The sequence below is a fragment of the Entelurus aequoreus genome, linkage group LG27 (genome assembly GCF_033978785.1).
Source record: "Entelurus aequoreus isolate RoL-2023_Sb linkage group LG27, RoL_Eaeq_v1.1, whole genome shotgun sequence".
Taxonomy (NCBI): Eukaryota; Metazoa; Chordata; class Actinopteri; order Syngnathiformes; family Syngnathidae; genus Entelurus; species Entelurus aequoreus.
Genome location: NC_084757.1, coordinates 25412274 through 25556452, shown reverse-complemented (window position 1 = coordinate 25556452; position 144179 = coordinate 25412274). Strand labels below are relative to the sequence as shown.

The following is a 144179-nucleotide window of genomic DNA, read 5'->3' as shown; positions in this document are numbered from 1 at the left end:
GAGACTGCAAATAAGAAGTTGTAGGTGCGATCGGTGGAGCGGCGGACTACAGCAACACCAACACCAGGAGGTTGTGTTGTGTTTTGAGCAGGATAACAGACGCACTACGGTGAGTCTAGCTTTGGCTTCCAATCATTTGATCGCTTGCCCGTACGTGCGTGTCGATATGTGCATGTGACGTACGTAACTTCGGGGAAATATATGTTTCTTGCCGACTCTGATGGCGGCCGGGTGTCGTCAAAAGCGTACAAACGCCCGCCGCCGCATCTAAGTTAGCTACGCAGCTAGGTTAGCTTCTGTTTTTTTAGCTTCGCCAAGCGGAATATTATTAATCGTGTATTTACATGTTCATGGTTTAATAGTATTATTGATCTTCTGTCTATCCATCCAGTCAGGGTTTTTTTTTATTTAGTTTCTATCTGCATTTGAGACTGACGCTATCGCGTTGGCTACGCAGCTAGGTTAGCTTCTGTTTTTTTAGCTTCGCCAAGCAGAATATTATTAATTGTGTATTACATGTTGATGGTTTAATAGTATTATTGATCTTCTGTCTATCCATCCAGTCAGGTTTTTTTTAAATGTAGTTTCTATCTGCATTTGAGACTGCTGCTATCGCGTTGGCTACGTAGCTAGGTTAGCTTCTTTTTTTTTAGCTTCGCCAAGCGGAATATTATTAATCGTGTATTTACATGTTCATGGTTTAATAGTATTATTGATCTTCTGTCTATCCATCCAGTCAGGTTTTTTTTTAATTAGTTTCTATCTGCATTTGAGACGGCTGCTATCGCGTTGGCTACGTAGCTAGGTTAGCTTCTATTTTTTTAGCTTCGCAAAGCTGAATTATTAATCGTGTATTTACATGTTCAGTCACTGTGAATGTCCATTTCGCGTTCTCGACTGTCATTTTCAAGAGGATATAGTATCTGAGATGGTTTAAAATACAAATATGTGATACACAATAGAAAAAGGAGAGAGTGTGGAATCCAATGAGCCAGCTTGTACCTAAGTTACGGTCAGAGCGAAAAAAGATACGTCCATCACTGCCTCTCAAGTCCTTCACTGTAACATTCCTCATCTACGAATCTTTCATCCCTCGCTCAAATTAATGGGGGTAATCGTCACTTTCTCGGTCCGAATCTCTCTCGCTCTATTGTAAACAACGGGGAATTGTGAGCAGCACTACCGCTTGTGACGTCACGCTACTTCCGGTACAGGCAAGGCTTTTTTTTATCAGCGAGCAAAAGTTGCGAACTTTATCGTCGATTTTCTCTACTAAATCCTTTCAGCAAAAATATGGCAATATCGCGAAATGATCAAGTATGACACAGAATGGATCTGCTATTCCCGTTTTAATAAAAAAATTCATTTCAGTAGGCCTTTAATTGTTGGTGAATGTTAAAGGTCCCAGGGACCCAAAAGGACTCAGTTATTAAAGTGTTAAAAAAAAAAAGTCTGTTTTTTGTTTTGTTTTACTTTTAACACTACAATATCAATAGATAGCTTTAGATTGGTTGACATCAAGTTTCCCTTTTTTTGTTTAATGCCCTTTTTTTGTCAAAGAAAACCATGTTTTTTATGGCAAAAACACAAAATATGCAATATATATTTCCCCCAAAAATGTTCGAAGTTGAAAATTTGATGTGAAGTAATTGGAGCCTTAAATAGGTAAATATTTCATAACAACTTTGCTTTTGATTCAATATTATTTTGTTATCAATGACAAAAAACCAAAAAAAGACAAGGTCTCGGGGATCCCAGAGGCCCCACTCATAAAAGTGAAATAAGTCATATATAAATGATATTTTTACATTCAACGCTTATAAGGGGAACTGCACTTTTTGGGACTTTTGCCTATTGTTCACAATCATCATCATATAAAAATTGGCTTGTTCTTGGTAGGTAGCGACGCAGCTAATGGGAGCAATCAATTCTACCTCTAAGTCACTTTAAAAAGGCATTCAAAAACCGTCAACAATACTCCATTTACGTTTGGTAACCTGTATAGTAACCAAACTGTAGCAACATTGTTATTGTGGAAGTGAACACTGAGGAACTATTTTTCTAGCTTACTAACACATTGGCGTGCTACGGTATTAGCTGTAAAAGATAACTACGGCAAGAGATAACCTAGCTTCTATGTCGTTTGACATAGGTGTCTTATCACAATGCGATAAGACACCAATCTGTACGAACTGAAAAACATGAACAATCATATTACAGTATCTGTAAAGTATTAGCCCACATTTCATGTTTTGTTTGTACACAGCTCGACGGTGTATGTACTGTAGTGTACGGTGATGTGCTGCATGTATCATGATCAATAATATAGTGACTCACACGATGGACAGTTGGTCCATCATTTGGTCAAGCTGGCCGGGGACGTTAAGTTTCCAGTTGATTTGGGCACTCCATAATTGGGCATAGCTTGGCTCAAAAGTTGCAGATTTGCAGCGTGACCATGTTTGCTTTTGTCTGCTTCAACGTTTCAGCCCCTTCTTTGTGCTCGCTTCTCTAAGCAGCAGTTTATCCTCCGTATATTTAGTTAAAAAAATATAAGGTTGATAATCCCCATTTGTCCAATAATAGTCGTCTTCGTTGTCTGTTACCAAGTCTGCCATGATTAGAAAACACACTCACGTTTGATTCAGGGTGTAGGAACATATTTGTTACAGGAAGTCGGTAGTGCGCTGCTATGGAAACGAAAATAAATGCGCCGAAGAATTAGTTACGGCTGAGCATAAAATGACCAAAATTCGGTAAATATTGTACATATTACATATTGTTACGGTCTAAATTATATATAGATTTGCAGCGTGTATATAAAACGTTGATGGGGGTTTTGAAGTAGTTTTAAAGGTCTCTGAAGGCTACAATGGTGACTCTCATTAGCCGCATCTTGCAAGCCTTTTTTATCATTATTAAAATCCTAAAAAAAGACGTGTTCTTGTTTCTCATGATTGTGAACGATAGGCGAAATTCCAAAAAAGTGCTGTTCCCCTTTAAATCTCTCGATCAACTTCAGATTTATCTGTCGATTAAAAGTTGTTGTTTTTTTTAGCAATATCAATTTAAAGTAAAAAAAACTGTCTTCATGGCAACTTTGTGTTATTAGTGTCAATATAGCAACATTTTCTCATTACATTGCACCTATTTTTTCTTTTATTCCACTTTTCATGCTTTTTTTTTTTTTAATTGTAGTTTTTAAAATGTGCAGCAGGCCTTTAAAATTTGCTGCGGGCCACACTTTAGACACCCCTGGATTAGGCCTTGTGTCTACGAGCAAATTGTTACTTCATTTCAACTTCTACACTCAGTGTGTGCGTGTGTGGTAGCAGCCCATGAGCCCGCACAAGTAGTATTTACATGCACACAGGATTAGGGAAGCAGAGCTAACACAACCACAAATGTAACAAAATGTGAGACAAGTGCTTTTTAAAGCTCAATTTCTCATATGAGAAAACAAATTCATGTTCAGAGTTTCCCACAGGACTGCAATTTAACTGTTGGGTTGCATGGGGTGGGGTGGAGGTAGTTGACGTCACCCTTTAATTTGCATGACGCATGTGAGCAAAAAACATGAAAAACTAATCAAATATCTTAAGAAATACAAAGGAACTTAATTTTGTTGCTTTTCACAAGCCTTTAAGTGCTTTTCGATCGGGCAGTGGGGACACAGCAGAACCTGCTGCTTGTTGAGAAGAGCAATATGTGCTTTCATGTTAGCCACCAAACGTGCCCAGTCACTATGTTTCCATGCACTAAATTAGTCTGATTTCTCAAATAGTTTCTGTTTTTTTTATATTTTCACACTACGCGTGAAGTCCCAAGTGTCCATGCACACTCTCAAATGCGACTATTAGTCAAAAGTTATGTGCCTCCCGTACACTGGGGGGCACTTATTTTCATTTTAGCGTGGATAACTGAATTACTTTTACGGTTGACCTATGACCTCACACTAGGACATCATAGGACGTTGTTTTAACTGATGTCCGCTGTAATATTGGCACAAATTACAAGTATGAAGTTAAATAGCAGACAGCATCAAGAAATGATCTTGGATTGTGCTACAGGCAGGACGCTACTACCAAGAATGTATCGGGTCGGAGGCAAAGAAAGGCGAGGGCAGCGTTTTTTCGAAGGAATTTTCGGATGAAAATCATGTAAAGTTCACTCAAAATGATCTGTGGATTGATGGAAGGACTTTTAAATCCTAAGAAAAAGCCTGTTCGTGCCCTGACTGATGAGGTTTGTATACGCTTTAATATCTTTCATCTCATTAAACATTCTGACTTATTTTATTCACAGTCGCATTTTCCATTTCCTAAACTACCATCTTAAATAAATCTCAGTTAAATTTTTTCTACTATCAATGCACTTTAAAATATTCTGTTCTTTTAATGTGTTTAGCAAATAAACAGTCTCCTCTTCATTACAATTATCGCTACGTTTTTATTGCTTATTGTTTATCTGCTTCCGGGTTGTATCCCGCGCGTTGAGACTGGCGAATGCGCGATACGAAGGGTCCTCTCCGGCCGCACACACCCCCTCTCAAGATCTGGTTTCCATCGCGTAATACAGGTGTGTTAGTCCTACTTTTCAAAAAACCGAACACAATCGTATTAAGGTGTTTCCATGGGTTGAAGGAGGCTTATTTAGAGTCTAACTATTTGAGTAATCAGAGAAATTTAGTGTATGGACACATACCGGATGAGACCACAAAAGACGGCACACTTGTTGCTAATCACTTTTTTGAAAAAGACAAATCTAGGTCGGTGTGTCCAATGGGGTCAGGGGCCAGATTTGGAACGCCAAATGGTGGTTTCCCATATTCATACAGGCCTCTGTCAAGGTCACCAATCATTGATGGCTTATCCGCAAACCTAACTAGTTGCCATCTATCAAATGTGATGATCTCCACTATGATATATTGGAAAGGGTTCTGAATACTCACTAAATATAGCGAGGTTCCGAGGTTGTCGGTGCTGATGCCTGTTCCTGCTATGTCTTCTTATTCTCTAGCACACCCGGCGAGGTGTGTTAAGAAACAGAGTAGAGCTGAAACGATTACCCAAGTAACTAGAGTAATTCGATTACAACATATATTCGAGGATTTTTTGCTGACTCGATGCGTCGTTAAGTTTTTTTTACTGCATTTTGCCTCGTTAATGTCTTCACAAACACAGATACTTGATAAACGCATACTTATCTCTGCGTTTAGGCCTCTTGTCCACACGCAGACGCATACTTGTGCGCTCACAGCACATAGGGCTGTGAGCGCACCTGTTTTTATTAGCACACACAAATTGGCACAATCAACCACGGACGCATTTCAGCTGTGCGTGTCAGCCTTCAATAATGAAAACAGGCGTTTAGGAAATAAAAGACAATTAGGCCAAACACCATAATTGAGGGCACATCTTAACATGTATAATTAAACCTTAATTTAGCAAAAATATTGCTCCAGCCCGGCTGCACCAAATAATAACATAAATCCATTTAACAAAGTCAAACTACAAATAAGGCAACAAGAGAAGTATCCCACACTTTTCTTTTGCAAAGTAAATTTGTACAGCTGATATGGGCATCCACATCAACAATATGATTTGCCTGAGAAGCTGGACAGGACAAAATATATATATATATATATATATATATATTATATATATATATATATATATATATATATATATATATATATTATATATATATATAATATATATATATATATATATATTATATATATAATATGTATATATATATATACACACACTACCGTTCAAAAGTTTGGGGTCACCCAAACAATTTTGTGGAATAGCCTTCATTTCTAAGAACAAGAATAGACTGTCGAGTTTCAGATGAAAGTTCTCTTTTTCTGGCCATTTTGAGCGTTTAATTGACCCCACAAATGTGATGCTCCAGAAACTCAATCTGCACAAAGGAAGGTCAGTTTTGTAGCTTCTGTAACGAGCTAAACTGTTTTCAGATGTGTGAACATGATTGCACAAGGGTTTTCTAATCATCAATTAGCCTTCTGAGCCAATGAGCAAACACATTGTACCATTAGAACACTGGAGTGATAGTTGCTGGAAATGGGCCTCTATACGCCTATGTAGATATTGCACCAAAAAACAGACATTTGCAGCTAGAATAGTCATTTACCACATTAGCAATGTATAGAGTGTATTTCTTTAAAGCTAAGACTAGTTTAAAGTTATCTTCATTGAAAAGTACAGTGCTTTTCCTTCAAAAATAAGGACATTTCAATGTGACCCCAAACTTTTGAACGGTAGTGTATATATGTATATATATATATATACATTATATATATATTTTTTTTTTTTAAAGCAAAAATATCATTTATTCGATTGGGATATTCGATATAATACTCCATTACTAAAATATTCGATAGCTGCTGCTCTAAAACAGTGTTACAATAGTTGTTAATGACAAACTACATTTACAGACAGTCCCATAATACGTTTATAAGCGGGCGTACCAGGTAGCGGCAAATCTAATTGTGTTATTCCAAATCTATTCGTGGCTGGCTGGGGCAAATAAACGAATGTGTGAGAAAGACCTATGTTGGTGCCAAGGAGGAAAAAAAATCACAAATTAGTCTTGAGCTATAACGGTATTTCCAATATATTTGAAGCTAACTAAGCTAAACATTAGTGGATGTTTATGTTTACATTGTCACCTTAAAGACATTTTTTGTATATATTTGCTTGAAACAGCACAATCATTTGCATTTAAAAATACATGTTTGTAGTAATAAATATGATTACAACATTTCAGAATTATATTTGTGTTCAAAAACAGTAAGCGTGTTTATCCTAAACATTCCTGCCACTTCATTTTACACATCATGGCATCCTTTTTTTTTTTAAACATATACCACAATAATATCATACCATGGCCTGAATACCGTGATAATATTGTACCATGAGAATTTGATACCTTTATATCCCAACAAATTACTGTGCTCCAATTAACAGTTCACCCCGAGTAGTAGGCTTGCACAATATACGATATAAATGATATTAAATAGAGCTTTGAATACTATCATTATGCCGTGCATGTTGATAACATATGGAAAATACACCAAGTTTCTTACAAGGAGCATTATCATTGGAGGACAAGGAATAGCTAAACATGCTACACTGCAAACTGTAGGACGCTACACTAAGCTATGAGAATGAAAGGTGGGCAAATGTGGGCAGATCGATACAAAGTGACAGTAATGATACTAATTATAGTATCAGTTTATAGTCGATATTACAGTGATTAGATCAATATTTTATTATTATCATAAAATATTATTTTTTGTCGTTTCTGTTATCGTTTCCAAACTCTGAAAATAAGTCCCTGGACACAGGAGGACTTTAACATTATACAATCATTTAAAAAAAAAAAAAAAAGTATGTTATTGTCACAAAGCCATTCTGTGTTTTTGTCTGATTATAATTGTGATAAAAAATGTAATTATTCAGTGGTTTTGAAAATTTTAAGTATGACTGTCAGTATTTCTAACCATTTGTATATTGTGATGTAAAAGGTTATCGAAGGAGGCTGCAAAATATAGCACAGTACAGATTTTAGGCCATATCACCCATCTTTAGTGTGTGGTCTAAAAAAGAAAATAACAGTCTCTAATCAGCACCAGGTCAAATAAACAATATGTGGCTGTAGGTAACCTCATAGTGTATTTTTTTAAGGAGTCCTATTATGCAAAACTAACTTATCTTACCTATCGGTACCTGTATTTGTGTATTTGCATAACTCCCAAAAATTTGAAATCAAACTACAAAGTTATGGCGGAGATATTTATAAAACAATCTTGCCTATTTATAAAACAATACTTCCCCCGAACGAGCCGTTTGGAAATCGCCCAATTTGTGACAACTTTCCCAAGTGTCATGTCAGCGGATAACTCCATAAAAAGGTAGAGGTTTACCCAAAGAGCTTCACACGAGTCCGCCATTGTAGTCCTATGCTGTAGTCAATAAGTTCCTTCTTGTTCTCTATCCTCTTGTTGTGGGGAAGACTGGCTCGTACATGCACATGCATCCTCCGCTGTTGCCGTTTCTAATACAAATTAGTAGAGATGTCTGATAATATCGGACTGCCGATATTATCGGCCGATAAATGCTTTAAAATGTAATGTCGGAAATTATCGGTATCGGTTTCAAAAAGTAAAACTTATGACTTTTTAAAACGCCGCTGTACGGAGGGGTACACGGACGTAGGGAGAAGTACAGAGCAGTTGCGTCTCCCAGTCATACTTGCCAACCCTCACGATTTTCCCGGGACACTCACGAATTTCAGTGCACCTCCGGAAAATCTGCCGGGGCAACCATTCTCCCGAATTTCTCCCGATTTCCACCCAGACAACAATATTGGGGGCGTACCTTAATGGCACTGCCTTTGCGTGTCGGCCCAATCACATAATATCTACGGCTTTTCACACACACAAGTGAATGCAATGCAAACTTGGTCAACAGCCATACAGGTCACACTGAGGGTGCCCGTATAAACAACTTTAACACTGTTACAAATATGCGCCACACTGTGAACCCACACCAAACAAGAATGACAAACACATTTCGGGAGAACATCCGCACCGTAACACAACATAAACACAACAGTCCAAATACGCAGAACCCCTTGCAGCACTAACTCTTCCGGGACACTACAATATAAACCCCCACTACCCCCACCACCACCACCTCAACCCCCCCAACCTCCTCCTGCTCTCTCAGGGAGAGCATGTCCCAAAATCCAAGCTGCTGTTTTGAGGCATGTTAAAAAAAATAATGCACTTTGTGACTTCAATAATAAATATGGCAGTGCCATGTTGGCATTTTTTTCCATAACTTGAGTTGATTTATTTTGGAAAACCTTGTTACATTGTTTAATGCATCCAGCGGGGCATCACAACAAAATTAGGCATAATAATGTGTTAATTCCACGACTGTATATATCGGTATCGGTTGATATCGAAATCGGTAATTAAGAGTTGGACAATATCGGAATATCGGATATCGGCAAAAAAGCCATTATCGGACATCTCTACAAATTAGTGTATAGTTCAAACTTGCATCTGTCAGTAGACTCCATATCGAAGCGTTAAAAACTACAACATGCCTGACGGGGAGAAGATGTAGTCGAAGTGGAGGCATGTAAATAAGATCGCCCACAACACGGCGCTTCCTGAAGAGAGTCAGAAAGCGGCTTAAAGATGGTCAGTAAAACCTAGTCTATGCAACATTTTGACCAAAGAACCACCATTACATGTTAAGTAGTAATGCAGCTAGATTTGAAGTATCACAACAAGTGGTCAGTATCCAGCAGTTAGCTTGATCTACCTCTGTATGCACTAGGGTTGTACAGTATACCGGTATCAGTATAGTACCGCGATACTAATGAATCATATTCGCTACTATACGGCCTCTGAAAAGTACCGGTACAGATTGACTGGTACATGGTCAACTAAAAGGAGTTACCCCAAGAAAGCAATACAAGAAAGTCGTGTTTTTTTTTTTTTTAAAAACGTTACTCCGTGTCAGAGTAACGTTTATGTTTTTAGCGTTGTACGCCAAAGAAGTCTGTAAGTATGTACTGTATATAACGTTTCATTGTTGATGTTTGTGCAGTGTGTTACAGTAACCAAAAATATTAAAATATATTTTGTGTAGAAATATGGGGAAACAACTACAAATGTGCGCTTCATTCACCAACTGTGTTACAAAAAATATCCATCCATCCATCCATCCATCCATCCTCTACCGTTTATTCAATTAGAATAATACGTAATGTTGGATATAGAGAACATACAAACCCTTTATTTATCGAATCTCAATTATTGAAATTCAACGATTTGGTGCGTTTGCAAACAGCTAAAATTATGTACAAAGCAAATAACCTGATACCCAAGAATGTACAACAATTCTTCCCAAAAAAAGAGGAGAAATATAACCTTAGAGGAAAATCAAATTTTAAACATTTGTATGCTCGTACAAGACTTAAAACATTTAGCATATTTGTATGTGGAATGAAATTATTGAACGGATTAACCTAAGAAATCAAACAAAGCACCAATATGATTCCAGTGTTTCCCACACATTCATTTATTTGTGATGGCCCGCCACGAAAGAATTATGTCCGCCACAAATAAATAAATAAATAAAAAATTATTTTTTTTTGTCCTGTCCAGCTTTTCAGGCAAATCATATAGTTGATGTAGATGCCCATATAGGCTGTTCAGATTTACTTTACAAAAGAGAAGTGTAGGATACTTCTCTTGTTGCCTTATTTGTATTTGACCACTACTGTTTTCTGTTTATTTGTTACTGACTGTGGCAGGACACCTCTGCCTCTGTTTCACTTTATGTTGCTGGTAAATGATATGGTTGTAGTAGTAGGCTAAAGTTAAATTATTTAGTATGCACTAATTAAAGGGGCAGAGCTTTAAGAGACATTTTAGCTTTTATATTTTATAAGATATATTTTTTGTAAGAACCACAATTAATAAATATATTCCAGTGAATAACTTATTGTTCAAATCTGTATATAAATATGGACATAAAGTGTTGTAATTATATTGTAAAATGGATGGATGGATGGACGTTTAAAACAAAACTGTTATTAATTAGTAAGTATACATTTTTTGAGCCTTTTTAGAGAAAATCATATCATTGTAGTAAATTATGCAAATTACTCGATGGTGTCATGGTGACCACGCCCATAGCCACGCCCCCACCACCACAGGTATCTTGGCAGTTTATGGGAAACACTGGATTCAGTTTAAGAGACTGTTCAAACTACAAGTGTTCACAAAATACACAGCACAAGAATTATGATGAACATCTTAAACCCTTTTTCCCCATTTTTTTTAAAAAAATTTATTGAGACAAATATTATTTATGTATTTAATATTTGTTTGCTTACTATGGTATATTATTTATTTGTTTCTCTTATGTTACAGAGAACAAGGAAATTGGATAAAATTGCTATGGTATGAAAAGGTGTAGGATTAAATAAGCTCTGCTTCTTCCTACTCCTTTTCGGACGTGCTGTAATGAAACAACTGGAATTGTGTGATGCATCACATTGTATCGTATGCATGTTCGAAATAAAACAAACTGAAACTGAACTGAATACTTGTTAAATAAGATCTCCGCCTTGTTTTTAATGACTACTTAGGCCTAATATGCTACTGTATTTTAATGTTGGACATTATGGTGGTAAGTGGGAATTTTCTGAGGTGGTACCTGGTGAAAAAAGTTTGAGAACCATTAAACGAGGTGATCATTTACAAAAGGAAGCAGGCAAAGAGAGAGTGGGAGATAAACACGGATGTGTGCACTGTTGGACGCTGATATCCACCCTAACTTCCTGTATGCCCCCAGTGAGGAGAAATCTAAGCTGTGTCAACTGTTATTGGGGTGGAAAACAAAGGCAGCCCACAGGAAATAAGTCGTGTGCACATCTGTATACTCATCTATATTAGTTTTGCAGCTATTCTGCTTTTTCGATGATCGGTGTCTATGCCTGGCAAGAATCCGAGTCAGATACAAGCCTTTCCTGCTTACATTAGCAGGGGCGGCGAACAAATTCTTGAGTAGGGGAAAAACAGTCAAACTCATCAAAATTGTGTTTTTTGCATTTTGCATCCCTGGACACAGGAGGACCTTAAAGGCCTACTGAAACCCACTACTACCGACCATGCAGTCTGATAGTTTATATATCAATAATGAAATCTTAACATTGCAACACATGCCAATACGGCCGGGTTAACTTATAAAGTGCAATTTTAAATTTCCCGGGAAACTTCCGGTTGAAAACGTCTAGGTATGATGACGTTTGCGCGTGACGTCAATGGTTGAAGCGGAAGTATTGGGACACATTGTATCCCAATACAAACAGCTCTGTTTTCATCTCAAAATTCCACAGTATTCTGGACATCCGTGTTGGTGAATCTCTTGCAATTTGTTTACTGAACAATGGAGACTGCAAAGAAGAAAGCTGTAGGTGGGATCGGTGTATTAGCGGCTGGCTGCAGCAACACAACCAGGAGGACTTTGAGTTGGATAGCAGACGCGCTATCCGACGCTAGCCGCCGACCGCATCGATGATCGGGTGAAGTCCTTCATCGCGCCGTCGATCGCTGGAACGCAGGTGAGCACGGGTGTTGATGAGCAGATGAGGGCTGACGTAGGTGGATAGCTAATGTTTTTAGCATAGCTCTGTCGAGGTCCCGTAGCTAAGTTAGTTTCAATGGCGTCGTTAGCAACAGCATTGTTAAGCTTCGCCAGGCTGGAAAGCATTACCGTGTAGTTACAGGTCCATGGTTTAATAGTATTGTTGATCTTCTGTCTATCCTTCCAGTCAGGGGCTTATTTCTTTTGTTTCTATCTGCAGTTAAGCCCGATGCTATCACGTTAGCTCCGTAGCTAAAGTGCTTCACCGATGTATTGTCGTGGAGATAAAAGTCACTGTGAATGTCCATTTCGCGTTCTCGACTCTCATTTTCAAGAGGATATAGTATCCGAGGTGGTTTAAAATACAAATCCGTGATCCACAATACAAAAAGGAGAAAGTGTGGAATCCAATGAGCCCTTGTACCTAAGTTACGGTCAGAGCGAAAAAAGAAAGTCCTGCACTGCACTCTAATCCTTCACTCTCATGTTCCTCATCCACAAATCTTTCATCCTCGCTCAAATTAATGGGGTAATCGGCGCTTTCTCGGTCCGAATCGCTCTCGCTGCTGGTGTAAACAATGGGGAAATGTGAGGAGCCCTTCAACCTGAGACGTCACGCTACTTCCGGTACAGGCAAGGCTTTTTTTATCACCGACCAAAAGTTGCGAACTTTATCGTCTGTGTTCTCTACTAAATCCTTTCAGCAAAAATATGGCAATATCGCGAAATGATCAAGTATGACTCATAGAATGGATCTGCTATCCCCGTTTAAATAAGAAAATTTCATTTCAGTAGGCCTTTAAGGGCAAAATCCAACAAATTTAAATCAGAGCCAATAATATGAAATCATTTAAAAAAGAAAAATGTATAATGTTATTGTTACAAAGCCATTATGTGTTTTTGTCTTGATTATAATTGTGATAAGAAATGTAATTATTCAGTGGTTTTGAACATTTTAAGTATGACTATCAGTATTTTTAACCCTTTTTAACAGTCTTTGTAACCCATTTCAAAACGTTTTCCTCATCACATTAAGAATATGTGTAAAACCCTGAAGGCAAACCTAGGCTGTTTTAAGATTATAAGAAACTGCTTAACTCTCAGCTGTGCTTTTACTTTTATGAATTCATGCTTAACTCTCAGCTGTGCTTTTACTTTTATGAATTCAATGATTCTTTCACACATATCTTATGGCTTAACTACATGGTCCCAGGCACACCAGTCATCAATCAAGACCATTGAGTGTCTTTATAACCGCGCCTTGAAAGTCCTAGTCAAGAAGAGTATACGATATCATCATTGCCAAATTTTAACTAAATACAATATTTTAGGTTTTGCCAATTTTATTTTGTTACACACAGTCAAACTGGTTTTTAAATGCTTGGATAACTCTGCTCCCCAATTGCTCTGCAAGGCAATTACAAGACTGCAAAGTGGTACCAGATCTACCACCCGAGCAACGTCAAAAGGCAACTGTTGCGTTCCATTGCGTAGAACATTTTTTGCCCAGACTGCCTTTTCAATAAAAGGACCACAACTATATAACTCTCTACCTGACACTTTGAAAACTATACCTGCACTTGTCACTTTCTTAAAACAAACAAAATTGTGGCTAGTTGAGCTACAATCGTGTTCCCATGTTTAGTTTTTATTAATCTTTACTAATTGGTTTTTATCTAGTCTGCACTTTGTCTGTGTTATTATTATTATTGGCTTTTATCTAGTTTGCACTTTGTCTGTGTTATTACTATTATCATTATTATCGACTCCTCTTTGCCTTCTTCTTTTTATTTTCCTATTTTAATGATGTTAGATCTGTGTTGTTGTTGTTGGGGACAAGTGTTGTAAATTAGCTTTGGCTACAAACACTATGATGCATACATTGGATAACTGTTTCAGATATCTATGTTTCTGTATCTGTCCCTATTTCATATAAACCTTTATATACTGTATATATCATTTACATATAAAATAATATATCGTGACATAAAAGGTTATCGAAGGAGGCTGCAAAATATAGCACAATACAAGCCATATCACCCATCCCAGTGTGTGGTCTACAAAAGAAAATAACAGTCTCTAATCAGCACCAGGTCAAATAAACAATATGTGGCTGTAGGTTACCTCCTAGTGTATTTTTTTAAGGAGTCCTAATATGCAAAACTAACTTATCTTACCTATAGGTACCTGTATTTGGGATTTGCATAATTCCCAAAAGTTGGAATCAAACCATGAAGGTATGGCGGACATATTTTAGCAGTGCCTATGCCTGGCAAGACACTGCTAAACACAAGCCTTTCCTGCTGACATCAGCAGGGGTGGCGAAGAAATTCTTGAGTAGGGGAAAAACAGTCAAACTCATCAAATTTGTGTTTTTTGCATTTCCAATCAGTGGGGGATCCCATTCAACCTCCTGTAATTAAAAAAAAGGCCCTAAACACAACACAGCTGGACACAACTGGTGGAAAAGGAGGTCAGCATGTATTCAGCTCAAAGAAGAGGAGATACTAAAGTACTTCCATAAAGTTGCTTACATTGTACAACCTGGAGGTTTATAATTAGCAGTAAAAAGTAGGTTTACATTCAAACACAGCACATTACTATAACGCCAACAACTCCACTTTAATAAGGATTAGCGCGGGTAAAAAGAGTGAAATGTCAAGATTCGCTGCTATTAGCTTATGTCATCGTTCGCTAGGCTAACGGTTTGTTAGCATTGGAAAAGTAGCGTTAGCTCCGATGCTAAGCGACGCTAGCATGCTAGCCACGGGCGAGAAAAGTTTGACAAACCTGACTGGCTTTATAAAACTGCTTCTTCAAGCCTGCCACGGACATCTCGGAGGGCTCTTCGGACTTCTTCGGTGTAAAAGTTAGCCGAGCGTTGTTGTTTTGGTGTGATTTAAAGAAGGCAAAAAGGGGGGAAAAAGAAGTGTTTGGGAGGTATCATAGGACTGCCCAGCCGTCCGTCACGCTCCTGAGGGTCTGGACACGCCGACTGACCACGTCCGCGTCCTCACGCTGCACTCAAGTCTAGTTCTTTTTCTTGTCAACTTCAACTACGGACGGATATTCTTGCGCAAACTTCAGAAGAAGAGACCTTGCCAATTCTTTGCACACACAAACAAATCTGCAAGGGGGGAAAGAATAGATTTTTTTTTTTTTTTTTTTGCAAATCGTCATTTCTTTTGGGACCCTTAAATTGGAGCATGCTGCCCCCCGCTGGATGAGCGTGGAAGTGCAGTTATGGCGTCATCGATGCAGATGTTGACATTGCATTACATTTTTTACTACACTTTGTTTGTTATATGTATATTTTGCATTCTATTTTAGTTACTTTGAATTTAAATCCCCTGGCGCTGTTTTGTACGGTTTTGTACTGTTTTTGTACTTACTTTGATTATTATTTCTCAACTGTTTGTAAATGTTAAAATTAGGGATGTCCGATAATGGCTTTTTTGCCAATATCCGATATTCCGATATTGTCCAACTCTTGAGACTTTATTAGTAGGTTGCACAGTGAAGTACATATTCCGTACAATTGACCACTAAATGGTAACACCCGAATAAGTTTTTCAACTTGTTTAAGTCGGGGTCCACTTAAATTGATTCATGATTATTAATTACCGATACCGATATATACAGTCGTGGAATTAACACACATTATTATGCCTAATTTGGTCAACCAGGTATGGTGAAGATTAGGTCCTTTTTAAAAAATAAAATAAAATAAGATAAATAAATTAAAAGCATTTTTTTGAATAAACAAGAAAGTAAAACAATATAAAAACAGTTACATAGAAACTAGTAATTAATGAAAATGAGTAAAATTAACTGTTAAAGGCTAGTACTATTAGTGGACCAGCAGCACACACAATCATGTGTGCTTACGGACTGTAACCCTTGCAGACTGTATTGATATATATTGATATATAGGAACCAGAATATTAATAACAGAAAGAAACAACCCTTTTGTGTGAATGAGTGTGAATGAGTGTAAATTGGGGAGGGAAGTTTTTTGGGTTGGTGCATTAATTGTAAGTGTATCTTGTGTTTTTTATGTTGATTTAATAAAATTTAAAAATTTAAAAAATTAAAAACCGATACCGATAATAAAAAAAAACCGATACCGATAATTTCTGATATTAAATTTTAAAGCATTTATATTTATCGGCCTACCGTTAAAATTAATAAATAAAGGTTTCTAAAAGAAACAAAAAACCCGATCGGTCAACGCATGCGCAAAGTACACGCGACTTCCTTAAATGGCAAAAAAAAATTGTTTTAATAAAACGGATAGCTTGGATAGTAGCATACTTGCCAACCTTGAGACCTCCAATATCGGGAGGGGGGGGGCTTGGTCGGGGATGGGGGCGTGGTTGGGTGGGGGGCGTGGTTAAGAGGAGAGTATATTTACAGCTAGAATTCACCAATTCAAGTATTTCATATATATATATATAAATACTTGACTTTCAGTGAATTCTAGCTATATGTATATGTATATATACATATATATATATATATATATATATATATATATATTTGATTATATATATAAATAAAAGAAATACTTGAATTTTAGTGTTCATTTATTTACACATATACACACACACACACACAACACTCATCTACTCATTGTTGTACTTGAAAGTACAATGCTTTGTTAAGGGTTGAATTGGCCATCCTCTTTCTATTCTCTGTCACTATTTTTCTAACCATGCTGAACACCCTCTCTGATGATGCATTGCTGTGTGGCACGCACAAAAGTGCTTTCATCAAATGCACGAGAGTGTGGAATCTTCCATCTCTCCCTAGCAGGCCTGGCCCTAACCAATCTGGCGCCCTAGGCAAGATTTTAGGTGGCGCCCCCCCACATCGGCAGTGAAGTGTATATACTCACAAGAAACCGAATAGCTTTGTCTTTGACCTTTGTTTTACTTAAAGAAAGCAAATTAACATATTATATGAGAATGTTATGTTATGATTATCTTTAACCGAATCACAGCAGTGCTCAAATTAAAAAACAGCATTCCCTCTCATGTGATATTGCTTAATTAACATTAATGATGTGCACTTTAACAACTAGGCTTACAACTATACCTAATATATAAAGGGGTGGAAAAGTGACTATTACCTGCAGAGCAAACATTAGCTAACCAGAAGGCAATAACATTGTCAACAAAAAACACCTGCTTAAAAGATCTAAAACAAATGTCCCTGAGGAATGTAAGGTGGGAGTACTGTAATTACCTAACGTTACATTATTATTTTCCAGAAAAATTAGCCCCCTCCACAATATTAACCCGACGTTAAAACAGAAGTAGCTATTTATTGATTAGCAATTGCTGAATTATGTAACATTAGCTTAATGCTAAAAAGCCAGGTTACTATCACAGACAAATAATTTCATGTAGGCTAACGTTACCTACCTGCTACCTCTGTCTTTTTCTCGTTTCTCCTCTTCTTTTCTCTTTTTTCTTCCCTGGGCACCTGACAGTTTTGGCCGTTTTGACATCTTGTGTTGATTTTTTTGATGTGGTGACGTCCAAAAAGAGTCATGATACGGGAAGGGAGGGGGCGCACCGTGCGGGGGGAGGGGGGGCGCAATGCTGTGGCAAATAATATTTCTATTAAATAGGCTTTACTTTGCATTTTAATTAACGTGGGATTATTTTTTGTATTTAGAAATAATAGTACCAACTTTTTTTTTCTTTTTTTTTTTTTCTCCAACATTTGTGGCACTGGCGTGGCGCCCCCTGATGGACGGCGCCCTTAGCATTTGCCTATACGGCCTATGGCACGGGCCGGCCCTGCTCCCTAGCATGGCCCAAAACTTTGTCCAGTTTACATCTGCTGTGACAACTAGAAACACACGAGCCTCCACCAGGGGGCAGTGTAGCGTACCCAGATGTAAAACCTCTTTTGCACAATCAGCCTTTTCATATAAAGCCATAAAGGAATGGAATGACCTCACAACAAACTTGAAAAGTCTAACAGATTACTCTTCATTCACAATTGAAGTTAAAAAGTGGCTTTGGAGCAATCAAAGCTGCTCACACGGTCACTAAGATGGGCATTATGTTTGACACATCAACCTAATGTGTATTATATTTATCCATGAGAGCATTTTTATTGTAAATTGTGAGGTGTGTGTGTTAAAATCATGGTTTTTTTTACAAATGATGACAGATGTGAACAAAAGCATGTATTGTCTTTGTGTGATGATGTAAATGAGGTGTGGTTGTATTGTATATTAAGTATGTGTCCATGAAAGGGCATTTTATGACTTTTTTCTTAATACTTGTGTATGATTTTATTGTCATAATTTTATTGCATGATTTTTGTATCCCTTTAATTTAGGTAGCCAGGGACTGCAGATGGAAATTAGCTATTTAGCTATAATCTGGTACAGAACATATCTGTCTTTGAGCTTAATGTTTCTGTACATTGTCCCTTCAAATAAAGACTAAACTAAAACCGGTCAATCCTTGCTTCCTGGGGAAGATCTTCCCTGGCAAGCAATTGGTACTCCAGTACTTGTACCCGGAGGCTGGTCAGGTCCAATCGCAGCTGCGCAAACTTTTTTGGGGGGGAATACCAGGAGTTTGTCGGGAGAAAATCTCTGTCGGGAGGTTGTCGGAAGAGGCGCTGAATATCGGGATTCTCCCGCTAAAAACGGGAGGGTTGGCAAGTATGATAGTAGTGAACAGAACAAAAATATAAAAACGAACATTTATATATATAAAAAAAACGGAGTATAATCGCCACAATTTCAACCACGTTTGCTCTTGGAGGCGCCTATTTTCTTGTCTTTTTAAAGACTTGATTTGTTTATGAGGTACTTAACTTGAATCATCAGTTGCCTCACAATAAGTAGACGTTAAAATTGTCAGTATTGTGAATGGATGTTTAATAAAGTAGTCAAAAAGGCGGAATTATTTGCCATCGTTCGGGTTTCAGTACCGTTTCGAAATAAAACACTGTATTATTAAAAAAAAAAAAAAAAATTTTTTTACTACATGGCAGAAGACTGTCACAGGTTGATGTTTTTTTTGTGTTTTTTTTTTTCTGTCTCACGTGTTAAAAAGTCCACTTTTCATTTGTACAACAGACAGTTTGAATATGGGGAGATTTGATATAAAATAAAATGGAATGCACATCTTTTTGTAAAAAATAAAAAAATAAAAATAAAAAAAATAAAAATATATATATATATATATATATATATATATTACATTTTTTACTATTTTTACGAGAACATTTGTGACTTGGAAATTTCAGCAAACGAAAAAGTGCCATGGTTTAAGAGGACACGTTTAAACAGCAACATTAAAATAATTGACCTTTAACAATGGCGTTGTTAAGTTAAAGTACCAATGATTGTCACACACACACTAGGTGTGGCGAAATTATTCTCTGCATTTGACCCATCACCCTTGATCACCCCCTGGGAGGTGAGGAGAGCAGTGAGCAGCAGCAGTGGCCGCGCCCGGGAATCATTTTTGGTGATTTAACCCCCAATTCCAACCCTTGATGCTGAGTGCCAAGCAGGGAGGTCATGGATACCATTTTTATAGTCTTTGGTATGACTCGGCCGGAGTTTGAACTCACAACCTACCGATCTCAGGGCGGACACTCTAACCACTAGGCCATTATGCTGTATGGCTCTGAAAATGTATTTTTAAAAAGTAATTACTTATAGTCACTCGTTACTTTACCAAAAATTACTAACATAATTGCTCTTTAATAAATGTAATTGCTAGGGAAAGTAATTATTGCACTACTTAAAACGTTCAAATATCTGGTATAATGTAGTTAAGATACGTTTATGCGTCTGTGTGTGGGCCTTTTCAAAGGCGGTGCCTGTTGCCGAATGACGTGTGACGCCAGCGAGTTAGTAGTAGCTTAGGAGTTTGAACTCTTTTGTTAGCTTGGCAAGCTAGCATCGGCAGTTTGTCGGCTCTGAGAGCAGCTCTTTTGAATCTTTCACTGGTTTGTGTTACCTCTGCTTAAGAAATAGATTGACTGTGCTTCCGTGGCTGTAGGTTCTTGTCAACAAACGGGGTATTGTTTGGATGGCAAGTGTGTCACTTCAATCACTGCTTTGTTGTTCAATATTCCCTTCGTTGTAAATATAGTGCATGTTCGAAATGAACCGAAACTAACTAACCCTCGTAGTTACTAGCGAGCAGTGCAGTCAAGTTTTAAGATGGGGGAAAAAATGGTCTTTTACTGACCAGTTCCTCCAACTAAGACTTTGTTTATTCCGTGTTTAAAACTAAGTGTGTGAGCTACTGGAGCTCACACACTTAGTTCTAGGAGGGGGACATAGACTGCAGCACACACACAGGGTGACACTGCCGCGTCAATCACTTGTCTGGTTGGTTATGGTTTAAGTTTATTTCAAACATGCCAGACAGATTGGCAGAATTTTTACTCTAGCTTGATCAGCTTTGGATGGATTTGTATGGGGAGCAAAATGCGATGAAAGCTGTGTTAAGATCTGTATTTGCATGTGTGCTACTTTTTTTTTTCCAAAACTCGCACGACCTATTTTAGTCGCAAATGCAACTAAAATGCTCGCACTAATGGTAGTCTGAGCATTTTAGTCTGAATTTGTGTATGTATCTTTCTATGTATGTTGATATCCATATATAAACATACATAGATAGATACATACACAAATTCAGACATACATAGATACCTACATACAAACATACAGTACATATGGACTACTACAATACATAGATAGACCACAGGCAAAGTTAAAAAGTACTGCCTAAAAATCTGCTCTACTTTTTAAGGGGGAGGGGGGAGGTCTACTTTTTATGCCTGGGGGTGCCAAATTAATTATAAACTGGCATTATCGGATTTGAGTGGTTACTTTTTTTATTTGTACAGTACTTTTTAAACATTGTTTTTTTGTACTTTGTAACATTTTCAACTATGCATTACTGAATAGAACATTAAAACAAAACTGCAAGTACAGATGTTTCAAAAGTACAAATAAACAAAAATCAGTGTGAGTAAATGTAATCTATTATTTTCCACTTGTGGTAATAATTTATAATATTAATATTATTACCGTTGCAACTGTGCACTGTAACATAATGAAAACGTTCTAATTTTTTCCGTATTTTTTAGTTACAGATGAAAATGGATGAATGTCAAGTTTAGCGGAATCACTAGAAGAATTTGAATAAAAATGATTAAATAGACCGGCTGCAAGAAAAGCCTTGGAAGAATAAAAGGATATTTTTGTGAGTGTACTGCCTATTCATCAGACATTTTTTCTATGTACTTAAAACATACATGAGAAATACATAGGCTCCAAGCTGCCACAAATACTTCAAGACAAGTCCTTGTGGTTAGTTTGGGAATCTGGTGCAAAACATTTTGAATCAAGCAACTGCACAAATCATTGGTGCACAAAGAGCCCGCAGCCTCTGGTTCTGGGGGCCTCTTGAGTTATGGGGCCACTTGGCATTCACCTGTCTTTTCTTGCCTTGGAAACATCCCCAAATCTGATTTTAGACAACATTTTACTAACACATTCTACACTTTTTATGGTGATTGAAGTCATTGTTTCTTAACCATAGGGTTGGGCCCTAAAAAAAATCTGTTTCTCAGCTATGGTCCGTATGGGCCGCAGCGGTACTTAATTGTAATACACTTTTCCGCCACTTGTGGCAGTAATGACAATTTCAAACAAACAGAAGAAGTCTGGAGCTAAAGTCATAGAAACGTTTCTTAGGTGCAAAAATTATGACTAAAGTGCTAAAGCTGTATTTTCATTTGCACTTAAATTTTATTTACAGTTTATTTAAGAAATGTATATCTATTACTATTATCTGTCATTCATTTAGTCAGAATGTATTTATTTTAGCAGTGCGTAATTATATGTACATTTATTTGTCATCCATTTTTATGAGTCCCTTCTTTTGCAATATATTCGATTAGTATTTATTTTTGTAATCAGCCTGACCTAAACCTTGATAATTTTTGTGCTAAACACATGGTTACATATTATTTGACGAGGTGTATTGTGTTAAACTGAAAGTAGGTTAGATATAATTATTGAATACCATTAAAATCAAGAGTAAGATTATTAATTCAATGTTAATATTTGAGTGGGCCCCAGGCCCCTCTGTTGTGGAAAATTATTGGCCCCGAGGTCAAAAAGATTAAGAACACCTTGATGTTTCTGCGGTGGTACTTGGTGAAAAAAGTTTGAGAACCATTGATCTAAGGTATTCAATAAATCAAACTTACTTTTCACAAGTAAGAGTGAACACTACTACAGGTTATTTTTGTGAATCAACGATTATTGTACCATATTTATGCCCACCAGTGAAATTGTTGCGAGCTAGCTTAGTTAGCTACTGTTTTCCGAATATGAACTGAGACTTTATAAGTAAGTTTCCTTAACGCTGACTTATATTACAACTGGCACAATAATGCTATAAAACACATATTATTGGTATAACATTGACCGGCCAATTTGTTTTTTGCACAGAATGTATTAACATGTAATTCACCAACAGCAAGCTAGCTGTCATACTTTAATATAAATGAGTTTCAAGAGGTAGTCACCTGAAAAGGTCTTCACTTCACAGGTGTGCTTGAAGCCCATCGAGAGAATGCCAAGAGTGTGCAAAGCAGGAATCAGAGCAAAGGGTGGCTATTTTGAAGAAACTAGAATATAAAACATGTTTTCAGTTATTTCACCTTTTTTTGTTAAGTACATAACTCCACATGTGTTCATTCATAGTTTTGATGCCTTCAGTGACAATCTACAATGTAAATAGTCATGGAAATAAAGAAAACACATTGAATGAGAAGGTGTGTCCAAACTTTGGCCTGTAATGTATATGTGTGTGTGTGTGTGTGTATATATATATATATATATATATATATATATATATATATATATATATATATATATATATATATATATATATATATACTATATACTATATACTAAAGTTATTTTCCATTTAACTTCACCAGTTTTAGATTATTTTTATTTTTATTTTCACATTTGCCGTTCAAATACTGAGAAGAGACGGTGCGGTGTCAGCAGCCAGTTGAGGCACGTCACTGCATTGTGCCTCGCCCTCAACATGGATTGTGCGCAATGACTCGGCTAACTGCTGGCCTGCTGTGCAGTGAGACCGTATTGCTATATGAATTATATTATACATTTCCATAGTTTCGTTAGCTGAGGTATATAATGTACAGTGTATTTTGTCAACAACTGTATGTGTGTAACATATTTTTAGTGCTGAGCGATCATAAAACTCTGCTGCGAAGACACACTTTGTGAGGCTGATCGTCTCATAACCCCGCCTGCTGGTGCCGGTTAACACTCCCGCCGCAGAATGCACCGCCCGACGGGAGCGCCACACCAAGCAAAGCCCACACCCAAACCCTCCACGTGCAAGACCGAATCCACCCAAAAAAAGTCACTTAACAAGAAGCCAAAAAGTGCAAAAACAACAATGCTCGCGCGGAGCGCCGGAGGAGCCGTGAACAGGGACACAACATTAGGTACACCTGCAGAATGCAGCGCGGATTTCATATTTCATTCATTCAATCAATCAATCAATGTTTATTTATATAGCCCTAAATCACAAGTGTCTCAAAGGGCTGTACAAGCCACAACGACATCCTCGGTACAGAGCCCACATACGGGCAAGGAAAAACTCACCCCAGTGGGACGTCGGTGAATGACTATGAGAAACCTTGGAGAGGACCGCATATGTGGGTAACCCCCCCCCTCTAGGGGAGACCGAAAGCAACGGATGTCGAGTGGGTCTGACATAACATTGTGAAAGTCCAGTCCACAGTGGATCCAACACATCAGCGGGAGTCCAGTCCACAGCGGGGCCAACAGGAAACCATCCCGAGCGGAGACGGGTCAGCAGCGCAGAGATGTCCCCAACCGATGCACAGGCTAGTGGTCCACCCGGGGTCCCGGCTCTGGACAGCCAGCACTTCATCCATGGCCACCGGACCTATGCGACTCCCCCTCGCAAGGGACAGGGGAGAAGAGGAGAGAAGAAAAGAAACGGCAGATCAACTGGTCTAAAAAAGGGGGGGTCTATTTAAAGGCTAGATTATACAAATGAGTTTTAAGATGGGACTTAAATGCTTCTACTGAGGTAGCATCTCTAACTGCTACCGGGAGGGCATTCCAGAGCACTGGAGCCCGAACAGAAAACGCCCTATAACCCGCAGACTTTTTTTTGGCTCTGGGAATCACTAATAAGCCGGAGTTCTTTGAACGCAGATTTCTTGTCGGGACATATGGTACAATACAATCGGCGAGATAGGCTGGAGCTAAACCGTGTAATATTTTATACGTAAGTAGTAAAACCTTAAAGTCGCATCTTAAGTGCACAGGAAGCCAGTGCAAGTGAGCCAGTATAGGCGTAATATGATCAAACTTTCTTGTTTTTGTCAAAAGCCTTGCAGCCGCATTTTGTACCAACTGTAATCTTTTAATGCTAGACATAGGGAGGCCCGAAAATAATACGTTACAGTAATCGAGACGAGACGTAACGAACGCATGAATAATGATCTCAGCGTCGCTAGTGGACAAGATGGAACGAATTTTAGCGATATTACGGAGATGAAAGAAGGCCGTTTTAGTAACACTCTTAATGTGTGACTCAAACGAGAGAGTTGGGTCGAAGATAATACCCAGATTCTTTACCGAGTCTCCTTGTTTAATTGTTTGGTTGTCAAATGTTAAGGTGGTATTATTAAATAGATGTTGGTGTCTAGCAGGACCGATAATCAGCATTTCCGTTTTCTTAGCGTTGAGTTGCAAAAAGTTAGCGGACATCCATTGTTTAATTTCATTAAGACACGCCTCCAGCTGACTACAGTCCGGCGTGTTGGTCAGCTTTAGGGGCATGTAGAGTTGAGTGTCATCAGCATAACAGTGAAAGCTAACACCGTACTTGCGTATGATGTCACCCAGCGGCAGCATGTAAATACTAAAGAGTGCAGGGCCAAGAACCGAACCCTGGGGAACTCCGCATGTTACCTTGACATAGTCCGAGGTCACATTGTTATGGGAGACGCACTGCATCCTGTCAGTAAGATAAGAGTTAAACCAAGACAAGGCTAAGTCTGACATACCAATACGTGTTTTGATACGCTCTAATAAAATATTATGATCGACGGTATCGAAAGCGGCGCTAAGATCAAGAAGCAGCAACATAGATGACGCATCAGAATCCATCGTTAGCAATAGATCATTAGTCATTTTTGCGAGGGCTGTCTCCGTAGAGTGATTTGCCCTGAAACCGGATTGAAAAGGTTCACAGAGATTGTTAGTCACTAAGTGTTCATTTAGCTGCTGTGCAACAGTTTTTTCGAGAATTTTGGAAATAAACGGAAGGTGGGAGACCGGTCGGTAGTTTACCATGAGGTCAGGATCGAGGTTAGGTCTTTTGAGCAGAGGATGAATAACCGCTTTTTTGAATGCTAGGGGAACAGTGCCGGAGGAAAGTGATAAGTTTATAATATTTAACACTGATGGACCTAATAATACAAACAGTTCCTTGATAAGTTTCCCAGGAAGTGGGTCAAGTAAACATGTTGTTTGTTTTATCCCACTTACACGCTGTAATAATTCCTCTAATGTTATTTCATCAAAAATAGAGAGACTATTTTGGAGGGCAGTGTCCGTCGTATATACAGTCGTATTTGTGTTAATAGAACCCAGTTGTAGCTGGGATGCGTTGTCTTTAATCTCCTTTCTAATGAGTTCAATTTTCTTATTAAAGAAATTCATAAAATCATCTGCCGAGTGGGTGGAGCTACTGGGAGGAGTCCCTTGTTGGGTTAGCGATGCTACTGTACTAAACAGAAATTTAGGATCGTTTTTGTTGAGGCGGATGAGATTTGAGTAGTATTTAGCTTTAGCTAAGGTAAGCATGCGTTTATAAGTTATTAAACTATCACTCCATGCTTGATGGAAAACCTCAAGTTTAGTCGCGCGCCATTTGCGTTCCAGTTTTCTACATGATAATTTATGAGCTCTAATTTCTTCTGTAAACCATGGGGTGCGCCTTTTAGGGGCCCTTTTTTGCTTTAGCGGTGCTATACTATCAATAATTTCGCGCAAGGCATCGTCAAAGTTGTTAGTGAGTTTATCAATAGAGCCGACATAATTTGGGAATGGTGCTATTACCGAAGGCAGTAGGTCAGCAAGAGTCATCGTTGTGGCAGCATTAATGTTGCGGCCGCTATAGCAGTTATTATTATTATTAGCTTGTTGACAAAGAGTCAAAACTTCAAATTTTATAAGGTAATGATCGGACATTACTTTAGTATATGGAAGTATCATAACTTTGGAGGTGGTGACACCCCTGACAAGCACTAGATCTATTGTATTACCGTTGCGATGCGTGGGTTCATGTATTATTTGTGTAAGACCACAGCTATCAATTATGGTTTGGAGCGCCACGCACTGAGGGTCCGATGGGGTATTCATATGGATATTAAAGTCCCCCATTATGATTATATTGTCGGCGTGCGTCACTAGATCAGCAACAAACTCTGAGAATTCACTGATAAAGTCCGAATAGGGCCCAGGGGGGCGGTAGATAACAGCCAGGTCGAGAGGTAGCGGTGTGACGGACCTCATAGTAAGCACCTCAAACGATTTATATTTATTATTTAGGTTAGGGGTAAGGTTGAAATTTTCATTGTATATTAGTGCGACACCCCCTCCCCTTTTAAGAGGGCGGGCAACATGCGCATTCGTATAGTTAGGAGGAGATGCCTCATTGAGCGCAAAAAATTCGTCCGGTTTGAGCCAGGTTTCGCTAAGACCAATGACGTTAAGATTGTTGTCTCTAATGACCTCATTAACCAATAACGCCTTGGGAGACAATGATCTTATGTTTAAAAAGCCCATATTATAGGTATTGGGCTGTTTTGACGAGTTTTTGTTAAGATTATCCGTAGTGGCAATATTAACAATGTTGCGTTTATTATGCGTAGTGCACTTTAAATAGTTTCGACCATATCTAGGAATTGATATGACGGGAATTTTCCGATTGTTTGCTTGGTGCTGCAATAGACTGGACATATCATAATTTGCCACCTCAGTAGAATGCATGTCCACCTCTGACACAGACACAACAGAAAAAACATTATGTGAATTGTGTATTATTCTAAGAGAATTGCTATGCGTACATGGATTATCCAGCCTGGCGCTGGCTAGTTCTAGCTTAACTGACTCCTCACCCGGACTAACAGACATTGTAATTGCCTGTGACCGGGCTTGCTCTAGTGTAGTCAGTCAAGTGAGACTTAAATAGTAGTCTATGTTTCTAGACAGGATGATGGCGCCTTCCTGGTTAGGGTGAAGGCCGTCTCTCATCAGCAAGCCTGGTTTGCCCCAGAAAGAGGGCCAGTTATCAATAAACGTTAGTCCCTGCGTCCTACAGTAGCTAGCCAACCACTTGTTAAGCGAGACTAATCTGCTATATCTCTCATCATTGCCTCTCGCAGGCAGGGGGCCAGAGACAATTACTCGATGCCTGGACATCTTTCTGGCGAGATCACAAGTCCTGGCTATGTTTCTCTTTGTAATCTCTGACTGTCTCATTCTAGTGTCATTGGAGCCAACGTGTACAACTATATTCGCATAATTAGTGGTGCGATTAGCCTGTCGTACGTGTTTACTAGGCCTGTTGCGAGTTAGCTCCCTAAGATTAGCTTCAATGTCAGGTGCTCTGGCCCCGGGGATACACTTTATTGTGGCTGGTTTGCTAAGCTTTATGTTTCGGGTGATGGAGTCCCCTATAACTAAGGTGTGGTGCCCGGTAGACTGGGGTGTAGGACTAGCTAAAGAGCTAAATCTATTATGCGTCTCAACCGGTACACCGTAGCTTGTAGGCCGCTTAGGACTGCTACAAGCTGGGCTAGTTAGCTCGCTACAGCTAACGCTAGCAGATGTGTCCGCAACATCTAAAGTTACGACATTACTCTGCTCTAACTGGCGGACACGGCCCTCTAGCAGAGCCAACCTCTCCGTGAGTATGGTGCAAGACGCGCAGGAAGCCATTACTCACAGTGTTTTCTGTCACCGAGTGAAGTTCCTGCTGTCCTCAGGGAAGTGGTCGCGGTCTGTAGGAGTAGCTTCTTACTGACCGGCGCTGCCTTTCTCCGCGCTAGCTTAGCAGCTGGCTAGCTGAGGAAAGGGTGGTGGGACAGAGATCGGGTGATTTGCAAGTTAAATAGTACCACTAAAAATGTTTGAGAAGTGATAAAGAAAGCTGTAGAACAATTAAAAGCACACAGATAGAGCGCTACTTAGCTTTTTCGCAACAGCGAACAGACGGCGAGCAGTCACGCACCATTCACAACGCTCCCACATTTATAAGTAAAGGTAAGACCATAATAACGTTTTTTTAATTAAATGTGCTTTATTGTGTGCTACAGTTTGTAAGTGTAAAGTTAAAGTTAGGTTAAAGTACCAATGATTGTCACACACACACGAGGTGTGGTGAAATTTGTACTCTGCATTTGACCCATCCCCTTGTTCACCCCCTGGGAGGTGAGGGGAGCAGTGGGTAGCAGCGGCGCCGTGCCTGGGAATAATTTTTGGTGATTTAACCCCCAATTCCAACCCTTGATGCTGAGTGCCAAGCAGGGAAGAATGCTGGTATGAGCTTTTAAACATAACCCGTTAACTGCTGCCAATCAAATTGTGAATAAGATACTCTTTAGGGTTCATATGTTTGTAAATCTGACTGTGATAAAGTCAGTGCCTCACCTGACATGAACGTCACCGCACGCCACTGATATACACACACACACACATGTATGTATATATATATATATATATATATATATATATAATGTCTTAATTAGATTATCCAAAAAAATAGTGCTCGATACCGTGGTAGAGCGTAATATGTATGTGTGGGAAAAATCACAAGACTATTTCATCTCAGAGATGAAATAGTCTTGTGATTTTTCCCACACACACACACACACACACACACACACACACACACACACACACACACACACACACACACACACATATATATATATATATATATATATATATATATATATATATATATATATATATATATATATATATATATATATATATATATATACATACATATATATATATATATATATATATATATATATATATACATACACATACATATATACATATATATATACACACACACACGTATCTATACATATAAATACACTTTAGTTCAGGAAAAAACACGGAGGCTATTTCATCCCTACAAGCCTGTTTCACGAGTTTCCCTGCTCTTCAGGGGAGTTTATGTATATTGTATATATAATAAACTCCCCTGAAGAGCAAGCCTGTTTCACAGGTTTCCCAGCTCTTCAGGGGAGTTTATATATAATAAACTCCCCTGAAGAGCTGGGAAACCAGCGAAACAGGCTTGTAGGGATGAAATAGCCTCTGTGTTTTTTCCTGACCTAACGTATATTCCGCTCTACCCCAGTATTGAGCACTGTATAACGAATAAACCACAGTAACCTCAACTATGTATATGTATATATATATATATATATATATATATATATATATATATATATACACACATACATACATACATACACTGTATAAATATAATTATGTTTATATTCAAGGACATTTGTCATACCAGCACATGAGGTGGCACAAAATGAATACCCACCAGAGGTGGGACCAAGTCATTGCTTTGCAAGTCACAAGTAAGTCTCAAGTCTTTGCCCTCAAGTCTCGAGTCAAGTCCCGAGTCAAGACAGGCAAGTCCCGAGTCAAGTCCAAAGTCAAGACTGGAAAGTCTCAAGTCGAGTCCCAAGTCCTGCATTTTGAGTTTCGAGTCCTTTCAAGTCCTTTTAACCACAGACTAATATTTTTACACAGATTGTGTATGCTTTTAAAACGCTGTATTTATTTATTAAAACAAGTGCATTTGAAATTGCAAGAAAAAAAATAGTGCTTAGATTGCAATTCATAATAGCACTATTAACAGTAATTTTAATAGTTTAAGCAATTTTAAACATTTAACTCATTCCTTTACAGAATAAACACATTTGCAAAAACAAACATTAACATACTATTGGTTGTATTTTATGAAAATAATATTACCACAGAGTTGAGAAGGAGCAAAGATCTTCAATATTTGTATGTGAAAATCACAAATAAATCTTCTGGGGGAGGATGACGCCCCTACAGGGGTTTGCTTTACAAACTTTCAGCCCCACCTAAAACAAAATTCACCAGCCGCCACTGATTATGATGCATTCTCATTTTAGGCAAAATATAAGACAATACTTTCTTAACAGTATAATTGTAACCAGGAATAAGTCTTCAAGTAACAATATTCAAATACTAACATTGTTGGGTAAAACAGCATTTGGTTTTATTCTGAATCCAGTGAAACAAATTGGTGGTTTTAGCTGATATGAAGAGTTTCAGGTGTTTATATAAGTTTAAGTATTTGGCAGACGCTTTTATCCAAAGCGACATACATAAAAAATACATACATAACAATCACTGTAAACATGATCATTTAAGGGAAGAATGTAATACAAAATATCAATACAAAGTGTCAAGACAGAATAAACTCTCTGCTGCTGCAGCAACAGAGATACAGTCTATAGGTCCCTAAGATATATAGATATCTAATGCATTCATACATTGTTTATGTAGGATATACGCATGTACATATAACCTAATCATATTGTTTCTTCAATTTAAAAATAGTTTACCGTTTTTTCCCCCTTCTCTGGGATTATATTCCCAGTTTTGATCTCGGACGTCTGGTCACTTATAGCGTATAAGAATATTCTATTACTGTTAAGCAAACTATGAATAATAAAACATGTGTCCGTTATCATAGCTACACGTATGACAAAAAAGCGCGTGAAAATCAGTGGTATTCAGTGAGGTAAAATGAATTAAATGCGCTGACAGTTCATTGCTCCTGACAAATGAATTGCACTGAGTGGAGCGGATCACCACTCCAAGATGGCGGACCCGCGTCTCGTCTGCGCCAGTAAGCAGTAGCGCTCGATGCTGCGTACCCTTAAAAACATGTCTATGGTTATAACGTTAGCAGTGAGTTTACAGCCTCACTGATTTAACTACACAGCAAATAAAAGTCATGTTACTTAGCCAATAAACGTTATCTTACATTCAAAACTTACCCTTCTTTGTGCAACTTCAAATGTCGAACGAAGTTGGAAGTTGTTGCGTCTCCGTCTGTAATATTCCAACTGCGTGATTTGCATACGCAATTCGTTTTTTGTTGACCAAGTCGTAGTTTTTATACCCGAACGAAACCAACTTTGGCATAATTGTTTCTCTCTGCCGCATTGTTTGACAACTCTTGTTCGGTGGTTGTCCTGCAATTTGATTGGATGAATGCTGTGTGATGAAAACAACGTATAACTAATTTGATTGGCTGTTGTACTGAGAGCACACCAGCTGACAAGCAGCACACACGCTGATAGACAGACAGACACGTACAAAATGAAAGATACGGAGCGCTCCCAAATAACTTTTTAAGCTTTGGGATTTGGGGAAAGTAGCAAGTCATGTCAAGTCAAAAGGCTCAAGTCCAAGTGAAGTCACAAGTCATTGATTTTAAAGTCTAAGTCGAGTTGCAAGTCTCTTTACATTTTGTCAAATCGAGTCTAAAGTCATCAAATTCATGACTCGAGTCTGACTCGAGTCCAAGTCATGTGACTCGAGTCCACACCTCTGATACCCACTGTACCAAATTTATCCTAATGATAATGAGTACCACTACGACATAATTTATGAAGAAAGGTTAAAGTTATAAAAAGCATAGGTTATATAGTATAAAAATAGAAAATTGTATATGTGTTTGAATTGTTTGCAAAACTCCTGTCTACAGTCTAGTCTGAATATTGTATTATTGTTAATCTCACTGTGAATAATAAAATACAACAATTAATGTGCACTGTATCATAGCTACATGTATGACGTTTGCATTAAAAAATGCGTGAAAATCAGTTAAGTATTGAGAAAGTTAAAGTGGATTAAATGTGCCGACCGGTTCAAGATGGCGGACCTCAATAGTCACCATCTTGACTACGTCACAGAAGGGGAGGGACTAACTGTACTGTAACTGTACTAAGTTCCTGTGGGTGCACTTTTTTGAAAGATTCGAGGTTGCTCCTCCCTCAGCCGCTATTAATTTAAATTAGTCCCACAGAGGGACTACTGAGATAGTTGATTTGTGATTTAACTCCACACTCAGTCAAGTTGACTTCTATCGAGGTCTATTCAGGGCGTTTTAGATTGCACTTCCGGATAAAAACAGCGCACAGCATTTAGCTGGTGGTACGCGGGCTCCACCTGGTGGTAGGCAGGAATAGCAGCTTTAAAGACAACCATAAAACACTGTACTTACGGTATGTTCATGAAACGTGAATAACATACTTTTACTAACACAATTGAAGATGTATTAAAACCTGCCACAAGTCACTTGTTCAAAGCTAAATGTTTTAGCATATGAGGAACTACAGAAACTGAAGTGTAATACAAAAACAATATTAACAAATTACAGACGTTTTAAATAAAGAATAACGTTATATTGTTTAATTTTACAGACACCCTTTGATATTCATCATAATTTTAGGTAATTAAAAAAACTTAATATTTTATGACAAATAAAATGAAGACAATATTGTACATATTTTCATTGTAAAAAGAATTTTATTACATTCTTAAATCCACAAAGCATATTACCATTGTGCAATAACACGTTCTTGTGTTAATAACCTCTGGCTCTTTTTTTTTTTTTTTTTTAACATACATTTTTTTCAAATCCTGTCATAAATTAGTTGTTACACAAATCTATGATGATTCAATAACAATAATAATCTTAAAACAGAAAGAAAAAATCCTAAACAGAAGGATCTTGACAAAAGAGAAATGTTTAGAGAGAGATATTTAAAAACGCTCTTTTAAAAAAAATAGAATTACAACTCTCTGAAAAGATACAAAGGACACTAAACTGATGAGGAAAATATCATGGTACATGTCAGGACAAAATTGAAGATCACAACAAAACCAAGACATTACTCTGAGATTATAATAAATCTTTTATATGTATTTTACTCTTTTCTTCCTTTTTTTAACCCATTTTCTTGTATCAATATCCTATTTTGGCAAAGAAATACCAATATTGAAAAGGGTAAAATCTTTGATACTTTCTGTAATCAAACATTCACAAGAACACATACTGTACACAGTGATCAAGGTTTGAAGGTCTTCTACAGTTTGTCAAGTGTCTTGTGGACACTGCGGGACACAGCACAGAGAGCTAAGCTAACTCCCTGAGGAACTTTGACCGGGGAACGCGAAGTGTCGGGGCTAACAGACCGCCCTCCGGCGGATGGATAACCGGAACCGTTGATAAGCGACGTGCTATAAAACATTCAACGACAAAGTATTGCACCTTGTTACAATCTGGCCGACCCTGTCGGGGAGTCGGCCGTGAGCTTGTCAAATTCTAGAATCTAAATGAACTCTATGCTACTCAAAATGGGAAAGACACTATTGCACGATCCCACCGTGCCATTAAGTACCCGGCAAGGGTAGCACCCTTTTTTTTGCGCTACGTGAACTCGACGTGAATGCTCCGCGGCCATCAGCACTGTCCCAGCAGTCCTGACTCAAATATTAACATCTATGCGAATGTCTCCATATGCTACAATTACATTTTTTTTTCTCTCTACACAATACTGGTAGCATAAAAAGAGGAAATGTGTCAGCCTTTCGCAACAAAAGCAAACATTTTTTGCCCTCTGTAAGTGCCTAGCAATATATATTTTTATAATAGCGTAGAAGAAGAAGGCCTGCAGTATGATGCTAATGTTAAACCGTTTGCAGCGTTGGTGCGGAGTTTGAGAGGGCTGAGGTAGTGAGGGAGCGAGAGAGATGAGTAGGTCCTCCAAATCGGGACCTGTTTAAGTAGTGAGAGTCGGCGCGGATAATAAATCCCCCCTCCGACCGAGGTCTAAGGAGCTTAAATAACACGGCGGCCCATCTGTCCGCTCGTAATCCTTACAGCCTCAGGACCGGTCCATTGAAAACATGCAGTGGGGCAGATATTTGCTGAGTTGTACAGTAAGTACTTCTCAGGTTATTATTTTACGTGTCGGGTGGGTTAAGATAAGGGACGGAGGTATGACAGGTCAACAAAGGTTCTGCGGATAATGGGGGGCGTCAAAGGTGGCAGTCTAAGTGCTAACTTGCAAAAAAAAAAGTGCCAGCAGTTGGTTTTGGAGCCCTAAAGAGGCTCAGTCATAAGTGCTAAGTATTTGCAATACAAGCTTTCCATCCTCAAGGCTCCAAAGTATGTGTTTCATGCTGCGTTCACACTTGTGGTTTGGTACCCAAAAACTTTGGTGCGGTCCGCTGAACGTTCAGGCGGGTGTTTTTGTCATGTGACCAAAAGGAGTAAAGAGCATAAATGCTATTTGCTTGGTTGACTGCGTAGGTTATTTTCCTATTCGGTTATATATATATATATATATATATATATATATATATATCAGCTTGGATTTGGCAAAAGGCTTCTGAAATATACTTTTATATAGTGCAGAGCAGAAAGACAGCACTTTGTCTTACATATTTTTCATTTCTGCAAACTTTTTTTTTTGACATTTTAACACTGATCCGTGTAATGTTCACATTTATGCTCAAGTGCAGTACAGTAATCTAATCTATGCAAACCCTCTGCACCTTATTGCTCTTTTATCCTGCACTACCACGAGCTAATTTAACAACATTTTGTTCTTATCTGTACTGTAAAGTTCAAATTTGAATGACAAAGGAAGTCTAAGTGGGCGGCATGGCGTAGTGGGTAGAGCGCCCGTGTCAGAAACCTGAGGGTTGCAGGTTCGCTCCCCGCCTCTTACCATGCCATTGTGTCCTTGGGCAGGACACTTCACCCTTGCCCCCGGTGCCGCTCACACTGGTGAATGAATGTTGAACGAATGATAGGTGGTGGTCGGAGGGGCCGTAGGTGCAAATTGGCAGCCATGCTTCCGTCAGTCTACCCCAGGGCAGCTGTGGCTACAAAAGTAGTTTACCACCACCAGGTGTGAATGAATGATGGGTTTTTAAACATGTAAAGCGACCTTGGGTACTTAGAAAAGCGCTATATAAATCCCAGTTATTATTATTATTAAGTCTAAGTGAACCGGTTAGGTAGCCTTTGTGACATAAGTCAAATTTGCTGCGTTGAACACGTATTATCATATTCTGCCATATTTACCATCTTATATTTGACAAAAAGCTTCTAAAAGATACTTTTATACAACAGCACGTTTTTTTGTTTTGGTATTTTTAACACTGGTTTGCGTAGTTCACATTTGTGCTCAAGTGCACCGCACCAGAGTTCACTTGCAAGTGGACCGAAACGGCCTGCTTGGTACACACCAGGCTTCGTTCTTTAAACTGAACCAAACACGACAGGTGTGAACGCACCCTTAGAGACATTCGTACGGCTATACAGGCGCTATAAATATAATATTGTCATAATATCCGAGTGGCAAATGCTAAGTGATAGGGTACTGGGACTGAGGTAATGGTTGCATTAAAAAGAGCCCACTTACGTCAGCGTCTTCAGGGTATGCTGGTAAAGATAAAATAGATATATTAAAGAAAACCTGCTTGGGAATTTGATCATGGTCCCTTTGAACGCTTTGTTCACATGCCGCAAAACTGGGAAAAGGCAGACACTGCTAAACCATGCTGGGTGAAAAATGAAGGATTGTTACCAGACTGACAACTGAAGTGTTTTGAAAAAAAAAAAAATATATATATATATATTTGAGGTAAGTGAGGATTAAGTATTTACATTCGGAATCGGGCCTACAGGCTGTGCTGAACGCTCTAAGCGGCACGGGCAGGGGTGGCGGGGGTACATTCAACCGGAGCTCACAGGAGCTGTGTAATCGTAGAAAGATCTTAGAAAAATAAATTTGGAGAATACAAATTTTTCTAGGCCACTATTTAGTGTCTTGGCGCGCCCTCCAAACGAGAGGTACCGAGCCCCCTTCCCGCGGAGGTGACGCGACCCGAGGGGCGCCGTGAGCGACTCCACGCGGGTGAGAGAGGAGAGTTCAGAGGTGAGACAGGAGTGTGTCGTGCAGGATTGTCATAGAGCGTCTGCTTTGCCTCAGCTTGTTGTCACGTTTTTGTTTGTTTTTTATCTCTCCCTCTGCCTGCGCCTCTCGCAAAGAAAGTCTCTGAGTGGAAATCTCTGGGTTTCGTTTGGTCTTTAGCGTGATGCCTCTTAGCCCTCGGTAGAGTCCGGAAAAGTGATTTCGCTGCCAAACACCTCCCTGTACAGCGGGGGGAAGGTGTACGCCGTCTGGGGGTGGATCAGACGGAAAAACTCCAGTTTGTCAATGTGGAGTTTGCAAATGGACTTCATGATGGGGAGTTTGGAAACCATCTGGAGGAGGAGCACAAAAAAACCCAACATGAATTAATGAGTCATTCTGGCAGGACATCAATTTGTGTCTCCTACCTTGGCTAGTTTCTCCTCTGATGAGCTCCCTTTTTGTAGGCAACGCTGGAGGGCGACGTACACCTTCTCCTGCAACTTCTGGACCTGATGCACATCTGTTAGCCATGGTCGGTCTGTCAGGAAGAGAAGTGCAACAAAAGTCTATTTAATACTTGAACTAATTATGCAAATATTACTTTTTATGATGTTCTAACAGTAATATGTGTCCCGAGAGCTGGGGTCTCCTACAGATTTTGAGGAGCTCGCCAACGGGTGAACGAATATTTGGTCAAACTCTCTGTATATTTACAACTGTTCAATACAAAAACGATGACTATATTTAATGACTAAATAACACAAAATAGCATAGAAACAATGACCGCCCTGTTTGAGTGGATAACTGCTTCCTACGTTATTAAAGTACAATTTAAATATTCCCATCCATATAAAACACAAAATCTCTTCTTCTTTTTTTAAGTGGCTGAATAGAGAAAAACCTGCACTAAAAACAAAAGTATACTGAAATATAAAATGCAGATTAAATTTTTTTTAAACATAAAATGTAAGTTGTGTCTATAAATTACAAAGGGTAATTAGAATAACACACAAAGCGTCCTACCGTATTTTCGGACTATAAGTTGCAGTTTTTTTCATAGTTTGGCCGGGGGTGCGACTTATGTGTGAAATTATTAACACATTACCGTAAAATAGCAAATAATATTATTTAGCTCATTCATGTAAGAGACTAGAAGTATAAAATTTCATGGGATTTAGCGATTAGGAGTGACAGATTGTTTGGTAAACCTATAGCATGTTCTATATGTTATAGTTATTTGAATGAATCTTACCATAATATGTTACGTTAACATACCAGGCACGTTCTCAGTTGGTTATTTATGCGTCATATAACGTACACTTATTCAGTCTGTTGTTCACTATTCTTTATTTATTTTAAATTGACTTTCAAATGTCTATTCTTGGTGTTGGGTTTTATCAAATAAATTTCCCCCAAAAATGCGACTTATATATGTTTTTTTCCTTTATTATGCATTTTCGGCCGGTGCGACTTATACTCCGGAGCTATTTATACTCCGAAAAATACAGTACTATGAACCTACCAATCCATTATTCATAAGTTCTAATGTGTTAAAATGTTCAGATATTGTGTTTTTAAAAACAATGGAAATGGTGTTTCGAGTAAAGAACAACAGCCTTCCAGCTTTTATTCTTAGGTTATTTAAATTAAGAGGAGAAAACTATAATTTACGGGGGATATTGATTTTTGGGTCTGGTGTCTTTCAGCATAGGTAAAGTAAGAATGAATATAAAATACAAATATATTTCAGTTTTAGGAGTTAAATGGTGGAACAAGCTCAGTGATGAGTTGAAGACATGTAGTTCTTTGTTAAGGTTTAAGAAAGCCTTGAAAGGTGAAATAATGTAAAATTATAAAATATAGTTTTACTAGTTTACTTTTATCCCATTGATTTTTTGAACGTTGATGTTCCAGGCAATCTAATTTTCAGTGAATGTATAGGATAGGCAAATCTAAGCCTTGGCTTCAGCGTATTTCTTTTTTGGTCATTCTTTTTCTTTTTGTGTGTGTATGTGTATAATTGTTAATATGTATAATCTGTACCGTTAAATTCATCACACAAAATGGTTGATTATATGACCGAAATAAACTAATTTCATATTTTGTTAAATACTCTTGCAAAACAATAATATTCCATTTGTTTGGGTTGAAATAAGCTATGAAAATACATTTCGTAAAAAAAAAAAAAAACATCTCCTTCAATTTTTTGCTTTGCTTTTGAGACAAGAGACGCTCAAACTGTCCCTTCTGAAGTTGTGGGATTTCACAACATCAGAGGAAAATCTCCATCCTTGTGGACATGATACCACCTGAGGTCTTAGTCACGCTAGCTGACCGTGCAGCGCGTATACACCTACTACTTCACTTTCAGGCGTTGCTACACGTCTTAATATAAATCCTGAAGCCCTGTCTACTATACAGGACTGTCTCAGAAAATTAGAATATCGTGATAAAGTTCTTTATTTTCTGTAATGCAATTAAAAAAACAAAAATGTCATACATTCTGGATTCATTACACATCAACTGAAATATTGCAAGCCTTTTATTATTTTAATATTGCTGATTATGGCATATAGCTTAAAAAAAACCTAAAAAATCCCATTTCAAAAAATTAGAATATTTCCTCAGACCAAGTAAGCACTACATGCTTCCATCTGTTGAAAAGCTCTATGGAGATGATGATTTCATTTTCCAGCATGATCTGGCACCTGCCCACAGTGCCAAAACCACCAGTAACTGGTGTAGTGACCATGGCATTACTGTCCTCGATTGGCCTACCAACTCCCCTGACCTGAACCCCATAGAGAATTTGTGGGGTATTGTGAAGAAGAAGCTGAAAGACACCAGACCCAATAATGCAAATGAGCTAAAGGCCGCTATTGAAGCATCCTGGGCATCCATAACACCTCAGCAATGCCACAGGCTGATTGCCTCCATGCCATGCCACATTGATGCAGTAATCTGTGCAAAAGGATTCCCAACGAAGTACTGAGTGCATTAATTGACATTTTCAAATGTTTGATTTTGTTTTGCAGTTATAAAACTTCTTTTTTTACTTGGTCTGAGGAAATATTCTAATTTTTTGAGATGGGATTTTTGAGTTTTCTTCAGCTGTATGCCATAATCAGCAATATTAAAATAATAAAAGGCTTGCAATATTTCAGTTGATGTGTAATGAATCCAGAATGTATAATAAATGATAAATGGGTTATACTTGTATAGCGCTTTTCTACCTTCAAGGTACTCAAAGCGCTTTCACAGTATTTCCACATTCACCCATTCACACACACATTCACACACTGATGGCGGCAGCTGCCATGCAAGGCGCTAACCAGCAGCCATCAGGAGCAAGGGTGAAGTGTCTTGCCCAAGGACACAACGGACGTGACTAGGATGGTAGAAGGTGGGGATTGAACCCCAGTAACCAGCAACCCTCCGATTGCTGACACGGCCACTCTACCAACTTCGCCACGCGTATGACATTTTTGTTTTTTTAATTGCATTACAGAAAATAAAAGAACTTTATCACAATATTGTAATTTTCTGAGACAGTCCTGTACATCAGTGAGTCACAGACGTGGGAAGTTTGATCATTTTGTTTTTCTTCAGTGAAATGTAAGTGTACTGTTAGCATTGTACCTCCCACAGCTGTGCTAGTGTAGCTAACGTATGTGTCATGGCATCTACTAGGTTGGACAAGTGCAGAATTAAGTGGATAAGGAGCACAATAGTGCTTTTTAAAACAACACACTGTTAAGGGGAACTGCACTTTTTGGGGGAAATTTTGCATATTATTTTGCCTATTATAAGACAAAAACGCCTGTGTTTTTCTTTTTTGAATGCATTTTAATTTGTAATATACACCAAGTACGAGGTGGCTGACAATGCAGCTAATTGGAGTACTCTATTGCACCCATAGGGCTTATTAGAAGCACTTTTAAACGGTCTAAACTCCAGCATCAAGGCTAGATTTTGGCATGCATGCTTTTCAAAACACTACTTTGGGAGCTCTGAGTGCTATTCAGTTGATAATTGAATTTAGACGTTACCTGGTGAGAGGAGCACAGCAGCAGTGAAGAGGGCCATCTCTTCGTCAGACATCTGGATACGACTCAGGCCTTTTGCCAAGTCGAACACCGCAGTCACTAGGTCGTCACAGCCTGCAAAGGAAATACAGTCGCCTCAGTTATTGAAATCCCAGTGACAAGACACATCGAAAGGTGATTATAGAAAAAGAAGAAAAAGCGGGAATAGAAGACGACACTTACCGAGCGCTTTGAAAAAGTGAGCAGGGGCAAACCGTCCGTCAAAAAGCAAAGTGTTATTGATGGGGTTGTACGCCCGACACATTCGAATCAGGAGAACATCCATGCAGCCTGGGGATACAAGACAAGAGAGATTGATTTAGTGATGATTCACATAAATAGCCTTCAGTTACAGTGGGTGTTTACTAGAGGTGGGAATCTTTGGGCACCTCACGATTCAATTCCGATTCTTGGGTGGACGAATCGATTCTCGATTCAACACGATTCTTGTAAAACATTATTAAAAAAAATGGATGGTCGGAAAAAGTATATAAATTATTATAATAAAACCTATTCAAAACAATTACAAAATCTCCTCTTAACAGCTAAAGTAGAATGTATACGCGCAGTGTTGGCCTAAAAATTGTGTTTTTCAAAATTAATTTATAACATTTTATTTACATAAATCAGAGTAAGTTAATCACTCTACTAACATAAAATAAAGCGACTCCAACCCAATCTCAGCTTTACAAAGCAATTAAAACATACAAATATAATACAAAAAAGGAAACTAAAAAACTAAATAAAATAAGCGGTAGAAAATGGATGGATGGATGGTATTTAAATAAAACATTTTAAATACCTTTTTTCAAATCTATTTTAGAAAATTATGAATTTGGAATGGGAGTAAATAAAAAGTGCGATTTAGGTGTGAATCGATTACTACGACTTATTGGAGGTTTTTTGGACAGTGCGTGGCGTTTTGGTCAGAAAAATAATATTACAGGAAACACAATAAAGGTGCATGTTAGGATGTCTTTTAACCCTTATGTGTGAGCTTGCACACACTTTTGGATGCCTCTGTTCGCCGGGTTTTGCATTTCGGCTATGTTGTGACTTCACCGTGAGGTGGAAGCACTTAAGACATTAAGTCAAACTCTTAGCCAGAGGGGCTCATCCCCCTCTGCTTCATGCCATGAGGAAACACAAAGAAAAGATGAGCTTAAGTATTATTTTCATCTAATGGTGGCATTTGCACAAGAACACCGACATGCAACATGCAGTGTTGTATAAAAACTGCTAAAGGAGTCTGTTTTTAATGCAGTCTGAATCAATCGGCTGGTGTGCAGTGTACTAATGCTGTGACCGGGTTAATCTATATGACGTTTATGAAGTTTATTTTCGACTGCGTCTGAAGAAAACAAAACAGAGAGGGTTGCAAAGTGTGACTGGTTTGCAGTAAATCTAAGCTTACCACACATGTAAGACATTCTCCACAATGTGATGGTCGGGATAAATATAAAGCACAAAGCACGCCATTCTTCAGACGGAGAAGAGACTTGCTTATTTCAAGTCACTCTGCATGCATGTGATTGTTGAACTCCTGTGAAGTCAGCCGCCCCTCAAGGCTAGTATACCGCACATGCACTTTCATGTGACAACCACAATGACTATCACAACTACGAAGCCCAGAGGCAATAAACGCGCACGCAAGTGTTTAGGCCCTACTCTCGGAGGCCCGTTTCTTTGCGACAACAGCCTGCGGGTGTACTGTGGCGAAACACAAGCTGAGCAAGTAATTTGTTTTCACGCTTAAAGGTGACTGACCTGCTTTGAGGAGGATAATCTGATCGTTCTGACACAGGTCCATGAAGCCAGAGATGCGCTTGGCAAACTCCACCACATACTGGATGGCGTTGGTGATGTGAATGGCGCACTGTTGCCACATCACCTCAGCAGACTAAGAGAAGAAGAAAAAAACAGAAGAGACTTAGTTGCAGAAACAGAAGAATAATGCAGGTTGCGTTTGTACTCGTCTATTATATTCTATCACTGGCTATCACTGCTCTTCTGGAGATTTCTGGGATTTCCACCAAACTACATTCTGAATGGTCGAATAAATACGGCTATCTAAATACTTATGTCATTTGTTATGAAGATCCCCTTGTATGAAAGAGACATTTTAGTTGGTAATAGGTGTCCCTAGATCAGGGATATTCAACAAAATTGTTTTACATTTTCAGAAAGCTAAAGACCGGTGTGCTGAACTTCTCCCTTTCACTATTATTCTTTTTGTATATTCCAAAAAAACAGCATCCTCTACAGTACATTTGATGTTGGTTTATTTTGTCAGCGCTCTGCTCTGCTGTTTTTAAGGACCTTCTTCAAAAAAACTAATCTTTATGACAGCATTCTGGTGTTTTAAAAATCTGCTGCAAAAATGAGAGTCTCTCACAAGTTCTTTTTAACTGAACTCACAGGCCAACAGTTGAATAGTCTAAATGACGAAAAAGAGAGAACCTAAATTACAACCTTTAGTTATACTTGCAGTGTTCCTCATGTTGTTGAACACATGACTACTGACTGCATCTGAAGTAAACCAGCTACAGCAACACCTTAGTTACATAAATCTCATTATGAAAGTCATTTGTAACTGTCAAAAAGGAGATGACTTACAGTAAGTGGTGCCTTAGTTATGTAAATCACATGTTTGGACCCTGTGTCGATTAAAGGATCTGCTATTGTGTTTACAGTGGTCCAAGTTCCTCTATACAACAAAAGCACTCTATTGATTTTGTAAATGTGTGTATATATATATATATATATACATACATATTAATATATATGGTCTTGCCACACCTCTTAAAATAAAGTAGAGACATAGCTGTCGCACTCCTTTATGTTAGGTTGTTGTATGTGATGGATGGCAACTATTATATTTGACAAATGCAGCTTTACAGGGCTATTAAATTTGGATTTTCGCAAACACACTTCCAGTGCACTATTGATTATTTTCTGGTACCTTTAATTACAGAACTCACTACTATTTGCAGTGTTTAACATTATTTTTACATGTATGAGAGTAAAAAATGTTTGGATGGCCAAATCAGCACCCAAGAACATGATTGACTGAGTAGCAGACATACTGTACCTTTGTTTGGTACATGCGAGTTTCTTCCAGGCCGTACGTGGACCACGCCATTTTTTTCAGCTCCTCTGTAGAATACTGGCACGTCTCTATATGGGACTTCACCACGCACTGTGTTATGTGCTCTGAGTAAGCGAGAACATCGAATTTAAGATGATTGCTATCCTCATGACTGACCAAAATCATGTTACCAAAATCATGCTTACCGAGTTCAAGCAGGGAGCAACCTTCGGGCAGCGGGTTGAGGATGGCATGCGAGAAAAGCCCAGAGTCGTGCAACAGCTGGTACTCGTGTTTGATGTTGTGGTTGCCGTCCACAAAGTCTAAGTTGGTCTGTTCCGGTGAGCTTTGCGAAGATGAGCTGCTACCTGCGCTGCCGGCCAGCATGTCCAGGTTCCCGTATTCACCCCCTGCATCCTCTGGGGTCAGCGGCAGGTCAAAAAGCAGGCCGTCAGGCAGCGTGGTGAAGTCATCCAGGTCGCTGAGCGTGGTGCTGGACACTCGTCTGTAGGTGCGGGTGTGGTCGCCCATGTCGCCGCTCTCTTCCCGGGCTACGATCCCGGCGCACTCTTGAGACTGCTGATGCTTCTGGACCTCTGCGTACAGGCTGTCGCGCTGTTTCTTGGACATGCGACCAAACTTCACCGCTACAGCAGCAACACATACATTGATTTACATACTTGCAAGCATTCAAATCAGTTTGACCACACTTTGAGACATCGGCTGAACTCACCATCACGGCTCATGCCCAGAGCAAGGCATTTCTGCAGCCGGCAATGCTGACAGCGGTTCCGATTGGTCCGATCAATCAGGCAGTTTCTCTGTCGTGAGCAGGAGTACATAGCATTGTTCTGCTGGCTGCGGCGGAAGAAACCCTATAGGCGAAAAGAACATAAAGAAACGGGCAAGGCTTAAAAAAAATTGTATGGAATAATTTTAATGACAGTGACACAGAGGGGGGATGAAGAGAGGGCGCACCTTGCAGCCTTCACAGGTGATGACGCCGTAGTGAATCCCTGATGATTTGTCCCCGCAGATTTTACAGGGTATGACTTCTATTTGAGCTGCAGAGAGAGAAAAACAAAAGCAAAAATACATGAAATGTAGACAAATGGGAGTCACTGCAGCTGGAAGAAGTTCCAGATTAATGGCATAATATGACATTATCGATTCATCATTCTTCTACTTTCCCACCTCACAACATCGCAGATTTAAAAAAAATTTTTTTTAAATTTTTTTAAAGAATATTCTGCAATTTTTGTACACTAAATTAAGCACTTTCAAGCATGAAATATATCCATGTAAAATATCAATGCCACAGTAGTATTGGCCAATAGACGAGACCGAACCAATCCGAGCATGCCGTTTAAGATTGTGGCCAATGATTGGCTTAGCCTCAGGCAGCGATACTATATTGGATTAAAAGAGTGGAAATGTGTTATTTCATGTTTAGGGCTTTTCATGCCCTTGCTTTGAAAATATTGGATTTATTATTAATGATTCCTTCTTTATGGAAATGTGTTTATCACGGTCATGCCCAGAACCAATTAACAGCAATAAACGAGGGAGGACTGTATATTGTTTGGACTTAATTAACTGGGGAGTAATTGAGGCAAAACAGAGTGCCAAGGCAGCACACACAGGAATGGAAATAGGAGTTTGGAAAATTATACAATTGTCCACTATTTAATTATTGATCATTTATATTCCTCATTGTCCAGCAATTGAGTCAAAAGCCCACTGACTAACAAATGGCATCATGAGTCATGACACGAAGTAACTTCTTAAAAGTATATTATTCACATATATAATATGAATTAAGTCCGAATTCACTATTTGTATTCTATTTATTGTTTATTCTTAAAAGTAGGGAGTTCATGCAAATGCATAATCATTTTAGGCAGTGCTCATTTGATGTAGCCGTGCATGCATTTGCAAACTGAACTGAAGTATAATCCGTCAATACTTAGCCAGCACTAGTTGTGTAACCAGAATTATGTCAAGACATGTCACTCTCTGGTAACGGAAAAAAACAGGTAGAGTCATTCTAAATCCCAAGAACCGCAGGTTACATAGTGTCAGTTTCACTGTATTTAAAGCACAGTATTGGAAACCAAGCCATATCCTGTGATTGACATAGGAGCCGATCGATACATTATATACCTCGGGTTCATTGTGTCAGCCTGAGCCGTCTTACCGAGGAACAGCATGTTCTTTTCATTATGTTGTTTACCTAAGAAGCGGGGCCTTCTCTGGCCCAAAATAGCAGGTCAATTGCATTAGTTGAAGCCTAAGGTTATAAAGTTTCATGGCTTGCTCCTTCTGCCGCTCCTTCCCCCTCCCCCAGGAAAAAGAAGAAGCTTGCAGGCTGGATCCAGAAAAACAACCACATTGAACTCTCGAAGAGGAAAACCACAGCAGACAAAAGCGATGGCTAATGTGCTCAGTTCCATTCTGCAAAGATTCCTCACAGCTGGGACTTGCAGGTAAGGTTGAAGAGGGCGACGTCCCGTGTCTTTGGGGAAAATAGCCACCTTGTTAAGGTTCTTTCATGAAATGCTCGGAATTGACCACAGGTCTGCGTCACACATTCACAAAAATGAGAGTGTTAGTGGAGTGACTACCTTGGAAATCCTCCACACTTCCTGTGCAGTACAGGTGACATTATGTTAAGTGTCTAGGCTGACCAGCGAAACCAATCGGAAGTATATAAATAAATAAAGGGCAACGGAAAAAAAAAAAAAGTCCCTTTCCTCTCTCTCCTCCCGCCCCTCCTGTCAGCCTGTTATATAACTGCAGTCTGGCTACATTCCACGAACGCACGCATCCAAAGGTGGTTGTCCCGGCAACGAGCGTTTGACGCTCCTCCCTTGCTCGCTCGCCACCGCTCCCATTGGCTGCTGACTGAGTGGCTTTTGACTCGGCGACTCACCTGCCAGTCAGCTGAGCGGCAAAGCCAGGCCCATGGACAAAAAGCTGCTCCACTGACACACTTTCCCTATTCAGACAAAAAGGAGGAGTCTTCCGATTCTTATTGCTTGCAGGCTTTAAGATGGATCCAGGCTTGACTTGCACTCAATAAACCCAAGCAAAGGGTGGAGTGCAAGCTTTGCTTTGGAAACAAAGCAACATAACACAGTAAGGCGGATGACAGGTTTAGCTTGGCAATGGCCCAATAGGAGCCAGTGGTTGTTTCAAAACATGTTTAACATCTGGAAATATGAGAAAAGAAAAGAAAAGAAAAAAACCTCAAGTACAGTAACCCTGCACCCCGTCCCAGACCCCCAGTGGTAAGAACAGCTGTAGCTAATAGTGGCTCCCGACTTGTTGCAGCATGTCAAGTATTTGAGTGAAATTTCAGCTGCGTTCAAGCGAGACTATAAATCTATTTTAACTTCGACCGCAGCCAGCAGAACCACAAATAAATGTTTCTTTAACGACCACATACAAGCAATAAGAGCGCACCTATTAAAGTAAATAAGCCATTTATGACAATGCTCTCACAGCAATTAAACATTAATCTTTTCTTTGTTTAATTGTTAGCAAGATTACACAAAAACCCTTTCCCTAAAACTTTGTGTTGAGGTAAAGCATGGACTAAAGGAGTAATTTAATCGCATTCTCTTTACACAAAAAGCCTTTCCCTAAAACTTTGTGTTGAGGTAAAGCATGGACTAAAGGAGTAATTTAATCGCATTCTCTTTCATTTCCTAAGTCTAAACTGTATGACCCTAAGGCATTTATATAATCGTGATACATTTCAGGTGGATCCCGGTGATCAGCTGTGAGCATGTTAACTCGATCAAACATGGCGGAAATGTCAGTGACAAAAGTCAATCAAAGTCGACATTTTCCCGCTCTACCTCCGTTGGAAATAAACAGAATCAGAGAGAAAGACAGAATGATCAAACTTGGAGCTAAACATGCAGCAAAATAAACGTCAGCTGTGACCTGGAGTTATCTAGGCCCATAGGATTTCTGTGTAAACGGAATAGCAAACTGATGAAAAACAAAATCTACGATTAAACGTGGAAAGTCGCAAAAATTGACAGTGTGACTGGAATGCTGTCATCGTAAGGCGGAGTAACATATGGGGAAATCGTGTTTACGGGAACCGTGCACTAAACAAAGATTCACCTTCATGGAACCGGGCACCAGTTTTGTGGAAAAAGTAATGAAAGTACTCCAAAACATTTTTATGTCACTAAGTTTTTTTTTCTAGTTTTTTATTACATGTATGCTAGCGTCTCTTCCAGAGCATTTTGACTACAACACTTAGGGGGAGCCACAAATTTACAAAAATAAAATACATACCACAACTGTACGCAAGTTCAGTCTTAGTAACCTAACCTCTCATTATTGTTCTTTAAAAAACAACCTACCTTGCAGTGCGTTTTATTTTACTGAAATTTTTCAAGATTTTTTAAAATGTTATTTTACCTGTCAGGTGACAGGCTTCACATAACATGCTGTATTTTATAGGGACACCAGAATGTGGAAAGACAAGACAACCTCGGTCACCTCTGTGTCGGTCAGTCTGTGTTACTGCAACAGTCTGTGTCGCTCAGCACTTTTTTCTCGCTGTAAACGCTCGTTTGCTTGGACTTTGCCCTCTTATCCCAGCTAATCAAACAGTCCAAGGTCCTATTTACTCGCCCTTTACATTTACTAGACATACTGTACTTAGCCTATTTTCTGGCTGAAAGGATCTTTGATTTATTGCTGGATGTTTTTTTACATGTTTAAAATGCTTTGATTTCTGCCTGTCAGTCATTGACACCTCCTGTCTATAAAGCAACTCAGTGTTTTTTTAAGCCCTCTCCTTCTACTGACTTACCTTGAAAAGTACAAAAAAGCCTGACAGTCACCCCTCCTTTAAAAAAATGCAGCACATGTTTAAGTAATTACTTCGCAGAATGAGAGGTTGACGTACGACGGGCCCATCGCAGCGTCCTGTGCAGAGAAATGTTGACATTTATGGCCATGTTTTTTTTCCTGAAAAGAGACCCACGAAGGCCTGCTGGGATATGCATTGCAAGTATGCATCATTTACAGAGAGGCCAAATCAGACACGGGATCGTCTTACATGTGTGCTACAGAATGTTTCCAGTAGAGTCCAATTTGACTGTGGTCACTACACACTGCTGACAGCCTCAAAACTATATTTCCATCAGCACACATCCTAAAAAGGCGTGTCGTATGATGATATGCCAAACATTTTTAAAAAAGAAATAACGCCCCCAAAAAACCCACGAAAACCATCCACGTCCACGAAATCAGTAAAATTGCCTGAGACTTCGACATATCTAGCGCAGTGACAAAAGCGAAGGGTGGACTAGTCTCTGTCACGGCCAAAGTATCGACAAGCTCATGATAACAAGCACGCCAAAGTGAAGGAATGCAGCACGAAGTAGGTTTAATATCTTATTTAAATTATCTAGTTTGTAGCTCAGTGCACACGTCTCGGTCAAGGCTGCTCAGCACAATATTGCTAACTAAGTCAACAGTAACAGGATAAAGTCTTTGTGCGCAGGCACTTGTCATATCATCGACATATTGTTTTTGTGGTTAGCCTTCTTTTTACACAATAAGGCTAACCACGACAATTAATTTGAGAACAAAAAAGCTCTGACTTACATTCTGTTGCTTTGATTAATTGTTAAGAAGTGCAACTAATAGAAATTTATAAAATCCGGGCTGCATGGAGTGCCGGAAACTTTAAATACGCTGACATTGTTTCCGCACATAGAGCGCACATGAGAGCGGTGGTGTGTGTGCATAGCGGCCAACAGTAGGGAGTTTAAAAATATAAATTTTTATTAGTGCACACATGTTAAAAGTGTAATTCCAATGTCGGTCATATGCATATGTTTTATTCGATTAATCCCACAAACTAATCGCTATATTACTCGATTGCTAAAATAATCGATAGCTGCAGTGCAGGCCTACTTGACAGTAAAATATTTTAAAACAAGTTCTATGATTCACCATGAAACTGTTTAATTGACATATGAGAAAAATTGTTATGAACAGGACTAATTGTGTTGGAACGCATGATATAAACACCTTAAAGGTTCCACTTTTGCCTTTGTGATATCGCTCAGAAGCTTTCTCCACTTGAACAACAACCCAAAGACACACTACCACCAGGCCTGACGCGGTCTCCCTTTATGGTGTTTTACAGCCAAAATGTCCCACAAGCGAGACCAGACTGAATAATCCACTTCACACTTTTTCATTTTGTGTGCAAAATGACAGACAATTCCACGGCAATCGCAGTCGCCTTGAGTTTTAAATCCCGTTTACGTCGGTTTTGATGTCGCTTATCCTTTTGCAGAAGCTGGACAAGCAGCAGATATTGGTTATCAGGTCGCCTTAAGATACTGCCAAACCCAAATGAAACAAAATGATTTTGAGCCTCTCTTTGTGTACATTTGCGCTATTGCAAATTGATTTATAGGTTTACAATAAGCTAAAGAGGGTGCCATGCAGGCAGGTGGAGAGCTGAAGCTGTATGTAATCGTGGCATGGAATCTTTGCATGCAGTTGACAGAGCGGCGAAAGGGCACCCTGACACATACTGAGGCTCGCTGTGAACTTCTCCAAGGCTGCACATTTAACAGATAGCGACTTTGAGCTGGAGCCTCGCACAGCACGGCAGAGTACAGTACAGCACAGCGGCATCCTGGGAGAGCTGCAGGCGACCTTTCTGCTTTATAGTGTTTGGACCTTTTGATTCTCGGTTAGATGAGCGTGGTCCAAACCTGGCTGCGGAAAAATATTTAGGTGGCATTACATTTTTTCAGCTTTGTTTGTCCACAACTGATTACTACCTGTGAAACAATCACCTTATATTTGTGGTTATCGTAACCATATGTGTTTGAAATTTTTTTTAAGCCTTTATCGTGTTCGACAAATAAAAGCCTTTTCCATCTCTTTGGTATTAATGAGATTATAAAGGACGGTTATTGATCCAATGTTGATGTGCTAAAACATATTTTGTCTTTACAAGCTACATACAACATTAACTACTCTTTGTTCATAAACTTCATGCACATAAAAAATATTAATAAAATGTTTAGATGTATTTATATAATCAATGTACCTGGTTGCCAAAAAGGGATTCAAAGTAATATTTTGGTATTGACACATATCTGTGCATACATTACTAGGAATACCCTTAGGAGATGATCAGATGAGATGTGTCCATATCAAAATATTACCGGTACTTTGAATTACTAAATTGTTGTATGGGGTTGATTTCAGATTTTTAAATGGTACTTCAGCACGTACAGTATGTACTTCATTATCATACATGTAACTCTCTTGAATTAATACATCGGAACACTTAATATTTATTTTGTGCATGGACAAAAAGCAGTTAATATTGTATGTAGCTTTTAAACAAGAGGTTTTAGCACATCAACTTCGGATCAAAAACAGTCTTTTGCAATCTCATTAATACAATAGAAATAGCCAACTCGTTCATTTATCGGACACAATAAAGGCTTAAATAATATCAAACACATATCGTTACAATAACCACAAATATTAGTCTTATATGTAGTAATCAGTTGTGGACAGACAAAGCCCAAAAGTGGTACGCGCTCCTGTGGCGGAAATCCATTTTTGGCATTGGATCATGTTTTTGGCACAACACCTGTTACAGCAAATAATAGATTTAACTTACAGTGTGAGGATGTCACTATCGATGACTCGCCTGCTGATGGCATTATAGCAGTAAAAATGTAATGTGCCCTCTTCACTTTTTCCCAGGTGTACACAAATTACGATGTGGAACATGTTAAATCCATACACTATGTTTTTGGCTGCGACTTCCTCATCTCGCAAGGAAAAGCATCTGCTTGGCTCTCGTTCATAACGAACCCCCACCCCTTATTCAATGTACGTTGTTAGATATATAACCACCTTGTCCCACTTATTGACAACATTAAATATGATTGGATTTCGTTTCTGTCAACATTTTCATATCGTATTTATGTTAAACATGTCAAATACTTGTGTTATCGTCTGAGTCAACATGCCTTTATTGTGCTTAGTTTTTGTCTTCTTTTTACTATTCTGATGTAAAAAGTAAAAACAAAACCCAAATAAAAAAAATAGCTTCCAGCCCAGGGCGGACTCGGGCCCATGACTGGCATGGTCCCCTTCGCTGCTTTTGCGCTCTGCACACCAGAGAGTACAGAGCTTGTGCAATTACACACCTACATTTGAGTGTTCAATTTGGAATTACACCAACACCAATCCAAAATATTAACGGCCATCTTGAATTTGGTGCAATAATTGTGCACATTTTGCTGACTCCTCTTCAAAAAGCTGTAAGACTCAAACTGTGTCCTAGTACATTTGTCACCCGACATGTTATTGTTTGTGGTTCGCACGACTAATATGTTTGCTTCTTTTACACACTTTTTTTTAAATGTTGAAAACATTTTGCGAGCGTGAGGTGCAAATGTAAATATTACTAGTCGTTAACTTATTTTCACACTTGCTCCATAGTTAGAGTTATTCAAAAATGGCGCCCAACAGTTAAAACAGGTTTTATGACCAGGGAATTGATTATTTATATTAATTAGAATGGGAAAAATGGTGTAAATCCAACCGTCCAGTGGGGCCCTGAGTGGCACTTGATGTCAGTAACCCAAGCAGACAGAGCAAACCAAGCTTAACCGAAGCCTGCTGTGCATCATGTTTATATGTGGGCTTGCTGTGCCCATATCCGGCTTTGTCACAGCGGTGCTTCACGCTTACATCATAACAGCTCAAGAGGCAGCTTCGCGCAGTTGCATCTGCACACAATGTATACTGTACACTTATATATGCGCAAAATAACTGACAAACTGAAACTCTATTAATGCACTTTTGTTTGCATGTTTTCTACATGGTTGGGTTAGTTTTGCGGATTCCGTTTAAAGTGCAGACAATGTTAAATATGAGCTTTTCCACGAAAGGCAAAGTAATCTCACTAAATGACAGAAGTAGGTCAAAAGAGCACCTCCTATAGTTTTCCCCCTCATCCCCACATACCACACCACTGTCCGCCACATTGCTGAAAACAGCAATACACATAAAGCAAGAAACCCAATATTAATATTAAAAAAATTGTTATGTGTAATAGTTTAGCAAACAACCACTTCTTTGCACACGTTTATAGTACATCATATGTTATAGTACTTATTGTTGGCTGTCAGCAAGGCGACCTTTAAATGTTAAGAAAATATTGCTGTGCTTAAGAAAATCGTAAAAAAAACAACCAAACGTTTTTTCTTCAACACAAAGTGTTTTTTTGCAAGGTTTGAATCAGCCTGCTCGCTCCCTCCCTCCTTTTCCTTGCTCTTACATAACTGCAGCCAGTCAGCCGAAGGGCACCATTGCGCACTTCTTCTCACAAGTTAAATAAAACCCACATTGATAATGCACAACATAAAACATTTTACTGTTAGAGAGTTTATACAAATAGGTGGAAATATTTAACATATATATATTTTTTTTCTTCTCCAAATAGCATATTTGCAACTTTGGGTTTATTCAGACGGCATTTTTTAACTAAGTATAAACATTTATCATTTCCTGTATTCAACCAAATGATGCATTCAAATGCTCACCTAAAAATGCGAACTTTGTACTTTGTACGCGACTGTCAACTTTTGTTATAATGGCGGAATAAGAAAAAGCACAAAAGTAAGACTCACCTCTCATGTCGGCGGTTAAGTCTAGCGTATACTTCTTGTCTTCATACAGTTCCGCGCGGAAACAAAGTAAAATCGAGCAAGAAGCGAAGGCGTGCGTGCTTTCTCCGAGCTGTCAAAACAGCAACTCCTCATATGGCTTGTCGAGCTCCTCTTCCCGCGTTTAAGACGGGGTGGGGGGCGGGAAAAATGGCGACACGGCACCGATGTTAAACTAGTTTCTGTCGGATTGTAGCGGTCTTCAAGGCGTTGTTGTGGACTGCAGTGGCGGGACGAGAAGCAGTGTACCACGCGTGGCGTCAGCTCCTTTCAACTCCGCTGCTCTCGCTAACCTACTTTCCTGCGCGCGGACTACACATGATCTCACCCAGGGGTCCGCCCGCCGCGTGGCGCGCGCTCAAGGGGGCTGTCACGCATGCGTGAGAAAGTGTGGCAGTGTGTCAGTGCGCGACGACGGCCGCGCGGCGTGGGAACTATTACACGATGCGAGCGTATCTAGATAGACAAATAGATAATCAATCCATCCATCGAGTACTGCATGTAGACATGACTGTCCAATGCAAAACGGCGTGTTTTTTGCATCTTAAAGGCCTACTGAAATGAGATTTTCTTATTTAAACGGAGCAGATCCATTCTATGTGTTATACTTGATAATTTCGCGATATTGCCATATTTTTGCTGAAAGGGTTTAGTAGAGAACATCGACGATAAAGTTCGCAACTTTTGGTCGCTGATAAAAAAGCCTTGCCTGTACCGGAAGTAGCGTGACGTCACAGGTTGAAGAGCTCCTCACATCTGCACATTTTTTACACCAGCAGCGAGAGCGATTCGGACCGAGAAAGCGACGATTACCCCATTAATTTGAGCAAGGATGAAAGATTCGTGGATGAGGAAAGTGAGAGTGAAGGATTAGAGTGCAGTGCAGGACGCCAGGGTGTATCTTTTTTCGCTCTGACCGTAACTTAGGTACAAGGGCTCATTGGATTCCACACTTTCTCCTGTTTCTATTGTGGATCACGGATTTATATTTTAAACCACCTCGGATACTATATCCTCTTGAATATGAGAGTCGAGAATGCGAAATGGACATTCACAGTGACTTTTATCTCCACGACAATACATCGGTTAAGCACTTTAGCTTCGGAGCCAACGTGATAGCATCGTGCTTAACTGCGGATAGAAACAGAAGAAATAAGCCCCTGACTGGAAGGATAGACAGAAGATCAACAATACTATTTTTACTTCTATCAGGAGACACCAAACCAAACGCTGGACCTGTAACTACACGGTTAATGCTGTCCAGCCTGGCGAAGCCTAGCAATGCCGTTGCTAACGACGCCATTGAAGCTAACTTAGCTACGGGACCTCGACAGAGCTATGCCAAAAACATTAGCTCTCCACCTACGCCAGCCCTCATCTGCTCATCACAACCCGTGCTCACCTGCGCTCCAGCGATCGACGGCGCGACGAAGGACTTCACCCGATCATCGATGCGGTCGGCGGCTAGCATCGGATAGCGCGTCTGCTATCCAACTCAAAGTCCTCCTGGTTGTGTTGCTGTAGCCAGCCGCTAATACACCGATCCCACCTACAGCTTTCTTCTTTGCTGTCTTCATTGTCCATTAAACAAATTGCAAAAGATTCACCAACACAGATGTCCAGAATACTGTGGAATTATGTGGTGAAAACAGACGACTTAAGCTGGCCACCGTGCTATTCCAAAATGTCTGCTTCAACTCGTGACGTCACGCGCAAACGTCATCATACCGAGAAGTTTTGAGCCGGATATTTCCCGGGAATTTTAAAATTGCACTTTATAAGTTAACCCGGCCGTATTGGCATGTTTTGCAATGTTAAGATTTCATCATTGACATAAAAACTATCAGACTGCGTGGTCGGTAGTAGTGGGTTTCAGTAGGCCTTTAATAATAATTTAGGAATTAAATAATGCATCCATCCATCCATTTTCTACCGCTTGTCCCTTTTGGGGTCGGGGGGGGGGGGGGGGGGGGTGTCCACTGGAGCCTATCTCAGCTGCATTCGGGCGGAAGGCGGGGTACACCCTGGACAAGTCGCCACCTCATCGCAGGGCCAACACAGATAGGCAGACAACATTCACACACTAGGAAATAGGGATGTGGGAAAAAATTTATTCGATTTCAAATCGCGATTCTCACGTTGTACGATTCAGTATCGATTCTCATTTTTCAAAAATCGATTTAAAAAAAAAAAAATTGTATTAATCAATCCAACAAAATAATACAAAGCAATGCCATAACAATGCAACCCAATTCCAAAACCAAACCTGACCCAGCAACACTCAGAACAGCAATAAACAGAGCAATTGAGGAGACACAAACACGACACAGAACCATCCAAAAGTAGGGAAACAAAAATGAATATTATCAACAACAGTATCAATATTAGTAACAATTTCAACATAGCAGTGATTAAAAATCCCTCATTGACATTATCATTAGACATTTATAAAAAGAAACCAATGGTCTCGCCCCAGCTTACATTAAAGATCTCCTGGACCAACCCACCAGCTCCAGGCTTGGTCGTTGCCTTAGATCGGACAACCAGATGAACCTGAAGGTCCCACGGTCAAACCTGGTGACGAAGGGAGACCGTGCTTTCTCAGTGATGGCACCTAGGCTATGGAATAAACTCCCCCTGAATATTAAGACCGCCACCACTCTGGACTCTTTTAGAGCACAGCTTAAAACTCACCTTTTTACCGCAGATGACTTTTGATTTATGCGTTCATTGTGAGTCTTAAATGTTTAGTTTAGATTTATTTGTGTGTCTCAGTCTCTGTTTTTTTTGTTTTTGTTTTTTTGTTTCTCCACTGGGGCTGCGCCCCGGGCTGATGTAACAGTTGGTTTGGGGGCGCATAATAAATGAAAATAACATAACATAACAACAAAAAAGAAAGAACAATAGTGTCACCGTGGCTTACACTTGCATCACATCTCATAAGCTTGACAACACACTGTGTCCAATATTTTCACAAAGATAAAATAACTCATATTTTTGGTTCATTTAATAGTTAAAACAAATTTACATTATTGCAATCAGTTGATAAAACATTGTCCTTTACAATTATAAAAGCTTTTTACAAAAATCTACTACTCTGCTTGCATGTCAGCAGACTGGGGTAGATCCTGCTGAAATCCTATGTATTGAATGAATAGAGAATTGTTTTGAATCGGAAAAATATCGTTTTTGAATCGAGCATCGCTTTATAATCGAATAGTGACCCCAAGAATCGATATTGAATCGAATCGTGGGACACCCAAAGATTCGCAGCCCTACTAGGAAAGCAATTTATCACAATTCTCATCAATCAATTAAATTGTGAAATATAATCTGAAATGGTGATATTAAATGTATTTGTATTATTTATTTTGTGGCTGATTTATTTATTTCATTAGCTTTTATATCCAAATCACTATAAATCCATTAAAGGAAAATGTGTGAATTAATCACAAAATTAATTTACTTGAGAAATATACATTTATTTCATGCCTGATTTCATTACCACGTCCATTTTTAGAAAATCAAAAAATTACATTCATCCGAAATATTTATATACATATACGTACATTGTTTATTTACCTTTTTAATCTATATATTTTGGAATGACATGTTATTCACTAAAACCAAAGCACTCTAAAACTCGGTTTATTTCGAGGTGACGCAACAATGAAGGAGCTCGATTATATCACCGGATTAGCAGACTCTAATCTCGGTTGGGGGATTATGTGAGGCAACAGGCAACAGTTAAGTTAAATTAAAGTTAAAGTACCAATGATTGTCACACACACACTAGGTGTGACGAGTGCTGTGTTGTTTTGAGAACTTTGCCTTGTGAAAATAAATACTTTCTGTATCATCATGCTCAGATTGTGTGATGTAACATTTTGGTAGTTTGAAGTCAATGCATCCCCAGACCTCTGCAGTTGCACCAAAGAATGTGCTCTAATAATAGGCCATAATAGAATCCTTATTAATAATAACAACGCATAATTATTTGGCCAGGTTGGGTACGATGACATTCATGTCATTTGGGTACAGTTATAAAATGAGGAAAGAGATTACCATGTCCTGCATCCCTGCATAACGCATAATCTGAAAGGACGCAGTCAACTCCTTTTTGCGTCCCTGTGACGCCCCTCATCATCCCTGTGACAAACGATACGTTGGGTTTAAAATCACAGTAAATAGTAGGGAAGCAATCATTCGTTGACGTACATAGTCGACAACAATCATTTATATTTGTTGCTGACAAATTCGTTTGTCGATGATAAGCGAAGAGTAACTAACCACTGACTGTTGCGGAAGAGTGAAAGCACTGCGAGTAAAAACTAAACACGTCAAATGCACGAATATCTTGCTCAAATTGCAGAGTGGACCTTGCTTTTCATGCCAGTACATCTGTTTTGCGGAAGCATTTTAAAGCAATCTCGGACATCAAGGATACGGTCTTTCGACAGTCGACACTCCTCGGTAAGATAGTTAGCTACCTAGCTAGATACCCAACAACAGAGAGATGAAGCTATTCGAAAAATACCTTATTTTCCGGACCATAGGGTGCACCGGATTATAAGGCGCACTGCCAATGAATGGTCTATTTTTGATCTTTTTTCATACATCAGGCACACCGGATTATAGGGCGCATTAAAGGAGTCATAATATTAGTATTTTTTTCTAAATGGAAAACACCTCCTTGTGGTCTACATAACATGTAATGGTGGTTCTTTGGTCAAAATGTTGCATAAATGATGTTTTACAGATCATCTTGAAGCCGCTTTCTGACAGTCACGTCCGGATGCGCTGTTTTGTGGGCGGTCTTATTTACGTGGCTCACCTTTGGCAGTGTCTTCTCCCCGTCATCTTTGTTGTAGCGGTGTAGCGTGCAAGGACGGGAGTGGAAGAAGTGTCAAAAGATGGAGCTAACTGTTTTAGAAACATTCAGACTTTACTTCAATCAATAACGGAGCAGCATCTCCTCATCCGGAAACAACAACACCGGAAATGTGTCCCCTGAAAAACCATCCGACCGGAACTCTCTAATAACTAAAGTTAATTTGGGTGAATAATGTAAACTCACTTCACCGGTATGTTTTAGCGCTTTCATGGCGAGTTTACTCACAGATATAAGTAAGAAATTTACAGTATTTTATACTAGAAATGGCAACAGCGGAGGATGAATGTCCCGTAATAAGAAGATTACAAAGGCGGAAGCGCGCAATTTTTCAGGATTTATGCAGATCCCAAATACAGATCAGCAGGTACAAGAAGGTAAGAAAAGTTGCTTTTGCATAATATTGCGAAACAAAATGCCAGATAATATGTCTTACCTTATACACACACCATAATAATACTCATATGTGAAAGCTCAACAAGCGGTGCGGCTTCATAGCGTACCAAAGTCGTACTAAAATAATGATATGATTTTTGAGCGCCGTGTGTAATGTTCTATATTTTCAATGGAACGTATAAAATGTTGGTGTTGTTTACTTGAGTAATATTGCCATCATAGTGCAGTCTGCACGTACCTCTTATGTTTGACTGCCATCTACTGGTCGCACTTGTCATTACACCATGTACCAAAAAAAATTGCTTCGAGGTCGGTAAGCACAACCAGAATTATTCCGTACATTAGGCGCACCGGGTTATAAGGCGCACTGTCAAGTTTTGAGAAGAAAAAAAAAGATTTTAAGTGTGCCTTATAGTCCGGAAAATATGGTAGCTCTAACTATAATTTTAGCTGTCAGTTCGGTCACGTTAAAAGAAGATTGGCACATTTGAAGTTGAATCAATACCTCAATAACAACAGGTCTTTAAGAGACAACATTAATATATTATATTGCATACCTGTCAATATACCATCCATATACAGTACCTGTGTGCAACTTTCTAAACACCACATCATCACAAAGTATATTTACATGTTAAGAAAGCTAGATGTTGTTGTTGCTACTTTGACTGTTCTTTGTTTACATTTAAAAACATTGTTTTTAATCAGCATTTTGTTTTATTTTAGATATATAAATTAATATGTACGTTAATTACCATATCATACTACCTTCAAAAGGAGTTTAATGCTGCAATCTAAGAAAAAGAAGATAAGATACAGAAACATTTTTCTTTAATCGGGGATCCATTGACTTTCCCAAGGACCCACTCAAATCACTACCTGTGTGTCCCGGAGGCTCACTACATTGAAAACCTATCAACATCACTGGATTATGGTAAGTAGGTTAGTGGAGCAACACTGAGCTTTGACGCCTCTCTCTCCCTTCCAGGACGCTCATGCGCACTGAGCCTGTTTTATAGTCGCTGCCTTTTCACAAGTTGTATGCTGCTACCGAAATAAAACGCGTTTCTCTATGCTCTTAAGCACGTAGGTTCCGTTATTGTGCATGGGTGTTTACTTTCTATACAGTGTGTGTCGTCTGTGGTTTGGTGCAAAGCAAGTGAGACGTTCCGCTTTCTTGTTCAGATGCACAATGATGGGAAATGGGTCTGTTTGCTTTATTCTATTCTCCCTCCCGTGGTAAACTTCCACTTCCTCCTCTCCAACTCCCATGCAGATCCTTCCTGATCCTCATCTGCCATGTCGCTGGGATTATATTATGTCGCCACAAAGCAGCCACACTTCCATCCGGTGTTCGCCTGCCATATCGCCGACCTCCTGACCCTCAATCTTACGTAACCATGGCGATGCCTAAATTGGAACATGGCAAAAGGGCAGTGCATGTAAAGGGAGGAGTTGCCTTTAACCATGCAGATTAAGTCTCCATCCTTTTGCAGGATGTTCATGGTCACTTTTAAAACCTATTACATTATTGATCATACATCAATGGCGTTCAAAGTCTGGCTCTGAGGTAATTTGTGGCCCGCAAATCTCTTTTTGGTCTGGCATATTCTGAACTAGGGTTGTGCGGTATACTGGTACTCAAAGAGTACCGCAGTACTAATAAATTAAAACTAGTACTATACTGCCTCTGGAAAAAAAAAACCTGGACTTTTAACATCGTGACATTGCTGGTAATACGAGCAGAGCCGCATGTTAGACAAAGCACATGCACATAGTACTTACAAGCAGACACAGTGTGGAGACAGAAGATGGAGAATGGACACGTTTTGAGTTAAAAATTAACAATAACATTAACACTAATATAAACACTGAAGTGCTGCTCTGCAAGAGGCGATTTAAAACATGTTTAGCTTGCTAGCGGCTAATGTCCATCCGCAGTCGGCAGTGTTTTAGCTACTTCTAAAATCACCAATCCTCGCCTCCATGGTGACAAAAAAGTAAGTTTCTAACAAGTATCACCCCTGCAGGATGAGGAATAGCTAAACAGGCTCCATTACACAACGTAGGGAGATACAATAGCTAGCTGCTAACAGCAAGCTAGCTGTTAGCAGCAGCTGTAAACAAATGCCATAGGTGGATCTACACAAGCATCGACTGTTAACGATACCAATTCCAAGAGCCGTATGTAGTTCATACTTTAATAACATCAGTATTTTTTATCATCACAAAAACTTTTGTCATTTTTTATTGTTTATAAACTCAGGAAATCTGTCCCTGGACACAAAAAAACTTTAAGTATGACTAATGTATGACCCTGTAACTACTTGGGATTGGATCAATACCCAAATTAGTATATTATCCCCCAAAACTTATGTAAAGTATCCAAACAACGGAAGAATAAGTGCTTATTATATTTTAACAGAAATGTAGGTAAAACATGTTAATAGAGAAATTAAGCAGATATGAACAGTAAATGAACAAGTAGATTAATAATACATTTTCTACCGGTAGTCCCTCATAATTTTGACAAAATAATAGAATGTGAAATGACAACATATTTTTGCATATGTCAGCAGCCAAATTTGAAGCCTTTTTTTGCTTATTTACTACTAAAATATAAGTTTTCTAGAATGTTCACTGTGTTATTTAATGTCAAAAAATGTTTTTGATTAAGCTTATGTTTAATGTATTATAAGGTTTTCTGTTCAAATAAAGCCAATTATTAAATTTTTTGTGGTCGCCTTAATTTCGAAAAGTAACAAAAGTATCAAAATATATTGTGACGTGTCTCTGATTTTTAATGTCAGTGTGGTTGGAGTTGGGGGTTAAATCACCAAAATGATTCCCGGGCGCGGCGCCGCTGCTGCCCACTGCTCCCCAAGGGGATGGGACAAATGCAGAGGACAAATTTCACCACATCTAGTGTGTGTGTGACAATCATTGGTACTTTAATCTTAATCTTAAACAGTACAATCCAGATTATATGAAATCCGACCAAGGCCTCCTTCCTATGTGGATATAAATCAGATAATTGTACATTTACTTTTCTGTCTTGAGTCTTTGATGTTTTCTTTGGTCTACCAGTATGCTTGCCTTTTACAACCTTGCAATATTGTTTGAACTTGGTCCAGATTTTAGACACAGCTGACTGTGAACAATCAACATATTTTGCAACATTGTTTGATAATCCTGTACTTTGTTTCAATTGTGTCGTTGTGTCTTGTGTTGAAGTCACGATTCATGTCAAGCCACCTGGTGCAACAGCTCTACAAGGTGTGAACACTAACTGCATATCTGAAGCAGGGATTATCTTTGAAAATGAACATTTACAGGATGATTCCATAATATTTTATTAGAATTGACTGATTCCATAATTTTTTGACTCTAGTCTAAAAATTAAACGGTTCCCGACTACCACAATTCATTTTCTTGATTTATTTTAGTGTTTCTAAAAGCCAGAACGTTGCCATTTGACATGACTATAGTATTGTGTCATGTCTGTTATCTGCTATTTTTCCACAAAATTAAACAACTGAACAAACATCCTCCAAGTCTGGTAATTCCAAATTTTTGTCAGGGGTTGAATATCATGTATGCGTGTAATTTTTTTTTTGATGATACATAAATTAGTAGTAGTATTAATTAGGGCTTTCAGGCTTTCAAGTGATACTTTTTTAAAAATCAGATCAATCACACTCTTGAATTGTGATTAATCAAGATTAATCACAGGTTAATACTCGCTTACATAGTTAAAATGTGCTTAAAAAAATACCAATATTTGGACACCAATGCAATTGCATTGGTGTCCAAATATTGGTATTTTTGTAATTTGTAATTTGTAATATTGGTATTTAGTATTGTCAGAATGTCATCCAGGAGCGTTTTAAATGTTTTACTTACTGAAAGTCATTGATTTGATAAAAACTTGGTGACCTGATAGTAAGATTTAAGTGCACATTTTGAAAGTATTTGCAGTAATATAACAAACAAGGTACAGATAGTATACACACTCATAAACAACTTAACATTGTGCACCATGCATTTACTTTTCCTTAACCATTTGTTTAAACAAGCGTGTTTCCCTTTTTTACATGACGGTGCTGATCTCTTTTTTTGATACAATGCAACGACAGGTAGTTATGACTACTTACAGATGTCCAATGGTCTCAAATAAGCAAAATAGAATCAGCATCAGCCAGAAGTTGCAACATGTTGCTCTTGTTTTTGTAGTACATTTTGTTTATCCTTGTAGGAATTGTGCTCCTACAGTTTGTACGACGGATCAGCTGTGTGACATCTTCTTGCAGCACTTTGTCTTCACTAATGTCAGTTGGCCTACATGCGCTGGCTATCCATTTTGCAAAAGCATTATCTAACTATACTGTGGTACTTTTGTTAACAACATTGACGCTGGTAAACTTCGCCAGTATTGTTTGTCGTCCTCTGTCGATGTAGCAATCATCCTTATGTACGTATGTGCTTTAGATGCTATTTCAAATTTGTTGTGTGCAGACTATGAGAAAGTATTTTGCTAAAATACCAAAAAATTACCTTAGTTGTTTCAAAAGTTCGGTCGGAGTGTTTTCTCAAGCACCGCTCTTACACTCATCACTCATCTTCGCTTAGGCCGTGTACCGACTCTTGGGTTTACACACGATCATAACAGGTGTGGTTACGGTTAATTTATGATAACGAGATATATTTTTTTAATTAATCACTTGCGTTAACGTTGCCATCCCGAGTATTAATCTAAAGTAGGTACTGTAAAGACATAGAGCCCATGTTGCATGCACCGATGCAGCACCTTTCAGGTTGTGGCTGCAACCTGCCAGAAATCCTAAAGAAGGATTGGGTCAGATCAGGGACCCATTCCGTTCACATTGAAAAATAAACAAATGAAAAGTGTAATGTGAACGACTACAAAAAAATATAAAATTTAACAAAAAATCTGAATTAGACATAATCTGTAGCGTGAATGTAGCCTATTGTCGAACCAAATAATCAAGTCCTGGTCCATTGTCTTCTTTTTACTTTGAAAATTGGTCCGTTTATGTCGTCATGCGTTGTTTTGTATCTACTTCCTCGTTATCACTAAGCAACGTTCAGTTACACAGCATCAAAACATGCAACCATCACTAAACATCATGTTTGGTCTGACGTAGGGTTGTACGGTATACCGCTATTAGTATAGTACCGCGATATTAATGAATCATTTTCGGTACTATACCGCCTCTGAAAAGTACAGGTCACAACATCTTTTGTTTAAAAAAAAAAAGTGTATTATGTTTATAAACTCAGGAAATATGTCTCTGGACACATGAGGACTTTGAATATGACCAATGTATGATCCTGTAACTACTTGGTATCGGATTGACACCCAAATTCGTGGTATCATCCAAAACTAATATAAAGTATCAAACAGAAGAATAAGTGATTATTACATTTTAACAGAAGTGTAGATAGAACATGTTAAGAGAGAAAATAAGCAGATATTAACAGTAAATGAACAAGGAGATTAATAATTCATTTTCTACCACTTGTCCTTAATGATTTTGACAAAATAATACAATGGAAAATGACACAATATGTTACTGCATATGTCAGCAGACTAATTAGGAGCCTTTGTTTGCTTACTACTAAAAGACAAGTTGTCTAGTATGTTAACTATTTTATTTAAGGACAAACTTGCAATAAGAAACATATGTTTAATGTACCGTAAGATTTTTTGTTAAAATAAAGTCAATAATGCAATTTTTGTGGTCCCCTTTATGTAGAAAAGTACCGAAAAGTATCGAAATAATTTTGGTACCGGTACCAAAATATTGGTATTGGGACAACACTAGTCTGACGTAAACTTCAAAATGAAATAATGGCTTTACAAACTCGGATTATACAACAACAACTAGCAAAATGCACCCATTTATTTATTTTCTTAACTTGTTAGCCCTAGGAAGACATTTTATTACTAATATTATTGTCACTGTAGTTGAGACTTAACGAAATTAGTGCAGCAACAATGTGAAAAATCATGCTTTCCTCACAAGTCAAAGGGCACAAGTAAATGACTAGTTTTGATTTCCATTTGGGTTGACAACTGCTTATGTTGATGTCAGTCAGCCAGTCTGACAAACAGGTTCCACTGTACATACTATTTGCATTGTCACCTTGTCACCTGTAACACTTTTTCTTTCATAATATTTAACTGTTCAGCATATCTACCCATTGTTTTTTGTATTTAAGTAAACAAAGGTGAATAATAAGTGGCCCACACATCTTCCCATTTTTTTGTATTTAGCCCTTAGTGGACTAAGTTTGGACTCCCTTGTCATGCATAATGTGTGCATGTGCACTTTGAATGTCACATGTTAATGAGCGAAACCAAAGCTAAAGGCCGCTATACCAAGAGGATTATTTTGGGATGCAGGGACCATAAGCCTCTCTTCTTACCCTCATCCCGCTAAAACCCTCTCTCTCTTCTCCTCTTTCAAATGCCCGCTAAGCTCCCTCACTCCGACTCTATATGCTGTAATCGGGTTTGTCCCTCTCCATACTTCTCCAGCACAAAGGTTCAATAGGTCAGTGTGCCGCAGGCCTGCAGCAACAGGGTGTTTCCGCTTCCTTCTGGTTGCCGTCACGTACACACACGTTGCTATCGTAAATATTGTCTGGATGTCTTTTCCTAGAATCTATCTGCATTTACTTCTGGTGATATTTGCGTGCTTGAGCAGGGGGGGAGTCAGTCAGTCAAAGCAGGGGTGGCGCACCCTATGGCCTGTGGGCTTTTAGGCCAACCGTCACACGTCTGGCATGTGTTTGAGTGGTCTGATCAGCGGCACATTTGCCTTCCTTTGGCGCTATTGGAGGAGGCAGGCCTGGGCCTGGCATGATAGTTCATGCACAGGTGTTACGTAGTCCGTTCGTAGAATTACTTTAGTGATTGATCCTCGACAGTTCTTAGAGGTAATCAACATATTTTACAGTATATATTAAATATAAAGACTCAAAACAATCTGCAGCATGTTCGCTCATCCCTGACTACATCCATGTGCGTAATAAAGAAGACATTGTAGCGGTTGCTTAAAGGACACAATTCACCACACCTGTTTCCTTGACTTTGTCATCATTATTCACTGTCATTCTTCTATTGTGCACATAACAATGTTGTTCTTGTTTACCATTCATATATGCAGGTAAGAGTGAGTAATTCGGTGCGGCCCCTTTAAGTGACCGTCAAGAGTTTGTTGTGACCGCCATTTTGAGTCGATTCACGTAAGGATATTATTTTTTGTCTTTGGTTGAATAAACGGCGCACACGTTTTGTGTCAAAGATATTTCAAGTTGTCTTGCTTTCGCGTTACAAGCGCAACATGTTATTTAATTAATGCGATGGCTTCTCTCGCAGCAAGTGATGAAATATAGCACTTATGTCATACAATATAAATAATTACGGACATAATCCACAAACAGGCTTGAATTAAGCATTCATGCTTGCTTGCACAATCACTTGTACAATTATATGTCTTTATTACGCACATGAATATAGTCAGGGATAGGGATTGGTCCACATTTGGTACTTTTATAAGTGCAGAGCGAATTCCGTCTGTACTACCGGGTACCGATTCACATAATATTTTATTAGACGTCACGTCCAGTTGCACTAGGCTGGCAAATAGGCGTATTCAAGCGGACTGCTTCTAGGTAATGTTGCAAAGTTCCATGCCACAAAGAAAACATGCCTGGTAGAAAGAAAATTCTCAAAAGTAAGACTCCACTTTTAAAAATGCAAAAGCTAGATGCTAATTTATTAAGTAATAAATGCAATATTTACGGTACAAACACTTTGTAGGGCTCAACATAGGAAACGACTGGCTCAATCGGCTTAATAGCCAAGATTACTTCCTGACAACAACATGCAAATACTGCCATCTAATGTCTTGAAATTGCAACTGCAGGAGGAGTGTACTAAACTTGACCACACACACAGGCAAAATATGTCGGACCTAATGTGTGAATTTGGCCCTAGTATGGTCCGATTGGCCTAGTCACTAGTGAGTACACCCCTTTCTTAAATCATTCTTAACCTTAAACACTCCTCCCCGAAGGTTAAATTGTCAATGCAAGCTTCTGCCAATGTGTTGAACTTGTACAATCAATCAATCAATCAAAGTTTACTTATATAGCCCTAAACCACGAGTCTCTCAAAGGGCTGCACAAGCCACAACGACATCCTCGGCTAAGATCCCACATCAGGGCAAGAAAAAAACTCAAGTTCCTCAATAAAACTGGAGCACTCTAGTGTTTTTAGAAACTTGCTGCAAAAATGCTAGTCCCTCCCAAGTTTTTAACTAAACTCAGGGGCCGGTCTGATTTCATTGCCCAGATTTATATCTTGCTTCAGAGTTTGCGGCTTTACTTTTTCACTTTAGATTTTTATCCATGTATTTTGTGGTTAAATTAAGCATTTTCAAGCATAACAAATGTCTCAATGAACTTGGAAATATCAATAGAGAGCATAATCTAACAAGTCAAATTCCTTGTGTGTTAGACATACTTTGTCAAAAAAGAGGAGACCAAAACAAATCAGAGTGCCTTGCTCAGTATCGTGGCCATTAAATGGCTCAGCCTCAGGTTGCATTACTATATCGGAGTAATGAGTGTTATTTCAGGGTGGGGGGGTAGGTGTGCATGTGACCCTGGGGAACATGCTTTTTTTGCCGTATACCAGAATATCACAAAGCGTATGTAGCAGTGGGAGACATGGAAAGATCGGTGTGTTGTTTCCTTTAATGTTAATAAGCTTACAATGTTATGCAGAGGTATAGTTATAAACATTTTTATCGACAAATTATACTATTTATAGTCATGGTAGAGAGTGTGTTGGAGGGGGGGGCGTAACAGAAAATAATTGAGAAACAATGAGCTATGTGGATATTCCATTAGTAATTAATAATTCCTACTTTGTGGAAATTGATTTACCCTGGTCAGGCCTAGAACAGCAATAAATAAGGGATTACTTTACACCCTTATTTTGAGTGGTTCTGATTATTTTAACTGTGGGGAGTGACAGTAAGTACTTTTGACAAAGGAATCACAAACAAAACAGTGTGTCTTTCCTGCACAAATCAATAGTCATGGGTAGGGCTGAAAAATCCATTAGGTTTGACATGTGGATCCTTTGAAGTCTACTTTTTCCTGTTATGAAACGTGTTGGTCGTCATTAACGGGGACCTATGATGAATTTCCTATTTTTTGACTTATAAATGTTACAATGTTGGATACTTGTTTTCAATGTCAAGGCATCAAATCATAAGGCTCTTGCATTTGGGCGTGAGCTTGCGCGCAGTTTTGGATGCCTCTTTTTGTATTCCTATTGTTTTAATAGTGGGGAATCAATGACGTCACTCAGTTCGTGTCCATGCACTAAATTACTCAAATTTTTCAAATAGTTCGGTTTCAAACAAATTTCCTACAGCCCATGGATACAACTTAATCCGATCGCGTTTGGTTTTTTTAAAAGTCGGACTAACACAACTGGACTATGCGATTGAAACCAGATCTCTCGAGTGGGTGTGTGTGGCCGGAGAGGACTCTTCGTATCGCGCATGCGCCAGTCTCAAAGCGCAGAACACAATCCGGAAGCAGATACCATTCAATAAAAACGTGGCAACATTTGTCATGAAGAGGAGACTGTTTATTTGCTTCACGAATGAAAATAACAGAATATTTTGAAGTGCATCGATGGTAGAAAAAAAGAAACAGATTTATTTAAGAAGGTAGCTAACGAAATGTAGAAGGCCGGTTTAATTCGGACTACCGAACAAAATACAAATGAGATGAAAGAGAATTAAGCAGGTATATTGGAGGCAAATAAAGCATACACAAACGTCTTCATGCTGCATTTGTGCACTCCAAACTGATTAACAATAACTTTGTACTCCACACAATTTGCAAGATAGTCCAGAACAACAGCAATTGACCGTGGCACGAATGGTCTTTTCCTTCGGATTTAAAACTCCTTCCATCAATTCACAGAGCATTATGAATGAACTCCAAGACTAGTGTTGTCCCGATACCAATATTTTCGTACCGGTACCAAAATTATTTTGATACTTGTCGGTACTTTTCTAAATAAAAGGGGACCACAAAAATTGCATTATTGGCTTTATTTGAACCAAAAGATCTTACGGTACATTAAAACATATGTTTCTTAAATAAAATATTGAACATACAAGACAACCTGTCTTTTAGTAGTACGTAAACAAACAAAGGCTCCTAATTAGTCTGCTGACATATGCAGTAACATATTGTGTCCTTTTCCATTCTATTATTTTGTCAACGTTATTCAGGACAAGTGGTAGAAAATTAATTATTAATCTACTTGTTCATTTACTATTGATATCTGCTTACTTTCTCTTTTAACATGTTCTATCTACACTTCTGTTAGAATTTAATAATCACTTATTCTTCTGTTGTTTGATAATTTACATTAGTTTTGGATAACACAAATTTGGGTATCAATCCGATACCAAGTCGTTACAGGATCATATATTGGTCATATTCAAAGTCCTCATGTGTCCAGGGACATATTTCCTGAGACCGGTACTTTTCAGAGGCAGTATAGTACCGAATATGATTCATTGGTATCGCGGTACTATACTAATACCGGTATACCGTACAACCCTATCCAAGACATTCAAAAGTTTTGTTCCCATGATTATTCGGCCGAAAATTCCTTTGAAAAAACTCTCTCCCGCCAATCTTTCTTTGCATTCGGACCTACATCCGCTCCGAGACCTTCTTAGTAGTAGTGTCTTGTTCATAGCACAATCCAATATCACTTTTTGATACTGTCTGCTATGCAACATCAGAATAGCCATTAGAGACGTAATATTTGTAATCTGTGATAATATTACAGCGGACATCACGTTCAACAAGTTGTAAGGATCCGCAAATGGCTCGTGTGAAGTCATAGCTCAACCGGAAACCGCGCTAAAATGAAATAAGCGCCCCCCAGTGTACAGGAGGCACACGGTGTATGACCAATAGTTGCATTAGAGAAAGTGCATGGACACTTGGACTTCACATGTAGGTGTGAATTTACAAAAAAACGAACTATTTGAGAAATCAGACTAATGTAGTGCATGGAAACGTACTGACTGATTGACGGATGTACTAATGTGGGCATTTCTAGTATGCAACCCGCAGAGCTCCTCCCCTTCTTCTTCACAGACTTGTGTGTTATTCGTTCTCGTCCAATGTCCTCACACTAACTCTGATGTCTATAGGACTTCAGTCTTTATTTGTTTTTATAACATTTTACACAGGACTGTTTCGTCAAGATGGACCAGTACAAAATTGGATAGCCGCTAAACTCCAACGTAAAAAGACGACAACATTACAACTTTGGTTTGAGGAAACTCAAGAGAAAGTAGGATAATAATATTTTCATATAATGCAATACAATAACTTCAATGTGCGACATAGGAGAGTGTGCAAGTGTACCTAATGATGTGACCAAGTGACTCTAAACACTGTTTATAAAGTTTATTTTCGATCGTGTCTGAATTTTTATTTTCTTTATCAATTTGACAGTGTACATTTTCAAAATAAGCATTTCAGATACTTTTGGAGAGGGAGGGGCGTGGTTTCATTTGCAATATGGGAACGGCTCCACAAACATACGCAGAAAGTGAATGTGGGGCAAAATCTACATCACAGCATAGCCAATACATATTATCCACACCACAAGGAAGTAAGTGCTTTAAGAATTTGAGAAGAGCGATCGCATTACAAGTACACACCCTTTCCTGTCACCTATACCCTCTAATTAAGGACACTTACAATGAAGGTGATTTTAAATATGACTCATCCATTGAGCCAAACAAACTAACCTCCAGTTCACGTTCAACTGTGTGCCATTTTGTATATGTGGTCCCTCAACAGCTGTTGATACCAGAGGTGACTAGATGGATGAAGTATAACCTTCCCCCCCATAACTCATTGTTTGCCATATTTAAATGACGAATTAAAGTTGACATTTACTGCATCACATTTGTTTGCACACATTCTCTCCGCCAATCGATGACGAGGCCTGATGCAAGGCTAGAGGAATGAACACTAATCTACTCCGGGAACCAGAAGAGATTATGAGATAATAAAAAAAAGCCAAGCGTCTTAGAAGAATATTAGATAAGAGTGACTCATTTTTATCTGAACAGGAGGAGATCATGTATTCAGCATGATAAACGTGAATAAATGATCGCTTTTATGTTATTTTCCACCTCTATTACCAGCCTACAATATATTCCAACAACAGCATTCAGCTGACTGTAAAGCCAGTGCTAATTACCTCGTGTTGTATTCACATCCCATCTGCCGGTTTTTACCTTCATAGTATATTAAGTGCTAAATCTGTTCATGTCTGCAAGACACATGATGCAATAGCGCAATGTGAAAATAGGGCGTCAGTTGCTAAACTTCTCTCGAAATACAAAATATTTACAAGTTAAAGAAGGCACCTCATACTGAGTCTGAATGGGATGCAAACTTTGTCACCGTGAGGGTAAAAAATAACTTGGATGGAATTGATGAACAATTGCAAACATATTTTTTCAGCCTTTTCTTGCTCGCCTACCAATAAGAGAAATAGCAGAATTGACCGACTCTTTTGTCTTACTACACAATTTTTGTGGGTTGGATCCACAGGCCAGTATTCAATGCGAACATTAAGCTAAATAATCATGCAATTGTGTCCCTAAGGCGTTCCCTTTACTAAACTATTATTTTATTCTGTTATATGAACAAAAAAAATCTTATTCAAACAATTTGTTTCCCATGTTAGTACTACTCCAAAACGTGCATCTTATTAAATTCCATTTGGATTCAAATAGCATATAAAACAAATATTTGCCTTGCTAGTAAAGCTCTAGACAATCAAATTGTGCCTTATTTATTTTTCAGGGAGTTGGCAACCCTCACGTCAGAAGAAGGATTTTTACGGTAAGCCCAAATGCCAGTACTTCTGTACAACTTAATTGTCGCCCTAAACTCTGGAAGGTTTTGTTTTGCTATGAGAGAGCAAAGACTAGAGAGACAAAGACCAATGGGAAAAATGTGTCACAAGGTCAGAGCATATGTAATGAATGTGTGTGTGTGCATGCTTTGGTGTGGTAATTCAAGGCAGATTCTTATACATGCAAACAAGAGCATGACCAATCAGTCAGGCCGTAGCAAAGTCATTTTAAAGACAACCTAATAAACAGACATTGTGCATGTTATTGTTTAGGGCAGGTCTATTCAATGGATGGCATCAGACCGTCCAGCGACTTCAGTTTAAAACTTGTGAGCGAGTAGCGGTTTTGCAGTTTTCCTGTCATGTGTATAATTTTTACCTCATGTTTTGGCAGTAGATTCCTAAAAGCTGCAGACATTTGGTTTTTGTAGTCGGTCTTTAAAAACACCAGATCACTCTTGCTATGAACATGATCTTTGATTTGCATTTTGTAGCAAATTCTAAAGAATAGAGGCATTATGTCTTGTAGAGGATTGTTGATTAGTGTGCAATACAAAACAGTACAATTCTGTCACAAAGAGTTTTGACCAGCATTTTTTCAGTACGTCCCTATAAACAACAAAACTCCTGTGTCATACAGCGTTTTGCTGTATGACAAAACTACAGCAGATTCCTAAAACCATGTATTTTTGCAGTATATATATTTTTTAAAACAGCAGAGCACTCCTGCAATTAAGATCTTTGTCTTGCCCTTTTGCAAAAGATTCCCAAAAACAGTCGTATGATCCGGTCATACAGCAGAGCACTCCTGTCTTACAGATAATCTTTGACTAGCAGATTCCTAAAAACAGCAGAGCTCTACTTTTATGTAGATCTTTTTTTACTTGTTTTTGCAGCAGATTCCTTAAAAGAGCAGAAATTATATTTTTGCAGTAGGTCTTTTAAAAAAGCAGAGCACTCCTGCAATTAACATATTTGATTTGTATTTTTGCAGCAGATTCCCAAAAACATCAGGTATGTATTTTTAAAAACAGCAGAGCACTGCTGCAAATAACAGGATCTTTGACTTGTATTTTGCAGCATAGGTCATGTGGAGGATTTTTTAAAATTAGCATTGTTGTAGCAGATTCATAAACAATCATCAGAAATGTTTTTTTTTTTTAAATTCAGCATGTCTTTTAAAAATAGAACAAAACTCACTAACACGATTTTTTGACTTGCAACGGATTCCTTCAAACAGCAGTGTGATACGGTCATATATAGAGGATCTTTGATGAGGGTTTTTGCATCAGCTTCCCAAAAAAAGAACAGAATAGAAATGCTTTTTTTTGCAATGGTTTTAAAGAAATAGTGGCACACTCCTGTCATAAACAAATCTTTGACTTGCATTTGCAGATTCCTAAAAAACAGCAGAAACTATTTTTTTGCCTTAGGTCTTAAATGACAGCAGGGCATTTTTTTTTCCAAATACAGGATCCATGACTAGCGTTTTTGGTGACCAAAAAGTCAGCTAAATTAAAATAACACAACCAAATAACTAAAAAACAAAAAACAATTAGGGAAATATAATTAATTTAACATCGTGGTGTACAACTGCACTGAAAACTGTTTCTATTATTTTGTCTTTGTAAATGTAGCGAACAAATGTAATCTCATCTAAACTCATTTCGGCCGCTTGTACCTGTGATCTTGTTCTTTCGGTCATAACCCAAAGCTCAGGACCATAGGTGAGGACGGGAACGTAGATCGACCAGTAAATTGAGAGCTTTGCCTTCTGGCTCAGCTTCTTCTTTACCACAGCGGATTAATACAGCGTCCGCATTACTGAAGACGCCGCACCGATCCGCCTGTCGATCTCACAATCCACTCTTCCCTCACTCGTGAACAAGACTCCGAGGTACTTGAACTCCTCCAATTGGGGAAATATTTCTTCCCAACCCGGAGATGGCACTCCACCCTTTTCCGGGCGAGAACTACGGACTCGGACTTGGAGGTGCTGATTCTCATCCCAGTCGCTTCACACTTGGCTGCGAACCGACCCAGTGAGAGCTGAAGATCCTGGCTAGATGAAGCCATCAGGACCACATCATCTGCAAAAAGCATAAACCTAATCCTGCAGCCACCAAACCGGATTCCCTCAAAGCTCTGACTGTGCCAAGAAATTATGTAGATTAAAGTTATAAACAAATCGGTGACAAAGGGCAGCACTGGTGGAGTCCAAACCTCACTGAAAACGGGTCCGACTTACTGCCGGCAATGCGGATCAAGCTCTGACACCAATCATAAAGGGAGCGGACTGCCACAATCAAATAGTCCGATACCCCATACTTTCTGAGCACCCACAGGACTTCCCGAGAGACATGGTCGAATGCCTTCTCCAAGTCTACAAAGCACATGTAGACTGCTTGGGCAAAATCCCATACACCCTCAAGGACATTGCCTAGAGTATAGAGCTGGTCCACAGTTCTATGACCAGGACAAAAACCCCACTGCTCCTCCTGAATCCGAGGTTTAACTATTCGGCGTAGCCTCCACTCCAGTACACCTGAATAGACCTTACTAGGAAAGCTGAGGGGTGTGATCCCACAATAGTGGGAACACACCATCCCATTGCATTCTTAAAGGCCTGCTGAAATGAATTTTTTTTATTTAAACGGGGATAGCAGATCTATTCTATGTGTCATACTTGATCATTTCGCGATATTGCCATATTTTTGCTGAAAGGATTTAGTATAGAACAACGACGATAAAGATTGCAACTTTTGGTATCTGATAAAAAAAAGGCTTGCACCTACCGGAAGTAGCGTGACGTAGTCAGTTGAACATATACGCAAAGTTCCCTATTGTTTACAATGATGGCCGCATGAAGTGAGAGAGATTCGGACCGAGAAAGCGACAATTTCCCCATTAATTTGAGCGAGGATGAAAGATTTGTGGATGAGTAAAGTGCAAGTGAAGGACTAGTGGGGAGTTGAAGCTATTCAGATAGGGAAGATGCTGTGAGAGCCGGGGGTGACCTGATATTCAGCTGGGAATGACTACAACAGTAAATAAACACAAGACATATATATACTCTATTAGCCACAACACAACCAGGCTTATATTTAATATGCCAAAAATTAATCCTGCATAAAAACACCTGCGTGTTTGTTATGCTAGCTCCTAGCTCCTCTGCTAGCTCCTAGCTCCATAGAACACGCCAATACAATTCAAACACCTGATCAACACACACAATCACTCAGCCCAAAAGACCGTTTACCTAACCCAAGGTTCATAAAGCTTATGTATTTTTAAAAAGTTACGTACGTGACACGCACATACGGTCAAGTTATCGAATGTTTAGCAGCCAAGGCTGCATACTCACGGTACCTGATATTCAGCTGGGAATGACTACAACAGTAAATAAACACAAGACATATATATACTCTATTAGCCACAACACAACCAGGCTTATATTTAATATGCCACAAATTAATCCTGCATAATAACACCTGCGTGTTTGTTATGCTAGCTCCTAGCTCCTCTGCTAGCTCCTAGCTCCATAGAACACGCCAATAAATTCAAACACCTGATCAACACACACAATCACTCAGCCCAAAAGACCGTTCACCTAACCCAAGGTTCATAAAGCTTATATATTTTTAAAAAGTTACGTACGTGACGCGCACGTACGGTACGGTACGTGTTATGCTAACTCCTAGCTCCTCTGCTAGCTCCTAGCTCCATAGAACACGCCAATACAATTCAAACACATGATCAACACACACAATCACTCAGCCCAAAAGACCGTTCACCTAACCCAAGGTTCATAAAGCTTATATATTTTAAAAAAGTTACGTACATACGCAAAAAAAAGCCAAAGCTGCATACTCACAGTAGCACGTCTGCGTCTTTGTCATCCAAATCAAAGTAATCCTGGTAAGAGTCTGTGTTGTCCCAGTTCTCTACAGGCGTCTGTGTATCCAAGTCAAAAGCCCTCCTGGTTAGAGTCTCTGTTATCCGAGTTCTTCCATCTTGACTGCATCTTTCGGGAATGTAAACAAAGAAGCGCCGGCTGTGTACTGTTGTGGCTGACTACGTTCGAAAAATACGTCCATTTCGCACCGACAACTTTCTTCTTTGCTTGCTCGGCTTCCTTCTCCATAATGCAATGAACATGATTGAAACAGATTCACGAACACAGATGTCCAGAATACTGTGGAATTATGAAATGAAAACAGAGCTTTTTCGTATTGGCTTCAATGTGGAAGGCATACCCGTGTTCGGCGGTCTACGTCACGCGCATACGTCATCCTCAGAGGCGTTTCGAACCGGAAGTTTAGCGGCAAATTTAAAATGTCACTTTATAAGTTAACCCGGCCGTATTGGCATGTGTTATAATGTTAAGATTTCATCATTGATATATAAACTATCAGACTGCGTGGTCGGTAGTAGTGGGTTTCAGTAGGCCTTTAAAGAGAGGAACAACCACCCCGGTCTGCCAATCCATAGGTACCACCCCCGATGTCCATGCAATGTTGCAGTCTTGTCAACCAAGACAGCACCACATCCTCATCCACCCCCGGGGCCTTGCCACCGAGGAATAGGAGAGCCCACCACAGATTCAACAGGCACTGCTTCCTCATAGGAAGACGTGTAGGTGGGATTGAGGAGGTCTTCGAAGTATTCCCTCAACCGATCCACAACATCTGCAGTCGAGGTCAGCAGCACACCATCCTCCCCATGCAAGGTGTTGACAGTGCACAGCTTACCCCTCCTGAGGCGGAAGATGGTGGTCCAGAATCGCTTCAAAACAGTCCAGAAGTCATTTTCCATGGCTTCCCCGAACTCCTCCCATGTCCAAGTTTTTGCCTCTCCAACCGGCGAAGACGCACACCATTTGGCCTGTCAGTACCGGTCCGCTGCCTTCGGAGTCTCATGAGCCAAGAGGACTCGATAGAACTCTTTCTTCAGCTTGACGGCATCCCTCACCACTGGTGTCAATTATTTTCTTGTTTCATGTACATGGGCCAGACGTGGCCGTTAAAGAGGCTGGGGGGAGGGTCTGGTACAGTGTAGTTCCTCGAGGTGTCCACCAGCGGCTTCTAGGATCACCGCCACGACAAGCAGCAACCATCTTGCGGCCACAGCTCCGATCGGCCGCCTCGAGAATAGAGGTACGGAACACGGTCCACTCGGTCTTAATATCCAGCGCCTCCCTCGTAACATGTTCAAAGTTCTTCCGGAGGTGGGAATTGAAACTCTCTGTGACAGGAGACTCTGCTAGATGTTCTCAGCAGACCCTCACAATGCGTTTGGGCCTGCCAGGTCTGTCTGGCATCCTCCCCCACCAATGGAGCCAACTCCCCACCAGGTGGTGATGGGTAGAAAGCTCCGCCCCTCTCTTCACCCGAGTGTCCAAAACATGAAACCACAAATCAGATGACAACTACAAAGTCGATCATGGAACTGCGACCTAGGGGTCCTGGTGCTAAGTGCACATATGGACACCGTTATGTTTGAACATTGTGTTTGTTATGGACAATCTGTGACGAGCAAAAAAGTCCAATAACAAAACACCACTCTGGTTCAGATCCGGGCTGCCATTCTTCTCAATCACGCCTCTCCAGGTTTCACTGTCGTTGCCAATATGAGCGTTGAAGTCACCCAGGAGAACAAGGGAATCACCCGAGGGAGCACTCTCCAGTACTCCCTCGAGGGAATCCAAAAAGAGTGGGTACTGAGATGCTGTTTGGTGCGAAAGCACAAATATCAGTCAGGACCCGTACCCCCACCCGAAGGCGGAGGGAAGCTACCCTCGTGTCTACCGGGTTAAACTCCAACGTGCAGGTTTTGAGCCCCCCAGCCCGTTGCCTCTCACTGCGTGCAACGCCAGGGTGGAAGAGAATCCAGCCCCTTTCGAGAGAACTGGTTCCAGAGTCCTTGCTGTGCGTCGAAGTGAGTCTGACTAGATATAGCCAGAACTTCTCCACCTCGCTTAAGCTGGTGTGCGAAATACTAATCAAATATATTGCAAATCAATATATATAATCTGATGAAAAATAAATTTACAAACAACTAAATAATAACAATAAATAATATCATTTATTGAAATGTATCTTAAGAGGCACAGCAAAGCCATAAATATACACATATACATGTACATATACACGCATATATACATATGTATATACTGTATATATATACACACACACACGAAGTATATGCAATTATATACAGACACACACATACATATATACCTATGCACCTATATGTATGTACAGGCACACACGCACAGGGATGTCACGGTATGAAAATGTATTATCACGAATATTATGATCAAAATTATCAGTTATTATCACGGTAATTTTAAATGTGCTCAATATTTTCTAAAACTACTTAAACTGAAATCCTTTAACCAAGTTTTATTTTTTATTTTTTAAACAAAGTTGAATGTGCATATGAAAGCAACACAAGCATTATAAACAAAGTAATATGGCAGAAACAAAATAATGCTATAAATAAATAAAAAATAAATGTGAACATTTCGCAAGATGGCACCTTATAAGACGTACTGTAACTGCACTTTTTGCCCATATAGATAAAAAATTAGGGATGTCCGATAATGGCTTTTTGCCGATATCCGATATTGTCCAACTCTTTAATTACCGATACCGATATCAACCGATACCGATATCAACCGATATATGCAGTCGTGGAATTAACACATTATTATGCCTAATTTGGACAACCATGTATGGTGAAGATAAGGTACTTTTAAAAAAAATAAAAAAAATAAGATAACTAAATTAAAAACATTTTCTTGAATAAAAAAGAAAGTAAAACAATATAAAAACAGTTACATAGAAACTAGTAATTAATGAAAATGAGTAAAATTAACTGTTAAAGGTTAGTACTATTAGTGGACCAGCAGCACGCACAATCATGTGTGCTTACAGACTGTATCCCTTGCAGACTGTATTGATATATATTGATATATAATGTAGGAACCAGAATATTGATAACAGAAAGAAATGGGGGGAGGGAGGTTTTTTGGGTTGGTGCACTAATTGTAAGTGTATCTTGTGTTTTTTATGTTGATTTAATAAAAAATAAAAAAATAAAAAAAACAAACAAAAAAAAAAAAAACGATACAGATAATAAAAAAACCGATACCGATAATTCCCGATATTACATTTTAACGCATTTATCGGCCGATAATATCGGCCTGCCGATATTATCGGACATCCCTAATAAAAATAGTGTTCATGTATGAGGTATAGTTTTACACATAGGACTGCACAATTATGGGCAAAATAATAATAACAATTATTTTTAACGATATTGAAATCACGATTATTAATCAGGATTATTTATTGTTTGGTAAAACAGTGTTGGGGTGTGAACGCGACGCCATCATGTAATTTGTAATATCTAATAAAAATGCTCCAGATAAACATCGATATATTTAAAGAGAGATATTTGTGTTGTTTTTAATTAATAGTATTAGCGTGTCAGGTTTTTTTTTATTACATGATGCCTTTATCTCTATTTTTACATTTTCATAGAGAGAGGTATTTTATAAGTTATGTACATACATTTACATGTACTAATGTGTGTACAACTGCTCTGTGAGCGCTTGGAGCAGCTAATAATAGAAAAGCGCGATATAAAATCGAATCCATCATTATTATTATTATTACATGCTGTACCGGGACAGATCCATTGACAGTTTGAGCAAAAAATTGTCGTATAAGTATTAATTATACACAACATTAACAAAATACTATGTCACATGAATGGTTAAAGTGATTACTTTGTGGAATGAAAAAAACAATGTAAAAAAACAGTGTTTACTTTTTGATTTCAATATAAAACACAAAACAGTTTGGCTATTGAAAATAAAGTCAAATAAACAAGCTGTGTTCTTCAACAAGCAAATACTTCAGTGCAACAGTTTGGCCAACAAAAATAAAGGAGTGATACCTCTCATGTCTAATACACAATCTTTGTGCCTCACCGACAACTCAGCCAGCATTCAATTTGATGAAATTACAAAACATTTTAGCTAGTATTGATGTTATTGGAACACTATCAAAGTTAGCAGTTAAATTAAAAGACGGGTAAGCATCCCAGTCAACAAATGACAGACTTTATAAACAAGTTGTGGCAACGTTCCCGACACATCGCCTGCTGCATGGTAACTCTCGGGCCCAGCAGCTGACGGAAGTATGCTAGTTGCACGTTCAAAATGAAACCGCAACATCAAATATTTTTCTCCTCCAACAGCATTGTGCTCTTAAACGCACACCGAGACTCCACAGACGTAGAAGCGATTGAAATGAAGTGGAACGAAGCGATCGGCTCCGTTTACTCATAGGGAACATTTTCCAAGCAAAGTCTGTGTCGTCCCCGCCATGTTTTCTCGAGCCGAACGGCATAGTGCGCATGCGCAGGCGCTGCAGCGCTTCAGTTTTCAGGAAGTAAGCAGTGTTGCCTAAAATGCATTAATAAATTAAGTTTTTTTGGTAATTAAAAACGTAAACGGTAATACTAACCGTCTGGAATTCTACCGTGGTTTATCATTACATACATACATACAGTACATACACACTGTATATATCCATCCATTTTTGTTTGTTTGTATGAAACTTCTCTATGACTTTATCTCCAGACTGTTTGTTGGCTATTGTCATGACTGCCACAAGTGGTGGAAAAGTGTATTACAACTGAGTGCCGCTTCAGCCCATACGGACCACAACTGAGAAACAGATATTTTTTGGCAGCTATGTAGGGTGAGCTCGTGGTCCAACAATGGCTAAGAAACTGTTTTAATCCATATTTAAGGGTGGTACACTTCCCTGGCAACAGCATGTTTGGAGGAGAGGTCTGGCATGGTTGTTCATGCCCAGTCACATGACATAATTGTATAACCCCTCTTCCTGCCAGTTAATGAAGGTAACCGCCACATTACATAACAAAAGTAAAGCGAAAGAGAAGCACATAATACAGGGAACTGATGAAGTTGTTCCATCAGTGTATATTTTCATTTCCATTGGCCTATGGGGCAGTTATGACTGAGCCCTATAAAGTCTACCTGGCAACAAGTGGCCGAGAATGAATCAAAGCAATTCTGTTCATGCACTTTACTGTGCCTCTACTCAGCAGCTGGAAATTAATTACAGCTGTGGAATACAGGCAAGCATTGAAATAGGAAAAAGACCTGCAGTGAAACGAACAAGTGAAGAGCCAAGTGGATGTCTCAACAATAAGAAGATGATACTGAAAGTAGATCTGCTGTTTCCAGCTCTTGCTTCCATGACTACGGCCGAGCAGGGCCCCTGACCCTGTAGCTCGTCTGCAATGAATCATCAGGCCTGAGGGTGAGGTAACACCCACAAACGCACACATATGCGCATCCAAACACACAAGTACAGTTTAGGGACACATACAGTGTTGTCACGTCAGGCTGTTTACATGAAGAAGATGGTTTTCCAAGAGCTGGCTGATTGATGACCTACTACCTACCTACTGAACACTAATTTACAACCTTACCTGGATTCCATCTGTGCAACATATGCAACTTGTGTGTAGCACTAAAACACACACACATGCAAGCATATGCATGCATATGTTGGTGTCTCCGCTCCCCCCCTAAAAAATGTAGTGATTTATTTGATTTTGACAGCTGGGAGATTGAGTGCTGGCGACGACAGTCAGTCGCACCTCTCAAGCAGCCGATGCAGCAGCAGGAAGACAACCTGGCGTTTGTGTTACATTTACAACATCAAGAGTTGTTGTTTTTTGGGTTTTTTTTACTACCTTGACATGTTTTTTGGTGTGCGATCTGAACCAAGGAAAAGTTTTTAATAGGTCAAGAAAGATTTTTACATCATATCCATAAAAGACAAACAAAATCTATGACCAAACAATTCTTAGAAATACATCCAATGCCAAGTGTTATGTAAGACCACATCAATAACAGCTGTTATTTACAATTTTAAGCAGGGTACAGAAACTTGCACAAATAACTTCATTTCTTGAGCCTTGCAGATTGGATTTGTTTGTTTAGCAATAGATGATATCTGTATATTACCTGACCGCTTCTGTTAGCTACCTCTCTTTGTTTATAATGTATATTTTCTGCTGGATCTACTCTCTATTTTATGCTGCAGCTGTTACATATACTGTAATATTGTACATGGTGATTGTTATATATTATATAAAAATACAATATCAGTATATATCATATACTGTATATATAATATGTAAATATCAGAGGTGGGACCAAGTCATTGCTTTGCAAGTCACAAGTAGGTCTCAAGTCTTTGCCCTCAAGTCTCGAGTCAAGTCCCGAGTCAAGACAGGCAAGTCCCGAGTCAAGTCCAAAGTCAAGACTAGAAAGTCTCAAGTCAAGTCCCAAGTCCTGCATTTTGAGTTTCGAGTCCTTTCAAGTCCTTTTAACCACAGACTAATATTTTTACACAGATTGTGTATGCTTTTAAAACGCTGTATTTATTTATTAAAACAAGTGCATTTGAAATTGCAGGAAAAAAAATAGTGCTGACATTGCAATTCATAATAGCACTATTAACCAGTCATTTTAATAGTTTAAACAATTTTAAACATTTAACTCATTCCTTTACAGAATAAACACATTTGCAAAAACAAACATTAACATACTATTGGTTGTATTTTATGAAAATAACATTACCACAAAGTTGAGAAGGAGCAAAGATCTTCAATATTTGTATGTGAGAATCACAAATAAATCTTCTGGGGGAGGATGACGCCCCTACAGGGGTTTGCTTTACAAACTTTCAGCCCCACCTAAAACAAAATTCACCAGCCGCCACTGATTATGATGCATTCTCATTTTAGGCAAAGTATAAGACAATACTTTCTTAACAGTATAATTGTAACCAGGAATAAGTCTTCAAGTAACAATATTCAAATACTAACATTGTTGGGTAAGACAGCATTTGGTTTTATTCTGAATCCAGTGAAACAGATTGGTGGTTTTAGCTGATATAAAGACTTTCAGGTGTTTATATATGTTTAAGTATTTGGCAGACGCTTTTATCCAAAGCGACATACATAAAAAATAGATATAAAACAATCACTGTAAACATTATCATTTAAGGGAAGAATGTAATACAAAATATCAATACAAAGTGTCAAGACAGAATAAACTCTCTGCTGCTGCAGCAACAGAGTTACAGTCTATAGGTCCCTAAAATATATAGATATCTAATGTATTCATACATTGTTTATGTAGGATATACGCATGTAAATATAATCTAATCATATTGTTCCTTCAACTTAAAAATAGCTGACCGTTTTTTTCCCCCTTCTCTGGGATTATATTCCCAGTTTTGATCTCGGACGTCTGGTCACTTATAGTGTATAAGAATATTATATTACTGTTAAGCAAACTATGAATAATAAAAACGCCAAAACATGTGTCCGTTATCATAGCTACACGTATGACAAAAAAACGCGTGAAAATCAGTGGTATTCAGTGAGGTAAGATGAATTAAATTTGCTGACAGTTCATTGCTCCTGCCAAATGAATTGCACTGAGTGGAGCGGATCACCACTCCAAGATGGCGGCTCCGCGTCTCGTCTGCGCCAGTAGGCAGTAGCGCTCAATGCTGCGTCTACTTATAAGATGTCTATGGTTATAACGTTAGCAGTGAGTTTACAGCCTCACTGATTTAACTACACAGCAAATAAAAGTCATGTTACTTAGCCAATAAACGTTATCTTACATTCACAATTTACCCTTCTTTGTGCAACTTCAAATGTTGAACGAAGTTGGAAGTTGTTGCGTCTCCGTCTGTAATATTCGAACTGCGTGATTTGCATACGGCAATTCGTTTTTTGTTGACCAAGTCGTAGTTTTTATACCCGAACGAAACCAACTTTGGCATAATTGTTTCTCACTGCCGCATTGTTTGACAACTCATGTTCGGTGGTTGTCCTGCAATTGGATTGGATGAGAGCTGTGTGATGAAAACAACGTAGATTTAATTTGATTGGCTGTTGTACTGAGAGCACACACGCTGACACGCAGCACACACGCTGATAGACACAGACGTATAAAATGAAAGATACGGAGCGCTCCCAAATAACTTTTTAAGGTTTGGGTTTTGGGGAAAGTAGCAAGTCATGTCAAGTCAAAAGCCTCAAGTCCAAGTGAAGTCACAAGTCATTGATGTTAAAGTCTAAGTCGAGTTGCAAGTCTCTTTACATTTTGTCAAGTCGAGTCTAAAGTCATCAAATTCATGACTCGAGTCTGACTCGAGTCGAAGTCATGTGACTCGAGTCCACACCTCTGGTAAATATTACTAGAGATGTCCGATAATGGCTTTTTTGCCAATATCCGATATTCCGATATTGTCCAACTCTTAATTACCGATTCCGATATCAACCGATACCGATATATACAGTCGTGGAATTAACACATTATTATGCCTAATTTTGTTGTGATGCCCCGCTGGATGCATTAAACAATGCAACTTTACCATGAATTGATTAACGTGGACCCTTTAAACAAGTTGAAAAACTTATTCGGGTGTTACCATTTAGTGGTCAATTGTACGGAATATGTTCTGTACTGTGCAATCTACTAATACAAGTTTCAATCAATCAATCAAAAACAAAGTTTTCCAAAATAAGAGAACAACTTCAACTCCTTTGCTTGTGCTTTGTGGACTTGGAGAAGGCATTTGACCGTGTCCCTCGGGAAGTCCTGTGGGGAGTGCTCAGAGAGTATGGGGTATCGGACTGTCTGATTGTGGCGGTCCGCTCCCTGTACGATCAGTGTCAGAGCTTGGTTCGCATTGCCGGCAGTAAGTCGGACACGTTTCCAGTGAGGGTTGGACTCCGCCAAGGCTGCCCTTTGTCGCCGATTCTGTTCATAACTTTTATGGACAGAATTTCTAGGCGCAGTCAAGGCGTTGAGGGGATCTGGTTTGGTGGCTGCAAGATTAGGTCTCTGCTTTTTGCAGATGATGTGGTCCTGATGGCTTCATCTGGCCAGGATCTCCAGCTCTCACTGGATCGGTTCGCAGCTGAGTGTGAAGCGACTGGGGTGAGAATCAGCACCTCCAAGTCCGAGGGTGGAGTGCCATCTCCGGGTTGCGGAGGAGACCCTGCCCCAAGTGGAGGAGTTCAAGTACCTCGGAGTCTTGTTCACGAGTGAGGGAAGAGTGGATCATGAGATCGACAGGCGGATCGGTGCGGCGTCTTCAGTAATGCGGACGCTGCATCGATCCGTTGTGGTGAAGAAGGAGCTGAGCCGGAAGGCAAAGCTCACAATTTACCGGTCGATCTACGTTCCCATCCTCACCTATGGTCATGAGCTTTGGGTTATGACCGAAAGGACAAGATCACAGGTACAAGCGGCCGAAATGAGTTTCCTCCGCCGGGTAGCGGGGCTCTCCTTTAGAGATAGGGTGAGAAGCTCTGCCATCCGGGGGGAGCTCAAAGTAAAGCCACTGCTCCTCCACATCGAGAGGAGCCAGTTAAGGTGGTTCGGGCATCTGGTCAGGATGCCACCCGAACGCCTCCCTAGGGAAGTGTTCAGGGCACGTCCGACCGGTAGGAGGCCACGGGGAAGACCCAGGAAACGTTGGGAAGACTATGTCTCCCGGCTGGCCTGGGAACGCCTCAGGATCCCCCAGGAAGAGCTGGAAGAAGTGGCTGGGCCGAGGGAAGTCTGGGCTTCCCTGCTTAGGCTGCTGCCCCCGCGACCCGACCTCGGATAAGCGGAAGAAGATGGATGGATGGATGGATGGAACTTCAACTCCAGTTATGGAAAAAAGTGCCAACACGGCACTGCCATATTTATTATTGAAATCACAAAGTGCATTATTTTTTTTAACATGCCTCAAAACAGCAGCTTGGAATTTGGGACATGCTCTCCCTGAGATAATCCTAATACCCACTACAACTATGGGAAATACTATACTTTGACTTTCACACAGTGCATTACTTTTTTTATTTTTTTAAACATGCCTCAAAACAACAGCTACAAAAACAATAGAGGCACACAGCTTCAGTCCAGAGTATACTAGAGCATACTTGCCAACCTTGAGAGAGTTAGTGCTGCAAGGGGTTCTGGGTATTTGTTCTGTTGTGTTACGTGCGGATGTTCTCTCGAAATGTGTTTGTCATTCTTGTTTGATGTGGGTTCACAGTGTGTATACAGCCACCCTCAATGTGACCTGTATGGCTATTGATCATGTATGTCTTGCATTCACTTAAGTGTGTGTATAAGCCGCATGTATTATGTGACTGGGCTGGCACGCTGTTTGTATGGAGGAATAGCGGACGTGACGACAGGTTGTAGAGGACGCTAAAGACAGTGCCTTTAAGCAACGCCCTCAATAGTGTTGTCCGGGTGGAAATCGGGAGAATGGTTGCCCCGGGAGTTTTTCGGGAGGGGCACTGAAATTCTGGAGTCTCCAGGGAAAATTGGGAGGTTGAAACAGATACCGATAATTTCCGATATTACATTTTAGAGCATTTATCGGCCGATAATATCAGCACATCTCTAAATATTACATATGTTATATTGCTACTACGGTACATTTTTAGTCTACTTTATACCTGCATTATCCTTTCCATCCTTTGTAACTGAGCTACTGTGTGGTACAATTTCCCTTGTGGATCATTAAAGTTTGTCTAAGTCTAAGTTTGGAGAAGTGTTGCCCAAAAATACTTTTTAATGGCATAATCCAGCACTATGAATGACCTATGAAATAATCCTTAATGACACACAAATTAAAACAGCACACACTCTGAGTTGTTAAAAGTGGGTGAAAGTGTGTGGAAATCTAGGCGGACAAGTACATGCAGTGCCAAGCAGAAAACCCGGAGCCTAGAGACCTTCTTGAATCTTTAAAGTATCCTCTTTTTAACACACATAAATGGGCAAAGTTAAGTGGATAAGACGAAAGCGATGTGTCTGCATTAGGAATGTAATGATAAAGAGAATTAATTTAAAAAACGCTGTAAAACTAACAACGGTCAGTATTACCAAGCGATGGTCAGATGAAGCCTCATGAGGCCTGAACCTTTACTTATTTTGGAATTGTGCCTATCATTCACAATCCTTATGAAAGACATGACTTTTAAAAATTACATTCTAAATATCAAATAAATGCGATCAAAAGTCTGCTTACAATAGAGCCTTTGGGAGCCGATCTATTCTGCCTATAAAAACTCTTAAAAAATTATCCAAACACCTCCATTAAGGTTGTATATACATTTTGATAATTTTAAGCATAAGCAGCGCATTAATTTCAAAAACGCATCACAACGTTCGCTTTTTTCCCCACAACATCACTGAAGACCCCACTGCAGACTTTATGAGAGCCAACAAACATAATAAAACATCACTTACTGTGCAATGTCTGCGGCCATTAGGATGCCGACTGATAGAATCTTGTTATATTCCCATTTAGAAGAAAAATTACTCAAGCCTCACAAAGAAAAGGAGGATGCAACCAAGGGTCTTTTCATGTAATTTTCGATCCATTCCGGGTGTAAATGGGCTGTCAAAGTGTACCAACTTGTTGGAATACGTCTTTGTTCTTCTATTATGTATCTACAATAAACTTCCATGAGCAGGAAAGCGAGGAAACGGCTTACCACTCGTTGTAAACATTGGCACACACGGTAGTGATCACGTCGCCGCTATTTTTAGTTTGTCTGCATTAGCGCTTATAATAACTATAAAAAAATATTTTATTAGTATAATAAAATATGTATCTAATGTATTGTATGTTGCCAAGATGTTAGTATTATATGATACGGCAGGTTGTGTAATGTTTTTTTTATGTCACCTTGGCAAAATGGTATACGGGCTTAAAGAAGAAGACATCATAATGTAACTTGGACAATGATGTACAGAACAGGGAAGATTAACTTCATTTTTCTTTTTGATTTTAAACAATTTTAAATTTTTTTTGACAACCTCTCCATCATCCAGCTCTTGATTCCTGGTGACTGTTTAAAAGAGAATAAATACAGCATGTAATACCTTATTAAACGTAATGTTTACAGTGATAAACACATTCGGCAACTGACGTTGCTGACAATAGACACCACATCATGTGGCATAAAAGGCAGATGCATACTCCATTAACACACCACCATATTGTTGATGGTTGGATTTATTTCCTCATTTTATTGCTGACTGGGCGGTAAAATATGTGGATTAAAGGGAAATTGCACTTCTTTTGGAATTTTGCCTATCGTTCACAATCATTATGAAAGACATGACGACGGATGTATATATATATATATATTTTAAAGCATTCTTACTTTTAAACATAAATAAAAGTCTGCTCACAGAAGAGCCATTTGGAGGCTTTTTATTTTGCCCAAAAATCCAATAAATAACCATTCAAAAACCGCCAACAATACTCCCTTTACATTTTGTGACTTGAATATTAACCAAGAATTACTGATATTGTTATTATAAGTGCTAACGCAGACAAACTATTTATAGCGGCGCTGTGATCACTACCGTGTGTCCCTATGTTTACATCGAGTGGTCTGCTGCTTCCTCGCTTCCCTGATCCCTGGAATGTTATTGGAGATCATAAATCATGCTTCTCACCTGGACAGAAGAAGTCCGAGTAGGTATTCTGACAAGTTGGTACACTTTGAAAGCCATTTAGGACCCGAAACTGGCGAGGACAACACGAAAATACGCTTTGTACGTTTCTTTACTGTCTGTTGTATGCATTTATATGTATAAAATGTAAAAATCTCAAATCCAAACAATTTTGAAGAGAAAAATCACAATTAAGTTTTTCCTCGAAATCGTGCAGCCCTACTCTAAAACATTGACAAATTAAAACGAAAAGGACAAACACAAAATTAACAATATTGTAATATGTATCTTAAGAAGACAGAACAATATGTAGTGTTTCTTCTGCCAAGGAAAGTGTGTTGTGTATCTAAAAAAATATTTTAGTGTGTATAATTACTTTTTAGCACACAATAATACAGTGATGTGTTTATGTATACTAAATCAATATTTGTTTTATTAGAGAATTATATTTTTTTGAAGAATCAAATTAAATCAAAAAAAGTATTCAATACAAAGCTTAGCAGTTTTATGTTTTGCATTTTGTTCCCATGAGGTACTGTATGTACTGTACAGACCCAAGCGTATGGCATACCTGTTACGTAAATTGTGCTATTTCAGAATGTGATGACATGTTGTCAGGTGCCATCCAAAAATGTTTAATTAGTAAAAAAGGAGCTGGCAAAGAATGGCACAGCTCACAGACATCGGAGCAAGCTCAAACTCAAACAGGGAGCAGAGTTCAGAGAAAAAACTCCAACACAATGTAAAATGCATATTATGGCCTAAACCCACAGGCCAAATACTTCAAACAAACACAATGATCCAGCAAATAGCTGAAGCTCAACTAAAGACTCTTCCAGCGCCATCGAACAGAAAGTAAAAAGGTGCTGACTGGTGCAAAACAGGAAATAAAGCATACAAATACAGTATTTTACAGGAAAATATCTGAAAACAAAAAAAACAAGACTACCAGTTCAATCAATCAATCAAAGTTTACTTATATAGCCCTAAATCACGAGTGTCTCAAAGGGCTGCACAAGCCACAACGACATCCTTGGCTCAGATCCCACATCAGGGCAAGAAAAAACTCAACCCAATGGGATGACAATGAGAAACCTTGGAGGGGACTGGTGCCATGGACGTCAGTTCAAACCATGCACCCCAAGGAACTCCAGACGGCTGGGTGGAGGGTCATAGCCCCAGGCTCCGACGAACCAGAGAAATGGCCGCAGATCCAGGACCAGTGTCCCTGCAGCCATTGAGAAAGAGCAAGATGATGATAGCGAAGGAAGGAGGGTTGAAGTTTACATGCTACCGCAGCAAGTGATGAAAGACTAGCCCAGGATGGCAGTTTCTGCCACAGGCATGGAGGTCGAGTGTGTTTTGACACCATCAGTCTGTTGAGTTGGCCATTTATAACACCTATGAGGAGGATGGCCATTGTGCTATCAGTCACCTCAGCAGTGGAGGTTGTCCAGCCAGGACTCCCGAGGAGAGTAAGTGAGTCAGTGGCCCCTTGGAATTGGAAGCAAGTGTGGCTCTATGAAGTAGGCCGGCAGGAGTCCTGTCCTGTTGACAATGGCGGCGATAGTGTGGCTTGAGTTTCCCAGGCCCCACAACAAGGAGTTGTGCGTCCCCTGCTTCCGAAGATGGATCCCAGACATACTTCTGGATCACTGGTGGGGAAGGAAGGTCTGATAGTCAGCACTAGCAGGTTCAGAACGACCCGCCAAAACAAGAGCCAGGGATGGTCATCGGTCCCTGCCGCTCTGGCCGACCAGCCAGAATCGGCTAAGACTGGTTATCCCTTGGTGCTGGGTCAAGAATTATCTGGGATTTGGGAAGGTGTGGAAGGGGGGTACTGGTGGCAACTGATCTTTGGCCTGCTTTGGAGCAGGAACTGGTGGAAGACTAAACTTTGAACTACCTTGGAGCAAGAACCGGTGACTACAAAATTTAGACCTATCTGTAAGTAGGAGCCGGTTGTACTTGAACTTTGGCCTGCAATGGTGCAAAAGTAGGGTACAACTGAACTTTGACCTGCTTTAGAGCAGGAACAAGTGACCCTTCATCTTTGGCCTTCTATGGAGAAGGAACAAATTACATTTCAACATTGGCCTTCCTTGGAGTAGGAACAAATTACATTTCAACGTTGGCCTTCCTTGGAGCAGGAACAAGTGACACTTCAACTTTGGCCTGCCTTGGTACAGGAACAGGTTGCAATTTAACTTTTGCCCGCCTTAGTGCAGGAACAAGTGTCAACTAAACTTTAGCCTGCCTTGGAGCAGGAACCGGTGGAACTTCAACTTTGGCTTGCCTTGGAAAAGAAACAAGTGGCAACTGAACTTTGGCCTGCCTTGGAGCAGGTTCCGCAGCCGGTTACCCCACCTTATTCTGGCTTGTGCCACAGGTCATCTAATCTCAGTCTGAAGTGGAATGAGAGCAGATGGTGGCTTAACCTCACCCTGACGTGAATCAGGAGAATAAAGTTGGCCTGGCGTAGAACAGGAGTCGTAGTCGGCTGAAACCTGGGCCAGTGCCGAGCAGGAGCGTAAGGGGCTGTGGCACTGGTGATTTCCGCATCGATAGGAATCAAGTCACCATCAGGATCTTGGCTCATGGTCTCCAACTACTTAGGCTTATACTGATTACACTGCGCAAACAATGCTAAAAGAAGCTATTGGTGCCTTATTTCTGTGCTAAATGAATGCAATCGCAGCAACTTGTAACAAGTGCTTGATGGTGAAATAATGTCTTGTAGGTGTTGTAGTATCCTGACCGAAGCATACAGATTTTGATGATCTTTTCAAAATTATTACTAAGCTTAACATGCCAACAACTGCCCTTATAACACCACTTGCCCCACAGAGCTAGGCTATCTAATAGCCTCAACAACAACAACAACAACAACACACTTCCCCATTATGTACTAATGATGGTTACAGCAAGTAACTTACAGCTAGTAACGTTTGTTGTCGTTATTACGTATTTTTGAATGTTTTACTTAGTTATCATTGAATAGTTAGACTTGAATTATTCAAATTACATGTTTGTTCAACTTTAATGTCACAAAATTACATAATAAAAAGTATTGTTTTATTATGTGCATGTTTTCCATTTTCAAGCACCGGTTCAGGCAATGTACAGCAATGGCACCGTTTTTCAAGTATCGATTTGGTACTAGTATCGATAAAAATATAAATGATACCCATCGCTAGTAATGACGTAAACTACACCTCAAATGTAACACACATCAACTGTGTGTGTGGTCCACTAATGATAGCGAGTTGACTAAATGTAGCTACTAACATTAGCTAACATTGAATGTATTTTCTATGGTAGCAACAACATGATTGCAAATTGTTAGTTGCTTCTCTTGGAGACAGTGGTGAGTGACAAGCCTGAACGCCAGACAAATTCCTTGGACTGACAAGCAAGTTTCATTCAATTAAAGTAGTGCAGTAATTGTAAGAAATAGACATTTAAAAAATATATATGTTTGGTTAAACCCCTAATAGTAACATAAGCTAACCAGCGATGTTGCAAACAGTACTTTTAAAGTACCAGTAGAGGGGAAAAAGAAGTTGACTTTATATACGTAATCATTCACAGTATCCATTAAACCATTTCCAATTGTATTTACAATCTGCAAATACCGTCTAAACGTCACAAAATGCTACAAATTCAGTCAGCAATTTTGAATATTCCACTCCAAATATCTTCAGCAATTTTTGTAGATTCTACATCATAATAGGAACGCTTCCTAGTGGTTAGAGTGTCCGCCCTGAGATCGGTAGGTTGGAGTTCAAATCCCAGCTGAGTCATACCAAAGACTATAAAAATGGGACCCATTACCTCCCTGCTTGGCACTCAGCATCAAGGGTTGGAATTGGGGGTTAAATCGCCAAAATGATTCCCGGGCGCGGCGCCGCTGCTGCCCACTGCTCCCCAAGGGGATGGGTCAAATGCAGAGGACAAATTTCACCACACCTAGTGTGTGTGTGACAATCATTGGTACTTTAACTTTAACTTTAGAACTCTGACAACATTATTAAATCAGTCAAACTAGAAATTTGTAAATATTGGAAAAAGATGTGCTGTTTATCATTCACAATCCTTATGTAAGTCAAGAACACATATGCTTGGCTTTTTTATGCATTCAAAATAAAGAGCTAACAATTGAGTCAACAGATCAAGGGTCCTCTACTGTGACCATTATACCCTCTAAAACATCCAGAACCTGTCAACAATACTCCATTTACATGTACTGACCAAAAATGAACCAAATATGAGCGATATAGTTATTATAAGCGCAAACGCAGGCGGCCTATTTTAGCGGCGCATTGATCATAGCAGTGAGCTAATGCTAGCTTACATTGCTATTGTTGCCACGCTGAGCGGGCGGCTGCTCCTGCTTCGTCTCAAACTTTCTCAAAGTAAACACTATATTATAATTCATGCATCTTTCACCTGGTAAGAGACAAATGTGGCCACGGACCCAGAGGCTGGTGAACTTTCTCATCCCTGAAATGGTGAAAAAGACGCTAGTTGCTGCAACTTTTTTAACCCTTCGTGAGAATTGCGATTGAATCTTCAGCTACGCCACGGATCACAAGACAGGCTTCCTCCTTACCTCTCAATATGGCTCGGTAATCTCCGTGAGATTGAAACTATTTTGATCATATTCGCTAACTTAGAAAGTCTTTTGGTGTCATAAATCAAAAATATGATAATAGCTTCAATCTAGAGACAACTTGTTTTTTCACTCTACTGGTACTTTAAACCAGGGATATTCAACTAAATTGTTTTGGAAACCACATTTCCAAAAAGCTAAGTAAGGACCGAGGTACTGGACTTCTCCTTTCATTTTCAGTCTTAATTTGTATATCCTGAGAACCAGCATCCTCTATAGTAGAAATTAGATTTTGGTCTATTTATTTTGTCCTCTGCTGTTTTTAGGAACCTTCTTCAAAACATTTAGTCTCTTACAAGTTTTTAAGATTAGATTAAAATAAATTTCATTACTTTATTTGTACCCGCAGGCAGAGGTGGGACCAAGTCATTGCTTTGCAAGTCACAAGTAAGTCTCAAGTCTTTGCCCTCAAGTCTCAAGTCAAGTCCCGAGTCAAGACAGGCAAGTCCCGAGTCAAGTCCAAAGTCAAGACTGGAAAGTCTCAAGTCAAGTCACAAGTCCTGCATTTTGAGTTTCGAGTCCTTTCAAGTCCTTTTAACCACAGACTAATATTTTTACACAGATTGTGTATGCTTTTAAACCGCTGTATTTATTAATTAAAACAAGTGCATTTGAAATAGCAGGGAAAAAAATAGTACTGACATTGCAATTCATAATAGCACAATTAACCAGTCATTTTAATAGTTTAAACAATTTTAAACATTTAACTCATTCCTTTACAGAATAAACACATTTGCAAAAACAAGTGCAACTGTACTTATTTGTACAAAAGTGTTAACATTGTATTTCCATGGCATATTGCATTGTAACTAGTTCCACAGCAGTTTATATTCTGTTCTTACCTTATCTCATTGATCTCATCTCATACTGTATGTGTGTTTATGTGTGCGTACACATGAAAAACATAACAAATACATGAACATAACAATGAACAGAGTTGTACTTTTTAGATGTCAGGGCCCTATGCAATATGTACACATATTCTTAATATAGTGTACATTTTAACTGACCTTTATTTGACTATGTTTGTCTTTTTGTAGGTGGCTAAAATATGCGGTGCTGCTGACCGCCGTCTAACGTTATGTTACTGTGTGTGATACAATGACTAACGTAACGTTAAGTGTAGGTACCTCATGCAACCCTGCTTAAAAAAATCACTTGACAAAAAGTATGAATAAGGAAGCAAACTGCAGTGGACGCAACATATTGCTGTGTTTGAAATGATGTTAAAACCATAGACATCTTATAAGTAGACGCAGTATTGGTTGCTGTGACGCGAGCAAATTGCATCTTGAAGTGGTGATGAGGAGCCGGCGAGCAGCCTAAACTGACAGTTGACAGGTAGAAAACAAAGATGCCGGGCTGGTGTTCAGCGTTTTCCTGCTCAAATGAGCGGACTGTTGAAAATAGGAATCGGGGGATTACTTTTCACAAGTAAGATTTAACATTAATGTACTTTTGGTTGTATTTTTATGAAAATAACATTACCACAAAGTTAAGAAGGAGCAAAGATCTTCAATATTTGTATGTGAAAATCACAAACAAATCTTCTGGGGGAGGATGACGCCCCTACAGGGGTTTGGTTTACAAACTTTCAGCCCCACCTAAAACAAAATTCACCAGCCGCCACTGATTATGATGCATTCTCATTTTAGGCAAAATATAAGACAATACTTTCTTAACAGTATAATTGTAACCAGGAATAAGTCTTCAAGTAACAATATTCAAATACTAACATTGTTGGGTAAGACAGCATTTGGTTTTATTCTGAATCCAGTGAAACAGATTGGTGGTTTTAGCTGATATAAAGACTTTCAGGTGTTTATATATGTTTAAGTATTTGGCAGACGCTTTTATCCAAAGCGACATACATAAAAAATACATATATAACAATCACTGTAAACATTATCATTTTAGGGAAGAATGTAATACAAAATATCTATACAAAGTGTCAAGACAGAATAAACTCTCTGCTGCTGCAGCAACAGAGATACGGTCTATAAGATATATAGATATCTAATGTATTCATACATTGTTTATGTAGGATATACGCATGTATATATAACGTAATTATATTGTTTCTTCAACTTAAAAATAGCTGACCGTTTTTTTCCCCCTTCTCTGGGCTTATATTCCCAGTTTTGATCTCGGACGTCTGGTCACTTATAGCATATAAGAATATTCTATTACTGTTAAGCAAACTATGAATAATAAAACATGTGTCCGTTATCATAGCTACACGTATGACAAAAAAGCGCGTGAAAATGAGTGGTATTCAGTGAGGTAAAATGAATTAAATGCGCTGACAGTTCATTGCTCCTGCCAAATGAATTGCACTGAGTGGAGCGGATCACCGCTCCAAGATGGCGGCCCCGCGTCTCGTCTGCGCCAGAAAGCAGTAGCGCTCGATGCTGCGTCTACTTATAAGATGTCTATGGTTATGACGTTAGCAGTGAGTTTACAGCCTCACTGATTTAACTACACAGCAAATAAAAGTCATGTTACTTAGCCAATAAACGTTAGCTTACATTCAAAACTTACCCTTCTTTGTGCAACTTCAAATGTCGAACGAAGTTGGAAGTTGTTGCGTCTCCATCTGTAATATTCGAACTGCGTGATTTGCATACGGCAATTCGTTTTTTGTTGACCAAGTCGTAGTTTTTATACCCGAACGAAACCAACTTTGGTATAAATCTATCTCACTGGCGCGTTGTTTGACAACTCTTGTTCATTGGTTGTCCTGCAATTTGATTGGCTGAATGCTGTGTGATGAAAACAATGTAGATCTAATTTGATTGGCTGTTGTACTGAGAGCACACACGCTGACACGCAGCACACACGCTGATAGACAGACACGTACAAAATGAAAGCTACGGAGCGCTCCCAAATAACTTTTTAAACTTTAGGTTTTGGGGAAAGTAGCAAGTCATGTCAAGTCAAAAGGCTCAAGTCCAAGTGAAGTCACAAGTCATTGATGTTAAAGTCTAAGTCGAGTTGCAAGTCTCTTTACATTTTGTCAAGTCGAGTCTAAAGTCATCAAATTCATGACTCGAGTCTGACTCGAGTCCAAGTCATGTGACTCGAGTCCACACCTCTGCCCGCAGGTACATTTGGCTTTTTGAATTCAACTTGTGGACCACTAGTGGAACATCCATAATAATGAAAAAGAGGACTTAAAATGGAACTTTGAGGAACACCATTAGTCTAACTCAGGGTCAGCAACACAAAATGTTGAAAGAGCCATATTGGACCAAAAATAAAAAATAAAAATCTGTCTGGAGCCGCAAAACATTACAAGCCTTATATAAGTGTAATAATGAAGGTAACACATTATGTAAGTGTCTATATTAGCCTACTATCAAAGGCTGACGCAAATGTTCGTTGACAGAAATGTTGTATTTTAATTTTAATTTTACACATTTTTGCAACATTGGAAATCATTAGTAAAACGAAGGCTTCTCAGAGGGTGAAATAACTTCTGCAAATTACTGGCTCAGAATGGCCAAAAGGTATAGATGTGTCTGTCCAAGTTTAAGGAAACGGCAGGCTGTCTTCTTCTAATAGATTTATTACAATCTTTGCAAGCTGGGTAACGTTTGCTGTGGTCTGGAACAACATGGCACACAAACAACTATCAGAAATGCAGCCAATATTACATACAGTTAATGTGTCATGAGACACATTAATATAAATTAAATACGGAGAGGACATAAGTAAAGGAAATTAAATGAGCTCAAATATACCTACAAACGAGGCATACTGATGCAATATGTACATACAGCTAGCTTAAATAGCATGTTAGCATCGATTAGCTTGCAGCCTGATTAGCTTTCCAGTAAATCAATAACATCAACAAAGGTCACCTTTGTGCATTCACGCACAGCATAAAACGTTTGGTTGACAAAATGAGACAAAGGAGTGTCATAAAACATGTCTTTCTGTGGCAGCATCAGAGAAAGTTGTACATGTAAACAAACTATGATGAGTTCAAGGATCGCTGAAATTAGTAGGACAAAACGGTGCTTGCCAAATACGCTCATCAGTGAAGCATGTTTACTATAAACAGAGGGATTGCTAACAATTAGGAAGGTTTGTGTCATGTTTGTATATTAAAACAAAAAATATATATTTTCTTCATCTTTTTCCATTTTCACACATCTCTGAAAGAGGTCCAGGGAGCTACTGGGGCGGCGCTAAGGAGCCGCGGGTTGCTGAACCCCGGTAAAACTAAAGAAGTTGAACACATGACTACTGACTGCATCTGAAGTAAAGAAGCTACAGAAACACCTTACTTACATAAATCACATAACGAAACAAATGTGTAACTGCCAAAAAGGAGAGGACTTGAAGGGATGCCTTGAGGAACGCCTCAGTTATGAAAATCACAAGTTTGGACCCGAGTGTTCTATATGTGGGTTAAAATTGTCAATGCAAGGATTTGCCAAGGTGTTTACAGTGGTCCAAGTTCCTCTTTACAACAGGAGCACTATACTGTTTTTAGGAATTTGTTGTAAAAAGTGTTTGTTGTCCCATGAACTTGTGGGCCGGTATGGTGTCATTACCGGGCTGGAATTGGCCCCCAGGCTGCCAATTCAATGGATTTGCTTTAAACAAAACAGTGACCAAGGGACAGTACATCACACACACACAAACACACACAAAACCACACACACAGTGTCCCAAATTCTGCCTTGCATTGTCAACAAGACGAAACGAGAGAAGCGAGCGCGGCAGCTTGCGTATCGGCCGTCGCCATGCTGTTGAGGATTTACTCATCGCAGATGAATCAGCACGATACGCCACATGCTTGTGACCTACTTAGCCCGGTGTGACCCATGTAGTGTAGACGAGCTCGCTAGTGTGCACACGCTAAAAAAATCAAACCACAAAGACAGGCGTGGCCTTCGCCTCATCATCCTCAATCAAATGATGTTACTTTATTCCGAGAAATAAAAGCAAAAATGCTCGGTGCCCCTCCAGGTGTACATTTAAAACATTATTGGATTAACATTGAGACTTCCACAGCAGGAGAGGTGTGTTTTTGGTTATGGACTGTCTGCTTCTTACTTCATTGGGTTTGTTTGAGTCATGTGGTGGTGAGGATTGTTTTGAGGAGCTCTCTCGCACACAGAGGCTGCAGGGAAACTACACCCCCTGCTGGTAAGAAGTGTGAAGGCACGAAAGCTCCTTATGTAATGGATGTAAATGAGAACACTGCATGGCCTAATAGTAACCTGAGGACTCTATCAAGTCTGAGCTGTTTAGTAGTAATTATACAATGATAAATAAACACGGTTACGTAAATGATTTAGTGCAAATTATTTTGTGCGCCTGCTCCAGTCAGAGAAAAAAAAATAGTACCACTCAAAAGGTTTAGACACACTTTCTGATCTTTTTGAATTCCAAGGCGTCTCCAAACTTTTGACCGTCTCAGAGGTAAATACTATTTCATTTATTTGAAAAAAAGACGTCATAAATGTTAACACAAAATAATATAGCCGTAAAAGTTCAACAATAAGGTTGCTTGAATCAAATTAAGAATATTTCGGACTACCGTATTTTTCGGACTATAAGGCACACTTAAAATTCTTTCATTTTCTCAAAAATTGACAGTGCGCCTTATAACCCGATGTGCCTAATGTACGTATTCATTCTGGTTGTGCTTACCGACCTTGAATCGATTGTATTTGGTACACGGTATAATGATAAGTGTGACTAGTAGATGGCAGTCACACAAGAGATACGTATGGACAGCAGGTTGACGCCTGCTCAATAGGGCTGCAACTAACGATTATTTTGATGGTTGACCAGATTACCTTAATGAGTAGTCGACTAATCATATAATAAAGCATACGCATTAAATGGCTCTAATTTTTCCATCGACTTCTAAATGCAGCTTAAGTTATTTTAGACATGTGCTTACGAACAACAAAAATGACCTAGTCATTCATAAATATGTATTTATATTGTAAATGTGCTGCTCACTCAGCTGTTACAAAATTGTTAATGACTAATAAAATGTTGTCGATTGAAAAGAAAGGAAAGGGAAAGTGCTAAAAAAAAAAACAATTAACCTTGTTTATGTATTTAAAAACAGTTAAAATACCAGCAATGAAAACAAACAACAAAACACAAAATCTAACTTCCTCAAAAAGAAAAGCATTTTGTGATAAAGTCTAACAAGCTGCACACTGGTATACTGACTATTGATCAACTCCAGACTTTAGCTAAAATGATAGTTAGTTATTTCTAACACAACTTTGTCTCACTCGTTAGCTAGCTCGCAAGGTAGAAGCTAACACTCTTACCGAGGTTGAGACCGCATCCTCCCTCCAAATCATGTCTCCGCTCTAAATGCTACCATGAATTGATTAACGTGGACCCCGACTTAAACAAGTTGAAAAACTTATTCGGGTGTTACCATTTAGTGGTCAATTGTACGGAATATGTACTGTACAATCTACTAATAAAAGTTTCAACCAATCAATCAATCAATCAATCGCATATCACAGATGTACTGCCATTAAAACAAGGTCAGCTTTGCAAAATGAGCAAGGTATTCATGTTTTTAACAAGAATAAGAGGAAATATCCTCAAACTTTACATGTTATCACTGGCGATGTTTTACGAGTGAACCACTTCCGCGAATGATGACGTCACGATTTTGGTCGACAAATATAATTGTCGGCGACAAATTTTATTGTCGACTAATCGTTGCAGCCCTACCGTTTGATAATTGACGCTATCAAATACCCGAAAGCAAGCAACACCAAAACTTTTATGTTTCATTGAGAATATGAAACATTACACACGGTGCTCAAAAATCTGTCAAAATGTTTCAGTACGACTTTGGTAAGCTACAAAGCCGGAGCATTACGGCTACCGTACTCAGACATACTGTGCTTCAACATACTGGTATTATGGTGTGTGTATTAGGACACCAACATGTCACCTGTTAGGCGACATCACATCATCTGACGTTTTTTTTCCCGCAATATTATGCAAAATTTACTTTTCTTACCCATTGGTAGCTGCTGATGTGTATATGGGATCTGCATTAGTCCCGAAAATGTACGTGCATCCACCATTGTAGTCCGCGTCATAGTCAATAAGCGCCTTCTTTTTCTTTATCCTCTTGCTGTCAGGAATTCCTCCTCCGCTGTTGCTTTTTCTAATACAAGGTAGTAGTGTTGTCCCGATACAAATATTTTGGTACCGGTACCAAAATTATTTCGATACTTTTCGGTATGTTTTTAAATGAAAGAGACCACAAAAATAAAGTGCCTTTTTGAGTCCTCCACATGAGACCTCATGTGTCCAAGGACGTATTTCCTGAGATAATAAACATAATACAAATTTTTTTAAAAACGAAAAAAGAAGTGATGCCAAAAAATATTGACGTAATTATAGTAGTATCGACTAGATACGCTACTGTACTTGGTATCATTACAGTGGATGTTAGGTGTAGATCCACCAATGGCGGACCGGTACCTTTCAGAGGCGGTATAGTACCGAATATGATTCATTAGTATCGCGGTACTAACTAATACCGGTATACCGTACAACCCCACAAGGTAGCATATAGTTCGAACAGGAAGCGCTAAAAACTAAAAAGATGATGGGGAGAAGACGCTGTCAAAGTTGAGCAATGTAAATAAGACCACCCACAAAACGACGCACCCTGAAGAGACAGAAAGTGGCTTGAAGATGGTCTGTAAAACATAATCTATGCAACATTTTTACCAAAGAACCACCATTACATGTTATGTAGACCACAAAGAAGTGTTTTATATGTAGAAAAAATATATATAATATGACCCCCTAAATGCGCTTTTTGCGCTATTTTCTATGAAAATAGACCCACTCATCGGCAGTGCACCTTATAATCTGGTGCGCCCTGTAGTTCAAAAATACGGTATTTACAACACCCCCTATCGAAATTACAAAATGGTTCAGTCCACCTGGATAGCTGCAAACCTAGCAAAGAACACTTTACTCAACACAGACATCATAACGTCATCAAAGATTACTTTTAAGCATTCGCACAGAGCACCACCATTTTGGAACGATGATGAAGTGATAGACGAAACGTTAAAAATATAATACATCTATCTGTGGCACCATAGGAGAATTATTTGCTGAAATAAAACAAATCGATTAAACTTACAGGTCCCACGCCTGTAGCTGACTGACGGCTTTATTTTAAAATGTGTAGAGAAACCTCCATTTATTTGTATTATTATTATTTTTTTTTTACAAAGCTCTCCTAGAGACACCTTTTGCTGTTAGAATGTCATAAAAAAGGTCACTTTTGCATGATAGGGGTCCATTAATTGATTATGTTCCCTAATTTAAAGTGGCGAGCAGCTGTTTATAGTTGTTGTGGAAAAAATAACTCCAAAGTGTATTTCAACCTCAAAACAATGCATGCTTCCTGGCTCTCGAAACCATGCATAAACAGGCATTTCTGAATCATTCTGTCCAAAAATAGCATTTCACCCAAACAACAAATCAACGGCGCAGCAGCACCGTTGATTTGTCAAATAAATTAGATTAGTGGGAGCATTTTTAATTCATGATTCGTGTCTTGCCCACACAGATCTATTCAGAATGATGCACACTGGCTCTAATCCCATCTAGCAGCCACATTAAATAGAAACATCTCAGGAAACAAGATCATTACAGCAACTCTTCATGGAGTTGCTCCTCATCTCAGTTACCTTTAATGCTGCAGCACAAAGCATTTTTTCTATTAGACAAACACGTTATTATAATTAGCATCAGGAGTGGATAAAGACGCCATTTACTCCGCCTCAATATTCTTTGGCAATAGTATTTGCTGCTTTATATTTTAAGAACATTGAATTGCCTCACAGTACACAGTGTTACTGTACTTATCTGTTATCTGTGAGTGCTCACCATTTATTACTTTATTTCTTATAGCAGACTTCACAACAAAACATGACAATGACTCATCCCTGTTGGAGGGTCAGTGAATGCTTCAAGTAGGAAAGATGTATGCTTTCATTTTTATTATAAAGATAATCATGTCGTGCTTACTTTCAAGCATATGTTTTATTTGCTGTTTCTATTAGTGGCTAAACAAAGCAGCAACATATTACAAACACTTGGCAGTAGTGCCAACCCTTCATTTAAATCTGTTATGCAACACGTCGTTTATTGCTGACCCAGATTGTGATGTGCTGGTAAGTCGTAAAAAGGAATACTGTGGAAGTCATTCACTGTTTTTGTTTTCAGGAGACGTTGCTTATCTCAATGTGGGATATTCAGCTGGCAGCCCTGGGACCAAATGTGGCCCGTTCAAAACATGGAAGACAAACATTTGTGCAGCACATTTATTCTTTTTTTTGCACATTTCTAAAAAGACTAGAGTGCTCCTGTTGTATGGAGGAACTAGGACCACTGTAAAACCATTGGCAGATCCTTGCATTGATATTTTAACCTAAACTTGTGATTTACATAACTAAGATGTTCCTCAAGCCTTTAAGTCCTCTCCTTTTTGGCTGTTGCACATTTTTTTTTTCATAATGTGATTTATGTAACTAAGGTCTTGCTGTAATTTGTTTACTTCAGATACAGTCTGTCATTTCTTCCACTTATTTAGTTATACTAATAGTGTTCCTCAAGGTTACACTCTAGGTCATCTTTTTTTAATCATTTTTGCTATTCAACTAGTGGCCCGGGAGTCCAGTTAAAAAAATGTGTAAATAACTCGCATTTTTTCAGCGGATTCTTAAAGGGGGACTGCACTTTTTAGAAATGTTGCCTATTGTTCACAATCATTATGAAAGACATGACAATGGGTGTATTTTTTAATGCAATCTAAACATTAAATACATTTGATTAAAAGTCTGCTTACAATAGAGCATATGGGAGCCGTTCAATTCTGCCTATAAAGCCCTAAAAACATCCAAACACCTCCACAAGGGTTTTATATACATGATGCAAAAATATATGTAATGTAGTATCAGAAACATTTATAATACCATTTCATATTTACGTATTTTCATCATTTTAAGTATAGTGGCGCATTAATTTCAAATGCATCACCTTTCTTCATCACTGATTATTACTCACTGCAGACTTCATGAGAGCCAACAAACATAACAAAACATCACAGGATGCCGACTGCTGGGATGTTCATATATTCCCATTTAGATTCAAAATGTCCCATAATCCTCGCGAAGAAAGGGGTGGGGGGCCGGGGGACCAAGTGCTTTTCGTGTCCTTCTCGCTGGTTCCATGTCATAAATGTCTGTCAAAGTGTCCCAACTTGTTGGATTATATCCTCAGTAGTCTACTTTTCAGGTGAGAGGCATGATTTATGATCTAGAATAAACTTACAGGGAGCAGGGAAGCAAGGAAATAGCAGACCACTCAATGATGTAACCATAAGGACACACATGATAAATAGTTTGTCTGTGTTAGCGCTTATAACAATATCACAAGGCATTGGTTAATGTTCAAGTCACGAAATGTAAATTGAGTATTGTTGGCGCTTTTTGAATAGTTATTTATCTGATTTTATGGGCGGAATAGTGGAGCTCCCATTGGCTGCGCTGTAAGTCAACTTTTATTTATGTTTATTTAATATTTAGAATGCAATTTAAAAAATCCATCCCTTGTCATGTCTTTCATAATAATTGTAAACAATAGGCAAAATTCCCAAAAAAGTGTAGTTCCCCTTTAAAACACTGGAGTGTGGTTAAAGAGATAATCTTTGACTAGCTTTTTTGCAAAATGTCCTCCTGCAACTCTGACAAAAGAAATAACAAAAGCAAATGTTTACTCTAGAGTTTTTCCTGAGAGAACTCTCCTAAAGGAATCAATAAAGTACTATCTACTATCTATCTAGAGGAGGTTGGTTCCCCTGAATAAACAAAATAGGACTAATAATAAGAAATCAGTCCCGCCGGTCCTTAGCTTTCTGACAATGTAGCCCCCAAATACAAATTAGTTGAATATTTCTCATCCACAGGGTTGACCCCAACAAGTGGGCTTTGCTTTTTCTTTGGCTTATTTGTGATGCAGCCACAAAAGGATAACCTTGAGTTCAAAGAGGAACACAGTGTGATGGCCAATCATCCATACGCCAATCATCCATACGCCTCTTCATGATTGTCCTTGTCGATATGTTTGTTGTTTACGGCAATGTCAGTGTTTCCCACAGAACAACAATATATTTGTAGCGGGTGGGGAGGGGTGTGTCATTACTCATTATGACCCCATTGTGTAATTTGCATAATTGGCTATGAAGCATGTATTTACTTTAAAAAGGCTTACAAATGTGTAAATCTATGTTATTAGTTGGGCTGTCATTTGATAAATGTTTTTAATCACATTAAGCACGCTCTACTTATGTGATTAATCATGGATTAATCACAGATATGCTTGCATAAATATATATATATATATTCTATGGCGTTCAACACCATCATCCCGCAGCACTTGGTGAGCAAACTGGCCTCCCTTGGATTCAGTACCCCCCTATGCAACTGCCTGCTTGACTTCCTCACAGACAGACCCCAGTCTGTGAGAGTGAGGGACAACACCTCCAGTGCCATCTCCCTGAACACCGGCTCCCCCCAGGGCTGTGTCCTGAGTCCGCTACTGTTCACGTTGATGACCCATGAATCCCCTCAATTCCCCCAAAAATGGATTAACTGGCTGGAATAAAAAGACAATATAACATACATCCATAAACGTGGATGCATATGCAAAAGTGCAATATATTTATCTGTACAGTAATCTATTTATTTACATCTGCACCTTATTGCTTTTTTATCCTGCACCAGAGGTGGGACCAAGTCATTGCTTTGCAAGTCACAAGTAAGTCTCAAGTCTTTGCCCTCAAGTCTCGAGTCAAGTCCCGAGTCAAGACAGGCAAGTCCCGAGTCAAGTCCAAAGTCAAGACTGGAAAGTCTCAAGTCGAGTCCCAAGTCCTGCATTTTGAGTTTCGAGTCCTTTCAAGTCCTTTTAACCACAGACGAATATTTTTACACAGATTGTGTATGCTTTTAAAACGCTGTATGTATTTATTAAAACAAGTGCATTTGAAATTGCAGGAAAAAAAATAGTGCTGACATTGCAATTCATAATAGCACTATTAACAGTAATTTTAATAGTTTAAACAATTTTAAACATTTAACTCATTCCTTTACAGAATAAACACATTTGCAAAAACAAACATTAACATACTATTGGTTGTATTTTATGAAAATAATATTACCACAGAGTTGAGAAGGAGCAAAGATCTTCAATATTTGTATGTGAAAATCACAAATAAATCTTCTGGGGGAGGATGACGCCCCTACAGGGGTTTGGTTTACAAACTTTCAGCCCCACCTAAAACAAAATTCACCAGCCGCCACTGATTATGATGCATTCTCATTTTAGGCAAAATATAACACCAAAATATAAGGGTACGCAGCATCGAGCGCTACTGCCTACTGGCGCAGACGAGACGCGGGGCCGCCATCTTGGAGTGGTGATCCGCTCCATTCAGTGCAATTCATTTGTCAGGAGCAATGAACTGTCAGCGCATTTAATTCATTTTACCTCACTGAATACCACTGATTTTCACGCGGTTTTTTGTCATACGTGTAGCTATGATAACGGACACATGTTTTGGCAAGTTTTATTATTCATAGTTTGCTTAACAGTAATATAATATTCTTATACGCTATAAGTGACCAGACGTCCGAGATCAAAACTGGGAATATAATCCCAGAGAAGGGGGAAAAAACGGTAAGCTATTTTTAAATTGAAGAAACAATATGATTAGGTTATATATACAGGCGTATATCCTACATAAACAATGTATGAATACATTAGATATCTATATATCTTAGGGACCTATAGACTGTATCTCTGTTGCTGCAACAGCAGAGAGTTTATTCTGTCTTGACACTTTGTATTGATATTTTGTATTACATTCTTCCCTTAAATGATCATGTTTACAGTGATTGTTATGTATGTATTTTTTATGTATGTCGCTTTGGATAAAAGCGTCTGCCAAATACTTAAACATATATAAACACCTGAAAGTCTTTATATCAGCTAAAACCACCAATTTGTTTCACTACATTCAGAATAAAACCAAATGCTGTTTTACCCAACAATGTTAGTATTTGAATATTGTTACTTGAAGACTTATTCCTGGTTACAATTATACTGTTAAGAAAGTATTGTCTTATATTTTGCCTAAAATGAGAATGCATCATAATCAGTGGCGGCTGGTGAATTTTGTTTTAGGTGGGGCTGAAAGTTTGTAAACCAAACCCCTGTAGGGGCGTCATCCTCCCCCAGAAGATTTATTTGTGATTTTCACATACAAATATTGAAGATCTTTGCTCCTTCTCAACTCTGTGGTAATATTATTTTCATAAAATACAACCAATAGTATGTTAATGTTTGTTTTTGCAAATGTGTTTATTCTGTAAAGGAATGAGTTAAATGTTTAAAATTGTTTAAACTATTAAAATTACTGTTAATAGTGCTATTATGAATTGCAATGTCGCACTATTTTTTTTCCTGCAATTTCAAATGCACTTGTTTTAATAAATACATACAGCGTTTTAAAAGCATACACAATCTGTGTAAAAATATTAGTCTGTGGTTAAAAGGACTTGAAAGGACTCAAAACTCAAAATGCAGGACTTGGGACTCGACTTGAGACTTTCCAGTCTTGACTTTGGACTTGACTCGGGACTTGCCTGTCTTGACTCGGGACTTGACTCGAGACTTGAGGGCAAAGACTTGAGACTTACTTGTGACTTGCAAAGCAATGACTTGGTCCCACCTCTGGTTATAACGTTAGCAGTGAGTTTACAGCCTCACTGATTTAAAGGCCTACTGAAACCCACTACTACCGACCACGCAGTCTGATAGTTTATATATCAATGATGAAATCTTAACATTACAACACATGCCAATACGGCCGGGTTAACTTATAAAGTGACATTTTAAATTTGCCGCTAAACTTCCGGTTCGAAACGCCTCTGAGGATGACGTATGCGCGTGACGTGGCCCGGCGAACACGGGTATGCCTTCCACATTGAAGCCAATACGAAAAAGCTCTGTTTTCATTTCATAATTCCACAGTATTCTGGACATCTGTGTTCGTGAATCTGTTGCAATCATGTTCATTGCATTATGGAGAAGGAAGCTGAGCAAGCAAAGAAGAAAGTTGTCGGTGCGAAATGGACGTATTTTTCGAACGTAGTCAGCCACAACAGTACACAGCCGGCGCTTCTTTGTTTACATTCCCGAAAGATGCAGTCAAGATGGAAGAACTCGGATAACAGAGACTCTAACCAGGAGGACTTTTGACTTCGATACACAGACGCCTGTAGAGAACTGGGACAACACAGACTCTTACCAGGATTACTTTGATTTGGATGACAAAGACGCAGACGTGCTACTGTGAGTATGCAGCTTTGGCTTCTAAACATTTGATCGCTTGACCGTATGTGCGCAACTTTTTTTTGCATATGTACGTAACTTTTTTAAAATATATAAGCTTTATGAACCTTGGGTTAGGTCAACGGTCTTTTGGGCTGAGTGATTGTGTGTGTTGATCAGGTGTTTGAATTGTATTGGCGTGTTCTATGGAGCTAGGAGCTAGCATAGGAGCTAGGAGCTAGCATAACAAACACGCAGGTGTTTTTATGCAGGATTAATTTGTGGCATATTAAATATAAGCCTGGTTGTGTTGTGGCTAATAGAGTATATATATGTCTTGTGTTTATTTACTGTTGTAGTCATTCCCAGCTGAATATCAGGTACCGTGAGTATGCAGCCTTGGCTGCTAAACATGTGATAGCTTGACCGTATGTGCGCGTCACGTACGTAACTTTTTTAAAATATATAAGCTTTATGAACCTTGGGTTAGGTGAACGGTCTTTTGGGCTGAGTGATTGTGTGTGTTGATCAGGTGTTTGAATTGTATTGGCGTGTTCTATGGAACTAGGAGCTAGCAGAGGAGCTAGGAGCTAGCGTAACAAACACGCAGGTGTTTTTATGCAGGATTAATTTGTGGCATATTAAATATAAGCCTGGTTGTGTTGTGGCTAATAGAGTATATATATGTCTTGTGTTTACTGTTGTAGTCATTCCCAGCTGAATATCAGGTACCGTGAGTATGCAGCCTTGGCTGCTAAACATTTGATAGCTTGACCGTATGTGCGCGTCACGTACGTAACTTTTTAAAAATATATAAGCTTTATGAACCTTGGGTTAGGTGAACGGTCTTTTGGGCTGAGTGATTGTGTGTGTTTATCAGGTGTTTGAATTGTATTGGCGTGTTCTATGGAGCTAGGAGCTAGCAGAGGAGCTAGGAGCTAGCGTAACAAACACGCAGGTGTTTTTATGCAGGATTAATTTGTGGCATATTAAATATAAGCCTGGTTGTGTTGTGGCTAATAGAGTATATATATGTCTTGTGTTTATTTACTGTTGTAGTCATTCCCAGCTGAATATCAGGTCACCCCCAGCATCTTCCCTATCTGAATAGCTTCAACTCCCCACTAGTCCTTCACTTGCACTTTACTCTTCCACAAATCTTTCATCCTCGCTCAAATTAATGGGGAAATTGTCGCTTTCTCGGTCCGAATCTCTCTCACTTCATGCGGCCATCATTGTAAACAATAGGGAACTTTGCGTATATGTTCAACTGACTACGTCACGCTACTTCCGGTAGGGGAAAGCCTTTTTTTTTTATCAGATACCAAAAGTTGCAATCTTTATCGTCGTTGTTCTATACTAAATCCTTTCAGCAAAAATATGGCAATATCGCGAAATGATCAAGTATGACACATAGAATAGATCTGCTATCCCCGTTTAAATAAAAAAAATTCATTTCAGTAGGCCTTTAACTACACAGCAAATAAAAGTCATGTTACTTAGCCAATAAACGTTATCTTACATTCAAAACTTACCCTTCTTTGGGCAACTTCAAATGTCGAACGAAGTTGGAAGTTGTTGCGTCTCCGTCTGTAATATTCGAACTGCGTGATTTGCATACGCAATTCGTTTTTTGTTGACCAAGTCGTAGTTTTTATACCCGAACGAAACCAACTTTGGCATAATTGTTTCTCACTGCCGCATTGTTTGACAACTCTTGTTCGGTGGTTGTCCTGCAATTTGATTGGATGAATGCTGTGTGATGAAAACAACGTATAACTAATTTGATTGGCTGTTGTACTGACAGCACACCAGCTGACAGGCAGCACACACGCTGATAGACAGACAGACACGTACAAAATGAAAGATACGGAGCGCTCCCAAATAACTTTTTAAGCTTTGGGTTTTGGGGAAAGTAGCAAGTCATGTCAAGTCAAAAGGCTCAAGTCCAAGTGAAGTCACAAGTCATTGATGTTAAAGTCTAAGTCAAGTTGCAAGTCTCTTTACATTTTGTCAAGTCGAGTCTAAAGTCATCAAATTCATGACTCGAGTCTGACTCGAGTCCAAGTCATGTGACTCGAGTCCACACCTCTGTCCTGCACTACCATGAGCTAATGCAACAAAATTTTGTTCTTATCTGTACTGCAAAGTTCAAATTTGAATGACAATAAAAGGAAGTCTAAGTCTAAAATACCCAAATATTTAGATGCAAATACAATTTTGTAGTCAGAATGTCATACAGGAATGTTTTATAAATGATTTAATGAACTGCAAGTCATTGATTTGCTCAAAACTTGGTGACTGTAAGTACAATAGGAATTAAGTGCACATTTAGGTTTTACTTGACTTAAATATAAATATTTCCAGCTTAACTTAACAGAATAAAAACAACATTTGTTTAACAGGGTATGGTCTCAGGTAAATGGCACAACAATGGGCCTCAGGATCTCGTCACGGTATCTCTGTGCGTTCAAAATTGCATCAATAAAATGCACTTGCATTCGTTGTCCATAACATACGCCTGCCCATACCATAAACCCAACCCCACCATGGGCCAGTCAATTCACAACGTTGACATCAACAAACTGCTCTCCCACACTATGTCACAACGCTGTATGCCATCTGCCTTGAGCAGTGAAAATCGGGATTCATCCCTGAAGAGAACACCTTTCCAACATGCCAGACGCCATTGAATGTAAGCAATTGCCCACTCAAGTCGGTAACGTCGACGAACTGCAGTCAGGTCGAGACCCCAATGAGGACAACGAGCATGCAGATAAGCCTCCCTGAGATGTTTTTTCACAGTTTGTGCAGAAATGTTTTGGTTATGCAAACCAATTGCTGCAGCAGCTCTCTGGGTGGCTGGTCTCAGACGATCATGGGAGGTGCATTTGCTGGATGTGGAGGTCCTGGGCGGGTGTGGTTGCATGTGGTCTGGGGTTGTGAGGCCGGTTGGATGTACTGCAAATTTCTCTGAAACGTCTTATGGTAGAGAAATGAACATTCAATTCACAGGCAACAGCTCTGGTGGACATTCCTGCAGTCAGCATGCCAACTGCATGCTCCCTTGGTGACAGTAAGTGCAATAAGAACTAAGTGCACATTTTTGTTTTTTTTGTCTTAAATATAAATATTTCCTGCCTAATTCAATACAAATAAACATTTCTTTAACAGGGGTGTGTCCTGCTTAACCTAAAAAAGAATACATTCAGTGATAGAGCAGGTCTTCAACTTTCATCACTATGAAAACTGCTGTGACAAAAATAGAGGTGAGATATTTGTTTGACTATATTTTCAATCGAGTTTCATTTATGAAGGAGCTGTCCTCTCCGTGAGGTTATTCTCTTTATGCTATGCTGTGTAATGTGTCATTAAATAAAAGCATTACACACACTCATAGCTCATTAAAGTGGAATTAATGACACGCCACTAATAGTTTTAAGCCACTTATCTCTCTTATCCTACCGAAAGCGTGCAAACTGGATGTGTAATATCCTCATTGAATGACAACTTGTGCTGCACCTCGAAACAACTGCACAGAGTCACGAAACAAACACGCTCACATAATATTGTGCTTATTGCAACCATAGACAGCAGGACACTTTTATTTTACCTTTTAATACACTTACTTTAGTTATCTGCTGCACTGACAAGATGTCTGCTGTTGGCGACTGGGACTAATTCAGTTTTTTCATTCAAACCGATTTTTGCAATATTATTTGGCAAATAAGTTATAATAAAACCTTTCCAAAACAGGTTACAGGTTACTAAAGCTATTTCTTTAGCCGCTGACCTATGACGTTGTGTACGCGCAGTCAGTAAGCGCAGAGATGTCCTAAAAAACGTCTTTTTAGGAATCGATTCCAAAATATTTTTGGATCGATTCAGAATCGTACTAAATAAAAAATTGCAATTCAGATGAGAATACTTTTTTCCGGCATCCCCAATGATAACTATAAAGCCGGAAATCGAACTTAGAAAAGAGGTACTGACTATTCAGCTAAAAGGGGCATAAATAAATAAACTCATTTTAGTATCAGAACAGAGTATCATTAAATTAGTTATCTTAATGTCCAATTATCCAAAACATAATTTTCTTCTTGGTTACAATTGAGCCCATTTGGAGGGAAATAACGGAAAATTGAGTTTGGGTAATGTGGTGCGGCATGTACGCATCAAGGCTGAGGACACAGACAAAACATTTGTGATTCTTACACATCTTGTGATCGCTCGTAATAAAGGCAGCTGATGGTTTAGGGACACTAACATGAAAAGACGGGAGGAACGAGTGTGTCGGTGCTTTGAGATTCGTCATTATATAAGTAGATGTATTGTGCTGTTTTAAGAACACTCTGCACTCACGAACATGTTTTAATCAGGCCTATAATGAGTCATTGCCTTATGGTCATTTGCAAATAGGCATTTTGAGCATTTTTAACATTTAGAACGTTAATGTGTAAAAATTTAAATGATGCTTCTGTACAGAATGTTCTATATTATATCACCCAGACCAGCTGCCAAGATGAGGACACATAGCTGCTAATCTATTGTCAAGGTGACGGGAGGTGTGGTAAAACATGGCCTCTCTTCCCCTCACTGCATCTATCCTTTGTGGAAAAAAAGCCTTGGTACTGTCTGTATTTGTCTTCAACAGTGGCAGCAAACATAATCTATAAAAATTTAATATAATGAAAAAAAATGTTCATTGAAAATAAAATGCTGTTATTGTATATATGTTGCTGATTAAAGGGGCTGTTTGCAACATTGAGGGCAAAAATTATATGTTGCAATCAAATATAAAAATACATATACACAAACATACTTATATACAAACACACACACACACACATATATATGTACATATACATATACATATATATATATATATATATATATATATATATATATATATATATATATATATATATATATATATATATATATATATATATATATATATATACATACATACATACATACATACATACATACATACATACATACATACATACATACATACATATATATATATATATATATATATATATATATGTATATATATATATACACACACACACACACACACACGCATATAGTATTCACAAATATACATACATACACACAGACATATGTATACACATATATATGTACACACACACACAAACATATATATGTATACACATAGATAGATGTTAGGGCTGTCAATGTTAACGCATGCGATTTTTTTTATTGCGTTACCATAAAAGAATGATGATTAATCAATGTGTATGTTTTGACCGGCGCCTGAAGGCAGCGCGCTTTGCACAGGCAGTGATCACGTCACACACCAGTGATAAGAGCGCTGTGCTCTGTGCCCACTTTCGCTTCAAAATTAACCTTGATGGAACTTTACATAAAGCTGAGGTAATTAGTATTGCAGTGACAAACTTTCTTATCATCGGCGCACAACAAGTTTCAAATAATATCTTAAAGCGAAACATGAATGTGAGAATGGCGCCGCTAGCATGAATGCTACTTACTTAGGGTTGCCAAACGGCTTTTGAAAAATAAATCATCCCGTATTTAGAAACAAAAGTACGTGTTCCATATTGCGCTGTCAGGGGATGCACATTGCCCAGTATTTTTATTAAGTAAGTGGCCAACAGAGCAGATTATTTTGTTTTTATGTTCCAAGGTTGGTGCACCTTGCAAAAGAATAAATGTAAATTGTGACATCACACGCCAGTTTTTCCACAGTCGCCAACACGCACCGAGCAGGCATCTTGTCAGTGCAGCAGATAACTAAAGTAAGTGTATAAAAGTTAAAATACAAGTGTTCTGCTGTCTATGGTTGCAATAAGCGCAATATTTATGTGAGCATGTTTCTTTCGTTACTCAGTGCAGTTGTTCCGAGGTCCAGCACAAGTCGTCATTCATTGAGGATATTACACTTCCAGTTCGCACCCTTCGGTAGGAGAAGAGAGATAAGTGGCTTAAAACTATTAGTGGCGTGTCATTTATTCCACTCTAATGAGCTGAGTGTGTGAGATGCTTTTATTTAATGACACATTACACAACATAGCATGAAGACAATAATCTCACTGAGAAGAAGTCTCTCTTTCATAAATAAAGCTCAATTGAAATGTTGCCAGTCATATTAGTCAATCAATCAATCAATCAATGTTTATTTATATAGCCCTAAATCACAAGTGTCTCAAAGGGCTGTACAAGCCACAACGACATCCTCGGTACAGAGCCCACATACGGGCAAGGAAAACTCACCCCAGTGGGACGTCAATATATATTAGTGAAACAAATATCTCACTTATTTTTATCACAGCAGTTTTCATAGTGATGAAAGTTGAAGACCTGCTCTATCACTGAATGTATTCTTTTTTAAGTTAAGCAGGACATACCCCTGTTAAAGAAATTATAATTTTTATTGAATTAAGCAGGAAATATTTCTATTTAAGATAAAAAAACAAAAATGTGCACTTAGTTCTTACTGTAACCAAGGGAGCATGCATGAATGTCCACATAGATCCAACCGGCCTCACAACCCCAGATCACGTGTAACCACACCCGCCCAGGAACTCCACATCCAGCAGGTGCACCTCCATGATCGTCTGAGACCAGCCACCCGGACAGCTGCTGCAACAATTGGATTGCATAACCAAAGAATTTCTGCACAAACTGTGAGAAACCATCTCAGGGAAGCTCATCTGCATGCTCGTTGTCCTCATTGGGGTCTCGACCTGACTGCAGTTTGTCGCTGATACTGATTTGAGTGGGAAATTGCTCATATTCGATGGCGTCTGGCACGTTAGAGAGGTGTTCTCTTCATGAATGAATCCCGGTTTTCCCTGTTTAAAGAAAGATGGCATACAGCGTTGTGGCGTCGTGTGGGAGATGTCAACGTGGTGAATCGAGTGGCCTATAGTGGGGTTGGAGTTATGGTATGGGCAGGCGTATGTTATGGACAACGAACAGAAGTGCATTTTATTGATGGCATTTTCAACGCACAGAGATACCGTGACGAGATCCTGAGGCCCATTGTTGTGCCATTCACCCGAGACCATTACCTCATGATGCAGGATGACAATGCATGGCCCCAGGTTGCAAGGATCTGTCCACAATTCCTGGAAGCTGAAAACATCCCAGTGCTTGCATGGCCAGCATATTCAACCGGATGTCACCCATTGAGCATGTTTGGGACGCTGTGGATCGGCGTATACGACAGTGTGTTCCGATTACTGCCAATATCCAGCAATTTCCCACAGCCATTGAAGAGGAGTGGACCAACATTCCACAGGCCACAATCAACAACCTGATCAACTCTATGCCAAGGAGATGGGTTGCACTGCATGAAGCAAATGGTGGTCACACCAGATACTGACTGCTTTTCTGACACGCCCAGACCCCAATAAAGCAAAACTACACATTTCAGAGTGGCCTCTTACTGTGGGCATCCTAAGGCCTACCTGTGCAATAATCACACGGTTTAATCAGCATCTTGATATGCCACACCGTGAGGTGGGATGGATTATCTTGGCAGAGAAGAAGTGCTCACTAACACAGATTTAGAGAGAGATTTAGAGAGATTTGCGAACAATATTTGGGAGGAATAGGTATTTTGTGTATACAGTAAATGTTTTAGATCTTTGAGTTTAAAAATGGGAGCAAAAACAAAAGTGTCGCATTTAGATTTTTGTTTCAGTATAAAATAAGTAAGGTAAGGTGTCAGGGAGGTGGCGAGTGGCATAGGAAATGTTTATTATTTCTGTCCGCACTCTAGTATTCATGTTAGACCAGTGGTTCTTAACCTGGGTTCGATCGAACCCTAGGGATTCGGTGAGTCGGCCTCAGGGGTTCGGCGGAGGTCAAAACACAACCGACTCATCGTGTAAATACAAACTTCTCCCTACCGGCGTATTACTGATACGGCAATAGCAGAAGTCACACTGGTTTGCAGGTGTGTAATTTGTTGTGAGTTTATGCACTGTGATGGTTTTGTTGTTTGAACAAGGTGATGTTCATGCACGGTTCATTTTGTGCACCAGTAAAAAAAACATGGTAACACTTTAGTATGGGGAAGATATTCACCATTAATTAGTTGCTTATTAACATGCAAATTAGTAACATATTGGCTCTTAACTAGTCATAATTAAGTTCTTATTAATGCCTTATTCGGCATGGCCTTATTATAACCCTAACCCTGGCCCTAACCCTAATCAAATAACTCTAAATTAAGTCTTTATTGCTTAGAATATGTTCCCTTAGTGTCCAACCAACTCTAAATTAAGTCTTTGTTACTTAGAATATTTTCCCCATACTAAAGTGTTACCAAAAACATATAACTTTGTCTTGAATTTGAAAAAAAAAAACAGTTTATTTTTCACTAAAGAAGGGTTCGGTGAATGCGCATATGAAACTGGTGGGGTTCGGTACCTCCAACAAGGTTAAGAACCACTGTGTTAGACCAATACACAAGCTCCCTGTTCTACCCAGTAAAAGTAGTAAGCACACAGGAACATATGTACAGATGTAATGCAGATGGAGAATTAGGGAAAATTGTCAAAAGGACTGAAAAGGACTAAAAGAGTTGTCGTCAGTGGCAGGTTTAGTTGTTTTGTGAAAAATTTACAATTTAGGGATTTAGTTGAGGGACGATAACCAGAATAAAAAGACCCTAAAGTACGAAGAAGCATACATAGTCTTTGGATTCACCGTAACTATGGTAGGAAAGTAGGAACATATCAGCCTTTGCAACATCCTAACACTGTGATGTTTTTTCTACTGTTGCTGCAATAAAAACAAAGTACAGAGCCGAGCTTAACATTGAGCAAGAGTTAAGAGTAGCAATATCAAGTTTGAAGCCCAGATTTGAAAGGATGTGCAGTGCAAAAAGAGCTCACCGCAGCCACTAAATACAAGCAGAATAATTTTCTGTGCATCTGGCACATATTACACTGTGTTTATATAAAAAAGACATGCTGGAAAATAAGTTTGAAACAATTAGTAAAGGTTAATCATGTTTCATAAGGAAATTCTCAAACTGATGTACAGTAGTTGACAGTTTCATTTTTTTTTAATTGTCTTGTGCATAAATTAGATGTCTATTAAAAGTAAATACAAATATCCACTTTCATCCCTTCTAAAATGATACAATATCAGCAATATTGTTGTAAATTTTTCACAAAACAAACAAAAAAAGAAATCATAACTCATTTTAAAAATGGATATGCTGGTAAAACTGAAAGTGACCAATCCTTACTGTTTTAAAACGTTTCAATGATTCTGTGTTAAAGGGGAACTGCACTTTTTTGGGGGGTTGCCTATCATTCACGATCCTTATGTGAGACAAGAACACCTGTTTTTTATGCACTCCAACTCGTAAAGAAATGCTAGCAAAAGTCAATGGAGTTGATGGGATTTACTCTATTGCGCCTATAAAGAGCTCTAAAAACATCCAAACACCTCCATCAACGTTTTATATACATGCTGTAAGTATATATGTAATGTAGTGACAGGCACATTCACAACATGTAATATTTATGTATTTTGATAATTTTAAGCATATTAGTGTATTCCTTCAACAATACCAACGACTACTAATCATGCAGACTCCGTGAGAGACTGACTACTTTGGGACAAATGATGATCCAGAACCGTATCTTCTTTGAGGACGAGCTATAAGTTTTAGAACCTGAGTGATAAATAGATTCAGCAAATAGCACTAAATAAGAAATACAAACTAGGAACATAATAAAACAATCACTTACTGAATAATGTCTGCTCTCACTTGGATCCCGACAGATTGGACGTTTATTTCTTCCCGTATAGATGAACAGTTCATCCTAATCCTCCTGTAGGAAAAAAACAAAAAAAGGTGTGCACAAACGAGCGTTTTTCTTGGCATCGCCACATCGAAGTTAAATGTCAAAGTTGAACAACTTCTCCGTTTATGGTATCAACCTTCTACTATCCAAATGAGAGGCATGATTCATAAAATCAGTGGCGATGCAGCAGCTCACCGGCTCAGTATATCAAGATAGCATTATAAGATAGTTAGCTCTCTGTGATCACAGCACCGGTAAAAGTAGTTCCTTGCCGTTAGCAATTATAATAACAATATCCAAGGCCGCCTTAATGCACAGGCTTACCTGGGCTTAAGTCTGATTTTGACGGCGGAATGCAATGTTTGGTGTTCATTGCTGTCAATGACAAACAGCTCAGCCTCCTCTAGCGATTGTTTTCTCCCTCTCTCCCGGCTGCGTTGTTTCTTCTCCCACTGCTTCGAACGGGGCTCAAACCCACTTTGTCCGTGTGAAAGACCAATATAATACTAATGAGCTAAAACACAGGCAGGCTTCCAGATCGCCAACACTTGATTTGAAATTGACTGGCTATTACACTCTATTACCGCCGCAAAGGAGATGTACTCATGAACAAAATTATTTGTAAAATGGGTGATATTTTTGCATCGTTGCTGTTCTGTTGAGTGAAATCAAGTTTTGTTTTTTTCCCAAACAGCTTTTGGGTGGGCAGTGGTGGTGGTTGAGGTATCTTCAACCACAGGGGACCCTCCGCTTTAGGACCCCTCCTTAGGTTAAGTCAGCCCTGCCAATATCACTAATACTTCATCATCATCATCATCAGCCATTGTCAGTCCACTGCTGGACGAAAGCCTCAGCATGTTTCTGCCATAGTGAACGATCTCTAGCTGCTCCCTGCCACTGCACTGTTCCCCAATATTTGTCTATCTCATCTTGCCATCTCACTCTTGGTCTTCCTCTATTTCTGCTCCCATCCATGGGTCTCCATGATGTCATTAGGGAAGTCCATCTATTATCTGTTCTACTGATATGTCCAGCCCACTTCCACTTACTGAATTTGATAGTTCTCATAATGTCTTGGACTTGCGTTTGTTTTCTCACCCATTCATTTGTTTTTCTGTCTTTATATGTGATTCCGAGCATATTTCTTTCCATGTTACTAAATATTAATGTCACGACATGTAAATGGCGTATTCTTGGCGGTTTTTTGTAGGGCTTTATGGGCGGGGACTTGCCATATATTACAAAATACAATGCATTAAAAATAGAAACACATATGTGTTCTTGTCTTAGATAGTGATTGTGAATGATAGGCAAAATTCCAAAAAAAGGTGCAGTTCCCCTATAAGTTTATAAAAATGCACAACCCAGTGAATGATTTGGATTTTTTGGGGGGGACTTTTTTTTCTTGTTTATTGAGAATCACACAGACTGTGCAGTCATGCTTAAATGTTACAAATTGATTTCATAACCTTAACATGGAAATTAGTGTAACGTGTGGCAGCGCTTTTTATTCATCTAATTTAAAAAATGTTATTATATAAAGAATGCAACTCACACAGTGTGTAGTGGAGAGGAATAAATATCAAGTTCTCCATAGTAATTCAATTTAGGGGTGCAGTGTCATTGGAAATTTCTGTCACCCAGGGGGGTCATGACAGATACAATTTGAGAAAGACTGATCGTCCTATTGAGATGCAAGGCGCACAGAAAATAACGTTTAGCGAGGTAGACTGACGTGGCCTGAGCGAGTGTAGGTCAGAAAGCACAGACTGTCTCACTTTCTCGTATCAGCGAAAGATCAGCGATGGGCTCCGTGTTCATCTAATCCCTCCCTTGTAGTGTTACTGCACGGCGATACCACTAAAGCTAATCACCAAAGCCAGGCCTGACACACTGACACACATTTACAACCACAACACAACCACTACAATTTTACAGCGCTCGCTTCGGCAGAGACTGAAATACACAATGTGCTAAGAAAGAAAAACTAAAATAGACCAGGAAATGATCTGGAAAAAGACGGGTCGTCCTATATTCAGCGTCAAGACAATTATTCATGTAAACCAACAGGTGGCGCCAAGTGCGCTTTCCCCAAGCAAGATCAGAACTGGTCCTCCAGTCATCAGTGTTGATTCAACAACATTAAAATTGCATTAAAAAGGTATTAATATTTTAAACAGTGAAATTACTAGGCAACGTATCTAACAGCTGTTATCCAAGTTTAGGAGCTGCAGAGAAGTGTTTTACCAGATTGTCCATCTTCAGTGATGATCTCACATGACCAGTTATAAGTCTATTTTATTTTGTATTTTGTCTTGGCCACCGCTCTAATTTTTCATTCCAATTACTGCTTCCATTTGCCAACAATCTTCTGGTATAATCGCGTGTTCCATTTGTTCTGGGAAGTCGGAATTTTCAACCAGCCGAGGTCAAATTTCCTACTCGGAATGTTCGAGCATTCTCACCACCCCCAAGTTGGCTTCAAAGATGGCTGCTCTGAAAGTAAACAATTTTATAAGCTTCTATATTATTCATTAGTGCTTCTGATTATTTTTTGTCGCACTAAATCAGCCATATACGATATATTGTTGGATCATTATATCCAACAATATACACAATAAATGGCGGTTCGATATGAATCTCGATACATGGGTTACGATACGATTCACGAACAGTACTTTTTAAAACATTACGATTCGATGCAATTCGATGCAGATTGAAGATTTGCACGGTGAAAATAAAATTAATGTATCATGTCAGAACAATGTCATGTGTTTATTTTATAAATAGACACATACAAAACAGGTGGTGCCTGTATTAATTATGAGTAAATAAAAGTATTAACTTCAAGGCATTGCAATCCATAAACTTAAAGAAAACTTGTAAACAAAACTACCAGGTATTTACTGTTAATTGGTCAGGTAGCAACAATTAAATACAGAAAAAAGCAAGCTGTGCATCAAGTAGAGGTGTTATAACAGCACAGTAACACAAGTGCAAGATACAATTAAGTGCCACCATGTAAAATAAATAGCAGCTTCAGTGTAGAAGCTCAAGTACTTTATTCATTTACTATTTTGAATGCATTAAAAAAAAATACATTCGTCGTCTTGTCTTTCACAATTATTGTGAATGATAGGCAACATTCCAAAAAAGTGCAGTTGCCCTTTAAGTGGCATTCACTTGAAACTTTTGAGGATGAATTGTTGTGTTACAAACTTTTGTGTGGTGTTGCTTCTTATTTGTAATTATTACAAGCTGATTTTTTATGGGTATGCAGCTGCAGCTGAACCCAATGTGAAAGCGTGTCATAATTGCAAAGATCCGCTGGATAAAAAAAAATTCCGGTAGCAGTATCATTAGTCCAGAATCTTTAGAAATTAGAAACCAGTACTAAACTATACCGGTACTCGGTATACAGCCCTAATGAACAGCGTAGTAGTGATTACCTCGCAGAGTTGTGTCTAAGCTGGGGCTGGAAGTCTTTCATATCAGTTGGTAGGTCTGTTAGCATTAGCATTAGCATTACTAGCTCCCTCATCACCGGCTTGAGTGTCTCCATGCCGTCACAAGTGAGTGCTCAGATTAGTCGTGCTGCCGCTACTTTATCGCTGCTTTCCAAACGTTAAAAATGGCCATACTTTTATCAAACTAACCATTCTTTAAAGAAAATAAAAATGGAAACCTTCACCTCACTTAAGATTTAAAATTTGTATATATACACATTGTAAACACTTTCGGTGTTGTCTGCTGTGTTGCTCTAACGTTGTCAGTCGCAAACGAGAACGGTACTCTCATATCTCGCAAGATTTAAGCGGCCATATTTCGTAGTAGATCTACAAGCAACCGATTCAATACTTTCCAACCGGACATCGACTGGTCCATACTACAATGGATCGATCCAAAGGCCTGCAAAACGATGTAGTCATATCTCTAAAGTTAAAATCGGTTAACGGTTTGTACTGATTCATTTTTACACCCCTGATGGTAACGTTTTTGTAATGTAAAACTAACATATATTTAATGTGGTATATAAGTAATGCATCGCTAGCAATAGCATCTGTGTTTCCTCTTCATCCACCATGTTTGAAAGTTGCAAGAAGAGTGCATATTGTTTTGATCAGTTGCACCAGATCATATCTTTTGTTGTTTTCGTTTTATTATTTTCCTTAGTTTAGTGTTCTGTTATGTTCGCAATGCTTCTTACCTCCCTTGTTTGCATTTTCTTGTTGCTAGGCGCGTTGTGTTATCCACACCAGTGTCGGTTTGGCTAACCAGGATTCTTTACCCATTTATACCCATTGCACCATTCAGTAGGGGCTGGTCAATTGTTCGCTACACGCGACTGTCTTTGTGGGTTTTGTTGTTTGTTTCACTATACTAAAGGTGTCTCTGTCGACAAGGCTTTGACCAGCCAGGCCACCTTGGCCAAGGGCATGTCTCGACTCATCTTCAGCGTCTACAATGGCTCCCATGCCACAATGGTTTTCGCCCGGAAAAGGGGGGAGTGCCATCTCGGGTTGGGTACGAGATCTTGCACCAAGTGGAGGAGTTCAAGTACCTCAGAGTCTTGTTCATGAGTGAGGGAATAGTGGATCGTGCTATCGACAGCAGATCGGTGCGGTGTCTGCAGTGATGCGGACCATGCATCAATCTGTTCTGGTGAAGAAGGAACTGAGCCAGAAGGCAAAGCTCTCAATTTACCGGTCGATCTACGTCATGAGCTTTGGGTTGTGACCGAAAGGGCAAGATCACTGGTACAAGCGGCCGAAATGACTTTCCGCCGTCAGATGGCGGGGCTCTTCCTTAGAGGTTACTGAGAAGCTCTGTCATTCGGGAGGAGCTAAGAGTAAAGCCGCTGCTCCTCCACATCGAGAGGAACCAGATAAGATGGTTAGGGCATCCGATCAGGATGTCCCCAGGACGCCTTTCCTAGGGAGGTGTTTAGGGCACGTCAAACCGGTAGGAAGCCACGGGCAAGACCCAGGACAGGTTGGGGAGACTGTCTACCTGCTGGCCTTCGCCTTGGGATCCCCTGGGAGGAGCTGGACAAAGTGGCTTGTGAGAGGGACGTCTGGGTTTCTCTGCTTAGGCTGCTGCCCCCGCGACCCGATTTTGGATAAGCGGAAGAATATGGACGGATGGATAGGTTTCATGTTGAGAAACAAAATGTTTATTCATCCTTCAACCGTAACAGATCTAACCATTTCACAAAGCTTCACAAATGTTCAATATGCGCAGCGCCTGTGACAACAGGACAAAATGATTAATGCAGTGGCTCCTCCCACTAGTTATTGATGAAAACCGCCACTTTGCATCATAGAAATACACAGAAAAACTCAAAGCCAAAGTCCATGGTAAGCTTGCTCACAGACGACAACATGCACACGGACAACTAGACAACTACAACTATTAACTAGATCCACTCGACGTCCATTGCAGTCCCCTCCAAGGTTTCTCATTGTAGCCCATTGGGTTGAGTTTTTCCTTGCCCTGATGTGGGATCTGAGCCGAGCATGTCGTTGTGGCTTGTGCAGCTCTTTGAGACACTCGTGATTTAGGGCTTATTAAATAAACTTGGATTGATTGATTGACAAGATAATTCATGTGGTGGCTCGTCCCACTATTTGTTGATGAAAACCACCACCTTGCATCATTGAAAAAAACTGAAATTCAAAAATAATGCACTAAGTCAAAGTTGACAAAAAGCTTGTTACCAGACTGTTTCGAAACAGGTTAAACATGTTTTGAAATATGGCACCCTGGAGAAAAGACAAAAGCTTCTTCCAGCAAGAACATAAAGGAGCCATCATGTTTGTGTTACTTCTTCTAATTTGCTTCCAGGAAGACTGTCCTTAATAGGATGAGGAAATAACACATCACGAACATTGTGGACTCAACTACGAGTCTCCTCACGTTGCTTCAATTTACAGCGATTGTTACCTCCCGGCAGAGCGCGTTGAAATGTATTAACCTTTGACCCGCGTCGCCGTGGTAACACCGAGTTGCCGCACCTAAGTGCTAGGCTGGACAATGGCGGTGGACGAAGTAATGACGGCCTCGCACAATGCAGACAAACACATTTGTGTGCTGAGGGAACAAACAAAAATGAGGACATTTATAGGAGAGTAAAAAGATGGAGGCTGGGACAAAAGGACTCATAACACTGTGCTGCTCCACTGCCCTGAAAAACTCTGACATCTACAAGTGGGGCGGCCTTGTCACACTAAGCTGGAGCCTACTCAAGCCAACCTTTACGATCACATAACGACAAACAAGCATTCAGACTCACATTAACACCTATCGAACGTATCCAAAAAGCCTGACATGCATGATTATGGGATGTGGACAGGAACTACCCCAGCAGGCACAAGACATTGATACAACATTGATTAACCATACATGTCCTGTAGAACTGACTTTGAAACAACGTTGCAAAATAGTTGTATTTGTAAATTGAGACAACGTTGATGTCCAACGTTGGATCCAATTTGTTGGTTGGGAAATGACCAAATTTAAATGGTCAAATCAACGTCACAACTTGACATTGAATAAATGTTGTTAAAAAGCATGTTGTTTCAACATTGTATTTGTGTTGTAAAATATCGGTTGGAAAATGACCAAAATTCAATGGTCAAATCAACATTACAACCCCAGATTGATTAAACGTCGTCAAAAAGCATGTTTTTTTCAACGCCATTTTCGAGGTGCTCAAAGTCAGGACCTAATTCAACAGGTTCTCATCATTGTTTTATTGTCTTGTAAAAGCTGGGACCCGGTGTGAACCCACACAAGCACTGGGGAGAACATGCAGATATTGAACCCACAACAAGTCAGTCGTCAAACAACCAGAGTCCCTTGTAAGTCCGTTAAGAACCTGCAGCCAAATATCTCCCATATAAAAATGTCCGGTACATGCAGCACTCTCGTCATCACAACATGTAGCTATTAACTGTCGACGGCTGAGGTAAGCGTAATGTTCCACAGCTGGAAGGAGGACAAGATATGATGGTGGCTTAAGGACATGATGACATCTGATAGCTGCTGTGTCTGGAAAAACAGGTGTAAGAGTGAGATGGGATTATGTGATGGTAAGTGGGCCTCTTAAGGGCCAACGGCAGCTTGTTTGCCTGGTTTGTTTGATTGTTGTGAGTACTCAAGTGTAGTACACTTCCCAGTTATTAATGATGACTAAAACCTTGGACAACACAAAAAAACAGATCAACTCAAAATAATGCACAAAGTCAAAGTTTTCGTAAAGCTCGTTACCCGGACGACCACATGCACAGGAGCAAAATAACTAAATAAAAGACTCAAAATAATCTACACAGTTAAAGCTCATAGTATGCTTGCTCATAAAAGAGCACAAGCACAAAGGCAAGATAATTAATGCAATGGCTCATCCCGTCAGTTATTGAGGAAAACTGCCACCATCAAAGAAATAAACAGAATGACTCAAAATAATGGACAAAGTCAAAGTTGATGGAAAGCATGTTACCAAACGACCACAAGCACAGGAACAAATTCATTTAACCTCTCCTCCCGCCATTTAATAAAAAATACTCCACTTTAAGCAACAGAAATAAACCGAAAGACTCAAAATATGCTTTATCACAAACTAGCTCATACACACGGACAAGCTAATTAACGTAGTGGAATAAATAAATAATAATGATAAATGGGTTGTACTTGTTTAGCGCTTTTCTACCTTCAAGGTACTCAAAGCGCTTTGACAGTATTTCCACATTCATCCATTCACACACACATTCACACACTGATGGATGGAGGGAGCTGCCATGCAAGGCGCTAACCAGCACCCATCAGGAGCAAGGGTGACGTGTCTTGCCCAAGGACACAACGAACATGACTAGGATGGTAGAAGGTGGGGATTGAACCCCAGTAACCAGCAACCCTCCGATTGCTGGCACAGCCACTCTACCAACTTCGCCATGCCGCCCCTCTCCCACCAGTTATTGATGAAAAACGCCACCTTGCAAAGAAATAAACTGAAATTGAAAAATAATCTACAAAGTCAAATCTCAAACGAACACATGCAGACAAGTAAAATAATTAATGTTATCAAATCCCTTCTCCCATCAACTACAAATGAAAGCCACCACCTTGCCTCATGGAAATAAACAAAAACTCAGAGCTTCAGCCCACAAAGTAGATCCTAGTCATAGTAATAATCATAGTAATTACTACTTCTCTCCCCCGGTATTAAGGAAAGATGCCACATTGTGTATATACAATTGACAGAAAGACTTACAATCATCCACAAAGTTACACACTTTACATAAATGAGCACATGCACACAGGGAAGATAATTAATGCAGTGGCTCCTCCCACCAGTTATTGAGGGAAAACTCAATAACTTGTATCATAGCAAGAGAGGGACTCAAAATAATCCACAAAGTCAAATCCCCTGGTATGCTTGCTCACAAACGAGCACATGCACACGGGCAAAAAAAATTATGGTATGGCTCCTCTCAACAGTTACTAATAAAAAATGCCACATTGCAAAATAACAATAAACAGAAATACTCAAAAATAATCCACAAAGTCAAATCCCCTGATATACTCACTCACAAACGAGCACATGCACAAAAAAGAAATAACGGAGTGGCTCTTCCCACCAGTTATCAATGAAAAACGCCACATCTCATAAGAGCAATACACACAAGGACTTGAAATAACTTACAAAGTCAAATCCCCTGGTAAGAAAATGAATACAGTGGCTCCTCCCACAAGTTATTGATGAAAACCACCACCTTGCATCATAGCATCGGGTTGTACTAACAAACAAATGTTGTTGTACATTTTAAATGCAAGGACAATAAAGGTATATTCCAAGTCAACAAAATAATCCACAAAGTCAGGGGCCCTGATATGCTCGCTCACAAACAAGGACTTCTACCCGAGCAAAATAAATCACGTAGTCGTTACTCCCACCGTTTATGAATGAAAACTGCCCCCATGCACAATAGAAATAGACAGAATGACTCAAAATAATCCACAGGTAAGACAGCGTTGTGCAGTACTAAAGTATAAGTGTACAGCTCCACTAATGAACATTGGAGTGTTACTTTTAATACAGCTCCACTAATGGACAATGGAGTGTTACTTTCAAAGGCAAAATTAAAGTATTGCTAGAAACATAATTTTATATGGGACTTTATTGTATTATATGTATAGTAGATGTTCCAAAAAGAAAAAAGCATAAAACACCACCAGAATTAGAGATATTACAAGTCAAAGTGATGAAGCTTAGTGTTACGCTCATGACTTGGTGTAACTAAACATTACCCTATAAGATGAAGGCAATTGCATTTTATTGATATTTGAAATGTATTCAATGTTTATAAATAAATATTTAAATATACTAAATGTAAAAAAGGGAATAAATATTCAAAATAAGATCATTAAATTAAATCTAGTTTGGTTACGCCATCATGAGCGCAACACAAGGTTGTACAAGTTTCAACTACAATTCTAAATAAGATGTCAAAAGCAAACTGAAATCAAATACACACAGCTTAAAGATTTAAATGTAGTAATACATAAATATGATGATTTATCAAAATATAAAATAAATATACCCGAACAGAACGCTCATGATGGTTACACCAAAAAGTAACGCTATGAATCGTGTTTTTCCAAGTTTTTGGGGCATTTTTATGCTATTTCCAAGCATCTCCTTTTTATTATCGTTGATTTTAAATGGTCAAACTAATACATATTATATATGCATGCCCTAGTAAACAAATAAAAATTCATATTTATTTTGATTGTTACATTTTGAAGTACATTTGTGCAGGTGGGTGCGAATGTACCCACTACCAGAGCTGTACACATAAGGTGTAACATGTCCTCTAATACTTTGTCCACATAGCGCATGTGTTATGTCACTGTTCTTACAGGCTGTGTGCAGCTGTACATCCTGATCATTTACCAATTAGAGGCTACACATTGCCTTGGCTCATTCTGCTGATTATCCCAATTACACCTCCGCAGCCAAGACGAGCTGCTGGCGGATGAATCAGAGCCAGGCAAAGCACACACTTGTGTTTACTGTATCTGCTTAGTTATGCATAATGGGGACAGACGTCACTTTAACCAAACGCGGAGCGATGTACTAATGAGATATTTAGCACATGCTGGAGGACTACTTAATCCAATTTAAAAAATGTGATAACAATAATAATGATATGTCAGATCTCCTTAGAATGAATGTTAAAAAGCATTGTGTGTATCTTATCTTACCCTCAAGGGTGATGTATGCAGCAGGTGCAGGGCCTCACACACGACCTCCACCAAGTGCCAGCTGGATGTTTTCCCAAAATATGACTTGTCCTCTTACCTAACGCCCAGCATGCAACAGCAAGGTAGGCAGCTTGTCTCCAGTCAATCTGCAAGATATTAGCATGCATATATTTTTGTGTTGAACATCTCCAACCAAGTGCGACAGCTTGCATCTATTCTCGCAAAAATAAATGAAGGACCCGGTGCTTTGTCTTTACTTGTCCACCAGGAAGCTTTTCTCGTTTCACATTAAGCTGACTTGTTCACCACTTTCTGTTTACCAAACAACACATTGGAACAATATTAGTGGCATAAAAAACATTTTTAGGAGGGATTTCGATTTTTCCCAGAAGTGCATCGCGGCAGCCATATTTCCGAACTATCAGTGGCAGGCCGTGCGTTTCCCACCTAGGCCTTCAGTGATGTCCGACTTCAAAGATTACCTTTCGAAATACCATCATTTATGTCACCACATGACCATTGCTGGGGAAATACTATACAGAAACACATTTACGCCCAACTGGGAATTGAATCACATCAACAGTGTATAAAACGGGTTATTTTCTGGCGCATTTAAACATCAATTACAATGCATCAGCAATTAAGACATATTTTATGTGGTACTGTCAAAATTAAAATTGCAAAAACATATTAAAAGTCCATCCATCCATCCATTTTCTACCGCTTATTCCCTTCGGGGTCGCGGGGGGTGCTGGAGCTTATCTCAGCTACAATCAGGCGGAAGGCGGGGTACACCCTGGACAAGTCGCCACCTCATCGCAGGGCCAACACAGATAGACAGACAACATTCACACTCACATTCACACACTAGGTTGCCAATCAACCTATCCCCAGGTACACGTCTTTGGAGGTGGGAGGAAGCCGGAGTACCCGGAGGGAACCCACGCACTCACGGGGAGAACATGCAAACTCCACAAAGAAAGATCCAGAGCCCGGGATTGAACTCAGGACTACTCAGGACCTTCGTATTGTGAGGCAGACGCACTAACCCCTCTTCCACCGTGCTGCCCCATATTAAAAGTGAAAAAATAAAATATTTGGACTCACAATTAGTAGGAGCTATTCGACGCCGTATAAGCCAGTGGTACCCCTCGTCGTCGGCTTATTCGAGTGGAAATGGCGAGCATTTCATCGCCAGAACAGCTGAGCTAGTTTCCGGGGTTGGCCGACATCGTCTCACAAGATGTAGTTTCTCTTTAAATATCCTTCTTGAAAACGGCCTTGCAAATATATATCTGCCACCTAATCAATGTTTTGTTCTCCTTCTGGCTAAGGCGCAACGCTTCCTGCCAAATTGAAACTTGTGATTGGAACTTGTGACTCACTTTGGAATGACAAGTGTGTATCCAATCACAGTCTCGTTAACATCAGACTACTTGGATAGGCTACTGTCAACAACTTGTGATCTGATTGGCTATCGCAACTCTCTATCAACTCTATGTGTTCTCAAATTAATCCGCTAAAGGTCCCGATGAGTATCCAATCACAAGACGCGTAAATGTCATGTTCAACGTGAGGCCAGCTGGAAGGCCTTACTGACAACAACTCGTGATCTGATTGGCTATCGCAACTGTCTTATCACTTTATGTCTCTGCATTGTTGATTATGAAGGCCTCGGGCAGATTTCGTACAGCACGGCAACATCTGCGGTCCCCTCCAAAGTTTCTCATTGTATCCCATTAGGTTGAGTTTTTCCTTGCCCTGATGTGGAATCTGAGCCGAGGATGTCCTTGTGGCTTGTGCAGCCCTTCGAGACGCTCATGATTTAGGGCTATATAAATAAACTTTGATTGATTGATTGATTGATTGACTATCCACAGGTCCCAGTACCCTCAGTTTTTCAGTCATGGTCAGTATTTCTATATTATACTTAGTACATTCCAAACAATGATTTTCCAACTGCAGCTGGAATATTCACAAATATATCATTGATCATAATAGAGAACAAAGTCGGGCACACAACACTTCCTTGAGGTGTTCCATTTTCTACAGCATAACATTTAGACTAGGCCTGGGCATTTATTTTCACTCGGGGCCACATTTAGAGAATAAAATGTGTCTGGGGGCCGGTATGTCTATCTATCTATGTTTATACACTGTATATATATAAATATGCACACACACTCACACACACACACACACACACACACACACACACACACACACACACACACACACATACACACGCACACATAAGCTGTGAACATGTGCTGTACAGTATGTGTGTTTGGGTCCTAACACTAATACAAAACCTCACAATAATGTCTGATTGATAGCTAAAAACGTTATGACAGACCGCCTTAAAAAACGGGACGGAATTTTACATTTTCTACTGAATGAGACACCCAGAAAGTACATGACAATAATGTGGAATTTACAATATTAACTATGAACGATAAAACACTGAATATTGACAACATATGAACGTCGCTCCTCTTTCACACCCCTTCTCGATCTACATTATTTACAATCAAGTGAAACACAACAAAAATGCAACAAACACGGCGAAATATGAACGCGAAGAGTAAAAAAACCCCACCTACAATTTGATATAATATCACTTTTATTGCAGAACTTTGTTGTACAAATCTCCTTTCACGTCTGTCCCTGACACCCACATTTCAGGCTCTGGAAACACTCTGTGGAAACACTCCCCACCCACACTGCTTGGTCTGAGCTGCTGTGACTTACATTACCATAGTAACTAATTAGATGACCATTGTATCTAATTAGATTACCATAGTAACAAATTAGATGACCATAGTAACTAATTAGATGGCCATTGTATCTTATTAGATGACCATTGTATCTAATTAGATGACCATAGTAACTAATTAGATGACCATTGCATCTAATTAAATGACCATAGTAACTAGTTAGATTACCATAGTAACTAGTATATCATGCAAAAGCACAGATTCCAACCATTGAAATACTTAGTATAGTTTAAGACTTACGGTCATTATAACACATTACTGCACATCATAATGGCAGCTACACTTTCCATCTTAAACATCTAAAATAATTATTTGGGAATGTCTGGCGGGCCAGATTGAAAAGTTTAACGGGCCTTATGTGGCCCCCAGGCCTTAGTTTGCCCAGAACTGATTCAGACACTTGAGCTCCAACCAAAACTTGAATTAATGCAAGGTTTTATTTTATTTTAGACTTTTTATTTACAAAACTTATGACCTGAAATCAGGCCTGGCCCTAACCAATCTGGCGCCCTAGGCAAGATTTTAGGTGGCGCCCCCCCACATCGGCAGTGAAGTGTATATACTCACAAGAAACCGAATAGCTTTGTCTTTGACCTTTTTTTTTACTTAAAGAAAGCAAATTAACATATTATATGAGAATGTTATGTTATGATTATCTTTAACCGAATCACAGCAGTGCTCAAATTAAAAAACAGCATTCCCTCTCATGTGATATTGCTTAATTAACATTAATGATGTGCACTTTAACAACCAGGCTTACAACTATACCTAATATATAAAGGGGTGGAAAAGTGACTATTACCTGCAGAGCAAACATTAGCTAACCAGAAGGCAATAATAATGTCAACAAAAAACACCTGCTTAAAAGATCTAAAACAAATGTCCCTGAGGAATGTAAGGTGGGAGTACTGTAATTACCTAATGTTACATTATTTTCCAGAACAATTAGCCCCCTCCACAATATTAACCCGACGTTAAAACAGAACTAGCTATTTATTGATTAGCAATTGCCGAATCATGTAACATTAGCTTAATGCTAAAAAGCCAGGTTACTATCACAGACAAATAATTTCATGTAGGCTAATGTTACCTACCTGCTACCTCTGTCTTTTTCTCGTTTCGCCTCTTCTTTTCTCTTTTTTCTTCCCTGGGCACCTGACAGTTTTGGCCGTTTTGACATCTTGTGTTGATTTTTTTGATGTGGTGACGTCCAAAAAGAGTCATGATACGGGAAGGGAGGGGGGGCGCAATGCTGTGGCAAATAATATTTCTATTAAATAGGCTTTACTTTGCATTTTAATTAACGTGGGATTATTTTTTGTATTTAGAAATAATAGTACCAACTTTTTTTTTCTTTCTCCAACATTTGTGGCACTGGCGTGGCGCCCCCTGATGGACGGCGCCCTTAGCATTTGCCTATACGGCCTATGCCACGGGCCGGCCCTGCCTGAAATCATCCAAACAAACACGAAGTCGTCAGCACGTCACATCTCGGTTGATTGTAAGCAATCCATGCTCGTCTTTGCCGTTAACTTTTCTTTTTCAACCGCTTGGTTGGTATTATTCATTTTACCTGGATTGTGGCAGTTGACGATGGCCCACTTCGTCGGCATTATGAATATTATTGCATAAGTTATCGGAGACAATTAGCGTTTCACTCATTTCCGCCCTTCAGTATGGATATCGGCAATGCATTGTGGGAAATGTAAAAAAAAAAAAAAATCGAAACCATGAATTGATTAACGTGGACCCCGACTTAAACAAGTTGATAAACTTATTTGGGTGTGCATTTAGTGGTCAATTGTACGGAATATGTACTGTACTGTGCAATCTACTAATAAAAGTTTCAATCAATCAACGATGGGACGAGTCTTCGAGGCGTTTCAGCAAAGCGCGCATCGAGGCTTGCTTCATTTAGGGGAGGAGCCTGAAATGATGAAGTTGTACCACGTGACCGCTTCAGGACGCGTTCAGATATGCCGGGAGTTTCGACAACTCATAAACCGACCAAGCTTCATTGAAAATGTGGGCTTTTGAGACTTGTGGTCAGTTCGGAATCTGTATAGAGAATAAAAATTGTTTTTAAAAAGCAACTAAAATTAAAGAAGGACAATAAACTGGTAATAAAATGATTCGCGTGTTTACTTTTTATTCCACAAGACGTGGGTTCGATTCGTGGCCACGACAGTTCGCCAATGTGTTTGTCACAGCTAATATTACAATTATTAAAGTAACACATTCTGTTTTTATTCTTTTCAAACAGCTACCAGAACTTCTGGTAGCTCCAGAAGTCAATAGCTGGATGATGGAGAGGTTTTGTCAAAAAAAAAAATCAAAACAAAAATCGCCTAAAACCCAAAATAAAAATGAACTAAATCTCCTCTGTTTTGTACATCATTGTCTAAGTTACATTATATATCGCCATCTTCCTCTTTATGCCATTTCCTCAAGGTGACAGAAACATATTATACAACCTGCCCTATCATATGATTCTACATGTTGGCAGAATACAAACAAACAACATATATGCATATATAATATATAAAACATTTTGCTATACTAGCAAAACCATTTGTTGAAACATTTATTGTGATTCATTGCCGTTTCCGAGAGCCATGCAACATGTCAATGCATCACACATCATGTGGTTATATGTGCAGCTGTTTGTAATTGTAATTATATATATATATATATATATATATATATATATATATATATATATATATATATATATATATATATATATATATATATATATATATATATATATATAATATATACAGTATATACATAAATATATATACATATGTATATATATGTATATACATATGTATATATATATATATATATATATATATATATATATATATATATATATATATATATATATATATATATAATATATATATATATATATATATATATATATATCTAGCTTTGTATGTGAACCTATGTCAACAGTAGTTTTTCCCCCCCCCCCGTTTACTACAGTTAAGTAAAGGTGGTTGAAGGGCTTCCTCTAGTGGATATTTGTGGTAATACAATGGTAGCTCCTTAAATCTCTACAAATGCTATTTAAATATGTTTTAACTTAATATTGAACACTGGATAATGCTAAACACATATACAATTATTGAAATTTCTAAAGGATCTAAAAAAAAGTAGAATGCTCTCGCTTTGAATAAATTGTCACTTTGATTAGACTGTCAATCTAATTGAAAATACATCGCGATGTGCAGGTGTACCTAATGTTGTGGAATTTGAATGACGACAACTAAAAAGGTTGACTGTGTGACTGGTTTATTTAGAATTTTAAAAAAGTAACACAACAAGGTCTCCATGCGGAGTGGTGGCAGGCACAGCTCACAGCAACGTGGGTAATGGTGCACAAAATGTGTGTGACATACTGTAGTGTAGTTCCATCTAATGTAGTGTACAACAATAAGATTGTACTACTGTATATCGTAGTGTAGTGTAGGGTGCTGTAATGGATTGTAATGTACAGTAATGTAATGTAGTGTACTGCAATATTATGTAATGTAATGTACTGTAATGTAATGTAGAGTACTGCAATATTATGTAATGTACTGTGATGTAATGTAGTGTACTGCAATATTATGTAATGTACAGTAATGTAATGTACTGAATCTTATGTAATGTACTGTGATGTAATGTAGTGTACTGAATCTTATGTAATGTACAGTAATGCAATGTAGTGCAATGTAATATTATATAATGTAATGTAATGTAGTGCAATATATTGCAGTGCAATGTAATATAATGTACTGTAATGTAATGTAATACAATGTATTGCAGTACAATGTAATATAATGAAATGTAATTTAATGCGATGTAATGTAGTGCAATGCAATGTAATACAAAGGGTTGTAATGTTGTGCAGTGCAATGTAATGTAGTGCAATGTAATGTAATACAAAGGGTTGTAATGTTGTGCAGTGCAATGTAATGTAATGTAATGTAGTGCAGTGCAATGTAATGAAATGTAATGTAATGTAGTGCAATGTAATGTAGTGCAGTGCAATATGATGTAATGTAATGTAGTGCAGTGCAATATGATGTAATGTAATGTAATGTAGTGCAATGTACTGTAATGTAATGTAGTGCAATGTAATGTAATGTAGTGCAGTGCAATGTAATATAATGTAATATAATGTAGTGCAATATAATGTAATGTAATGTAGTGCAGTGCAATGTAATGTAATGTAGTGCAATGCAATGTTATATAATGTAGTGCGATGTAATGTAGTGCAGTGCAATATAATGTAATGTAATGTAGTGCAGTTTATCTGACTCATGAAACGTGACAAATTGGTGCGTGCATGATCCGCTTCAGCCGCCAGATGGCAGTAGAGTGTTTGATATCTTTTCCATGTGTTTTGTGGCAACATCAACTTTGACCACAGCATCAGTTACCACACAGAATGATGCTTTCCATCATTTTCAGCATACTGCATTGCAAAATGATTACCCCTTAGTTCCAGGAATGGGGTCATATGAATCCCTTCCCTACCGTAATGTAACGTATTGGTACGCAATGTGGTGTAGTACAGTGTAATGTGTCATGTGTTATGTAATGTAATGTCATCAATGTACTGTGGTGGTAGTGCAGCGCTTGCAATGTACTGTGGTGGTAGTGCAGCGCAAGCGTGCACAGTGCGGTTGTGGCGGAAGATGCATGCACGTGTGGCTTTTGTGGACACAAGCACACGCTTACATGTACTTTACAATTTGTACATAGCGTACAAATTCACACGTGTGACCAGATCTGCAGACACACACGCACACACAAACAGGGGGTTGTGTGGGTCATGCAGCTACTGCACGTAAGTTGCACAAAAGAATCAGGGTTATGTACACGCCACAGCTTGTCACGTGACTAAAGGTCACGCGGGGCCGCCGCCTTTCACAGTAGCAGGAGAGCGATCGTCCGTCTTTGAGGCGCAGCCAGCAAGAGTTCATCACAACCTGACATGATAGTCTTCACCTTCATTGTCCACCTTAACACTAACCAAATGTCACAAAAGTTCACAAGCCATAGAGAAAGAAAGATGACAAAAAAAAGGGATAATTGCTGGCTAAATACAACTTGACATAAAAAAGTGCCTTGTTTTTGTGCTTTAACAAGTTCCAACCTTCTTTTGGGAGCACACATCCTTGGAGAAAACGAGCCCAAAGGACAAAACCACGGCCTGCTTTCGTTGATGGAGTATGACGCACACAACACAAGACAAGATGGGTCAACTACACAATGTTGTTTTCTCTGTGAGGGACATCGCACAAGAGACACACACAAGACCTTTCTCCAGGTGCACAATGCAACACAAGCAAAGCAATTTAGCAGACACAAAAGGCTTTGAAGGCGGACGACTATTTGATGGCGAAGTGAATGAAAACATTTTCTTTTGTGGTGAATGGCTGTGATTTGTAGTTTTATCCTCAAGTGACTGCATTAAGGTGAGTGTTTGTGTGTGTGTGTGTGTGTGTGTGTGTGTGTGTGTGTGTGTGTGTGTGTGTGTGTGTGTGTGTGTGTGTGTGTGTGTGTGCACGATACAGGTGCAAACAGGGCAATGAGAAAACTATTAAGTTCAATGGATCTCTAAAATAGATTTACATGAAACATCTTGCATAATAAAAAGCATTACAAATAAAACAAAACAAAAAATATAAGATTTTTTTTGTTGATTTTTGCAGGTTGTGGCAATGGACAGGGAATAAACAGGAAGTGGGGAAATTAACAAAAAAGTACAATGAATTTACATGTCAAAATTACATTATCTTAAATAAAAACAGACGGATAACATTTTTTTAAACAAAATTGTAAAAACAAAAAATATTTCTTGTCTATTTTAGCATGTAGTGGAAGTGGAGTAAGGACACACAGGAAATAAGGAAATAAACAGGAAGTGTGGTGGTTTTCCCCAAAAACTAAAAAATAAAAAAAAAGTTTTTTGTTGAAATTTTGCATGTGGAAATACAAACGAGGAACATAACAAAAACATCACCTACTGTACAATGTCTGCTCTCACTGGGATGCCGACTGATGGGATGTTTACATCTTCCCGTTTGGATGAAGAATTATTCCTAATTCTCACGCAAGTAAAACATTTTTAAAAAAGTAGGCGCAAATGAGCGTATTTTCGCGTCCTTCTCGTCATCTCCGGGTCTAAGTTGAATGTCAAAGTTGACCAACTTCACGGTTTATGGAAACAATTTTCTACTATCCAGGCGAGAGTCATGATTTATAATCTAGAATTAACTTTTTACAACTCAGATGCAATGCGACTCAGTATGTCAATAGCAGCATAAGCTAGTCACCTCTCTGTGATCACGGCACTGCTAAAAGTAGTTCCTCGGCATTAGCGCTTATAATAACAATATGGCTAATACTTGGTCAATATTCAGGTCACGACAAGTAAAACGGAATATTGTTGGCATTTTTTGGATGTTTTTTTTTCAGAGTGCTTTATGGGCCCAATAGACTACTCTCATTAGCCGCGTTATTAGCCACCTCCTACTTGCCGTATGTTATAAATCAGAATGCATAACAAAATAAAAATATTCTTGTCTTACACAGGGATTGTCAATGAGAGGCAAAATTCCAAAACATCCAGTTTGACAACAAAGGGACAAAATATCACACGAATAAAACATAAATTACTTACATTTTATGAAATCTGTACTTTATCGAAGCTTGACATTTGTAATGTATTAAAGTGTATTATCGCCGACAAATTCCGAAAGTGTCAAGAATCTGTAGCAAAATTTGTGGGGTTTTTTCCCCTTCGCCCTTATGCAACTTTCCATAAGTCTTTATAAAAATCAGCCAAAATTATTTTTTGGGGAGTAATCCTGCAATAAAGCAAGGAAATGGCAATGGAAATCTACCATGTATTGTCCTTGTGTAGGCGTAGTTTTCTTAAAGGACTAAAGTGCAGCAAGTATAAGTCTTTATAAAAATCAGCCAAATTATTATTTTTGGAGTAATCCTGCAATAAAGCAAGGAAACGGCAATGACAATCTACCATGTATTGTCCTTGTGTAGGCAGACTTTTCTTATATGACTAAAGTGCAGCAAGTATAAGTCTTTATAAAAATCAGCCAAATTATTATTTTTGGAGTGATCCTGCAATAAAGCAAGGAAACGGCAATGAAAATCTACCATGTATTGTCCTTGTGTAGGAGGACTTTTCTTATATGACTAAAGTGCAGCAAGTATAAGTCTTTATAAAAATCAGCCAAATTATTATTTTTGGAGTAATCCTGCAATAAAGCAAGGAAACGGCAATGGAAATCTACCATGTATTGTCCTTGTGTAGGCGGAATTTTCTTATATGACTAAAGTGCAGCAAGTATAAGTCTTTATAAAAATCAGCCAAATTATTATTTTTGGAGTAATCCTGCAATAAAGCAAGGAAACGGCAATGACAATCTACCATGTATTGTCCTTGTGTAGGCGAACTTTTCTTATACGACTAAAGTGCAGCAAGTATAAGTCTTTATAAAAATCAGCCACATTATTATTCTTGGAGTGATCCTGCAATAAAGCAAGGAAACGGCAATGACAATCTACCATATATTGTCCTTGTGTAGGCAGAGTTTTCTTATATGACTAAAGTGCAGCACGTATAAGTCTTTATAAAAATCAGCCAAATTATTATTTTTGGAGTAATCCTGCAATAAAGCAAGGAAACAGCAATGACAATCTACCATGTATTGTCCTTGTGTAGGCGGACTTTTCTTATATGACTAAAGTGCAGCAAGTACCTTTCCTCAAGCCAGTCAGGGCGCACATGTTTGTGTCATTCAATTGCATCATGAATTAGGTTAAAGGTTCTCTAAAAAAAAAAAACAAGTGCGTGTTTGTTTTGCCACAAGCGCCCGACTGGTGTCTCGTAGGGGGGTGGACGTGTCTCTAGTGATCTTCCCAGGGGCTCATCAGGCCATTAGAAGGCCTCGCCATGATGTACTTGAGCTAATCAAGCATGTTTGAGCGGCGTGGTGGAGCCTGCAGGACACGGCCGGCTGAGCACGCCTCATTGGCACTCAGGCCACGCTGGCACGGAGACGCAGACAGCTCAATGCTAATGACCTGTTTCTGGGCCCAGGACACTAATGTGGGGACTTAAACATGACCTCCTCCCACTCGTCCTCCTACGTCCTTGCTTTGATGGAACTCAGACAGCACCGCCGGCTATGGCTGCTCAACTTCCAGACATCCGAGTACGTGAGGAAAATAGTCTGTATTTGTGAAAATAGAAAATATATGAATAGACATATGAAAAAGGGAAAAACTAAAACCACAAACTAACTTGGAAAATACACATTTGAAAGGTTTGTTTATTTAGACTCGCATATTTCTAACGTTATAATATTTTTGATGTACAAGTAGTTAGTTTTTTTAAGTATAAAAAAGCATAAATAATTAAATGCATAAAATTCTTTTTTAATGTGTCCTGTGAGGTCAATTACTAAATTTTTCTTTGTGATTTTGTACAAATGTACATTTTTAATTGTATTTTTATTATTACATAATTATACTTTAAAATACTATTTTTCTTGTTAATGAAACAAAAAATCTGGGGTTATTTTTGGAATTTTAACTTTTTATTTTCATTTTATTTATTTAAACTTGGTATTTTAATTTGTTTTGGATGAATAAATTATATTATTTAAAAATGATAGTTTTTCCGAGTTTCTTCACACAAAAAAATTCTGGAGATATGTAAATTTTACTTTTTTAAAATGTTAATAATTGCAAAAGTTGATCTTTGAATGTGTTTTGTATGAATACAGTATATTAGTTTTTTAAATTAATTTTTTAAACTAGGGATATTTTGTATGCTCTATCTGTAATTAGGCGCAAAATGAATGAATATATATAAAAAAAATAAAATAAAAAATGTTATCCTTAATATACAAAATATCTGGGGATATTTTGTGTGTTTAATTGCTTTTATGTTATCAGTGGCAAACGTTTTAATGTGTTTTGTTGAGTGAATAAATTATATTATTAAGAAAATAATTTTATAATTAAAGTTTTTCTTCCATGTTTCTTCACAAAATATCTGGGAATATTTTGTATATTGATTTTTTTAAAAATGTTATTAGTGGCAACATTTTGGTTTTAAATGTGTCGAATGAATACATTATATTATTTAAAAATAATAATTATGTAAAATAGAAGTTTTTCTCCTCAGTTTCATAACAAAAAATGTTTGGATATTTTGCTTTATTGTTTTTACATTATTATACTTTTTTATGTTAATAATGGTAAAAGTTGGTATTTGAATGTGTAATCAAATTATATAATTAAAGATAATTATGATTATGCATTTTTTTTCTACAAAATATCTGGGATTGTCTTTTTATTATTTTTAAATAATTGTTTTTAATGTTATTGTCGGCTGTTTTATACATCTGTCTTTGAATGTTTAAACAGGGAATCTAATTAATGTAATAAATAGTTTTGTTGAAGATACTTAATAGTAGATGTTTAAAAAAAATAAAAGTTCATAAAACTTGAATTCAAAAATTACCAGAATCCTGTAACTCATCTACGTCGCCACTAGGGGCACCATCTCCCATGCTTGTTTTACAAGAAGCTTTCTAAAGTCAATTGGATTGGATTTGATTTTCTTTAGTTTGTTATTTTATCTTAAATATACAAAATATCCCCAGATATTTTGTATATTTAATTGTTTTAATGTTATCAGTGGCAAAAGTTTTAATGTGTTTTGTTGAGTGAATAAATTATATCATTAAGAAAATAATTTTATAATTAAAGTTTTTCTTCCATGTTTCTTCACACAATATCTGGGAATATTTTGTATATTAAATTTAATTATAAAAAATAATATATATATATATATATATATATATATATATATATATATATATATATATATATATATATATATATATATATATATATATATATATATATATATATATATATATATATATATATAATTCTATATATAATAGAAGTTTTTCTCCCCAGTTTCAGAACAAAACATCATTGGATATTTTCCTTGATTGTTGTTATTTTACTTTAAAAAAAATGTTAATGGTAAAAGTTGGTCCTTGAATGTGTAATTAAACTATATAATTTAAAAATAATAATTCTGATTATTAAAAAAAAAAATATTTTCAAAATATCTGTGATTGTCTTATTATTTTTAAATAACTGTTTTTAATGTTATTGTTGGCTGTGGCTGTTTTGAATGTGTTGAATTAAACTACAATCCATATTTGCATGTTTAAATACGCAATCAAATTAATGTAATAAATTCTTTTGTTTAAGATACTTAAGAAATACTAATGTTTTTTTTTTTTGAATAAGAAAATGAAAAATATCCAAAACATGTTTGGATGTTTTGCTTTATTGTTTTTACGTTATTTAACTCTTTTTTAAAATGTTAATAATGGTGAAAGTTGGTCCTTGAATGTGTAATTAAATTATATAATTCAAAAATAATAATTACGATTATAAAAAAAACTGAACAAAATATCTGGGATTTTTTTGTATTATTTTTAAATAATTATTTTTAATGTTATCGTTGGCTGTGGCTGTTCTTTTATATATCTGTCTTGAATGTGTTGAATTAAACTACAATCCATATTTGAATGTTTAAACAGGCAATATAATTAATGTAATAAATAGGTTTGTTTAAGACACTTAATACTAGATGTTTAAAAAAAAAAAAACAAGTTCATAAACTTGAATTTAAAAAATACCAGGATTCCTGTAACTCACCTACGTGGCCACTAGGGGCACCATCTCCCATGCTTGTTTTACAAGAAGCTTTCTAAAGTCAGTTGGATTTGATTTGATTTTCTTTAGTTTGTTATTTTATCTTAAATATACAAAATATCTTGCTATATTTTGTATATTTAATTGTTTTTACGTTATCAGTGGCAAAAGTTTGAATGTGTTTTGTTGAGTGAATAAATTATATTGAGAAAATACTTTTCTAATTAAAGTTTTTCACAAAATATCTGGGAATATTTTGTATATACATTTTTTTTATGTTATTAGTGGCAAAATGTTGGTTTTAAATGTGTTAAATGAATACATTATATTATTTAAAAATAATTTTATAATAAAAGTTTTTCTCCCCAGTTTCATAGCAAAAATGTGTGGATATTTTGCTTTATTGTTTCTACATTATTGTACTTTTTTAAATGTAATTAATGGTAAAAGTTGGTATTTGAATGTGTAATTAAATTATATAATTTAAAAATAATAATTATTTGATTTAAAAAAATAATAATCTGGGATTGTCTTTTTATTATTTTTAAATAATTGTTTTTATTGTTATTGTTGGCTGTTTCTCTTCTTTTATACACCTGTGTTGAATTAAACTACAATCCATAATTTAATGTTTAAATAGGCAATCTAATTAATGTATTTAATATATTTTTTAAGATACTTAAGAAATACTAAATTTTTAGTTTTTTTAAATAAGAAAATAAAAACATTTCTTCAGTTCATGAAACTTGGATTTAACAATTACCAGGACTCCTGTAATTCACATAGGCCGCCACTAGGGGCACCATCTCCCATGCTTGTTTTACAACAAGCTTTCTAAAGTCAGTTGGATTTGATTTGATTTTCTTTAGCTTGTTATTTTATCTTAAATATACAAAATATCCCCAGAAATGTTGAATATATTTAATCGTTTTTATGTTATCAGTGGCAAAAGTTTTAAAGTGTTTTGTTGAGTGAATAAATTATATTATTAAGAAAATATTTATAATGAAAGTTTTCTTCCATGTTTCTTCGCAAAATATCTGGGAATATCTTGTATATTTAATTTTAAAAAAAATGTTATTAGTGGTAAAATGTTGGTTTTAAATGTGTTGAATGAATACATTATATTACATTACATTATATATACAGAGCTCAGCACTGAGGATTTTCTCCACCGGCAAGGACAAGTCACAGGTGGAGAAAATCCTCAGTGCTGAGCTCTGTAGAACCTGCACCTGGCTCGCTGACAACAAGCTATCCATCCACTTGGGTAAAACAGAATCCATCCTGTTTGGGTCCCACATCAAACTTAAGAGAGTCAATCACTTCACCATAAAAGTAGGTGACAGTGTCATCACCAGGAAAGATGAGGTCACCTACCTAGGTTCCATTCTAGAGGCTAACCTTTCCTGTGATAAAATGGCAACCAAGGTAATCAAAAAGGTTAACCAACGAACGAGATTTCTCTACAGAATTTCCTCTCTGGTCAACAAAAGCACCTTGAGGATTCTGGCGGGAACTCTCGTTCAACCCTTTTTCGATTACGCATGCACCTCCTGGTACCCTAGCACCTCCAAAACCCTCAAATCTAAACTCCAAACATCTCAGAACAAGCTAGTCAGGTTACTTCTAGACCTCCACCCCAGATCCCACCTCACTCCTACCCACTTCTCTAAAGTGGGCTGGCTCAAGGTGGAGGACAGAGTTAAACAACTTGCACTGAGCCTAGTCTATAAAATCCGCTACACCTCCCTGATACCGAAGTACATGTCAAACTACTTCCTTAACGTAAATGACCGCCATAACCACAACACCAGGGGGTGCTCCACTAACCACGTTAAACCCAGATTCCGAACTAACAAAGGTCTTAACTCATTCTCTTTCTATGCCACATCAATGTGGAATGCGCTCCCAACAGGTATAAAAGAAAGGGCATCTCTATCCTCCTTCAAAACCGCTATAAAAGTTCACCTCCAGGCAGCTACAACCCTAAACTAACACCCTCCCCGGATTGCTAATAATCAAATGTAAACAATCAAATGCAGATTCTTTTTCTTATGCCTTCTGATCTCTCTCTCTCTCTCTCTCTCTCTCTCTCTATGTCCACTACTTGATGTCCATATCCCCACCCCCCCACCCCACCCCCCCTCCACACTCCTGATTGTAAATAATGTAAATAATTCAATGTGATTATCTTGTGTGATGACTGTATTATGATGATAGTATATATGATAGTATATATCTGTATCATGAATCAATTTAAGTGGACCCCGACTTAAACAAGTTGAAAAACTTATTCGGGTGTTACCATTTAGTGGTCAATTGTACGGAATATGTACTTCACTGTGCAACCTACTAATAAAAGTCTCAATCAATCAATCAATCAATTAAAAGAATCATTCCACACGTTTTTCTCCCGTTTCATAACAAAAAATGTTTGGATATTTTGCTTCGTTTTTACATTATTGTACTTTTTTTTAATGTTAATAATGGTAAAAGTTGGTCCTTGCATCCATCCATCCATCCAATTTCTACCGCTTCTCCCTTTCGAATGTGTGATTAAATCATACAATTAAAAAATAATGATTTTTTTTTTTTTTTAATTGAACAAAATATCTATGATTGTCTTATTATTTTTAAATAATTGTTTTCAATGTTATTGTTGGCTGTGGCTGTTCTTTTATACATCTGTCTTGTATGTGTTGAATTAAACTACAATCCATATTTGCATGTTTAAATAGGCAATATAATTAATGTAATAAATAGTTTTATTTAAGATACTTAATACTAGATGGGTTTTTAAAAATAAAATAAAAACCTGAATTAAAAAATTACTAGGATCCCTGTAATTCACCTACGTGGCCACTAGGGGCACCATCTCCCATGCTTGTTTTACAAGAAGCTTTCTAAAGTCAGTTGGATTTGATTTGATTTTCTTTAGTTTGAATACTTTTACGACACTTCTTTCACACAACAAACGTTTATTTCTTTACACAGTCAGATTTTAAACTTATAGCGAGGAGACAGGAAGTTGCTCCTGCATAGCGATGAGCAATAGAACTGACTGCAGGAGCGTTGGTGTTGCACAACAATAAACGGGGGTGGGGGGGGGGGAAGAAGGCGCGGCACAGAAAGAAGGTCACATGACATCATGAAGCAATGTGCGGATGTAAACAAAACATCAGGCAGCAGCAGAGGACGCCTGTATTGAGGACGCTGTGGGTGCTAAATCGGCGGCGACCTCCTCCCGTGGACCAAGC

General features: G+C 38.6%; 3 protein-coding genes across 6 annotated transcripts in view; all 3 read right to left on the bottom strand.

Annotated features, from left to right (window-relative positions):
- Positions 1–15369, bottom strand: part of sh3gl1b (SH3-domain GRB2-like 1b) — a 32218-nt gene extending 16849 nt beyond the window's left edge. The window contains exon 1 of one of the 2 annotated variants that reach the window (XM_062039297.1): positions 14991–15369. In XM_062039297.1, coding sequence (XP_061895281.1) covers positions 14991–15035 — 45 coding nt within the window. In that variant the 5' untranslated portion in view covers positions 15036–15369. The remainder of the gene's footprint in view (positions 1–14990) is intronic. The other variant, XM_062039296.1, reaches the window with a different exon arrangement.
- Positions 15370–32956: 17587 nt separating this feature from the next.
- rorca (RAR-related orphan receptor C a) lies at positions 32957–131991 on the bottom strand. 3 transcript variants are annotated; one of them, XM_062039058.1, is made up of 12 exons: positions 131720–131991; positions 127370–127515; positions 117050–117133; positions 44511–44596; positions 44266–44407; positions 43739–44179; positions 43536–43657; positions 42212–42344; positions 40628–40735; positions 40409–40519; positions 36785–36897; positions 32957–36709 (listed from the first exon to the last, which is right to left on the bottom strand). In XM_062039058.1, exons 5-12 carry the CDS (start codon positions 44372–44374, stop codon positions 36548–36550), a joined length of 1299 nt encoding a protein of 432 aa, XP_061895042.1. In that variant the 5' UTR covers positions 44375–44407; positions 44511–44596; positions 117050–117133; positions 127370–127515; positions 131720–131991; the 3' UTR covers positions 32957–36547. The 3 variants fall into 3 exon arrangements, with proteins under 3 accessions (XP_061895042.1, XP_061895043.1, XP_061895041.1); XM_062039059.1 differs by lacking the exon at positions 131720–131991 and adding an exon at positions 131241–131343; XM_062039057.1 differs by lacking the exons at positions 117050–117133; positions 127370–127515; positions 131720–131991 and adding an exon at positions 53246–53649.
- Positions 131992–143337: 11346 nt separating this feature from the next.
- Positions 143338–144179, bottom strand: part of sema6bb (sema domain, transmembrane domain (TM), and cytoplasmic domain, (semaphorin) 6Bb) — a 521655-nt gene continuing 520813 nt past the window's right edge. The window contains exon 19 of the mRNA XM_062039291.1: positions 143338–144179. This exon is cut by the window's right edge and continues 1694 nt beyond it. The gene's annotated coding sequence lies outside the window, so the exon portion shown is untranslated.

Excerpts from the sequence above, each read along its gene's own strand:
- rorca (XM_062039057.1), bottom strand. Across the intron at positions 42,345-43,535 it reads CTCGCATGTACCAAACAAAG|TCTGCTGAGGTGATGTGGCA; the intron begins GTACAGTATGTC and ends TTCTTCTCTTAG. Across the intron at positions 40,520-40,627 it reads TCACTTTTTCAAAGCGCTCG|GCTGTGACGACCTAGTGACT; the intron begins GTAAGTGTCGTC and ends TTTCCTTTGCAG.